At 45.4% G+C, this 144,179-nt stretch overlaps 3 protein-coding genes and 1 long non-coding RNA gene across 12 annotated transcripts; 2 read left to right on the top strand and 2 right to left on the bottom strand.

Annotated features, from left to right (window-relative positions):
- Positions 1 to 63,023: 63,023 nt before the first annotated feature.
- Positions 63,024 to 94,452, bottom strand: PPCDC (phosphopantothenoylcysteine decarboxylase). Of its 4 annotated transcripts, none has more exons than XM_057723369.1 (6): positions 94,379 to 94,452; positions 87,397 to 87,569; positions 75,550 to 75,645; positions 74,541 to 74,669; positions 70,692 to 70,860; positions 63,024 to 63,233 (listed from the first exon to the last, which is right to left on the bottom strand). In XM_057723369.1, the coding sequence occupies exons 1-6, from the start codon at positions 94,410 to 94,412 to the stop codon at positions 63,145 to 63,147; spliced, it is 690 nt and encodes a 229-aa protein (XP_057579352.1). In that variant the 5' UTR covers positions 94,413 to 94,452; the 3' UTR covers positions 63,024 to 63,144. The 4 variants fall into 4 exon arrangements, with proteins under 4 accessions (XP_057579352.1, XP_057579356.1, XP_057579355.1 ...); XM_057723373.1 differs by lacking the exon at positions 63,024 to 63,233 and adding an exon at positions 69,592 to 70,221; XM_057723372.1 differs by lacking the exon at positions 63,024 to 63,233 and adding an exon at positions 69,594 to 70,211.
- LOC130845729 (uncharacterized) lies at positions 64,152 to 66,178 on the top strand. Its single transcript, XR_009051452.1, has 3 exons — positions 64,152 to 64,258; positions 65,346 to 65,401; positions 66,014 to 66,178. It is a non-coding gene; the product is annotated as an uncharacterized LOC130845729 (long non-coding RNA).
- Positions 94,453 to 95,379: 927 nt separating the features above from the next.
- SCAMP5 (secretory carrier membrane protein 5) lies at positions 95,380 to 118,672 on the bottom strand. 6 transcript variants are annotated; one of them, XM_057725159.1, is made up of 8 exons: positions 118,564 to 118,652; positions 103,538 to 103,710; positions 103,154 to 103,208; positions 102,391 to 102,519; positions 100,045 to 100,201; positions 98,894 to 98,995; positions 98,342 to 98,459; positions 95,380 to 98,076 (listed from the first exon to the last, which is right to left on the bottom strand). In XM_057725159.1, the coding sequence occupies exons 3-8, from the start codon at positions 103,158 to 103,160 to the stop codon at positions 97,882 to 97,884; spliced, it is 708 nt and encodes a 235-aa protein (XP_057581142.1). In that variant the 5' UTR covers positions 103,161 to 103,208; positions 103,538 to 103,710; positions 118,564 to 118,652; the 3' UTR covers positions 95,380 to 97,881. The 6 variants fall into 6 exon arrangements, with proteins under 6 accessions (XP_057581142.1, XP_057581141.1, XP_057581143.1 ...); XM_057725158.1 differs by lacking the exon at positions 103,538 to 103,710 and adding an exon at positions 117,390 to 117,455 and having other exon boundaries at positions 118,564 to 118,645; XM_057725160.1 differs by lacking the exon at positions 118,564 to 118,652 and adding an exon at positions 113,862 to 113,935 and having other exon boundaries at positions 103,538 to 103,645.
- A 23,467-nt stretch (positions 118,673 to 142,139) lies between these two features.
- Positions 142,140 to 143,635, top strand: RPP25 (ribonuclease P and MRP subunit p25). Its single transcript, XM_057723647.1, has one exon. The coding sequence runs from the start codon at positions 142,322 to 142,324 to the stop codon at positions 142,961 to 142,963; it is 642 nt and encodes a 213-aa protein (XP_057579630.1). The 5' UTR covers positions 142,140 to 142,321; the 3' UTR covers positions 142,964 to 143,635.
- The last annotated feature ends 544 nt before the right edge of the window (positions 143,636 to 144,179 follow it).

The following is a 144,179-nucleotide window of genomic DNA, read 5'->3' as shown; positions in this document are numbered from 1 at the left end:
GGGAAGCCAAGAGGAGACTGCCACTACGTCATGACCCGTGCGCCTATTGCAAAGAAACCGGGCACTGGAAAAATGAATGACCCCACTGCAGAGGGGCAACTGAAGGGTCAAAGGAGTTCAATCAACCCAGCAGAGGAAGGTACCAGCTTGAGCCAGTCATCCAAGACCTTATTGGCCTGGCTGGAACAGAGTCAGAATAGGGGAGACTGGGCTCCCTGACCTTGGGCCTCCGGGAGCCAACAGTTGCAATGAAAATTGGGGGCCAATCAATGACTTTCATGGTAGACACCGGAGCTGAACACTCTGTGGTGACCACACCTGTGGCTCCCCTTACAGGTCGGACAGCAACTATCATTGGGGCCACAGGAGATAAGACTGCTCGCTCATTCTGTAAAGTCCGCTCATGTCAGCTTGTGGGCCACTTGGGGACTCACGAGAACCCCCGATCACAACTGTGAAGAGGTTTTAGATGAAATCTACTCAAGCAGGCCAGACCTAATGGACACTCCCCTTCAGAACTCAGAACTGGAACTGTTTACTGATGGAAGCAGTTTCATTCAGGAAGGACAACGCAAAGCAGGCTATACCATAATAACAACAGATGAAATAATAAAAGCGGAGCCCTTGCCCCAGGGGTGGTCAGCACAATGGGCTGAACTATGGGCGCTCATCCAGGTGATAAGGCACGCCGAAGGGAAGCAAGCCAACATTACACAGACTCAAGATATGCCTTTGCTACTTTACATGCACGTGGAGCCATCTATAAAGAAAGGGGACTACTAACAGCCGGGGGAAAACGGATCAAAAACAAAGAAGAAATCCTTCAGTTGTTAGAGGCAATTTGGAAGCCCTCCCAGGTGGCAGTCATCTATTGCAAAGGCCACCAAAAAGGAACTGACCCAGTCAGCAGAGGGAATCGGTTGGCAGACCAGGCAGCCAAGAAGGCAGTAACCCAACTGAATCCTACAGTAAGCCTTGAACCAAACTCCGAAATCCTCTTGGCACCAGACTTGCCTTCGTCTCCAAGGTATACCATAGAAGAAGACCAATGGGCTTTAAATGAGGGAGGAACTAAGGGGAAGGAAGGCTGGTGGAAGCTTCCAGACCAAAGGCTCTTTGTTCCTAGTACTATAGCCATTCAGCTAGTAAAGCAACACCATGAGCCTTGCTGGGGCTATAGGTATTTGCTCATGATAGCCTGCACCTACTCGGGATGGGCTGAGGCCTACCCCATGTGCACTGAGAGAGCACAAGAGGTGGCCAAAGCCCTACTAAGAGACTTAATCCCCAGATGTGGGCTACCTCTCTCCATAGGGTCTGACAACGGGCTAGCCTTTGTGTCTGAGATAGTCCAGACCTTGTCCAAGGCACTGAGAATCAAATGGGAGCTTCATGCTGCTTACAGGCCATGAAGCTCAGGGAAATTGAGCGTATGAATCGGACCCTTAAGGCCATGTTAGCTAAACTCTGTCAGGAGACCCAGTTACCCTGGATTGACATGCTGCCCCTAGCTTTGCTCTGAGCCTGGTGCACCACGAGGTCCTCAGGCTATTCTTCCTTTGAAATCTTATACGGGAGACCACACCACCTCCCGCCCCCGCCAGTGGTAGGGAGACTCAAGGGAGATCCCCAACAACTAGCTGACCTGGAGATGTCTCAACACCTCCAGGCCCTTGGAAAGGTCTTTTGCCATATTACCCGAGAAGCCTTAGAAAGGACTCCCCATTTCTTTGGGCAATTGGGTTCATCCCTATCAGCCAGAAGATGAGGTATGGGTAAAAGGTTACTGCGAGAGCCCATCCAAACCAGCCACTTCGGGTCTTCCTATAGAGACAACCAAGTCCAGTCTAAGAGCTTCAGCTCTGCTCCAGTCACTCCAGGGCTGACTGGTCTATGTACGGCGGAAGCTTGAGGAATTCAAGGGACATCTGAAAATTAGGGTTACAATGACATCCTGCCTTGTAGAGACTGGTTACACCTTCTGGCCCTGAGAGGTTATCAACCCATGTGTCTAAATGATCAAGAAGTTGATGCCTTATAAAGATTTTTAGGGGCATCAAGAGAGGGGAATGATGAGGGAAATTTGGAGTTCATAGTTTTGTGCCTGCTCGTCTTTGTTTGAAAACCCTTTGCATATAACCCCTAGAAACTCCCGCACTCTGTAATCACCTGTAACCTATGGAAATTGAGTAGCCAATCAAAAAAAAAAAAAAAAAAAAAAAATCCAATCAATTAATGCCAACTGTAGCCAATCTATTAATGCCAATTGTAGCTATGTGTTTTAACCTATATAAGGAGAGAACTCACCTAGAATGGGGCCCAGAATTTTGGAGCGTTATCTCGCCTGGGTCTGCCGGCTCAATAAACCTGAGTTCTCCAACCCTCCGAGTGTGGTGCTTGGTTTCTCATGGGATTGATTTCTGCAACACATACAGACCTCCATCAGCAAAACTGGCACTTTTTTGATTGAAACATAGTCTTTTTTTCTCTAAAATTACCCTCATTTTAACCAAATATAACCAAATTAAGACTGTGCAAAATAAGTCAGGTCTCAAAAGAAATTTGGCCTGATAATTTATGCAACTATAATTGATCATATAGGCTTTTTAATTTGCTGAAACCTTTATAAGGAGTCTCAGACTGGACTTTTAAGAGACTTCTCAGGGCTAGGAAAGCCACGCCAAGGGCTTATCACAGATTTTTGTCTAACAGATGTAGGTGAATTCCTCCCTTTTCAAGGTTCCCAAAATACCTTGAGTTTTCTATACCTGTTACTGAGATAGCCTTCTAATTTATCTGATAAAGCTACTGGGAACCTAAGAGTTTCCAATGTCTGGAGGGAACAGATAGAGAGAAAAGATAAATGTTTCAGTCCTGCTTACAAAGGTATAATTTGCCAAATTACTGTAAGTTTGAGGGGAAGATTTTCCTTACACCTGGAAAACACAGATTTAAACCAGTAATTTTTCAGATAGAAACCATAAAATTTATAACCATATTCACCAGTTTACTCAGCCCTATGTAACTAATCCTTTTTGTTAACAGCTTATGAAGCCATCAGTTTTCTCAATAGGATTCTTCAATTCCTTACCCAGTTCAGCATTATGGTCTGAAAGTCAGAAACTTGTATTTATCCAAAAGCCCTTTTTAGAAACCTTCTTGTGAAGGAAGCATTTTTGCAAAAGCATCAGAATAAAACCATAACTGTCTATAATGACATAAGGCTTAAGAAGGCATGTTTAAAATCTGATTGCAATGTAATCGACAAAGAAGCTGGTTACTCATGTGACATACAACACTTTAAGATAATAACTAGAATTATGACTGGTAACATTTTACCAGGACATATCAGAATTTTAGGAACTCCGTATAATTTCTAGAATATCTATATTAATAACAATTACCATATACTAAAACCTAAGAAGATTTATTACTCATTTGACAATACTTCCTATGTAACTTAACGTACCAAATGAACCTAGTTTATATCTCTCTTTGGGATGTTTCAGGGGCCCTTTGAAGCATCCCAAAGTTAGTTAGAGGTCAAAAGGACTTCATCAGAATTTGTTTTAGGAAGTTTTGTGAAAAATATCAAAAAGGGTTTAGAATACTCAGTCATATAGGATCACAGGTCACTGTGAAACAAGAGTTATTCACTTAGTCAAAGTAACAGGAACAGATCACTTAAAAGGTAAGGAAACTTAAAATCTGTTATCAAAAGGCAGTTCACATTTTAAGAAAAGTTGTCCTCTTAACAGAGAGAAAAGCCAAATTCAAGTTTTGCACCAGCTTTAAAATTAATTTACTCAACTAAATTTATTCTAAACTTAGTCAATCCTGACCATGCACAAAACTTTTCTCATGGTCCACTTTCCACAAAACTGCTTATCACTTTCTGTATCACTACTTTATTTTCCCATTCAGAAACAGCCACCTGTAAGTCAGACCTACTTTCTTTTCCCTAAATAAAATGTAATTCCATTCCTCATGCCTTCTGGAAAACACACATCCTACTTTTCGTTCTTTTTTCTTTTCTTTTTTGATTATTTATTGGCTGTGTTTGGTCTTTGTTGCTGCACACAGGCTTTCCCTAGTTGTGGTGAGTGGGGGCTACTCTTTATTGTGGTGTGCAGGCTCCTCATTGCCGTGGCTTCTCTTCTTGCAGAGCACGGGTGCTAGGGGTGCAGGCTTCAGCAGTTGCAGCACATGGGCTCAATAGTCGTGGCTCACAGGCTCTAGAGCGCAGGCTCAATAGTTGTGGTGCATGGGCTTAGTTGCTCTGAGGCATGTGGGATCTTCCTGGAGCAGAGCTTGAACCCATGTCCCCTGCATTGGCAGGTGGATTCTTAACCACTGCACCACCTAGGAAGTCCAATCCTACTTTTCTTAAGCAACTGTGAACTGTCCTTTATGACAGCATTCTGTAGATTGGTGAACATAAATACTAGCGATATTTTCTAAAAACGTTTGCTTTCTTTACAGAACTGGCACCAAACATATTCATCAACAGTCCTAAATACCCTTTTGTTTCTCTGTAAAAGGAAGCCAATATTCAGTAATTAATGTTTCAGTATCTTATTTTATTTGGGAATGACCTAGCTAGTCAATAAGCTTTCATCACTTAATTTAGTGCAACTCTAGAATTTCAAGTTACGAGAATTTGGAGATACTATTTTAGGTAGACATTCCTAAAGCACAATTATTTTTAATAGAGTTTATCTAAAAGCTCTTATCTCATTTATATTTTCTTTCCTTAGAAGTTGCTTCACATCAAGTTACTTTTCTTGCTGACAAATTTGTAACAGATATAACAAGATTTTATTTAGCTTATTACACCTAGGCACAATAAAAACAGATATATATATATAAATTAACTTCATATTGATGACTTTAAAACTTTAAAACATGTCTATATTAATCAAACAAACTGGCTTAAGCCACCTTCCGTACCAGATATCAGTATAGTACTGAATTTTCCACGTCATGAACCTGAAATTCATTCTGGCCAGATTATTTTCTATTTCTGCGTATTTATATAAGCACTTAATTTTTTTTTAAAGCCAATTAAGTAGAGGTCTTTTATAAGTTTGGTTTTGGCAATACCATACACCTGCAACACACATATAGATACATATGAACACACAAACAAACACAGAGGCTTCATATTTTCCATTCCAGAATTTCAGCACTGAGTCAGGTACAACATAAAAGCCATCAGTTATGAGGTGTTGAATTCAAATTGGGCTTCTAGCAGATGGAAAAAATTGAGGTCACCTATCTAGATGGCTAAACCCTTTTTACTACTGTTTATAGAAAAGACATTTAGGATTTCTATTTATCCTTGACAAGTCAAGTTCTAAATTACTTTACCTCTTTTTTTCAAATTTGCATTTAAAAAGATAGCAGAGATAAGGATTCCTGAGACAATCAGATAGGACATTTGCCTCTCAAAGGTACAAGCAAGTTCCTCCTAAGATGACTTTGTTTCCCCTTTGTTTAATATTTACAAGCCTCTTAAGATGAATAGGGAAGGTTTTGGGAGTGGTAAAAGAATTGGTGGGTTTAGGATTATTTTTGGAGCCACAATTAGATCAACAATCAAACATTAATACCAGGTATTAATTCAATACTGAATATTTCCCAGTTCACATAAACCTGAAATTTATTAGTTTAATTTCTCTTGTACTTAGACTCGTTCGATTTGCAAGTGCCTATTTTTCCTTAAGCCAATCAAATAGAGCTCATATACAAATTAACCTCAGCAACAATATTCAAAGAAAAAGATGAGACATACATATATCCAGACAGACACAACGAGAAATTTCAAAGCTTCATTTTCCAAACTTAGTCATGAATTAGATATTACAATATAAAAACTCACTAGTTTATAAACAGTTGGAATGAGAAAAATTTTAAAGGACTTCTTCCAGTTTTTTTCCCTTTTCAATCTCAGGAATTAGAGATTGTTGATAAGATATTTGTTCCTGAGAGCTCTGGTCTTAAGGTGGAGGGAGAGAAAATCAGGTTTTCCCTAGTAGGACTTATTCCCTTAGGGTCAGAATTATGCAGAGAATTTTTTTCTTCAAGCTAGCTTTCTCTATTGGTTGGAAATTAAATGCAGGTTGATTAAAACTTTGACTGGCATTGTGTACTTAATTCATGCAACTGAAGGTTCATAATTCTCATAGATACCCCCTTTTCCTTTTTTTTTAAAAAATGGTTTTGAAAAGTTGGTCTGAAATAGTTTTAAATAATTGTTGGTTTCCTGCCAAGAAGTTACTGTATGGTTTCGTCTTTTAGAAGCTTCTAGATACCAATCAAAATAAGCATTCTATTCAGTCTGTTTGATCTTATGGCTGGCTTTTTTTTTTTCCTATGTGTGCAAAAAAATTCTTTCAAAAGAACCCCAATTTACTCATTTTAGGTTGAGATCTTCTTTAGTATAACTTTCCCAATTAAGTAGGTGCTTGAAGGTATGTTTTTGTACGTACATAAACCTGGCTAGGATGTTAGAAAGAGGTTGGCTTTCTGAAGCCCCATGTTTCTGTGAGAGGTCTATTTCCCATTTTAAAGTTGAATTTGTCTGGGATAAAAAACACTAGTGATATTGTGTGGTGGGCCAGTGTGCTTAACTCCTCTAGGCATCACCTCAGATTCGTTTCAGCTCTCTTACGTGTCTCAGTTTTTCCCTTTGGCAGTCTAAGACCACCGAGGGTGCTCGGATCACTGAATGGTCAATTTTTATTGTGATCCCTGGATGAGCAAGTGTTTTAATTAATGAGTGGGTTTCCCTATGGGACCACTGCACAGTATGAGGACTCTGCCTCCACCACTCCCATAAATTTCCCAGTTGCCTGAGAAAGCCATAATTGGCCGGAAGGAGCCTTGTCCCAATTCTTTGGAGCAAAGCTCTCATGTAATATCTTCACTTTTATCCCAACAAATTCTATTAAGGCAGCCAAATTGAGGAAAAGCATCAGATCAGCCTCTTACCTAACCACTCAGTGCAGACCACTCAGTCTTCTACAACTGAGCAAACCCCAGTATCTTTGAACCAGGATCCCCCCACCCCCACCCCCAACCCAGTATCTTTCAACTGGCTGGGTATTCCCCTGGTATCTTTCCTTTTCTTTTTTTTAAAGATTTATTTTATTATATATTTATTTTATTTTTGGGTGCATTGGGTCTTTGTTGCTGTGCACAGGCTTTCTCTACTTGTGGTGAGTGGGGGCTACTCTTTATTGCAGTGTGCAGATTTCTCCTTGTGGTGGCTTCTCTTGTTGTGGAGCACAGGCTCTAGGCTCATGGGCTTCAGTAGTTGTGGCATGCAGGCTCAGTAGTTGTGGCTCACAGGCTCTAGAGAGCAGGCTCAGTAGTTGTGGTGCAAGGGCTTAGTTGCTCCACAGCATGTGGGATTCTCCTGGACCAGGGTTCAAACCTGTGTCCCCTGCATTGGCAGGCAGACTCTTAACCACTATGCCACCAGGGAAGCCCCACCCCCGGTATCTTTCAACTGGGTGGGTATTCCCCGGGTATTTTTCAACTAGGGCCCCCACCACACCCTGCCCCAATATCTTTCAACTGGGAGGAGGGAGTTACCTGCTACAAGGCCATATAAAACTCAAGATCATCAACTAATATGGGAGATCCGAGAACCAGGAGAGACTTACCCAAATTCATCTGGACTCCCCGAGGAGGAGGATGGGCTCTAGGGGCCTTCGCTGGTACCAAGCCTCCGTTTCCTCATAGAGTTCAGGCAAAGGAGAGAAGCACATTCTGAGTCCCTTTGTGGTCGCCAAAACTGTCGACAAAAAAAAAAAAATAAGCACAATGTGAGAGTTATGAGTTAAGTTTTATTTGGCGCAAAATGAGGATTGCAGCCCGGGAGACAGCATCCCAGAGAGCTCTGAGAAACTGTTCCGAAGAGGTAGGGGGGAAGGTCAGTATATATATAATCTTGGTGAAGGAAGAGTGCATTCAACCAAACATATAGTTTCATAAAGGGTTTCTGCTAGTCAGGAGGAGCCAACATCACCGTGAAGGGATTTAGTGCTTTCCTAGATATGAGGAGATGCAAGGACTAGCTCACAAAATCAGCTCCTGAAGACATCTAACTACCTGTAGACTGGTTCCACCCCATTCTTCCAAAGCACACAGTGCCTAATTCCTGATCTCCACCCTGAGTTCCCTTCAGGGGATGTAGAAGGTCAGCAGCTGCAGCAGCATGTGTGATTTAATGCTTGTAGAGGTGGATGGCAAGTGCCCATGGCAAGTGCCAATATGTAGCTGACACTGTCTTTTGTTTAATTCGCAGGCCCCTAAAAGGGTAGAGGAAAAGTTTTTCCTCCCCACCACACCAACCTATAATAATAGTCATTGTAGGCTTCATTGTTGTGTATTTGCAATTAAGGAAAAAAAAGTTTCATTATGAATGCCCTTGATGGAACAGTAAAAAACATTAATTTTATTAAATCTCAATCTGTGAGCAGTATGTCTCTTTTTAATATTCTGTGTGAGAAAGGGAAAAATATTCATGAAGCACTTCGACATCCATAGGATGTTGGTTGTCTCAAGGAAATGCATTTATGTGATTCTTTGAGTTGCCTGCCAAACTAGCTGTTTTCATGGAATACCATTTTTACTTGAAAAAAAAGAATGACAAACAATGATGATTCTGACTCTGATATTTGACAGTCATTTTCTTAAAAATGAATGTAGCAAACCTGTCACTTTATGGTAAACAATTGATGCTCTTTGTTGCTTATGGTAAAATTTGAACTTTCAAACAAAAGTTAGAATTTTGGAAAACTTGTATTCACCACCGTGAGCTTCACAGCTTCCTAGTTGTGATACTGAAACCAAGCAGGACCCTGTGGGGCTCCTGGGCACAGAAGCCTTTCAAACAGTTGTTAATCAGGGAAGAGAGGGGATGCAGAGACAAGGGAGGCGGAGTCGAGAAACAAGAGCGCAAAATAGAACAAAAAATCCTAAAATTTGTGTAGAGACACAAAAGACTCTGAAGAGCCAAAGCAATCTTGAGGGAAAAAAATGGAGCTAGAGGAATCAGACTCCCTGACTTCAGGCTATACTACAAAGCTACAGTAATCAAGACAATATGGCACTGGCACAAAAACAGAAATATAGATCAATGGAACAGGATAGAAAGCCCAGAGATAAACTATGGTCAACTAATCTATGACAAAGGAGGCAAGGATATACAATGGAGAAAAGGCAGCCTCTTCAATAAGCGGTGCTGGGAAAACTGGACAGCTACATGTAAAAGAATGAAATTAGAACACTCCCTAACACCATACACAAAAATAAACTCAAACTGGATTAAAGACCTAAATGTAAGGCCAGACACTATAAAACTCCTAGAGGAAAACATAGGAAGAACACCCTTCGACATAAATAACAGCAAGGTCTTTTTTGATCTACCCCCTAGAGTAATGGAAATAAAAACAAAAATAAATAAGTGGGACCAAATGAAACTTCAAAGCTTCTGCACAGCGAAGGAAACTATAAGCAAGATGAAAAGACAACACTCAGAATGGGAGGAAATATTCACAAACGAATCAGCAGACAAAGGATTGATCTTCAAAATATATAAACAGTTCATGCAGCTCAATATCAAGAAAGCAAACAACCCAATCAAAAAATGGGTGGAAGACCTAATAGGCAAAGAAGACATATGGATGGCCAAGAGGCACATGAAAAGCTGCTCAACATCACTAATTATTAGAGAAATGCAAATCAAAACTACAGTGAGGTATCACCTCACACTGGTTAAAATGGGCATCATCAAGAAAATCTACAAACAGTAAATGCTGGAGAGGGTGTGGAGAAAAAGGAACGCTCTTGCACTGTTGGTGGGAATGTAAATTGATACAGCTGCTATGGAGAACAGTATGGAGGTTCCTTGAAAAACTAAAAATAAAGTTACCATATGACCCAGCAATCCCACTACTGGGCATATACCCAGAGAAAACCATAATTCAAAAAGACACATGCACTCCAATGTTCATTGCAGCACTATTTACAATAGCCAGGACATGGAAGCAACCTAAATGTCCATCAACAGATGAATGGATAAAGAAGATGTGGTACATATATACAATGGAATATTACTCAGCTGTAAAAAGGAATGAAATTGGGACATTTGTAGAGGCGTGGATGGACCTAGAGACTGTCATACAGAGTGAAGTGAGAAAGAGAAAAACAAAATCGTATATTAACACATATATGCAGAATATAGAAAAATGGTACAAATCAACCGGTTTGCAAGGCGGAAATAGAGACACAGATGTAGAGAATGAACACGTGGATACCAAGCAGGGAAAGTGAAGGGGGTTGGGGTGAATGAACTGGGAGATTGGGATTGCCATATATACATTACTAATAAGAAAAAAATATCAAATTGTACACTTTAAATACATGCAGTTTATTGTATGTCAATTGTATCTCAATAAAAGTTCTTAAAGAAAAAAAAAGAAACAATAAAAGAAACAATAGTGCAGCCTGGGGGAAGGGTCCTGGTTCTGCCTCAAGGGATATACAGGTAACAGTAGCTTTGAGCTCTTTACAGAACTAAACCCCAACAAATGGGAGATGTTAGCATTCTTCATTCCAGAGAAGATCATAGTTTGATAACCTCAAGAACCTTATCAAGGGACCATCTGAGGTCAGAGTAAAGAACCAGAAAAGCTCAATAGGAGGAGACCACCTGAGGCCAAATTAAATGAGTTCAGGCCCTGCACACACCCTGATCCTTATCAGCAACCCCACCCTTGAACTATTGTAATAAAACTCCTTACCAAATCTCCCAGGTTGGGACACACAGGTTTTGTTTGTTTGTTTGTTTGTTTTTGTAAGGTGTACAATTTGATATTATTTTTCTTATTAGTAATGTATACATGGCGATCCCAATCTCCAAATTAATCCCACCCCAAGGGACACACAGTTTTGAGGGGCACAAGCCCACTGTTTTCCCCTTTGCCTGGAAAAGCAATAAAGCTATTCTTTTCTATGTCACCCTAAACTCTGCCTCCAAGATTTGATTTGCAGAAGCCAAGTTTTCAGCATCAAAACTGTGATATAATAATATGTATTTGGTCTTCCTCCCTTTCTTGGCACAGAGCTCCTAAAACCCTTGGAAATTCCAGAGTGAAATGGGTGAGAGGAGGCCTTTTGTTATTCATAATAAGCCCCTTTCAACCACACCTGAGTTTATGCTAATGAGGTGACTCCTGAAGGATGTTGGGTTGGTTGCCAGAGAAATAAATCATAAGATTAGAGAGGGTTGGAGCCTCTGGGGAGGAGAGCAGGGCTTGAAGCTGACTTAATCATCAATGGTGAATGATTTAATCAATCTTGCCTATGCAATGAAACCTCCATAAAAACCCTTAACCAAAGGGATTTGGAGAGCTTCTGGGTTGGTAAAAAATATCCATGTACTGGGAGACGGTGCACCCCAACTCCTTGCAGACAGAACTCCTGCACTCAGGACCCTTCCAGATCTTGCCTTATGTACCTCTTTATCTGGCTGTTCATCACTAAACTTTATTTTATCCTTCATCATAAACCAGTAAATGTAAGTAAGTGTTTCTCTGAGTTCTGTGAGCCATTATAGAAAATTATCTAAAAGGAGGTTGTGCGAACCCCAGACTTACTAGGTGATTAGTTGGAAGTACAAAGGACAACTTGGGATTTGTGGCTGGCTTCTGAAGTGGTGGCAGTCTGTGGGACTGAACCCTCAACCTGTGGAGTCTGCTGGTACTCCAAGTAGCTAGTGTCAGTTGGTGTCCAGAGAACTGGTTGATGTAGGGGAAAAAATCCATACATTTGGTATAAGAAGTGTGAGTAGAGGAAACAATAGTTTTTCTTTTACTAGTACTTAAAGACTTTTCTGATGAGATTAGTAGTGATAGTAACAGGACATCGCTGGTGGTGCAGTTGTTAAGAATCCACCTGCCAATGGTCTGGAAAGATCCCACATGCCTCGGAGCAACTAAACCTGTGCGCCACAGCTACTAAGCCTGTGCTCTAGAGCCCACGAGCCACAACTACTGAAGCTCGCGTGCCTAGAGCCCATGCGCCACAACATGAGAAGCCACCGCAACGAAGAGTAGCAAAGAGTAGTCCCTGCTCACCGAAACTAGAGAAAGCCCGTGTGCAGCAACAAAGATCCAACGCAGCCAATGAATAAATTATTTATTTATTTATAAAATAAAGTTGTGATAGTAACAAATGTGATTTTTCAATATTGTATAATGAAATGTGTTAAAATTTGGAAGATCTGCGTAAGTCAGTCAATCAAAATTTTCCAAATGACAAATGCATGATGTTACAAAGTCATGCATATATAAAAGATTCATTCAAAGTGCAAGACAGAACAATAGATTTTAAGGTAACAGAGTATGAAAAATGTCCTTGCTATAGTTTCAGATTCTACATTGCAACTAACCTTTAAGAAACTTCCACTTATCGAATTTTGATGTGCTATCAAAAAAGAATATCCACAAAAGGCTATTAGAAGGCTTATCTTTTTTCTAGTTATATATCTTTGTGACACTGAATTTTGCTCCCTTACTTCAACCAAAACAATACATTGCAATAGATTGAATGCAAAAGCAGATATAAGAATCAAGTTATCTTCTATTAAGCCAGGCCTTAAAAAGGTTCTCCAAAAAATGAAAAACAGAGCCATTCTTCTCACTAAATTTTTTTTTTGTTTTGGAAAAAATAGTTTCTTTTCATAAAAATATGTTCTTTATATTAGCTTATAATTGGTTTATTATAGTTATTTTTAAATGAATACATAAATACTTTAGAATTTTCTTACTCTTAATTTCTAATAGCCCTCATTAACAAAAATGCTTTGGGGTCCTCAATAATTTTGAATATAAAATGGTCCCAAATTAAAAAGTCTGAGAACCACTGCAAAGCAAAGTGAATGTCTTCATCCTCATCTCACTCCTGAATCTCAGCCTACCGTTTGTTTCTGTCCAAAGACCACTGCTGTGGACAATGTCTTACCTATCCTTCCCTACATTCTCTGTCTTTATATCCAAAAGGTGCTTACTATTCTGCACCTGGCTCTTCTCTAGGAAAATAATGGACCACAGGAACTAGTCCATATCAGTATATATACGGTAGCTGTGTTTTTCTTCCTTTTTAAAATTTATTTCATTTATTTATTTATTGGCTACATTGGGTCTTCGTTGCTGCTCGTGGGCTTTCTCTAGTTGTGGTGAGCGGGGGCTACTCTTTGTTGTGGTGTGTGGGCTTCTCATTCCGGTGGCTTCTCTTGTTTTGGAGCAGGAGCTCTAGGTGCATGGGCTTCAGTAGTTGCAGCACATGGGCTCAGTAGTTGTGGCTCAGGCTCTAGAGATCAGGCTCAGTGGTTGCGGCACATGGGCTTAGTTGCTCCGAGGCATGTGGGGTCTTCCCGGACAAGGGATCAAACCCGTGTCCCCTGCATTCACGGGGGGATTCTTAACCACTGTGCCGCCAGAGAAGTCCTGCTGTGTTCTTCTTAATGGCTGCATTATATGCCTATTATATGAATGTAATGTAAGCTATGAAAGCATTCCTCTATTGCTGAACATTTGTGATTGTTTCTAATTTTTTACTTTATTTTTAAATAATTTAAATAATGATGCAATGAACATCCTTAGAAAGATTTTAAACAGGGAAGTAATATGACCAGATTCACCTGTTAAAAAAGAGTATATAAACTGCGAAAATCTGAAGAGGACTGGTGGATTGAATCAATGTCAACTTCCAGGGTATAGCTATTGTACTATTACAAGATGTCATCATTGGTGAAAGCTGGGGGTTGGGAACCAAATGAAGGGAATCTCTCTATTATTTCTTATAACTGCATGTGAGTCTACAATGATTACAAAATAAAAAGTTTTAAAAAAACCTGACGCCCATTAGGATGGATGCTATCAAAAACAAACAAAACAAAACAGAAAATAACAAATGTTGGGGAGGATGCAAAGAAACTGAAACTTTCGTGTACTGCTGGTTGGAATGTAAAATGGTACAGCCACTGTGGGAAACAGTATAGAAGTTCCTCAAAAAATTAAAAATAGAATTGCCATATGATCCAGCAATTCCACTTCTGGGTATATACTAAAAAGAATTTAAAGCAGGGTCTCAAAGGGATATTTGTATACCCATTTTCATAGCAGCATTATTTATAATAGCTAAAACATGGAAGTAACTCAAGTGTCCATTAACAGATGAATGGATAAACAAAATGTGGTATATACATCCAAAGTAATACTATTCAGCCTTAAAAAAGAAGGAAATTCTGACATATGCTACAACTTGGATGAGCTATGCTAAGTGAAATAAGCCAATTACAAAAAGACAAATACTATGTGATTCCACTTACATGAGGTTTCTAGAGTAGTCAAATTAACAGAAAGAGTTGTGGTTGCCAGAGACTGGATGGGGAGTAGGAAACAGGGGGTTGTTGTTTAACGCGTATAGAGTTTTGGTTTTATAAAATGATAAAATTTTGGAGAATGGTAGCACAGCAGTGTAAATATACTTAACACTACTGAACTGTATACTCAGAAATGGTTAAGATGGTCAATTTTATGTTATGTGTTTTTACCACAATTAGGAAAAAAAAATGGAGGAGGACTAGTGAAAAAAAAAAAATCACTCTGGCTGCAGCAAGGTTTGGAATGACCAGACTAGAGGCAGGCAGGTCTCAAAGCAGAATGCTCCTATTGTTCAGTGCTGGGGCTTGAACTAAGCAAGTGGCATGGAGCTGAAGGGGCTGTGAGAGTTTGGATTATTGGTCCAAATCTTTGCTCCCCTGTGATAGAATTCTCCATTGTCACAGCGGACAGCCAATACTTCCCCACCTTAGACTTTGTGTTTGGCTATGTGACTTGCTTTGGCCAACAGGAAGTTTGTGAATCTGACAAGAGAAGCTTTGAAATGTGCTTGCTCATAGGACATGCCCTCTAGTGCTGCAGTAATCTGTCATGATAAGAACATTCCCCAGATAGCTGCTGCTCCTTCAGTCTGGGTCCTGGAATGAGTGTCCAGGAACAGACCATATGCTCTTGGCAACCACTGGCCCAAGGAGAATGAGACTTATACAGCACACCTGAACTCAACCTGGCTTGTAGCCTGAAGCTAGATGATTCAAGGTACAGCTGACTCACAGACCCATGAGCATGACAATGTGTGATTATTGTTTTAAGCTTCTGAGTAGTTCTTGTTTTGTTTTGTTTTGTTTTTGGTATAGCACAAGTAATCATTTTATAATGACATTTTAGGTACACCTTAAACTTTATACAGTGTTGTATGTCAATTATATCTCAATAAAACTAGGGAAAAATGGCATTTAGCAGGCTTTTATAAACTCAGCCATCATTTTGCTGACAGCAAAGCTTACCATACAGCAACATTCAACTCCCAAATACAGATGACATTCCAAAGGCAGTCAGGAGAGTGCTGAGATGGTTTAAGTTCATGTACAGACTGCTAGTGAAAGCACAGAGTGAAGAATCTCAGGAGATCATTTCACAGATGAAAGTATAGGCACCTAAGACCTTAGCTATAGTTCATATCAGGGTGTTGGTATAATTGCTGTAGGAAAGCATGATCAACAGCTCTTAGCATAATCTTTCTGGAGTGACTCGAGTCTAGGGATTGAAATGAATATATTTCTTACTGGTTGGGATTATTTGGTTAAGATGCTATTTGGAATAAGCATTATCCTGTGATAATGAATCACTGGTCTTTGCAGGATGGAAGGGGCCCAGAATAGTTAACTCGCCCCACTGAGAAGGCATCTGGTCTTCTGGAGAATGGTGTTCAATGGGGGCTTGGTGTTCATCTCTGTTGCTGGCAGTTTGGACATCTGTTAGCAACAGTAGCTAAGTCAACCTTGGTTAGTGGGAACATACACTGTTTGTTGGGTTCACGCATGTCCTCCATCCCTCTGACTGTGGCTACTTCCTTCATGTGTCCATTGTGATAGCATCAGAGTGGCCAATGACTGAAGTTGGCTGATGTCAGATAGCCAAGTCATCTTGGTGTCTAGTGCCTTTTCCATAGTAAATGAGCTTCTGAGGTTTGGGGGGTGATTTACTACACAGCCACGTTTTAGCTCTAGGAGACCAATATAGAGGCATTAAAAACTTATTATGGAAAATTTCAGACATACATAAAAGTAGGGGAAATAGTGTGATGAACCTCTGAGTGCCCCTGTGTCATATGGCCAATCTTGTTTCACCTACACCCTTGCCCACTCCTCCCTCAACTCCTGGATTATCTTGAAGCAAGCTCAAGAGGTCATCATATTTCATCTGTAAATATTTCAATATATAGCTCCAAAAGATAAGGAATTAAACAAAGTAAGACAATACATTATCATACAAAAATCAATAATAATTCATTAAAGAAACAGCAATCCTGTCAGTGTTTATACTTCGATTATCTTATAATTTTCTTCTCTTTCATTTTTTTTTAATTGTTGTTTGAATTGGGATCCAAATAATATCTATGTACAGTGCTTGACTGACAAATCTTTTTCTTTTTTTTAATAAATTTATTTATTTATTTATTTATTGGCTGCTTTGGATCTTTGTTTCTGCACGTGGTCTTTCTCTAATTATGATGAGTGGTGGCTACTCTTTGTTGTGGTGCACCGGCTTCTCATTGCAGTGGCTTTGCTTGCTGTGGAGCACAGGCTCTAGGCATGTGGGCTTCAGTAGTTGTGGCATATGGGCTCAGTAGTTGTGGTGCACAGGCTTAGTTGCTCCTCAGCATGTGGGATCTTCCCGGACCAGGGATCAAACCAGTGTCCCCTGCATCGGCAGGTGGATTCTTAATCCCTGAGCCACCAGGGAGGTCCCTGGTTGACAAATCTTAAATCTCTAAGTTCCCCCACAATCTCTCTTTTCTCTCTTCTAACACTGCTTTGTGAAAGAAGTTGGATCATTCATCACTGTAGCTTGCTACAGTCTGGATTTGGCTGAGTTCGTCCCTGTGGTACCATTTAATATGTTCTTTTGTCTTCTGTATTTTCTGTAAATTGAACAAATTCAGACTCAACTTTTTTTTTTTTTTAAGACTACTTCTTAGGTGGTGATGTGTGCTTCCATCAGGAGCACCTAATATCTGGTTGGCTCTCTTTTCGTGACATTTGCAGGCATTGATGTTCATTGTCTGATTCATGAGGGGCTGCAAAATAGTGATATTTTAACCACATCATTTATTCTTCTTTTATTAGCAAGCATACTTCTACAAAGTGACACTTCCCCTCATTGATTATTTAGTTACCCTGAGGGAGAGAGCGTATATAAAAGACAGGATAAATATTTGATGCTTGCTTTTTATTTACCGGTTGCCTAGCAGCCTCCTAAAAGGACAAATGAGTTACTTTTAAAAATGCATATGAATCAGTGGATTTAAACATGTTTGATGGGTGTCAATGAATCCATTACAGTTATTATTCTCACTGATGGTCAAGTAATCCTTTCTTTGGCAAGTGGAAATGTATTCAGGTTGGCTCCTGGTCTTTCTTTCTTCTCTTTTTTTCTCTTTCTTTCTTTCTCTCTCTCTTTCTTTCCCTCCCTCCCTCTCTCTCTTTCTTTTTTTCTTTCTTTCAAGTGCTGCAACTACTGAAGCTTGTGTGCCTAAAGCCCATGCTCCACAACAAGAGAAGCCACCACAATGAGAACCCCCGTGCATGGCAATGTACCATGCAGCATGCAGGATCTTAGTTCCCTAAACAGGGGTCGAACCTGCTCCCCCTGCATTGGGAGTGCAGAGCCCTAACCACTGGACTGCCAGGGAAATCCCAGCTCCTGTGTTCTTTTTTTTAAAAAATTAATTGCCATTTTAAAAATTATATTCATTTATTTATTTGGCTGCGTTTGGGTCTTTGTTGCCACGCACAGGCTTTCTCTAGTTGCGGTGAGTGGGGGCTACTCTTCATTGCCATGTGTGGGCTTCTCATTGTGGTGGCTTCTCTTGTTGCAGAGCATGGGCTCTAGGTACGTGGGCTTCAGTAGTTGCAGCACTCAGGCTCAATAGTTGTGGCTCAAGGGCTTAGTTGCTCCACGGCATGTGGGATCTTCCTGCACCAGGGATTGAACCCGTGTGTCCTGCATTGGCAGGCGGATTCTTAACCACTGCGCCACCAAAGAAGTCCCTCCGATGTTCTTTTGACACAATCCCAGTAGCATTTCACAGCTCTTATGACGTGACAAGGTGTGAGTTGTCTGCTTTTCAGAGGCCTTTTGCATCTGCAGTGCTTGATGACTGACTGAATGTCAGGGGTAGGTAGACCCGCTCTCAGTTTTTTGTTTTGTTTTGTTTCTTGTTTGTTTGTTTTGGCCGCACCACATGGCCTGTGGGATCTTAGTTCCCCAACCAGGGATTGAACCCAGGCCCACAGCAGTGAAAGCGCAGAGGCCTAACCACTGGACCTCCAGGGAATTCCCTCACTCCCAGTTTCATGACTTGCAAAGCTATGTGGACAGTGGTGTCACTTGCTGCTCGGGAAGAAGGGGCAGGTTTGGGGTCAACGTTGAGGCTGAGACACCTGGGCAGAGGCCTGCTCTGTGGCTCTGCAGCTCTGCTTGCTACCCTTCCATCCCATCTTTTCTAGTTACACATTTATCAACCCATCCTTGATAAAATGCCAGGTCTGTGGGCACCATGAGAGAAGTGATTCTTGTCCAGGTGCAGAGACAAGCTTCTTCCTCCCGAAATAACAAGGGCTGGGCTTGGGAGACCGGAGTGGTCAGAGAAGACTTAGTGGGCACTGTGGGGAGGACAGACATATCCGGCCACCTCTCAGGGCCTTGGGGACTTGAGCAGTACAGCCCTAGCACTCAGGAAGGGCAATGGCCATCACTGCAGATGGCCACGGGGTGGCTGAAGACAATGGTACTCCAAGGCCCCAGCCAGTTGTAATTTTCCACATGGCCCATGGCACAAGTCAGCACAGCCATGCAGGCCAGCCATGTGGGGTCACTTTCCTCCCCTGGTGTCTGGGCATAAGAAAGCACTGATCTTCTCCAAACATGGTGTGGGCCCCAAAGAGGGAGTGTATCTTGTTGTTGCAGTGTGTTCAGCTTGGTTATATAACCCTCCCAGCCCCTGACATATATATACATTTGTGCATTTACTCATGGAACATAAGGCACATGCTTTCAAATTAAAGAAAAAGCCTTACATGTACAGTCACACACAGCCACCACCTGCCACATACACACACAGAGGAAGCACAGAAGAGGAGAGCTGGCCCTGCTTGGAGGGTGAGAAGCCAGTGTTTGAATCTGGCTCCTTCACTAGTCCACTGGTTTGTGGACCTCAGCTCACTGATCTGTAAAACAAGATGCTGGCCTTAATGTCCCTGTTCCCAAGGTCCTTGCTCATGCTGGCAGGGTCTATGGTTTTCAACATACATATACATTCCTAGGAACTCTGGGGACACCCGCCCCCTGCAACCAAGCCAGAAGATTACCCCAGAGATGCTCTAATTCCCCTAGAATCTTTAAATGTCCTGTCCCCCCATCACAAAGCCACATTTTAGCCAGAAGGAGCCCTATACCATCTGAATCCCCAGCCCTTAGGCTGAACCTTGCTTTTTCCCTGAGTACATTAACTGGAGGAGAGTGAAATGTTTACTGGGTGGGCCCCCAGCTGGGATAGAGGGGCAGCTGGCTCTAGCTCTGTACCTGCTCCCTGAGCCTGGATTCCCCACTCACTTCCTCAGAGCTCCAGCAGTGACAGTAACCAGTCTGTAAGGTTGGCGGGTGAGGGGTTCACTATTTGCCTGTGGAATTGGGATTTGTCAGCACTGGCCTTCAAAGGCCAACTGGGGCCCTGGTAGGTTGCCTAGGTGGACAGGAAAGCTCTGTGTGTGCTTCCTGGCTCCCTTGAGTTCAGTTTGCGCACTCCTAGTGAGCTGCCAAGGGACCCTGAAGCTTAAGGGGTCCTCTAGGTTGAATGTAGGTTTTGGAAGAAGTCCTATGGGGGAGAAGGGAAGGCTTTTCCACAGAAAGGCAGACTATGTAGTGAAATTGGGGAAGCTCTGAACTAAATCAACTTATATACACTATGTGCCCTTGGGCAACCTCTAGGCCTCAGTTTACTCATCTATAAAATGGGAACCAAAGACATTATCCTAGTACAGTTTTAAGGATTCACTGAGAAACTGCCTATAAAGCACTCAGGATGGTGTCTGGTACATAGTAAGTGTTCAAAATTTAGTAGCTGTTGTTATTATTATTGACTGAATGATTTTTCAAAAAAGGACACAAAGGTAGGTTCTGGGAATTCCAGAAAAGGATGCTTGATTTCAGTATTTAACAAACTTTCAAAAGAATATTAAAGTACATTATAAGCATTTTGAAAATAATGACATTTACTTCTGTATCTGGCAATATGCAGACGAGTTGAGTAGTGAAATCCCTCTCTAAAAATGCTGACTATCAGAAATGTGTATGGGGACTTCCCTGGCAGTCCAATGGTTAAGACTCTGCACTCCCAATGCAGGGGGCATGGGTTCGATCTCTGGTCAGGGAACTAAAATCCTGCATGCCTCATGGTGCAGCCCAAAAAGAAAAAGTGTACATTACAGCATAGATGAACTGGTGTTAAGTAAGAGAAACAGCCTGAAGCCGGAATAACAAGAAAGCATGATCCTAGCAGGGTAAGGCTTCACTAGAGCCTGTGCCCCCACGAGGGACTGGGCTGTACATGGCACCTCCCGGACTCCATGTCAGTCCTTCTGACCCCCGCTCTGATTCTGGCCACTGCAAAAGTGACCAGTTTCATGTGGACCTTGACTAGCCTCATGTAGGTGTCACCTCACCTTGGGCACTTGTGATCTACCTCTCGCTTCCCATCTGAGACTATTTGACTCTGCAGGGTAGGATGCCCTCGGGAATCTCTTGGACCTTCACACATGTGCAACCCCTAAATTTAGGGGACTTAATATCTGTAGGGCCACTCTTGATCAGTGGGGAACAAGAGCAAATAATAAATGCTTCTCTCTTTAGTCTCCATTTCACAAGGCTCCTCAGAAGATCCTGTGAGAATCAAGAACATAGCGCAGGTTCCCTTGATGAGGTGATCTTATACTGGCTTTTGTTTCTTTGTTTCACTTCCCTATCCCTCACTCCTCCTCCTGCCCATCGAGGTCAAATTGACTACATGCAAGTTTTTGTCTGAAGCTCTGCTTTTAGGAGAACCAAAACAGAGCAGGAAAGAGAAGAAAATGTCTTAGGTCTGGGCCTGGGAAGGAGGTTACCAAAGACCCCTACTCTCCCCCCAGTTTGGGACTTCTCAAAAGTCAGTGTTTTAGGGGAGAAACAGGGGGGAAAATACCAACTCACCAACAGAAGACTTTCCTGTGTTCACTTAGCTCTGGGTGGAGTAGGAACACAGGGAATAAAAAAGTCCACTAGGATTCCTGATATAGACTAACATTCATGCAGAGGGAATCCCTAAATCATATTCTCTGTGTGACTGGAAAAACTCCAAGCCAAAAATTTATTTAAAAGTGGTTCTGAACTAGAAGTACTCCTATGTGATGGGCAAAAGCAAACAAAAACCCTCTCTGGAAGAGCATAGTTTAAACATAGACCTCAAAGAATTCCAAGAAATATAAGCTCATAATCAAAAATCAAAAAAACAAAAAACCTCATGAGGAAACAAACCACAAGGATCATGAAGTAGCATGAACAACATATAGCAAGGTGAGACGTACAAATACTGCATAAAATGAAACGATGAATAGAATAGGAAATAACCATTTTAATATGTTTAAAGAAGTTTTAAAAAATTATTGAAAATATGACAATAATAAATTAACAAAATTAGCCATATTTGAATATGAATCAGATAAAAGTTCTAGAAATGAAAATTGTAATAATCAAAATTTAAAAATAAAAAATAATCAAAATTATAAACCTCAAAGGACAAGGTGAAAAGCAGAATAGACAAAGTTGCAGAAAGAATTAGTATATTGAAATATAAATATAAAGCTTAAGAAATTACCAAGAATTCAGCAATGAATGATAAAACTGTGAAATAAGAAAGAAGAGTTAAGAGACATGGAAGAAATTTAACATTTATTCATGATAAAACATCTCAGCAAACTAAGAATTAAAGGGAACTTCCACAACTCAGTGAAAGACATCCACTAAAAACCTACACCTACTGTCATATTTAATGGTGAAAGACTGAAGGCTTTCTATCCAAGATCAAGAAAAAGCAAAGATGTACACTCTCATCACTTCTATTGAACATTTAACCAGACGTCCTTACCAATGCAATGCCAAGAAAAAGAAATAAAAGGCATATGGATTGTAAAGGAAGAAATAAAAGTTTCTAATATCAAAAAACAATAATTGACTATATAAAAAAATAAAGATCTACAAAAAAGCTACTATAATAAGTGATCAGCAAAGGTACACGTCACAAAGTCAACATAGAAAAACCAACTGTATTTTTTTTTCTGTGCCGTGTGGCATGTGGGATCTTTGTTCTCTGACCAGGGATCAAACCCGCATCCCCTGCAGTGGAAGTATGGAGTCTTAACCACTGGACCACCAGGAATGCAAATTGTATTTCTATAAATATACACTGAAAAATTAAAATGGAAAAATTTTAAATAGCACCATTTACAATAGCATAAAAACATGAAATACTTGGCATAGATCTAGCAAAACATATGCAAACTTGGTATACTGAAATCAACAAAACACTGATGAGAAAAACTAAAGACCTAAATAAACGTTTATGGATCAGGAATATCAATATTGGTTTTTCTAAAATAAATTTATTCATTTAGCTGCATTAGGTCTTCGTTGCTGTGCGCGGACTTCCTCTAGTTGCCCCTAGTGGGGGCTACTCTTCATTGTGGTGCTCAGGTTTCTCACTGCGGTGGCTTCTCTTGTTGCGGAGCACAGGCTCTAGGCACACGGGTTTCAGTAGTTGTGACTCGCAGCCTCTAGAGCGCAGGCTCAGTAGTTGTGGTGCATGGGCTTAGCTGCTTTGTGGCATGTGGGATCTTCCTGGACCAGAGATCGAACCCATGTCCACTGCATTGGCAGGTGGATTCCTAACCACTGCACCACCAGGGAAGTCCCAGAAATATCAATATTGTTAAGTGGCCAATCCTTCCCAACTTGATCTATAGATTTAAGGCAATCCCAATCAAAATTCCAGCAGACTCTTTCATAGAAATCAACAAGGTAATTCTAAAATAAGTATGGAAATACAAAGGACCTTGAATATCAAGAACAGCTTTGGAAAAAAAAACCAGCCTACTTTACTTCAAGATTTACTGTAAAGCTACAATATTCAAAAGAATATAGTATTGGGGCATCCCTGGTTGCACAGTGGTTAAGAATCTGCCTGCCAATGCAGGAGACAAGGGTTTGATCCCTGGTCTGGGAAGATCCCATATGCCGCAGAGCAGCTAAGCCCGTGCTCCACAACTACTGAGCCTGCGCTCTAGAGCCTGTGAGCCACAACTAATGAGCCCATGCTCCACAACTACTGAAGCCCACATGCCTAGAGCCCATGCTCTGCAACAAGAGAAGCTACCACAATGAGAAACCTGTGCACCTCAACAAAGAGTAGCTCCTGCTCTCCGTAACTACAGAAAACCCGCATGCAGCAGGGAAGACCAAATGCAGCCAATAAATAAAAATTAATTAATTAATTAAAAAAAAGAGAGAGTATAGTATTGACAAAAGGATTGAAACATATGACAGTGGAACTGTTAAAGTAACTAAACAAGGGGGCCATTAGACTGAGGTGGCTCTAATGCCTTGTAAGCAAACCAAAACCTAATCCAGAGTAAATTCCTGTAAATGCCCCAAGGTTAAGAAATTGAAACTTAAGAACAACCAATCACAAACAGCCAACTAGACTTTTCCAAATAAGGCAACTGTTGAAGGTATGCAAATCAAATAATTTCCTTGCTCTGCTTCCATGTCTGCTCTTATAAAAGCCTTTTCTATAGCTCCTGCTGGTAGAATGCTCCTATAACCACTCTTGGTTTGGTGCTGCCCAATTTGAATCCATGTTTGCTCAAACTCTTCCAAGTTTTAAGGTACTTTAGTTTATCTTGTAACAGATCAGAATTGAGAGTCCAAAGGTACGCTCACACACATATGGTCAATTGATTTCTGACAAAGGTGTCAAGTCAATTCGATGGACAAATAATATTCTTTTTTTTAAAAGAATTTTTATCATTCAGTTTACTATTTATTTATTTATTTACTTATTTATTTATTTGTTTATTTTGGCTGTGTTGGGTCTTTGTTGCTACGTGTGGGCTTTCTCTAGTTGTGGCGAGCGGGGTGCTACTCTTTGTTGAGGTGCATGGGCTTCTCATTGCAGTGGCTTCTCTTGTTGGGGAGCACAGGCTCTAGGCACATGGGCTTCATTAGTTGCAGCACTCAGGCTCAGTAGTTGTGGCTCACAGGGTTAGTTGCTCCGTGGTATGTGGGATCTTCCTGGGCCAGGGATTAAATCCATGTCCCCTGCATTGGCCACCTGGGAAGTCCCAACGAACAATACTCTTTTTCAACAAATTGTACTGGGGCAATTGGACATTCATTAAAAAAGAAGAAGAAGAAGAACCTCAATCCATAAATCACACCATATTAAAAAATTAACTCAAAATGGACTATAGACAGAAATGTATTGATAAAACCTAAAACTACAATCCTTCTAAAATGCAGTAGAAAAATCTTTGTGACTATGGGTCAGGAAAAGCTTTTTTAGATATTATACCAAAAGCACTATCCATAAAGGAAAAAAATCAATAAACTATATTTCATAAAAGTTTTTAAGGTTGTGCTCTTCAAACACTATTACATAAATGAAAAGGCAAGCCTCAGCATGAGAGAAAATATTTTCAATTACACATATCTGATATAGGACTAGTATCCAGAATGTATGAAGAATTCCCAAAAGTCAGTAATAGGAAGGCAGATGTCTGGCCGAGGTGGCACGAAGAGGTTGACAAATACTTTTCCCTCAAAGAAGCATAAAACTGGACACATAAAAAAACAAAAAACAAAAAAACAAAAACAAAACGAACCTTTGCAGTACTTTGGAAATTAGCCAAAGGCAAACAACAAGTTGAGAAGCATTTATTCATGGAAAAATGTTAGAACTTTGAGCAAGAACAGTGGAATTTTGCAATCTTTTGATTAGGGCTGCTCCCACTGCCCCCCAGCTTGGTCATTGACAATGATAGTGTTACCAGGGTGTGGATAGCCATGAAAACCAGAAGTATATCCACAAGAGGGGATACACTTGAATCAAAATAGGCAAAAACTTAAGCCAGCAGCATTGTCAGTAAAAGTAGGAAACAATTTGGAAAAACCTGCAGTTTTGCTAGCTTGGTTGGGAGAGCATCACACCAGCAAGAAACTTAATGGGGAGATCCTGGAAATCAAACAGCCATAGAAGGGCTAGATCAGCTCTCCATACATGCCTGGCTGACTGGCACGTTCACAGAGGAGATCTACAAGAGCCCTAGCGGAAAGTGAAGGCCAAGGCAGTCTTGAGAACTAGATGAACTTTGAATAAACTCCACAACCAACACACAGATCAACTAGGAGAATGGAAGTCTTACAGATTCAAAAATATTTCAGCACACTCTTATATAAGTGGAATCAGACAGTATTTGTCCTTTTGTGACTGAATCATTTCACTTAATTTCTTTTAGAAAGCATAAAATTGTATAAAACAATAACTATAGCATTGTATTGTTAATTTTGTAACATATATAAATTATATATGAAACTAATAGCACCAAAGAGGGGAGAAGAAATGGAGCTGTACTGGAGGAAAGCTGCTATATTTAACCAGAATTAAGTCAATGTAAAAGTAGATAGTGATAAATTAGGATTTTAATCCTTAAGCAATTATTAAGAATATAACCTTAAAAATATAGTTAAAACAATCAACAGAGGAATGAAGACAGTACACTAAAAATATTTGTTTAACACAAATGAAGGCAATAAAGGAGGAACAGAGGAACAAAAAGGACATGAGACTTAAGAAATTAAAGAGCAAAATGGATTGACATAAATCAAATACTTGCATTAAATATGAATGGTCTAAACATTCCAGTAAAAAGACATAGACTGTCAGAATGTCTAATAAAGCAAGATCCAACTATATGCTGTCTACAAGAGGTATATTTTAAATTCAAAAATATAAATAGGTTGAATGTAAAAAGGATGGAAAAACATATATCATGTAAACAGTAACCACAAAAGAGTGGGAGTAATTATATTAATATCAGGCAAAATTAGACTTTAAAACAAGAAACACTACAAAGAGAGACTCCATAATGATAAAAGAATCAATGCATCAAGAAGATAAAACAATTATAAACAAACAAAAAAAAAGCAGTTAATAACAGAGCCCCAACACTTATGAAGCAAAAAATGACAGAATTGAAAGGAGATATAGACAGTTCAGCCACTATAGTAGGAGATTTCCCAATGTGGACTTCTTAGTTGTAGCATGTGGACTCTTAGTTGCAGCATGCAAGCTTCTTAGTTGTGGCATGCATGCGGGATCTAGTTCCCTGACCAGGGTTTGAACCCAGGCCCCCTGCATTGGGAGCTCAGAGTCTCACTCACAGGACCACTGGAGAAGTCCCCATGGTGATCATTTTGAAATGTATAGAAATACCAAATCACTATACTGTGTTAGAGGAACTAACATAGTGTTGTAGTTGTACTCCAAACAAACAAACTCATAGAAAAAGAGATCAGATTTGTGCCTACCAGATGCAGGGGGTGGAGGGAGGGAGAAATGGATGAAGGTAGTCAAAAGGTACAAACCTTAACTTCCATTTATAAGATAAATAATCACTAGGGATGTAGTGTACAACATAATAAATATAATTAACACTGCTGTGTTATATATGAAAATTGTTAAGAGTAAATCCTGAGAGTTCTCATCACAAGAAAAAAAAATTTTTTTTTCTATTTCATTAATTTTATATCTATATGAGAGGATGGATGGTCATTGAACTTATTGTGATAATCATTTCATGATATATATAAGTCAAATCATTATGCTGTACATTTTAAACATTTATAGTGCTGTATGTCAATTATATCTCAATAAAACTGAATGAAAAAATTAATCATTGTAATACACTGTATTAATAGAAAAAAGAACAAAAACCATATGATCATTTCAATGATGCAGAAAAAGAATTTAGCAAAATTCAACACCCTCTCATGATAAAAACATTCAGAAAACTAGGAATAGAAGGGAACTTCCTCAGTGTGATAAAGGGCATCTATGAAAAGCCCATAACTAATGGTAAAAGACTGAAAGCTTTCCTCCTAAGATCAGGAACAAGACAAAGATGTTCAATTTCAACACTTCTATCCAAACATTGTACTAGAGATAACAACCAGGATAATTACAGAAGAAAAGAGAGAGAGAGAGAGAAAAGAGGATTCATATTGGAAAGGAAGAAAGTAAAACTATCTCTATTTTCAGATAACATGATCTTGTATATAGAAAATCCTATGGAAGCCACAGAAAAACCTATTAGAAATAATAAATAAATTCAGCAAATTTGCCTGGAACAAAACTCAAGTGCATACAATAGCAATGACCAATCCAAAAGGGAAACTAAGAAAATTCTGTTTACAATAGCATAAGAAAGTATAAATTACTTGGGAATAAATCTAACAGAAGAGTGCAAGACTTGCACACTGAAATCTACAAAACATCACTGAAAGATATTAAAGAAGACCTTTATATATTTATAGAAAGATATCCCATGTTCATGGGTTGAAAGGCTTAATATTGTTAAGATGGCAATACTCCCCAAGTTAGTCTACAGATTTAGTGGAATCCCAATCAAAATCCCAGTTGCCTTTTTTGTAGAAATTGAAAAGCTGATTCTAAAATTCATATGGAAATGCAAGAGACCCAGAATAGTCAAAACTATCTTAAGAGAGAAGAATGAAGTTGGAGGAATCACACTTATTGATGTCAAAAATTACAACAAAGCTACAATAAGCAGGACTGTGTAGTATGGCATAAGAATAGACATGTAGGGACTTCCCTGGTGGCACAGTTGTTAAGAATCTTCCTGCCAATGCAGGGGACACAGGTTTGAGCTGTGGTCCAGGAAGATCCCACATGCTGTGGAGCAACTAAGCCCATGCGCCACAACTACTGAGCCTGTGCTCTAGAGCCTGTGAGCCACAACTATTGAGCCTGCATGCCACAACTACTGAATCCCTCATGCCTAGAGCCCGTGCTCCACAACAAGAGAAGCCACTGCAATGAGAAGGCTGTGTACCACCCTGCTTGTTGCAACTAAAGTCTGCACACAGCAATGAAGACCCACAACAGCCAACAAATAAATAAGTAAATAAATAAATTTTTTAAAAAAGAATTATTTATGTTTTGGGGCACACAATTTATAAAAATGTATTTTTGTAACATCAACACCTGAAAGGGGTGGGGATGGAGCTATAAAGGAACAGAATTTTCATATGTTACTGAAGTTAAGCTGGTATAAATTCAAATCAGAGTATTATAACTTTAAAATGTTAAATGTAATCCCCATGGTAACCACACACACAAAAAATAGCTATAGAATATACACAAAAGGAGATGAGAAAGGAATTCAAACATTTTATTTCCCAAAAAGAACTAAAAGAAGACAAGAATGCAGAAAATAAGAACAAAAAGGCTATAAGGCATAAAGAAAACAAACAGCACAATGACAAGTAATTCCCTCTCATAAGTAATTACATTAATATAAACACTCCAATCAAAGACAGAAATTGGCAGAATGGATAAATACACATGATCAAATCATATGCTGTCTAAAAGAGACTCACTTGAGATCCAAAGACACAAACAGGTTAAAACTGAAAGGATGGAAAAATATTTTCCTTGCAAATTGTAACCAAAAGAAAGCAAAAGTGGCAATACTAATATCATACAAAATAGACTTTTTAAAAAATATTTATTTATTTATTTATTTGGCTGCATTGGGTCTTAGTTGTGGCACGTAGGCTTCTCTCTAAGTTGCTGTACGTAGGCTTAGTTGCCCCATGGCACGTGGGATCTTAGTTCCCCGACCAGGGATCAAACCTGCATCCCCTGCATTGGAAGGTGGATTCTTAACTACTGGACCACCAGGGAAGTCCCCCCAAAATAGAGTTTAAATTAAAAAAGGTTGTAAGAGACAATGAAGGACATTACGTATTAATAAATAATCCAATACAGCAAGAATATGCAACCATTTTAAACATTTATGCACCTAATGACAGACCATCAAAATATATGAAGCAAAAACTGACAGAATTGAATGGAGAAATAGCATGATTACAATAATAATTGGAGCTTCAATATCTTATTCACAATAATGGGGAGAACAACCAGACAGAACATAAGTAAGGAAATAGAGGACTTAAACAACACAATAAACCAACTAGATCTAACACACATACAGAACACTCTACCTAACAACAGAGTACACATTCTTCTCAAATACACATGGGACATTTTTCTGGGTAGACTATAGGTTAGGCCACAAATTAAGTCTCAATAGATTTGAAAAAAAAAGATATACAAAGTATCTTCTCTGATCAAAATAAGATGAAGTTAGAAATCATTAAAAAGGAAAGTTTACAAATTGTGGAAATTAAACAACACACTTTTAAACAACTAATGGTTCAAAGAGGAAATCACAAGGAAAATTAGAAAATACAGATGAATGAAAATGAAAATACAAACATACAGAAACATAGGATGCAGCAAAAGCAGAGCTAAGGGGGAATTTGCAGCTATGAATGCTTACATTAAAGAAATAAGAAAGGACTTCCCTGGTGGCACAGTGGTTAGGAGCCAACCTGCCAATGCAGGGGACATGGGTTCGAGCCCTGGGCCAGGAGGATCCCACATGCCACAAAGCAGCTGGGCCCATGTGCTGCAACTGCTGAGCTTGCACTCTGGAGCCTGCAGGCCACAACTGCTGAGCCTGCATGCCGAAACCATTGAAGCCTGAGTGCCTGGAGCCTGTGCTCTGCAGCACGAGAGGCGACCACAGTTAGAGGCCTACACACTGCAGCGAAGAGTAGCCCCTGCTTTCCACAACTAGAAAAAGCCCACACTCAGCAACAAAGACCCAATGTAGCCAGAAAGAAAGAAAGAAAGAAAGAAAGAAAGAAAGAAAGAAAGAAAGAAAGAAAGAAAGAAAGAAGGAAAGAAGGAAAGAAAGAAAAAGAATGAGTGAGAAAGAAAGAAAGAAAGAGGGAGGGAAAGAAGGAAGGAAAGAAGGAAGGAAATTAATTTATTAAAAAAACAAAACAAGTCCATTCTCTGCATCTGTATCCTTATTCTTGTCTTGTCACTGGGTTCATCAGAGAATGGACTGGAGGACACGAGGTTGCAGGGGTTGGGGGGTGAAGGGGAAGCTGGGACGAAGTGAGAGAGTAGCATAGATATATATATACTACCAACTGTAAAATAGATAACCAGTGGGAAGTTGCTGTATAACAAAGGGAGATCAACTCAATGACGGATGATGCCTTAGAAGGCCAGGATGGGGGGGGGGAGGGAGTCGAGGGAGGGAGGGAATATGGAGATATGTGTATAAATACAGCTGATTGACTTTGGTGTACCTCAAAAAAAAAATCATTTGGCAGCAAAACCTGAAAAGGAAAAAAAAAACAAAAACAAGAAAGATCTCAAAAGAACCTAAGTTTACAACCTAAGGAACTAGAAAAAGAAGAACAAACTAAACACAAAGCTAGCAGAAGGAAGGAAATAATAAAGATTAGAGCAGAGATAAGCAAAGAAGAGAACAGAAAAATAACAGAAAAAGCAACAAAACCCAAAGTTAGGTCTTTGAAAAAAATCAACAAAATTGACAAGCTTTTAGCTAGATGGACTAAGAAAAAGAGACAAGATTCAAATTACTAAAATTAGTAATGAAAGTAAAGAGATTACTAACAATCCTACAGAAAAAAAAAGGATTATAAGAGACTACTATTACAATTGTACACCACCAAATTGGATAACCTAGATGAAATGGAAAATTTCCTAGAAATACAAAACTTACCAAGATTAAAGGATGGGGAAATAGAAAATCTGAATAGACCCATAACTAGTAAGGGGATTGAATCAGGAATCCAAAGTCTAACAACTAAGAAAAGCTCTGGACCTGAAGGATTCACTGGTGAATTCTATCAAAGATTTAAAGAAGATACCAATCCTTCAAGCTCTTCCAAAAAAGTGAACAGGAGGGACACATCCTAACTCATTCTATGAGAGCAGTGTAACCCTGATACCAAAGATAGACAAAGACACTATAAGAAAAGAAAACAACAGATCAACATCCCTTATAAATATTGCTGCAAAAAATCCTCAGCAAAACACTAGCAAACAGAATTCAGCAGCATATTAAAAAGATTATACAGTATGAACAAGTGGAATTTATTCCTGGAATGCAAGGATGGTCCAACATAGCAAAATCAATCAATGTAATATCCCACACCTTAAGAATGAAAGAAAAAATAAAGCACATGATCATCTCAATTGATGCAGAAAAGAATTTGAAAAAATTCAAGACCCTTTTGTAATGAAAACACTTAACAAACTGGGAAACTACCTCAATGTAATAAAAGCCATATATGAAAAACCCACTGTGAACATCATACTCAATTATGAAAGACTGAAAGCTTTTCCTCTAAGATCAAGAATAAGGCAAAGATGTCCACTTTCATCACTTCTATTCAATATAGCATTGAAAGTTCTAGCCAGAGCAATTAGACAAGAAAAAGAAATAAAAGTATCCAAGTTGAAAAGGAAGAAGTATAATTATCTCTGTTTGCAGATAATATGATCTTATATGTTGAAAACCCTAAAGATTTCACAACAGCAAAAGAAACCTGATAGGTCTAGTAAATTAATTCAATAAATAGCAGGATACAAAGTCAACACAAAAAATCAGTTGCATTTTTATACACAAACAATGGCCAATCTGAAAAAGAAGTTATAAAAACAATTCCATCTATGATCACTTCAAAAAGAATAAAATACTTAGGAATTTACTTAACCACGGAGGTGAAAGATTTATACAATGAAAACTATAAAACAATGATGAAATAAATTAAAGCTATAAATAAATGCAAATACATCGCATACTCAAGGATTGGAAGACTTTATATTGTTAAAATGTCAATACTACCTAAAACAATCTACAGATTCAATGCAATTCCTATCAAAATCCCAATGATTTCTTTGGGAAAATAGAAAAAAAAATCCAAAAATTCATATGCAATCTCAAAAGACCCTGAATGCCCAAAATGACCTTGAAAAAGAAAAACAAAACAAGAGGACTCACACTTCCTGATTTCAAAATTTACAACAAAGCTACAGTCATCAAAACATGTGGTACTGGCATAAAGGTAGACATTTAGACCAATGGAATAAGATAAGGACCTCAGAAATAAACCCTCACATATATACGGTCAATGATTTTTGACAAAGGTGCCAACACCATTCAATGAGGGAAAGTACAGTCTTTTCAACAAATGGTGCTGAGAAAATTGGGTATCCATGTGCAAAAGAATGAAAGTGGATCCTTAACGCCATATATAAAAATTCACACAAAATGGATGAAGGACCCAAATGTAAGACCTAAAACAATAAAACTCTCAGAAGAAAGCATAAGACCAAAACTTCACAGTGTTGGATTTAGCAATGATTTCTTGGATATGACACTGAAGGTATAAGTAACAAAAGAAAAAAATAGACAAATTAGATTTCATGAAAATTCAAAATTTTGTGCATCAAAGACACTACCCACAAGTAAAAAGGCAACCCACAGAATGGGGAAAATATTTGCAAACCATACATAAGGGATTACTAACCAAAATACATAGAGAACTCCTAAAACTCAACAACAACAACAACAACAACAACAAAAACATCTGATTCAGAAACAGGCAAAGGACTTGAGTAAACAGACATTTCTCTAAAGAAGATATACAAATGGCCAACAAGCACATAAAAGATGCTCAACATCACTGGTATTAGGAAAATGCAAGTCAAAACTACAGTGAGATACCACCTCACACCCATTAGGATGGCTACTATTGAAAAACAAACAAACAAACAAACAGAAACAAGTGTTGGTGAGGATGTAGAGAAATTGGAATTCTTGTGCACTGTTTATGGCAATGTAAAATGGTACAGCTCCTGTGGAAAACAGTATGGCGGTTCCTCAAAAAATTAAAAATAGAATTACCATATGACCCAGCAATTCTACTTCTGGGTGTATACCCCAAATAATTGAAAGTAGGGTGTCAAAAACATATTTGTACACCCATGTTCATAGCAGCTTTATTCACAACAGCTGAAACACTGAAGCAAACCAAGTGTGCATTGGTAAATGAGTGGATGAGCAAAAGGTAGTATATACACAATGGATTATTATTCAGCCTTACAAAGGAAGGAAATTCTGCAATATGCTATAGCATAGATAAACCTTGAGGACATGACACTAAATGAAATAAGTCAATCACAAAAAGACAAATACTGTATGACTTCACTTAGATGAGGTACTTAGTGAAGTCGAATTCATACAGACAGAAAGCAAAATGGTGGTTCCCATGGGGTGAGGCTAGAGGAGAATGAGGAGTTATTGTTTAATGGGTCTAGAGTTTCAGTTTTACAAGATGAAAGAGCTATGAGGATGGATGATGATGATGGTTACACAACAATGTGAATGTATTTAATACCACTGAACTGTGCACTTAAACATAGTTAAAATGGTAAATATTCTGTTATGGGTATCTTATGACAACAAAAAAATGAAGAAACTGGAGTACCTTGGGGGCTACACTGTATGGCTACAAGCACAATGGAGTTCATAGAAGACTTCCATGTGGGTCTGGAAGGACAACTCAGAAATGGTGAGAAGGAGAAAAAGAGCCTGGCTCCTAGGGAGACCGGGACAAGGTCAGGCTGACAGGAGCAGAGGTAAGGCTGGAAAGCATCAAAAAATTCCATGGCATAGTCAGAGCAAGACCCTCAGACATCATTTTTTTGTTGTCGTAAGATACCACATGCTGCAACTAAGACCCGGAGCAGCCAAAATAAATAAATTTTTTAAAAAAATTTACAATACTGATGAAAAATATAAGGTCATTAAAAAAAATCTAACACAAAGATGCGTGAAATATTTATGTAGAAAACTATGGCACCTTATTGAAAGGCAATAAGAAAACCAAATGGAGCAATACCATGTTTATGAATAGAACGATTCAATACTGTAAAGTTGTTATTTCTCCCCAAATTGATCTATAGCTTTATTGTTTTTCCAATCAAGTCCTAACAGAATTTTTCTCACATAAAAAGCCAAAAAAAGATTAGTAGCCAGATCCTATAAATCAATTAGGAAGACAATCCAATAGAAAAAATTTTTGAAAATACAAACACGCATTTGTGTTTTTCACAGAAAACACAAATGGACCATTAAATTTATGAAAATATACCTAACCTTGTTAGTAGAAAGGGAAATGCAAATAAAACCACAAATTACCATTTCATGCCCACTGGTTTGGAAACAGTTTTAAAGATTGACAAAATGTTGGCAAAATGTAACTATTAAACTGCTGTGGGACTAAAAATTAGTACACTCACTTTGAAGAACAATTTTACATTATTTGGTGAAGGTGAACATTCACATACCCTTTGACCCAGCAATTGCACTCCTGGAGACATGAACAGAATATTCCCAGAGCACTGTCTGAAATAGCAATAAAAATGGAAACAACCCAGATGTCCATTGCAATAAAATGAAAAAAACTTATGGTTCAATCACACAATAGAATATTGAAGTGAAACAGAAAATACAGCTCCATGCAACATGGATTGTATTTTCCAACAATGACCATTACAATATATCCCATCCGACATGCTCTTGTCTCCTTCTTAGATGCCAATGACATGAATATTAGATCTTTTTTATAGGCCCCTGGGTCCCTGGGGCTCTGTTCACTTTTTTTTTTTTTTCAGTTTATTTTCTCTCTGTTGTCCAGATTGGTAATTGCTAGTGTTCTATTTTCCAGTTCATGGATTCTTTCTTCTGTCCACCTCCATTTTGCTGTTGAACACATCCACCAAGTTTTTTATTTTGGTTATTGAATTTTTCAGTTCCAGAATGTCCATTTATTTACATTTATTTGCTGAGACTTTCTCTTTTTTCATTTGTTTCGAGTGTGTTCGCAGTTGCTCATTGAAGCATTGTATGATGGCTGCTTTTAAATCTTCATCAGATCATTCTAACATCTCTGACATCTTGAGTTTGGCATCTGTTTCTTTCTTTTCTCCTTCAGTGTGAGATCTTCTTGGCTGTTGGTATGACAAATAATTTTCTGCTGAAACCTGGGTATTTTAGCTATTATGTCATGAGACTGGATCTTACTTAAACCCTTTGTTTTAGCTGGCTTCCTCTAACACTGGTCCAGCAGAGGAGGGGAGGTGCTACCTCATTATGGCAAGGCAGGGTTAGACATCCAGATTCCCTGCTCAGCCTCCATGTTAGTCAGCTCAGGCTTCCATAACTAAACACCATAGACTGGGTGGCTTAAATGACATAAATCTCACATTCTGGAGGCTAGAAAGTCCAAGATCAAGATGTTGGCGTTTGATTTCTGGTGAGACCTCTCTCCTTGGCTTACAGTTGGCCACTCTGTCCTCATATGGCCTTTTCTCTGTACACTTGCATCCCAGGTGTCTCTTCCTCTTCTTATAAGGACATCTATGGGATTAGATGTCCTCACCCTTATGACCTCATTGAAACTTAATTACCCCCTTAGCGGCCCTATCTCCAAATATTGTCTCATCAGGGGTTATAGCTTCAACTTATGAATGGGAAAGGGCACAATTCAGTTCATAACAGCCTCCATTGACTCTTGAGTTGGGGGTATTATTTGTTATTGCTGGGAGGGCATGGGAGTTCTGGTTCCCACTAGGTGTGAGGATTGGGTGTGTCTCCTACTGCCCCCCATATGACCTCTACTTACACTATACTATTCAGGATGGTAGTAACCTCTGGAGTGGTGAGAGGAGATATGATTTAGGAAGAGACACAGAGGCTCCAAGGAATTGGATGTGTTTTATTTTCTAGTTGGGAAATAAGTATATTGGTATTAATTATATCATTATTATTTAAACTGTACATATATGTTATATAAGGCATACTCTTTCCATATATGATATATTCCAGAATTCAAAAAATAAAAAAATAGAAAAACCCAACCACAACCAAACAGAAATGTGGTCTCTGTAGTTAGAATATTTATAACATAGCTGAAGTCCGCAGAAATAACAATCTACCGTCTGTGGTATTAAGCATTATCTATACACCAGGCATTAGACTAAGCACTTCATGAACATCATCTTACTTATTCCACACAACACTCCTAGGAGGCAGAGAGTAATCTAATCCATTTTACAGATGAGGAAGCTCTGGCTCAAAGAGGTCAGAATCACAGAGACGGAACTGAAGCCCAGGCCTGTCTGCACAGCCCATAACTCTTCAGCCCCTTAGCCCCAGAATGAGGTTAAAACTAATTAATATCATTCATCACAGTCATCATGTGCTATACACCTGCCACAGCTAATAAAATCTGACAGAGAACATTAGACTCCAACAGGACAGATAATGACTCTTGGGAGAACATCGTGACTACAAGTGGTGGCTCTACCAAAACTAGCCCAGGTCATCACGTGAAGTGGGTCAGGACCTGCCCAGGTGAGCAGGGGTAGGGACTAGCCAGGAAGGCAAAATCTGTGGCGGAGGCCTGTCAAACCACAGGGACAGGGCCTTGAAAGGTTGCAGAATTGTGAGGAAGGGGAGCCAAAGACAGAGAACCACGAAAAGTATCTCACCTCTTTTTTCAAATCGATGGATTCCAATGGTGCGGCAGGAGCAGTTAGAGCTGGAGGGATGGAATGATGTCTGAAGGAGGAAAGTACTAAAGATTAGAGATAGTAATTGTGGCAGGGACCAGGCCTATGGCCACAGACAGACCCAGACAGGGTGTGGCCTACCCTGTCCCACTACTTTGTGGCATAGAGGAGGGAGGCCACAGAAATTGAAAGATGATTGTTTAGGTATATCAGCCATGAATTGTGGCCCTGTTAGGGAGTTGCAGGTCCTGCCCTATGCAGCCTGCCCAACAAGTGGGTGGCAAAGACCTGCCTGTCCACTGGGGTGAGGGAAGAGCCTGAGCCACAGTCAGGAGCCCACATGGTCACTGTCCATAGGACAGTGGCTAAGGCCAAACATGATAGGATTTTCCAGGGACTGTCAACCCCCACTATAAGGCCACGGGCCCTGGGATGGGGATCCTGGCAGGACTGCAGCTCAAAGTCAAGCTTGGCGTGTCATATACCCCAGATTCAGGTTGAGATCCTAGTGGCTGAGCTGAGGATGAGGAAGGCATGGTCAGTCACACCTGGGTACACTTTTGGACATTAAACAGGGAGAAGTTAGGAGCAAACCAGAAGGAGTAAGGGGCCCACACCTTCCTCCTTAGAGCTGCTGAAAAGGCAACTCTCCCTAGCACCAGTACATCCTGGGGGTGGGCAAGGGCAGTCAGTTCACAGCTAGTGACTTATAACCTGGTCTGGCTATATGAGTTGGGCCAAATAGTACCTTAGGAATTAGATTATTATGAAATAGTCTTCTTTTTCTCTTATTAACTTAAAAATTCTAATGTTTATGTGTCCATATTAGCTTTTGGGGGGTTAGTATTTATATAACGTTGCTTTCTAACTTTAACTTTCACCCTTCTGTGTCCTTCTATTTAAAGTGAGCCTTTTGTAAACAACAGGGCTAGATTTTGTTTTTTACGTAGTCTGGTAATCCTTGTCTTTTAATTGACATATTTATATTATTCACATTAATTGTAATTACTGGCATAGTTGTGTTTACCTTGCTATTTGTTTTCTATTTATCCTTTGTACTTTTATTCCTCCTTTTTCACTTTCCTTTGGGTTAATCAAGTTTTTTTAAAATTTTTATTATTTTATTTTGCTCTATTAGATTTTTAATTGCATTTTATTTTATTATAATTTTAGTGGTCATCCTAGAGATTACAAGTATGCATCCTTGATTTATGTCAATTTATTTTTTTTTGTTTCCTTTTTTTTAAAGTTTATTTATTTGGTTATTTGGTTGCACTGGGTCTTAGTTGTAGCAGGCAGGCTCCTTAGTTGTGGCTTGCCAGCTCATTAGTTGCAGCTCGCCAGCTTGTTAGTTGCGGCATGCATGTGGGATCTACTTCCCTGACCAGGGAATGAACCTGGGCCCCTGCATTGGGAGCATGGAGTCTTAACATTGTGCCACCAGGGAAGTCCCAATTTACTTTAAATTAGTACTTTTACAGTTAGTACTTAATGTAAATACCTTAGAACAGTTAACTCCCATCTTTGGTGCTATTGCTGACATATATTTACTTTTATGTTTAAAATTTTATGAGATATTGCTGGGCTTTTTAAGTTGGTTTTAATTTATTTTTTTAATTAATTAATTTAGTTATTGTCTGTGTGGCTTGTGGAATCTTAGTTTCCCAAATAGGATTGAATCTGGGCCCTCAGCAGTGAGAGTATGGAGTCCTAATCACTGGACCACCAGGGAATTCCCTATTGTTGTTTTAAATAGTCAATATTTAATTATAATTATATTTTTTTTATGTTTTACTATGCCCTTCATTCCTTCCTGCAGTTCCCCCAGGGGTCATTTTCCTTCAGCCTGAAGAACTCCCTTAAGAATTTCCTGTAGCACTGGTGTATACTAGTGACAAACCAAATTCTTTGAATTTTTGTCCACTTGAACACATTTATTTTGCCTTCATTTTTGAAGGATAGTTTGCTGGGCATAGAATTCTAGATTGGTAGGGTTTATTGTCTTCTGGCTTCCATAGTCAGCCATCAATTGTACTGTTAACTGATAACTCTCTCTCTCTCTCTTTCCCTCTCCCTCTTCCTTTAAAAATAGGGTTGCTTTTAAGATTTTCTGCTTTGTCTTTGATTTTTAGCAATTTAGCTATGATGGGCCTAGGTGTAGTTTTCTTGATACTTATCCTCCTTGGAGCTCATTGGTATTCTTGAATCTGTGCCTTGATGCCTTTCATCATATTTGGAAAATTCTCAGTCATTATTTATTCAAATATTTGGGCATGTTCCACATATCTCTTATGCTCAGCTCTGTTTATTCCTCAATTCTTTTTTACTCTGTGCTTCAATCTGGATAATTTCCATCAATTGGTCACTAATCTTGTCTTTTTAAAAAATATTTATTTATTTATTTCTGCACTGGGTCTTCATTGTGTTGCACAGGTTCTTCTTTGTTGTGGTGTGCAGGCTTCTCTAGTTTTGGCACGAGGAGCTAAGTAGCCCCACAGCATGTGGGATCTTAGTCCCCGACCAGGGATCAAACTCACGCCCTCTGCATTGGAAGGCTGATTCTTAACCACTGGACCACCAGGAAAGTCCCTAATCTTGTCTTCTCCTGTATACAGTCTCCGGTTAAACCCATTCAGTGAGTTCTTAATTTTAGATATTGTATTTTGCAGTCTAGAATGCCTTTTTTTTCATTCTTATAGATTCAGGTTTTCTGTTTAAATACTCAAGATTTCACCCATTTTGTCCATCTTTCGCTCTGTTCTCTTTAACATATTATTCTTACTTATTTTAAAACCTTTGTTTGAGATGTCACCTCCTGCTTGGTCTAGCTCCCTGTATCTCAGTTTGGAAAATGGCCTCAGGAAGAAAGCTGGGTAAACATGGGGCTCACCTTGTGTGCTTTCCGTCTGTCAAAGATCATATCCCTGCTTTGCCTGATGTTTAATCCCTACAAACTGTTGTTGTATATATTTTGCTCACATTCATAGTTGTTTACCATGGAAGGTTCCGTCTAAAACCAATGACCCTACCATGGCTAGAAGTTCCTCCCTTAGGGATTTGAGCGGTTGAGGCTAAGTTGAAAGAGTGCGTGTCAGAGAGGCCAGAAAGCTATGTCTGGACTCTGAGGTCACGCCCAGCAAGCTAAGAGATTAAGAGGTGGAAACAATGAGTTTGCAGAAGATGTAAGGAAGAGAACAGCTGAACATATGGCGGGGGCGGGGGGTGCGCAGGGAGGGGGGCTGTGTAAGAGAAGGGGACAGACCCTGAAAGAGATCAGGGAGTGCCACAGAACCATCCACCATGCTCTGTTGTCCTGACTGCACAGTGCCCTGAATCCAGTGCCACACACCAGACCCAGAGTCAATGCAGCAGGGAGAGCGGAGTGGCCAGGCAGTGGCAGGGGGCCTGGAGTGCCAAGCCTTAGGGCTGCAGTGGGCCACAGGGGCCTCTGTGGATGACTGGAAGAGGGAACAAGGAAGCAAGAACAGCCTTTGGGCCTGAGTCTCCCAGCCAGAGGGGCCATGTGGGAGACCCTGGGAGGAGGATGGGGCAGCTCTCTTGGAACTACCCTCCAACCAGAGGAAGCCAGTATCCCATGTCCATTAGGAGCACTGGGGCCCTCACTACTGTCCTCATTTATTTGCATCTTTTTGCATGTCATTTGTCATTTGCATGGGGTCTCATTTTATGTCAAATTCACAGTCTCTGCTTATTCCTCCCTATTTGGGTGTAGGGAAAAGTGTACCTTCAGCTAAATCCCCCTTGGGGAATTTTATTTTAACTCTCAGTATACCATCAAGGTCCTTTAAGCCCAATTTTAATTTTTAAGTTTCTTTCTTAGCAGTTTTAACTATTCGTAAGGATTGATTTTTTTTTGTGACTTTTATCCTTTCACAGAGGTCTTCTAAAAACCAAAGAGAAATTTCAATTATTTTTTAATAGAATAAAGCTTGTTCTATCTTACAGTTACCATAATGATCGACTGGATCCTTTATAAATCCAAAATATATCCTAGACCTTAAAACATTCTGCTATCTCATCCTCCTAGGAACTATTTTTCATCAATTATTTTCAACCATGCTTTTTAAAAACAGAAACTAAAATAATAAAAAAAAAACAGAAGAATGATGGAATTGCCTGGAAGGATGATTCAACAGTAATACGAATCATTACTGTTCCACCATGTTTCAGTTTTCTTATTGCTTTGTCCAAAGCATTAGACATCTTTCAAGAAGGTGTAAAGAAATCTGAAAACATTATCTTTGTTTGTTTGATCTTTCATTGCACAAGATGACAATTCAGAATATTTCATTTTCCTACAAAGAAGAGAGAAAAACAGACATTTCACAGTTACTGAGGAATCAGTAGATGAATGCGATGTGACAGATAACAGCCACTCTAGACTACAATGATGGTGGTAAAATTATATATAAGAAAAGTTGTAGACTGTGAGTCTTCAGATATCTTAGATGAATTTTCTCAAATTCAAGAATTGTCCCCATTTTCCCAGAGAGTGGGGGGGCTAGAGACTTGGAAGGGAGAGTTCTTTTCCAGGATCATCCAACTCTTGCTCTGTCCTGTTGCACAGAGATGTGTAACCAAGCCAGCCTTTCTCATGGCATATGGTAGGTACTGTCCTGCAAACTGGAATAGAACTGGCCCTTGAAGCAAGGAGGCTGTCCAATTCCCCACTCCTGAGACCTGGCACTCGCCCAGCTCATCTGCCACACTTCCTTTGGCCTTGGGGCTCTTGAAGCTGTGGTTTTCCTCTGGGTGGTGACTCAGTACTCGAGGCCCGCCCTCCATGTGAACCTCCCCTCCCCTGGGCCTCACTGACTGCCCTGAACCAGAGGCAGCTATGGTTTCCCCTGAAATAGCAACCACTAACTGCCAAGCCCACCTCATCTACCTTCCACTCCCCACCCCACCCCTCAGCACCCTAGCCCTAACCTCAGGGCGTCAACTGAAAAAGGACTGACGGGAGGCTGCATACATCCATGGGACATGGTGTTTATGATGGACTTTGCCTTTTATAGCATGAGTGTAGAAGATATACCCATTTAATAGATGGGGAGAATAGGGGCTCCTTTCAAAGCAGTCTATTCATTCCTTCAACTAGCATTCCTCAAAAGCCCACTAAAACACAGGACAGTAGACACTGAGATGCGATGCCCATATTCCCCTTCAGGGAAGGAATTGGTGCCCAGGGGCAGGAGTACCATGGGCTGTCAGCCCCTCCAGGGATTGTTCAGCTGCAAATACCTGCTTTACCCAAGGTCATGCTTTTCTCTGGGTGATCTATATCCAAAGACTAATCTAGTTGGGGTATAAAGGCCCAGCTATTTCAACCCAATGTGGGACTGTGATGAGCAATTCTGCTCCAAGCTCCCAGTGAGGCAACCAAGGCTGGAGTGGAGCCTGTAATACGGCTCAATTTCTCCCTCTGCCCAGTTCTGCCTCTTCCCACTCCTTTCTATAGGCATCAATCTCAAGAGCTCTCCCTAAAGAACATCCAGCATACTAAGCTTTGAGTCACAGTCTGCTTCCCGGAGAACCCACCCAGCAATACTTGGCTTTCAAAGAGCTGCCAGCCTAGTGGCAGAGAGATATATAAACAACCAAAGTGGGGAAAGGATGGGCCCAGGTTGACACAGCCACCAGAGGCCCCCAAAACAGGCTTTGGTGCACAGGCAGGGAGGATATGGGAGGCACTGGGTAGCAGCACTGAGGCAAGAGACTAAGTGCCTCTTGCTACCCTAAAGCTGTAGCCCAGCCCCTTGGCTTGGAGGAGGGACAGTGTTCCCACCTGCCTACTATGATTTTCTCTGACCTAGTCTGTTCCCATAAGCAACACCCCCCGGGGTGGCCCAATCCCAACTTTCCTCCTCAAATATGTATTCTTACTATGGATCCAGATCCTTGTGGCCAGCCAGAGGCAGCTACAGAGCTGCAGGGCTGCTCAAGGGAGCTGTTCCGGACCTTGAGGGCTCAGAAAGGAGAGAAGACCCTTAGGTCAAGCAAAAGAACCCCAGGATTGTGGGGAACACAACCCAGTTCGAGCCCCACAAAGAGAAACATGGCCAAGAGAGCAAGCAAGCTCCCCTCATTGTGGGCACATCCCCACAGTATGGCCCAGCCTGTGCTTGCTATGCATCTGATTATGAGGAACTGTGACTCTCCATCCCCTCCAACCAGAGGTCCCAGGGCTGGACAGCTCAGATAATAAGGAAGATCTTCTGTCCCTGGAGCCTTTCCCTCTGTCTCCCTGGGCCTTCTCCAAGAGCCCTCTGATGGCCTTGGGGGCCATGGAGTCTGCCCCCTCTGCCTGGGGCTGATCTTCAGCACAAAGAATCCACACTTTGGGCCCCCAAACTGATCCCAAGTTACTGTGGGATTTGGGAACATTCCTCTGCCAGGGGCCTCACTTCTCCATCTGTCTGACACAGGGGCAGGAGAGGAAGTCTTTCAGCTTCCTGACTGCCCTGACATTCATGACCCAGTGGTATATCAAGACCATGATCCTATGTCTGGCCCCTACCCCACCCCTTTGTCTTCTCCCCTCCAATTTTCCCAGACCCAGCATGTGCCATTGCCCCTTCCCCGACCTTCTACCTCTCCTGGGACTGATAAGAGATGAGAGGGTTAAAAGTCACCCTTGTCTCCCAACTGACCCTAGAGGCCAGCTCGGAGGAGGTGCCAGTTGCTAAGCACAGGGTAGCAGCTGCAACAAGCCAGTGTTCTGGCAACTCCTGGAAATCATGTTGGAGAAATGCTGCCCTGGTGAGGGATGGGAGTGAAGAGTCCAGGGTAGGGAAACAGTCAGTTCAAGGATGTACCTGAACACGTGGATTGGTGAGGTTACTCCCTTGTAGCAGAGAAGTCAGAAAAAGTGCTGTCCATGCTAGACTCCTTAGTTGTGAGCAAGGGTGACTCATCACAGTCTCTGCTCAAAGTGTACCATGGGCCCCACAATCCCCCACCCGCACAAGGAAGAGCAGTGGGAGGGAACAGAAATGGACTGGGCACAGGCTGTGGCTTTGAGTCTAATCCAGGATGGAGGGAAATCACGTCAGAGTTTAGACAGGCCACAGCTGCACCAACCCTGCCCCTGAGACAGCACTGGAGAGGGATGGAACACAGCCACCCATGTCTTCTAGGCCAGGCCCAACTTATGTTTGGCTGTAAACATTATTAAGGGAGTTAGTGGCAAGGGATGGGGGGGATCAGTCTGCAACCAATATCAGGGATCAGTCTTACGACCAGGATCAGAGCTCAGAATGTGACCAGAATGAGAACTCAGTCTTGATGACATCAAGGGCCCTCATAGTAATCACCCTCCAGGTAGGGCTCAGAGCCAGGGAAGTTGTGGAAAGTGTCTGAAGGCAAGGGTGGTGGGATCAGCTAGGAGAGAGGGGAGATGGGGAAGCATGAGCACTAAGAGGTGCCTGGGCCTGATGCCAGCTGAATGAAAGCTGGACAGGGGGTCAGAACTCCAGCTCTGCCAGCTGTGCCATTTGGGGGATTACTTCCCTTTTGGGGTGGGGGTCTCTTCCTGTGTATTCACTTCTGTCCTGCCTGATAACAACCATATAAACCACATGCAACTCCATGCTTTACGAGGCACCATGTCTTTTGAACCTCACAAGAACCCTATCATACCTGCCTCTCAGGATGAGAATGCACTTTATGAGACAGCTGAAAAGATGGGTGGGGCTGTTTGCTCAGTTTTAAAAGAGGAATTCATAGGACAGGAGCATCTCAAAAGGGAAGACCCTTACTGTTGTCAGGGTTTCTCCTCATCTGTCTTTCAATTAATTTTTTTTTTCAATTAATTTTTATCTTCTCAAACTCATGTGCAAAAAGTGTTTACAGAGTCAAACTGTGCTAAAGGGTTAGAACAAAGATAGCACTTTCCTACCTCACTCCACCCTGCTCTCCAGAAGCAACCACTTCAATCATTCAGTTATTTCTTCTGGTTTTTATCTCCTAAATAAAGCATTTATTGCTATTATTGCTATCTTCAGAGAGGTCCTATTTAGGTAATGTCTCTGGCCTTCCTCTCACAACAGATTAGGTTCACCTAACCCTTTTTCCCTTCCTTTCAATATCATAACACCACATTTCTTGGTTACATTCGCATTCAGTAAATAGTGTTCACTGCTGAGCCAAGTAATATGCTGTAACTACCTTTCCTTTCTTTGTAAACTTCTTTCCTTCTTCAGAATTAATGTTGACTCATTTTTTTCACTTGCTTTTTTTTTTCCTTGACCCTTCCCACACCTTGCAAAAGCCCTGTAAAATGATTCTTGAAACACATTTTCACTATCAGTTCCAATTGCTTATTTTGTTTTTCCCTCTGAGACACCTCTCCTGGAGTCCCTGGTTCTCCTGCCTCCACCTGAACTAGAAAGCTCTAGATCAGTCACACAGCTGTCATCCTGGGACTTCTCTTGGCCAACATACTGAAACTTCTTTCCTTTTCTTTCCTTAATTATCTCTGGTTTCCTGGGTTCCATTTCTTCTTTCTCGGTTTATGCCCATCTATGGAGTGGAGCACATGCACCAGTAGCTTCCTGAGGAAGTCTGTGTGGGAGATAAAGTTTTTCAAACCTTGCATATCTGAAAATATAAACATTCTACTCTCACACTGTGTTGGTACTTTAGCTGGGTATATAATTCTCGGTTGAAAATACATTTCCTTCAGCATCTTTAAGGCACTGCTTTGTGGACTTCCAGCTTTGAATGTTGCTATTAAGAGGTCTCATGCTGATTTGATTCTTGATCCTTTGTATAAGATCTGGTGTTACTTTCTGGAATCTTCTAGGATCTTCTCTCCATTTTTAAAAACAGCTTTATCAAGGTACAATTCACATACCATACAATTCACTTATTTAAACTGTACAATTCAGAATTTCCCTGGTGGCGCAGTGGTTAAGAATCCACCTGCCAATGCAAGGGACATGGGTTCGATCCCTGTTCTGGGAAGATCCCACATGCCTCGAAGCAACTAAGCCCATGCACCACAACAATTGAGCCTGCGCTCTAGAGCCCATGGGCCACAACTACTGAGCCTGCATGCCACAACTACTGAAGCCTGAATGCCTAGAGCCTGTGCTCCACAACAAGAGAAGCCACCACAATGAGAAGCCCATGCACCACAATGAAGAGTAGCCCCTGCTCACCTCAACTAGAGAAAACCCACGTGAAACAACTAAGATCCAACGCAGCCAATAAAAATAAATTTACTTTAAAAAATAAACTGTACAATTCACTGGTTTTTTAATGCATTCATAGAGTTGAACCACTATCACTACAACTGATTTTAGAATATTTTCATTGCCCACAAAAGAAACTCTGTATAGTACCACTCACTCTCCACCTCCCCTCAAATCACTCAGCCCTAGGCAACCACTAACCTACTTCTCTCTATATAGACTTGCCTGTTCTGGATGTTCAAATAAACGAAATCATATAATATGCGGTCTTTTGTGACTGGTTACTTTCACTCAGCACAATGTTTTCAAGGTTCATTCATATTGTGTTATATATCAGTACTTCATTCCATTTTATGGCTGGATAATATTGCATTGTATGGATATACCACATTTTGTTTATCCATCAATCAGTTGATTGACATCTGAGTTTTTCAACTTTTTGGCTATTACAAATAACAGTGCTATGAGCATCTCTGTACAAGTTTTTTATGAGCATATGTTTTCATTTCTCTTGGGTATATACCCAGGAGTGGAATTGCTGCCTTATATGGTAACTCTATGTTTAACCATTGGAGGAACAACCAGACCATTTTCCAAAGCAAGTGTACCATTTTACATTACCACCAGCACATATGAGGGTTCCAATTTCTCTACATCCTTGACAACACTTGTTACTATCTTTTTTATTATAAGTTGATGTAAAGTGGTATCTCGTTGTGGTTTTGATTTGCATCTTCCTAATGGTGAATGATGTTGAACATGTTTTCATGTTGGCCATTTGTATATCTTCCTTAGAGAAATGTCTGTTCATCTCCTTTGCCCATTTAATTTTATTTATTATTATTATTTCTTTTTTTTGGCCATGAAAAGTGGCCTGTGGGATCACTGAACAGGGATTGAACCCAAGCCTTAGGCAGCAAAAGTGCAGAGTCCCAACCACTGGACAACCAGGGAATTCCCTCCTTTGTCCATTTAAAAAGAGGGTTAAATTAGGGACTTCCCTGGCGATCCAGTGGTTAAGACTCTGTGGGTTCAACCTGTGGTCAGGGAACTAACATCCTGCATGCCAGGTGGTGCAGCCAAAAAAAAAAATTGGGGGTTAAATTCTCTTTATTATTGGATTGTAAGAGTTCTTTATTTATATATTCTAAATAGAAGTCCCTTATCAGATACATAATTTATAAGTCCTCTCTTGTATCCTATGGGTTGTCTTTTCACTTCTGATAGTATTTGTTATGAGTTAAATTGTGTTTCCCAAAAAGATCTGTTGAAGTCCTAACCCCCCATTTCTCAGATTGTGACCTTATTTGCAAATAGAGTCATTGCAGATGTAATAATTAAGCTAGGGTCAAAGTGGATTACAGCAGGCCTTAATTCAATATGACTGGTATCCTTATAAGAAAATGTTGGGGATGGGGTGGGATTAATTGGGAGATTGGGATTGCCATATATACATTACTAATAGGAAAAAAAATCAAATTATATACTTTAAATATATGCAGTTTATTGTATGTCAATTATATCTCAATAAAAGTTCTTAAAAAAATAAAATAAACACCAAATAATTAAAAAAAAAGATGTGAAGATACACATGGAAACTCTGTATCTATTACCAGTCACTGTGATGCCAGAGAACACCATGTTATGACAGAGGCAGAGCTTGGAACTATGCAGCTGCGAGCCAAGGAATGCCAAGGATTGACAACTATCACCAGAAACTAGGAAGTGACAAGGAAGGATTCTCTCCTACAGATTTCAGAGGGAATGGTCTTGTCAACACCCTGATTTTGGACTTCCAGACTCCAAAACTGTGACAAGACAAATTTCTGTTGTTTTAAGCCACTCAGTTTGTGGTACTTTGCTCTGGCAGCCCTAGAAAAAAATTTTTAATTAATTAATTGGCTACATTTGGTCTTCATTGCTGTGTGTGGGCTTTCTCTAGTTGTGGTGAGTGGGGGCTACTCTTTGTTGCAGTGCGTGGGCTTCTCATTGCAGTGGCTTCTTTTGTTGCAGAGCACAGGCTCTACTCTTTATTTCATTAATTTTCACTCTAACCTCTATTATTTTCTTCCCTTTGCTTGCTTTAGATTTGGTTTGCACTCCTTTTCAGTATCTTAAGGTGGAAAGTGGGGTTATAGATTTGTAACATCCTCATATTATAATAGAGACATTTGAAGCTATAAATTTCCCTCAAGGTACTGCCTTACTGCATGCCATAAATTTTGATATGGTGTGTCTTCATTTTTTATTTACTTCCAAAGTATTTTCTAATTTCCCTTGTGATTTCTTCTTTGGCCTATTGGGTTTCTTAGGAGTATGCTCCTATTTTCCACGTTTGTAAAATTCTCAAATTTCTTTCTGTTATTGATTTGTAATTGCATTTCATTGTAGTCAGAGAACATGCTTTTTATACTATCAATCCTTTTACATTTTTTTAATAAATTTATTTATTTTATTTATTGGCTGTGTTGGGTCTTCGTTGCTGCACACAGGCTTTCTCTAGTTGCTGAGAGTGGGGGGGGCTACTTTTCATTGTGGTGCACAGGCTTCTCAGTGCGGTGGCTTCTCTTGTCGCGGAGCACAGGCTCTAGGCGCATAGGCTTCAACAGTTGCGGCACACGGGCTCAACAGTTGTGGCTCACGGGCTCTAGAGCACAGGCTCAATAGTTGGGCACACTGGCTTAGTTGCTCCGTGGCATGTGTAATCTTCCCAGAGCAGGGCTCGAACCCGTGTCCCCTGCATTGGCAGACGGATTCTTAACCACTGCACCACCTAGGAATTCCAATCCTTTTACAGTTATTGAGGCTTGTTTTATGGCTTAACATATAGTTTATATCAGAGGATGTTCCATGTGCTTTTGAGACTATATATTCTTCTGTTTGAGTGGAGAGTTCCCTAGATATCTGTCAGGTCTGTTTGGCTCATAGTGTTATTCAGCTCTTTCAATTACTTGCTGATCTTCTTTCTAGTTGTACTACCCATTATTTAGAGTGGGATATAGAGTCTCTAAATATTACTGCTGAATTGTCTATTTATACCTTCAAGTCTGTCAGTTTTTGCTCAGTGCTTGTTGGTGCTCTCTTTTCAGATGCATATATGTTTGTAATTATGTCTTCTGATGGATTGGCCCTTTTATCACTATGAAATGTCCTTCTTTATCTCTCGTTGCAAGTTTTGTTTTAAAGTCTATTTTGTCTGATATTGGTATAGCCACTCCAGCTTCCTTTTGTTTTGTTTTTTTACATAAAGATCTTTATCCATAGTTTTATTTTCAATCTATTAGTATCTTTGAATCTGAAGCATGTATCTTGTAGACATCATAGAGCTGGATCTTGCTTTTTAGTCCAGTATGACCATCTCTGCCTTCTGACCAGACTGTGTAATATACTCACATATAGTGTTATATTGATATAGTTGGACTTATGTCTGCTATTTTACTTTTTGTTTTCTATGTTTTATATCTTTTTTGTTCTTCTCTCCCTCCTTTACTGCTTTGTTTTACACTAAGTGAATACTTTCTGGTATAACATTTTAATTTCTTTAATAATTTTTTCACTATATTTTCACTATTTTTTGAGTTATTTTCTCAGTAGTTTCTCTAGGATCTACTGTGTACTTCTTAACTTATTAGAATCTAGTTCAAATTTATTTTAATTTAATTCCAGTGAGATGTAAAATATTACTCCTATACATTTATTTATATACTCCTATATATTTATTCCCTTTTCCTTGTGCTATTATTATTATTACAGTTCTTTGTTATTAATTATTATTAATTTATAAAATAATAGTATACAGTATGTTTGTATATGTCTACATGTCATAAATCCAATAATAAATTGTTATAATTCTTACTTCGTAAATATTTGTATGTCTTTTAAAGAAGCTGAGAGAAGAAAGGAGAGGATATATATTTATAGAGTTTGTTATTTACCAGTTCTGGCTCTCTTCATTTGTTCCCATGGATCCAAATTACAATCTGTTGTCATTTCCTTATTCTAATACAAATTTGTTTCCACTCACCTCCTTTGTGCCATTATTGTCAAATATACTGCATTTCTATACGTTATAGACCCAACAACACAGTTATAGACATATTGTTTTACATAATTGCTTTTTAAATAAGTTAAGAAAGAAGAAATACACACTTATCCTATCTTATAAATTACATAATTGTCTTTAATAGCACTCTTTGCTTTTTCATATAGTTTCAAATTACTGCCTGAGATCACTTGCTTTCAGTCTCAAGAACTTCCTTTAGTATATCTTGTAAGGTAGGTCTGCTAGCAACAAATTCTCTCAATTTTTTTTTTTTACAGTAAGTCCCCTACACACCAGCCTTCAAGTTGCGAACTTTCGAAGATGTGAATATGCATTCCATCAATGTCAGGTATGAGTGAAATTGCAGCTTGCCCTCCATCTCCTATTGCTGAGGATCTTTCAGCTCTACCATCTCCCACCTCCTCTCCCTCTTCCAGTCAGTAATGCTTCTTGCCTGTTCACCCAATGCCACCCCCTGTATGCCAGCTGTTGTATTGTACTACTGTAATTTTCAAGGTACCATGCTGTAAGATTAGAAATGTTTTCTTTATTTTTTGTGTGTTTATGTATTATTTGTATGAAAAGTATTATAAACCTATTATAATACAGTACTATATAGCCAATTGTGTTGGGTACCTAGGCTAACTTTGTTGGACTTATGAACAAATTAAACTTAACAAACACGCTCTCAGAACAGAACTCATTTGTATGTAAGGGACTTAATGTATTTGGAAATGTCCTTATTTCACTTTCACTTCTAAAGCTAGTTTTGCTGAAAGAAGATTCTTGATTGACAGTTTTTTTCTTTCAGCATTTCGGTTATGTCATGTCTCTGCCTTCTGGCTTCCATGGTTTCTGATGACAAGGCAGCTGTCATTTTTATTAGGGTTTTCTTGGACATGACAAATCATTTTTCTCATGCTGTTTTCAATATTTTCTCTTTGTCCTTGACTTTCAAAAGTTTACTACAATGTGTACAGGTGTGGATCTCTTCATATTTATCTTACTTGGAGTTCATTGAGCTTCTTAGATGTGTAGATGAATGTTTTTCATCAAATTTGGGAAGTTTTCAGCCATTACTTCTTCAAATATTTTTACATTTTCTCTTCCTCCCCTCTTTCTAGTACTCCTATTATGCTTATGTTGGTAAAATTAACAGTATCTCACTTTTCTCTAAAGCTCTGTTCATTTCTCTTCATTCTTTTCTCTCTGTTCTTCATATTACATATTTGCTATCACCTATCTTCAAGTTTGCTTCTTTCTTCTGCCAGCTCAAGTCTGCTGCTGAGTCCCTCTACTGGACTTTTCATTTCAATCCTTATACTTTTCAACTTCAGAATTTTCATTTGTTTCTTTCCTATAATGTCTTTCTCTTTATTGATATTACCTATTTGCTGAGAAACTATCATCATACTTTACTTCTTTATGCATGGTTCCCTTTGGTTCTTTGAACATATAATGGCTGCTGTGAAATCTTTGCCTGCTAAGTCTGATATCTGGACCCTCTCAAAGGCAGCTCTATTGACTGCTTTTTTTATTTTCCCTTGTGTATTGGTCACATTTTCCTGTTTCTTTGCATGTTTCATAATTTTTTTGTTGAAAACTGTGTGTGTATAATTTTATAATATATACTTGTAATATAATTATAGATAATATATTGCAGCAACTCTGAATACTAGCCACCCTCCTCTCCCCCCAGCTTCTTCTTCTTGCTGTTTGTTTATTTATTTAGTGACCTGGCTGGACTATTTTGAAATTTACTTCTCCTGCACTGTGTAGAGTCTGATTTCACTCCTAAAATTCATAGCCTTGGATGTATGCAGTCACGCTGGGATGACAGTGGTTTTGACACATTATTGAAAAAAAAAAAAAAAAAACATTATTGACCAGAGGATTTTTGCAGAAACTAACACTTGTGGCTGGCAATTTGTTATGTATGTGAGTATTGAAACACTCACGTTTGAGTAAATATCAACAATTTTTTTACACTTAATGTATTTATTTGAAACTTTGTACATGTCTTACTAAAGCATTCTAATATTTTGTTAGAGTGTGATAGGCAGTACAGCAGTCACCTCTGTACAGGGGAACAGAATATCTATTACATATATACCTTATTTCACTGTGTTTTCCCCAGGAAGAGCAGACTCTACACTTTTTGGTGGCTTTTTTTTTTAAGTCCCAGAGTATTATTTCCTCTAGAATATGTTTTTTTTATTTTACTTGATAGTCAATAAGGTGGATCTTTGCAGGGGGATCTTTTAGAAATGCCACAAGAAGGACCAGGTGCAGGACTACCACTACATTCACCAGAATGGTCAGTTACTCATTCTCTAGCTACTGCTAAAAAAATTGCTTGTAAGTCATTTTATTCTGTGCATAAAGGCTAAAATAAACTTTAAATGCATTGAATAAACCACAATTACTCAAATAGAAACCCACCTTCTTACACCATTTTTTGAGTTTTCCATAGAATATTGAAGTTTGCCAGATATTGATCAAATCAATCAACTCCTTTCATATATTTATTATACTCTAATATAAAAATGGGCTTAGTTATCTGATGGCCAGTCCTCTTGTCTTTCTTTCCTGTAGGTGCTATGGAGATGTCATGAATAGTTGTCACCATGCAGACTAGCCTCTTGTCTTTCCATATAAGAAGAATCACTTCTCCCTTCTATAAGAATGTCATTTCTCCTCTCTGTAGATTTTTAGATTTCTCCTTTAATTGGTTTGGTAGAACACAATTCTCTCTCTCTCTTTTTTTTAAATATTTATTTATTTATATATTTATTTTTGGCTGTGTCAGGTCTTAGTTGCAGCATGCAGGATCTTTCGTTGAGGCGCACAGGCTCTTTGCTGCAGTGCACAGGCTTCTTGATACTCTCTTATAGTCTCACAAACTCTGGTTTTATTTTTCAACAATACTTCAGATGTGGACAACTGTTGTAGTAATTTTCTTGGTAACTATGGTGCCCTGAACCAAGATAAGGTTGTAGAGCCAATATTGTTTCTTGCAGTTTCTTTTCTTCATCCTTGTAAATCTCAAGGTTGCATATATATCCAGTTTCACTTTCATTAACCATCCTGACCAAAATTCCATATTTTGTAAGTTTCCTGGGATTGGAGGTTTTGAATCTGAGTCATCCTCTCCACTTTATCATTGCCTCCTCAGGTGATAGCTCTTGTTTGGGTATATAGATCGATTAAAATTTTGGTAGAAAATAATCCAAAAGTGGTTTAATTTTTGAATTTCTGTCTGCAGGAAGTGGAGTTTCTGAGTGATCATTAAAGTGAAGAAATGTCATTATTTGTTCAAATCTTCTTGTCATAATCTTTGGAAAGACAGGTGTTTCAAGTAAGGGATCAGATGACCAATATTCTTTCCAGCGTGACTTTCTTATTTGTCCCATCAAAATTATTACTCCAAGAAACTTCTTCATGTCACTATTGGTTACATCAGTCCACTTTAAAGCCTTATCATACTTTTTATATGATTTTACATTCTGTTGGTGAGTTTGAGAAGTGACCAACTTGAAAAAGTTGTTACCAAAAATTAATTCTGTTATTTCACTAACACACTGTGGGTTATTACATTCAATAGTTACACCTGAAACACCTGTAAAGTCTTCTAATTTTCATGAAATGTTGTCTTCAATCCACTCTTCTGTAGAAGCAAAGGAGCATTCTCCAGCAACGTGAGTTCCATTTTCACTTTCCATATCAGAATCAATCACTAGTTTTTTTGTCTTTTTGTTGGTCTAATATTCACATCATCTGAATCAGAACTATACTCTGAAGATCTTCTTCTGAGACACTAATATATATGTCACTCAGACAATCAGAGAAAGTGCATAAAATTCATGAAAAAAATTCTTCACTCAAAATTTTGTGATGTGTCATTTTTGAAAATTTTATGGTAATAAACTTGCACTTATAATATACACGAGGTTGGAACAAAAATTAACAGGGCAAAATGTGAATGATGATGACAATCATAGGTTGTATAATGAACCCTTGATCAATTTTATGCTCTCACAACTTCACAGGGTGATGTTAATTGTATCACTCTCTAAAAAATGTATTGGGGATTCCCTGGTGGCACAGTGATTAAAAATCCGCCTGCCAATGCAGGGACACAGGTTTGAGCCCTGGTCCAGGAAGATCCCACATGCTGCAGAGCAACTAAGCCCAGGCGCCACAACTACTGAAGCCCATGCATCTAGAGCCCATGCTCCGCAACAAGAGAAGCCACCAAAATAAGAAGCCTGCACACTGCAATGAAGAGTAGCCTCTGCTCTCTGCAACTACAGAAAGCCTGAGTGCAGCAATGAAGACCCAACGCAGCCAATAAAAATAAATAAATAAAGTTAAAAATGTATTGACACATCTCGGATCAATAAATTGTTAAAAGGCTCTGTTCATCTCTTTCTGTGACCTTTCTGTTAAGCTGTCTGGATTGGTATCACACCCAGCTGTTAGCCTCCACTAATTGCCAATTGCTCTATTGTTTTCAACAATGCCCTGGGGCATAAATTGCCCCGCAGTGTGATCCAATGAAATTAAGCCCCTTTGCAGGAGTAGTCTTTGAAGCCAGTCTCTGAAGTTTGTTCTGACCTCGGGAGGGCTCCTCTCAGTTATCTCTTTGCCTGCTTCTTTCTGGCAAACTTCTAGTTGGTCTAATCTTTAGCTTGTTTTTCTCAAAGCACTACCACACTTCTCTTAGTTGCTTACCACCAATATCTGCACTGTTTTTGAGAGCACCCATGTGCTTGAATTTCCCTTCACTCTGTTGCAGATAGTCAGTCAGTTCTTTTGGGGAGAGTATCAGAGTTCTTACGTTCTTATGGACTTCCTCTCTCCCTTCACAAAACTTCTGTGCCGCAGCTCGAAAGCTGGTGTCTTGGAGTGACACCCCTGCTTAACAAGAGTGCTGGGTTGGGGCAGTAGCTTTTGGTCTTCTAAACTGGCCTCCCCAGAATGGAAAGACCACTCTATAGGTGGACCAGGGTAAGGGAGATCAAGGCCTCAGTATTCTCAGGCTTCCATGCCTAGGGTAGAGGTTCCACCCTATGAGTTGGGAATGGGTTGAGGAAGAGAGCTCCAGGCCTCTCCACTACTCTTACCTGGAATAGAGCTTCTGGAACACAGAGGTGAGGGAGATGAGAAATGCTAGTTGTCTGCCACTCCCAGGGAGATACTGTAGCTCTTAACTAGGCACTGGGGATAGAGAGAACCCTGTGTTCTTGGCTGTAACTGCCTAGAGTGGAGCTTCTTTCACAATGACCTGGAAGGGGAGAGAGAGAAGGCAGGTCATAGCTCAGATGCCATGGGCTCTAACTCTTCTTACTGTTACCGAAAGCCAGGCCTCTCTGTACACTGCTGTCAAGTGGGGAACCTGTGTGCAGGGTATATGGGAACTTTCTGCAGGGTCTTCAAAACTTTTTGGTAGATCTAAATTTATTCTTAAGTAAAAGGTTTATTTTAAAAAGTGATTTCATATACAAAGAAGGTGTTGAAAAGCAAAGGGAGGTGAGACAATAAAAGGTTATACTTATGACTCAAGTTATAAAACAAAATAGAAATAATAATATTCCATGCAGATTTGCAGAAATGATGTCAGTAAATCACATTTATCTAGAAATAGCAATAATGGAATAGAGCATTACAAGTGGGGACAGCAATGTTATAGAGCCCTGCATGACCAAGTTCTTACTCAAATCTTGGAGACAGTTTTGGGTGAAGTAGAAAAGAATAGCTCTATTACTTTGCCAGGTACAAGGGGTACACACTGGGCTTCTGCCTCGAAAAGTTATGTGTCCCAACCTGGAGAATTTGAGAGGTTTTATAACAATGATTCAAAGGTGGGGTCTCTGACAAGATTAGGGTGTGTGTAGGGCCTGCACGTCTTTAATCTGTCTCAGGTGGTCTCCTAATCTTGATGAGCTTCTCTGGTCCCTTTAATCTTGCCACAGGTGGTTTCTTGGCTGCTCCTCCCTTGATTAGCAATTGTTCAAGAATCCACCCTTTGGAACTCAGGGAAGGTCATGAAGGCTGGAGTCTTACCTACAAGAAATGGTGGACGAAAGCGCCTCCATGCCTGGGAGCCCCACGGGGCCTCACTTGATTTCATTACTAAGATCTCATAGGTTTTCTTGAATAAATGTTCTTCCCTTGCTGTATGCCTTTAGGGTAATTTACAGGGAATTTTTTAAAAATTTTATTTATTTTTATCTTTGGCTGTGTTGGGTCTTCGTTGCTATGCATGAGCTTTCTCTAATTGTGGTGAGCAGGGGCTACTTTTTTACTCTACTTCGTTGTGGTGTGCAGGCTTCTCATTGCAGTTGGCTTCTCCTGTTGCAGAGCATGGGCTCTAGGTGTGTGGGCTTTAGTAGCTGTGGAACACGGGCTCAGTTGCTCTGCGGCATGTGGGATCTTCCCAGACCAGGGATCAAACCTGTGTCCCCTTCATTGGCAGGTGGATTCTTAACCACTGTGCCACCAGGGAAGTCCCCAGGGAATTTTTTAAACTTTTTATTATTAATTAATTAATTTATTTATTTATTTACTTTTGAGAGTGTCAACATTGCTTATAGGTCTCGAGTACACTGGAATTAGATTTAATACCAGTATGTAAGAAGAGTGAAATAAGCAAGACCTCCCTCCTCTTTGTAAAAATACATTTCAATAATAAATGGTAATATGCCTTTGTCTTCGTCTTTCTTTAGTTAAAACATTTTTTACATTAAATTTAATCAGTTATGTTTTTTTTACTGGGTAGAGGATCTGCAGAGCTCTGCATGTCACTATTCCAGAAATCATGTCCCTAAGATCTCTTTGATCCTGGTGTTCTAAGATTTCACAATAATGAGCATTGATAAGAGGTTTTGCTTTGTTTTGTATTCATTCATTGTGCTGGGTACTTGGTGGACTCTTAATTAGACATCTATTTCTTTTCTGAAAATGTTTATTGTCTTATTTTGCTCTTTCAATATCTTTTCCCCAACTGTTGTTTCTGTCTTCTTTTTCAGGAAATTTAATCAGACGGATGTTAAATCTCAGATTGATCTAATCATCTTATCTCTTTTATCCTATTATCCATCTTTGTTTCTTTCTGTTTAACTTTCTAAAAGGTTTCCTTGACTTTATCTTTCTACCATTTTTTAAATGTTTTCCTTGTTCTTTGTTCCCTTTTTGTGGCATCTTGTTCTTGTTTCAGGGTGCAATATCTCTTTCAGTCTGAGATTATCAATGAGAGTTTCTTTGAAGTTTTCATCTCCTCTTTGCAGCATTTTTGTTTCTCAGTTCCCTTTTTCTGTTTTGGCCTCTCTTACATGTTAAAGCTTCCCTCAAATGGCTGGAAACTGGCTTTTTATTTGGGGGCTGACATCCCATCCTGAAGGCATACTCATAGCAGCTGGAGGTCATTTTCCATGGAGGAGAAAGAGGGCCAATCTTGGAGTTGGACACACCTGGCTCAAAACCCATCTCCACATTTTTTTTATTCTGATTGGGTAAATCCCCTGAGCATCAGCTTCCCTCTTAGTAAAACAAGCATAATAATATACCCTTGTACATCATACATAAGCAAGTGCTTGGCACACCATAGGTACTCAGGAAATGTTAACATCCTAGCCATCCCCATTTAGAAGTTGATCTAAGATACTTCAGTCGGTCCTTATCAATGTGCATTGACCACGGATGTGCACTTCTCTTCCTTTTCTCTCTCCTTTCCTATTAACGTCATATGCTTACAATCATGCCGCTACCAATCATGGAGGGACAGCCCATCCCTGATAATAAGACTGACACCATGCTGCCTTAAAAATTTTGAAGGCAGCATGGTGGCAGTCCTGGGATCCAAGCTCTGTACTGAGCCTTGAAATAACAGATATGATGTAAAATCAGAGATTTAGCCACTGTCCCCAGGCCTTGGGTCTGACCTCTACTTACTACAGTCAAAGAGATGAGAGGAGACAGGGACAATATGGTCTGAGGTAGGCAGAACTCAAGAGGAAGACCTTCAGTGACAACTGGCCTCTGGGCCTTAGAAAAGAGGTTCCTCTCTGCTTAGAGCAAAGAGGGTGTCTTCAAGTCTTCCAACAGTCTGGAGACACGATTTTTCAGGACAGCTGTTGGACTTTATGCACCACATCCCCACACTACCCTGCCTCCTCACCTCCCTCCAACTCCTTCTGAAACAGGAGGGAAGGGGGCAGGGCACAACCTTTAAAAGAATGACATAGCCTAAGGACATGACATAAACTGATAAGAACCAAACAGGTCCACTAGACCTTAAGCCTCAGGATAGCTCATCATAACACATCAGCAAGCTAAATCACACACTGACAGGCAGGCGTGTGACAGTTCCAAGGCCAACCATAAAGGTCAAAAAGTGGGCAGTGGCCTAATTTCTGGAAATCCCCACCCCTTCCCCAAAATAGCTGGAATACTCCTCCCACTCATTAGCCTATGAAATTACTGACAAAAACTGACAACCCCCATACCCTGGTGCCGCTCTCACCTTCTGAGATGGCCCACACTCTGTCTGTGGAGTGTGTTTCTCTCTAAATAAATCCATTTCTTACCCATCACTTTGTCTGTCACTGAATTCCTTCTGTGATGAGACATCAAGAATCTGAGCTTCATTAAGTCTTGAGACCAGGTGTGTGATCTCAGTTAAAAGACCATGGGTTCAAGTCCCAGTCTGGGTTTTGGCCAGGTCTGAGTGCCAATCTCAGTTACATGGTTTCATGTCCTGCTGGGCCCACTTTGCTGCTCAAGCCCAGGCCATGGCTCTGTGTCCTTGGGGATACCATCTGCCAAGCAAGGCCATGAAGCAAGAGGAGGAAAGCGATAGGTCTCCCAGGCCAGCAGGGGAGGTCTTCGCCTCCAACTGAGAATCTCTGTGCTCTGGCCTCCCTCAGAGCATTCTTCACCAAGCATCTGACTTCAAAGGCTCCCCTGAGCTGGGCCTGGCCCTATTCCTTCAGCTCTCTGATCCTGTCATGGTGGGTGCTCCAGCCTAAAGTCCCTGGGCCCAGGATGAGAGCTTGGCCAGCTCCATGCTGTAGCCAGTGCCCTGTAGGAAGGGCATTCCATACAAGTTCCACACCTGAGCCCTCTGCTGGGAATGTGTGCCTCCAGGCCCGCACACATCATCCTGGGGGTGGCCAGTCACCTGAGCAGAACCAGCACACTCGGTGCTCAGGGCTTTTCCTGCACTCTGGTGATCCCATCCTTCATCTGTCACCTCTCCCGCATTTCTGAGGGGCAACTGAGCACATACACTAAGACACACTTGAGAAACTCTACACCCCTGCATCTAATGGGCCTCCAGGGGCAGCTCCTATGGGCTTTATACTGTGCTGGGTCAGGTGGGGAAAGGCAAAAATGGCACACAGGATGTTTCCCTCTCCTTCAGCTAGCTGAAATGGAAGGCAACACCTGCCAAGTGTCCAATAATAAAGCTGTAGGAGCCTAAAGGATGGAGCCATTTTAAAAGGATGGACCTGAAAGTTTTCTCTAGCTTGATATGGGTGGTATATGTTATACTCCAATTAAAAAAAAAAACTGTGGCTGGCCCTAGCCCCCAGAACTCAGGAGAGACTAGACAGGCCAAGCAGAGAGTAGAAGACAGATGAGAGAACCACTGCAGGGGCCAGGTCTGGAGGCTGGTGGGTGGCAATGGGAAGTTGCAGAGGACATGCGTCAGAGCCCTCGTCAAGAAAAAAGGCAAAGTCTGGGGACTAACAATGTAAGAGACAGAGGGGATCAAGAGTGAGAGTTCTGAGGTATGAGAGCCAGGGCAGCCCTCTCTTTAGGAAAACCAGGGAGTTCTGGGAAGTCACGTATGCAAAGGGCCTAGCACACAATGCTCAGAACATGTGAGTCTCCTCCCCCAGAAGCTGGTGAGGGGGGCGTGTTCACATCCCAAGACCTCTGACAGGCAGGTTCTCATCACCTGGGTGGGACTCCTCTGCTGCAGGCAGAGCAGCGGGGGCAGGGAAGAGGTTTGTCTCTCACTGCAGGATTGCTCTGGGAGTTCTCTAATCTAGTCCGGGACCATCTTTGTCTCTGACGGCCTTAGACCCCCTTCATCCTCATCCCCCTTTCAGAGCCACAGGGAAAGGGCACACTTTACTGTCTCCATTTTCTAACTAAGCAAGCAGAGGCTCTGAGCCTGGCTCCATGGGGCACCCTCACCTACTCCAGTCCTGGTGGCTGCCCCTCCCAGGGGGCTCAGGCTCTGCCTCTGGCATGCTGGGGTGAGGGGCCAAGTCCTTGCCCTCCCTGTGCCTTGGTCATCTTGCTCTATTAGAAAAGGGCCCCTTTCCTCATATCCCTCTTCCCTTGGAACCACCATCAGGGATGATAAATGGAGAAAACCTGACATGATTCGAGAAGCTCTTCTAGGCACAGACTTTCATCAGGTGGGCCTTGTCTGCTTCTTTGTGAGAGAGGTGAGACGGTTGGTCAAGGTTATACCTGGCCATAAGCAAAGCAGACGTTAGCCCCAGACCATCAGAAAAAAAAAACAAAAAACAAAAAACAAAAAAAAACGATCCTGTCCTCAACGGGCTGGCACTTGAGGCATCAGTGAAAACCCTTGAAGCATCTTCAGGACACATTTAAAGCCACAAATTACACAATCCAGTACCTAAGCTTTCCAACTCTTTCAAGGGCCAATGCTGGCCTCGCCTACACTGGCAAGCCCCTCCTGCCTGCTCTGGCCCACCCAGACCCTTCCTCCTCAGACTGAACCCCTGAGCTTTGGGCTCTGCAGGATGAGGCTCCTCCCGCCTCCACCGACCATGTTCGACCTCGGAGCCAGATCCGGAACCTGGGTCAAGTGTGCCTTCTGGCCCCAGGTCTTTGCACACATTGCACCCCATTCCTGCCGTCCCTACTTTTTGCTAATGCCCACACCTCCTTTAGAATTCAGCCCAGGTGGAACCTCCTCTGAGATCCTTCCTCGTTCGCAGACCTCCACTGCAGGCTGGGTGGGCTGTCCTGCTGGGCTCCCCTGGCACTCTAGGCCTACTTACCTCCATCCCTTCCTCCTTCCCTGGGCTGGTCTATCTGCTATTCTGTCTAGTCACTGAACCAGAAGTGCCTTGATGAACAGGGCCGGGCCTCTGGTCTAGGACAGTGTCTGGAACACAGTTTGAAAAATGAATGACTATGGGGAGGTTGTGCATGTGTGGGGAGGGTGGTATATGGGAACCCTCTGTACTTTCCACTCACTTTTGCTGTGAACTTAAAACTGTTCTGAAAAATAAATTCTATTATTAAAAAAATTTCTTTAACGAATGAAGAAACATGATCAGCCCTTGATTATGCAACACTGGCTTGCAGAGGCCACAGGCTACTATAATTGAGAGAGATACCCCAGGCAGAGTGGTCATCCCTGAGGGCAGGGACTTCTCTTCCCTCAGCCCTGACAGCCCTGTCAGCCCAGGTCTGAGTGCACACAGGTGGTGTGATATGACTGGCTGGATGACCAGCGGCCAAGTCCCTTCCCATCCACCTGTGATGCAACAAGGAGCCTGCAAAGGCCATCTGAGGTTTGGGCTGGGCCCTTCATTGTCTATGCTATGGCCGCTGACCCATTCCTGGAAGGTCAAGCTGGCTGGTGAAGGTAGCAGGAATTAACCCCAAGGCTCACAAACCCTCCACGTGTGCATGACCTTGCCGACTTTCTGCCCCTGACCTAGAGAATTCCTGCATCCCAGACCTCCACAGTGTCTCCAGGAGCCTCAGAGGGACTGAGCTGGAGCCAAAACAGACCAGCTGCTCTACAAACCAGAGGGAACAGTCCTGACTCCAGGATACCTGCCATGTGATTCCTCCGTGTCCCTGTTCACCAGTTATAGAGATGGGGCAACACGATAATGATTTTTTTTTCCTAGAAATTCCCGGCCTTGGCCACCAGCCCCCTGGAGGTCCAGGAAGATAGGGAAAGCTGCAGAAGCCTCTGGAGCCTCACCCTGCCCCAGCCCCCTGCCACATACTCACCCACCTTCCCCAGCCGCTGCTCACATGCCAGTCCTGGGAGAGGCCACCAGAGACTGTCACATGAGACTGTCACACTCCAAGAAAGCTCTGTTTCTCCAGTTGGTCTCTTCCTCTGGTTTTACTCCAAAGGCCCTGAGCCTGGGAGGCAGCATGACCCACAGAAAGAACTAGGGCTTGGAGCCAGCTAGAGCTTCCCCACTTAAAAGCTGTGAGACCTTGAGAACATTAAGTAATGTCTTTGAGCCTCAGTCTGTTCATCTGTCAAATGAGGATAATAAGCTCCCCCTGAGGGACTGCTATGAGGATTACACTATAAATGGTAGCTGTTACTTCACAGGATAGGGCTTCTGAGCAGTGCTTCTCTCTGGTGCTCTGTGGTAGGGTGGCCACACATCCTGGTATTCCCAGGACGGTCCCACTTGATGCCTATTGTCCTGGTATATTTACTACCCCCTTTTCACTCTCAGAAGAGCCCACTTTTGACAACAAAATATATGGTCAGCCTACCTGCACCTCCCTCCATTCCCAACTCAGGGCCAGCCTGTGTAAGCAGCCCCACCCCCCATTTCTACTCTCCCCTCTAAGAGGCTGTATCTTAGCTTGTAGTTAGGAGGATTTTTATATCCTTCTCTCTGAGCATCAGGTTATTTTTTTTAATGGGGATAGCAATGCTTATCTTTTTTTAAAAAAAATATTTATTTTTATTTATTGGTGGTGTTGGGTCTTCGTTACTGCGTGCAGGCTTTCTCTAGTTGCAGAGAGGAGGGGCTACTCTTCGTTGTGGTGCACGGGCTTCTCATTGTGGTGGCTTCTCTTGTTGTGGAGCATGGGCTCTAGGTGCGTGGGCTTCAGCAGTTGCAGCACACGGGCTCATTAGTTGTGACTCAGTAGTTGTGGCGCATAGGCTTGGTTACTCCGTGGCATGTGGGATCTTCGCGGACCAGGGATCAAACCCATGTCCCCTGTATTGGCAGGCAGATTCTTAACCACTGTGCTACCAGGGAAGCCCCAGCAATGCTTATCTTGAAGGCTGCTTAGAGGATTAAATGAGATAAGGTATGCAAAGCACGTGTCTGGCACAGGGCAGGTGCCAGATAAACATGAGTTCCCCTCCATGGGCTTCTCTCCCTGGTTCCCAACATGCCAGCTTCCCACCCCCCAAGAGTGGGGCTCTAGAGCTCAACTTCTCCCCTACCAAAAGTGATTTTCAGACGTTTCAGGTGACATATGAGCCCCCAATCCATGGTCTCTCCCGAGAGTAAGAAATGATCTTCACCTCTACCCCCAAGCTCCACTGCAGGCCCTGAGGAGCATTCCAGCCTCTCCTTCCTGTGTGCATCCACGTGTTTCTGCTGGCGGCATCCAAGCCCATCGCTACCACTGGAAACCCTTCAGCCCTCACCTACCTTGCGCACATGAACAGAAGTCACCTTTGAACTCTCCCTGCTCTACCAGGAATCCAGACGCCCCAAAAGGATTCTGCTGGGCCTCCAGCCCCCAGGGACCTGCTATGCAGGCCAGCAGGCAAACAGTAATCACGTAATCTCAGCAGATAAAGCCACCATGAGACCAGCCTGCTGCAGCAAGGGGATAACATGCTCCCAGATCACACCTGGATTAGCAGCATGTCCTCCAAAGGCCCTGGAGCTCAAATCTCCCATCTGCCTTTTGCCCTCACACCCACCTACTCCTGGCATTCCTTTGCTATTAGACAACTAGCAGTTCTCCTGGCCTGCTCCTTCCCCTTGCCTTGCCCCAGGTGGCACGGAGCCTGCCTCGAATATTATAGAATATCTGGTTCCACCAGGAAGCTCTCGGTGTAAACAACCTGTCAGTCACTGGGATCTGACTCTAGGGCTCTTTGTTCAGAGGCAGTTGCGTGACGTTTCAGATTTTCATGCTGCCTTAGAAACCACAATATATGTATGAAGGAAGCTACAGGAAGAAAAACGTAATGAGGCAGCTGCTAAATTGGAACTAAAAAAAGGTATCTGGTGGTGGTGGTGGTGGTGGTGGTGGTGGTGGTGGTGTGTGGTGGAGGGGGTGTTTCAACAGATCCCGGGGAGGTAAATGCTAATGGGGGGGGAGGTAAATGCTAATGAGGGTGGGAGCTCTGCTTCTGCAGCAGCAGCAGCCTATCTGAAGGTGGTTTTAGGGCAGAAAGAGAAACTGGCTGGGTGACCCTCACTTTCCCATCTATAAAATGGAATTAAATATACTAGTTGATTCTATCATGAGGCTTTGTGTTAGGAGGGTGGAGTGAAATCAAGGAAACTCTCAGCAGTATAAGGAACACACAACACACGTATATAACCCAGATATAATCTAGGGCTCCATATGGCTCAATCCTGCACAGAGTCACACTCAGAGAAGCACACACTGGCAAGGGAATTTAAAAGACATGATACTCTAGTGACTGCCAGTGGTGGGGGGCGGTGAGGGGAAAGATAGGGATAAGGGATTAGGAGGTATGAACTACTATGTATAAAATAAATAAGCCACAAGAATATACTGTACAGCACAGGGAATACAGCCAATATTTTATAATAACTTTAAATGGAGTATAATCTATAAAAATATTGACTTACTATGTTGTATACCTGAAACTAAAGTAGCATTGTAAGTCAAATATACTTCAATATAATTAATTAATTAATTAAAAAAGAAGACCCAATCTTTACTCGGGTTTCTTGAAGAACATTAAAGCATGTCAAACTCACAATCCTCAGCGACATTCCTCAAAAATCCTTTTACTCCCCACCCCCATCTTCTAGTACCTCTTAGCAGATTAGGGACTCCATTAAGCCAACTCCCAGACTGCACCCCAACTTCTGGCCAGCCCGCATGGCTCAGCTGCCATCCCTCCACTTGGGCCCCTCTCAGCTCTTTAGGAAAGAGTTAACCAAGAGCTGCTTTACGTTTTTTTTTCGGCTCCATGCTTTACTTTTTTTCTCCCTTTACCCATTACCAGAAGTTGTCACAATAAAGGAGACTCTGGGACCAACCCCAAAAGTAAGATTCCTTCCTCTTTCCTCCCATCTTGTCAGTTCTATAACTCAATATGTTTTTTTCAGATTCCACACCACAAAATGTCCAGGATCCATGAACAATCCTGAGAGAAAAAACTGTGGTAAGGAAAGCAAAATTCTTTTCAGTGGGTGGGACTGGGAACTGTTAATAAGTCTTGCACCACCATGCACAGAATTGTCACTAAGTTCTCCTTCCCCTCATTCGCCACAAGGACTGTGGTTTTCACACTTTCTACTCAGGCTGATTTTCCTTCACGTTGTCACTCACTTTTGCATCCCCTCCCTTTCCAGAACCACGGGTGTGGCCAAGGCCTTCAGCACAGCCTGGCTTCCCTGACTTAGCATCTGGCTTCCTCCCTGACTCAATCTGTCCTGCGTGTACCACGCAGCGGATCTTTACCGCACTCCACACTCACTGTGTGCTGCCCCTGCTGCACAGCTCCGGACTTCCCAGCACGCGGAGTCTAAGATCCCACCCAGGTATCCCATGCCGAGCATGTGGCAGTTCGTCTCCACCTGCGCCTGTGCTCTAACTCCACTGGCCCTCCAGCGAGCACCAGCCTGAGTGCCACTCCCTCCAAAAGGCCCACCCTGGCTGCTTCTCAATTCTGAATCATGGCACTCAGAGTCTGTGCCACACAGTCTCACTTTTGATTTTCTCTGCCCCTTGATTGTTTTAATTGTTTTAAAGCCTTGAATCTTCTTCCCATAAGACCATAAGCTCCTGAGTCAGGGACCTCAAAGGCTTATAAGGAGCACCCAGGGATACTCAGAAGTCATCTTCCTCTATTAGCTCATGACAAGAAAAGCGGACCGTTTCTATTCAAAAGGCCTTGATGGAAATCTCCAGATGCCCCTGCCAAGTCTTTTGCATTAACTCCCAGCCAAGTCATTTTCAAGAACTTCTGGATAAAGGGCAGAGAGAACCCTTTAAAGAAATGTATGTATTCATGGCTTTTGTGACGGATAATATATTCACCTGGCTCAAAACTTAAAATGAATTCAGCCTCCCATCTTTGTTTCTCAACCACCCAGTTCCCCTGCTGAGAGGCAAACAATGGACTGGATTCTTGTTTATTTTTCAATTGGTATTTGAGCAAATACAAGCCAATACAAATAGACCCTCCTTTTCTCCCCTCATTTTTTAATATACAAGCTAACATGTAATACCCATTGTTCTCAGCTTGCATTTTGTTTGACAATGTATCTCAGACATCCTCCTGTATCAGGCCTAGAGGGTTTCCTCACTCTTTATCTTGTGGCTGTGTGGTGTTCCAGTGCAGGGATGACCCTGAGTTATTTAACCAACCTTCAGTTGTTAGATGGGGAGAGTGTTTCCAGTCTTTTACGACCATATGCAATGCTGCAAAGAATAGCCTTGCTCAGACATAATGTCATATATGTGAGTGTATCTGTGGGACAAATCCCTAAAAGTAGAATTGCTGGGTCAAAAGGTAAAGTGAATATGTAATTTAAAAATATATTTATTTATTTATTTTGGCCGAGTAATGAGTTATGTGGGATCTTACTTCCCTGACCAGGGATTGAACCCGTGCCCCCTGCAGTGGTAGCACAGAGCCGTAACTACTGGACTGGCAGGGAAGTCCTGGTGATTATGTAATTTTGATCGTTCTCCAAAGAGGTTGTATCAATTTATACTCCTACCAGCAAAGTATGAGGATGCTATTTCCTCACACCCTCACCAACCTAGTGAGTTAAAACTTTCATTTCATTGTAGTTTGATTTGCACCACTCTCCTCATGAATGTGATCGAATAGCTTTCATAGTCGTGCGCGTATGCGTGTGCGTGTGTCTGTGTGTGTTTATGGGGACTCTGTTTTTACCCTATGCTCACTTTTCTTTTGTGTTCTTAGTCTTTTTCTAATCAATGTAGAGGAGCTCTTTGTATATTAGGGGATTTAGCCCTTGTTATATGACCTGTAGATAATTTCCCCTTTTTGTTGTTTTTTTTTTTTCTTTTTGTTGTCTTTTGACCTTGCCTTTGGGCTATTGCTAGGTGGAGTTGTTCATTTTTCTATAGTCAAATTTATCAATCTTTGCTTTTAGGGCTCCTAGGTTGGGTGCCTTGCTCAGAAAGGGTCAAGACACCCACACCCCACCCCCTAAATACACACACACACACACACACACACACATACACAGAGCTTTTAAAAATTCTGTCAGTACAAAAAGCTTGGAATGACTTGCCAGGTTTTGTGAGGAACAGGACAACTCCTGCCCTCCAGGAGATCCCAGTTTTAGGGAGATGTAACCTGACTATTGCAATTCCATGGTATAAGTAAGGGGGGGTAGGTACAATGGGAACCTGGGCTAGGACCCCCTAATCCAGCCTGAGTTGGGCAGGCAAGGCTTTCCAAAGGCGGTGGCCCTCAGGTACATCCGGAGGCATGCGTAGGAGGCAGCCCGGGGAAGAATGGTCTTCCAGTAAAAGCGGCAGCATTTGCAAAGGCAAGAAGCAACAGGGCTCAGTCAAGGTTGTCCAGTCTGGCAAGAGGACAGCGTTGGTGTGTGGTAAGGGGTGGAGCTAGGAAGACAGACAGAGGCCAGATCATGGAAGGCCAAGAGGATACTAGCCTGAAGTCAGGGCCTCACCCCGAGGGAGTGGGGAGGTGGCAGGCGGACACATCAGCCGTGTGGAGGAAGAGCTGGAGATAGTCCAGCGTGGAGGCTGGGCCTGGCTCGAAGGCTTCCGCCTCTTGCCCAACAGCAGCCACGGCAGCCTAGAGAGGCTCCAGGCTGCCAAACAAGAGTGAGAATTTCAGACCCAAATGTTCTATTCTGTCAAACTTCCAGAATTCTATAAAAATCATCAGGGAAGCTAGCACCTTCTCTGAGAAATGTTTCTACCCAAGATGAGGACAACTTCAAAAGCTTTGATTTTTACTGGGTTAGGCGGTGGTTACTGCTCTCACCTCAGCACCCCACTGGCAGATGGGGCCAGGTAAATGCAGCTCAGACACTAACTGCCCTCTCCTCAGCTCCAGCCCGGCTCAGGAAACAGCTGGGTTCTTCAGCCCTTGCTCATTCATTCAGACCCTCATTTAAAATGGGCAACAGGATGCAGGACTGCCACAGCGGAGTGGTGGACCCCTGGGTGGCCCACGTCCATGGGGACATCTCTTCCCTTCTAGCCAACAAGGCTCAGTCCTGCTCTGAGCTGCCACACAACTATGAACCTCTGTGCTCCTGTGGCCTTTTAAAACAGGCATTTTGTGGCAGGTCTCCTGAGCAACTGTCCTCTCTAAAGTGCCCAGCACAGAGCCTTGCACACAGCAGGCACTCAGCAGCAGTTTCTGTCAAAATTGGAAGCCTCTCCATTCGTTAGAAGGTTGCTGAGGGAAAGGAGGGGCAACGTGGACAGGAGGAGGGGAGTCGGAGACCACTTAAACGGAACTTAGGGATTGCCTCTGGATTTCAGTTACCCAGGCCTTCACCATGCCCGACACAGAAGCCAGCCAAAGAAGTCAGTTCTTGATGCTACCATTTCAGTCATATTTTCTTGGTGGCCTAAGGCAATTTTATCCCAAAAGATCACTTGATTAAATCAAGTGTTAGAGATAAAGGCTCTTAGAGGTCCTGGAAGCCTTGGTTCCAGCCAACAGGCTTCTTGGGGCCCTTCCAAAGGACCTCTATTCCCCAGTGGTCCGAGGGTATGCAAAGGGTACCCACTCACCCTGGCCGGGAAGGCAAGAGGGCAGGAAACCAGCTCCAACCTCAGCTCCAAATAGTCAAATAAGCCCCTCCCGAAAGCAGCCACCAAACAGCAGTCAGGTCAAAGGCAGGGCAGCGCAGGGTTTCTAGGGCAGAGCACATGTCTCCTCCCCCATCCCATGTGTGCTGTTGTGGGGCAGGGGGAGGCACAGACACCAAGGCCCTGTCTCAGGCACAGCAAAGCAGACGAGGACGACACCAAGAAGCAAGGGGCCTGGGTTCCAGGGCGGGTTCCAACCCTGCTGGCTGTGTGCCTGTCACTTGTATAAAGTACATGCCAGCTTAGGGTTGGGGATTTTATTTTTCTGAAAATGAGACAGTCTATTTCAGTGAACATTAGAAAAGCTCACTGAGATGAAAACATATCTAGCTTTAACTTCCATTTTATTTGACACTGACTATGTGAGAGGCAGTAAGGGTAGGCATTTTCACACATTATCTCATTTAATCCTCTCAACAACTCCATGAGGGTAGGACAATACAGATGTGGAAAGTGAGGGTCAGAAAGGCTGAGCCCTGAGCCAAGATCCCCCTGCTAGTACACAGCAGAGCTGGCACTTGAACTAGGGGCTGTGTGGCTTCGGAGCCCTTTGCTCTCAAGCACCATATGATGTGGGGACTAAGGAGTGTTGGTCAGTTGCCAGCCTAGACCCTTCCCCAGCCCCTGATCTCTAAGACCACAGACAGGCTAAAAAGGAGAGACAGAATCTCCCAAAAGGTCACTTTTCTTTATTGTCAGTACCCCCAATCTCACAGCATGTCTGTGGGAAATTGCAGGGTCTGGCCAACTCGCAGGCTTCCCTGTGCCCCACCAAGAAGCTGAAGCTCCAAAGGCCTGGGGATCTCCAGCTGTGGCTCTTTCTAAAAGCAGTTCCTGGGCACGACGTAGGATCAAGTTTCTTGGTCATTCCTAAGTCCCCTTCCCAGAGCACAGGAACAATGCAGCAGCTCGCTCCCCTGGCTTGCAGTGCCCATCCCAGGGAAAGGTGGGGAAGAACTCCAGAAAGCAGGTGTCTCCTGGCTGAAAGAAGTTGGGATCTGGGCCTTTGGTCTAGTTTAACCAGGGGCAGGTCAGGCCCCTGGGGAGGCTCCAGAGAAGGCCCAGGCCAGACCGCTACTCAGCAAATGCAGAAGTCTTCACCATATTTTGCCAAAGTCCACCTTCTTCACCGACTTGGCCTGAAAACATCTGAGTTCAGAGGGACATGCGTGACAGAAATCCCAGGTTCAACTCTGCTGGAAGCCACCGTGCTGGGAGAGGACTTCTTTCACTTTGTCCACAATGGTGCCCACCTCAGCCATGGCCCCCAGCCCTATGGAGCAGAGTTCTGCTGTGGCCCTGAAGACTGAGGCAGGGGACCATCCCCCACCCACCCTCACCCAGTGCTCTCCGAGGGTCCCACCCAGGGCCCAGTGCCTGAGAAGGCCAGGACCAGGCCTGAGGCAGACCCATCAAGTGCCTTCTGACAGGTCCCAGGAATGGTTACAGTGGTCATCTTGAATTATCTGGGCTGCATGCCAGGGAGGATACCAGGCAGTTTACCTAACAGCTCTGAGAGGGAGGAATTACCATTTCCATTTCCCAGATAAGAAAGCTGAGCTGGGGGTCACAACAGGCTGGGCTGTGGGAATGAGCTGTGAGCACAGCCAGACACCCACCTTGGTCTCCACAGACCAGCTTCTTGGCCACACAGGGGATCTCGACATAGCCGAAGGCCTTGAGCTGGCCCACCTGCTGCTTGGTGATGGGGTGCTCCCACATGGCGGTGTTCATCGCCGGGCAGAAGAGCAGGGGCTTGCTGCGGTCCCAGGCCCGGATGACACAGGTCTGTGAAGAAGGTGGGGGGTGCCTGCTGCTCTGCCTGGCCCTCCTCCCTGGCCTCCCCAAATCCTACCCACCGCTAATGGGCCACAGCCACTGAGGACCTGGGATGACTGGGAGCCACTGCCTGCAGGGAGCTGTCTCACATACATCGAGGGTGAGGCTGTGTTTCCCGGTCCCTCTCACCTCCCCACAGGCTCTGACACAGGGCCCTACACACAGGAGGTGCTCTACCAATGCTGGCAATGGCCCAGCCACCTCTAAGCAGACCTCCCCTTCTGTGCAGAAAGGGCTCCCTGTGCACGAGCATGTGTCTTGCCCACCGTCAGCCACACCTCCCAGACTGAAGCAACCCTGGGGAGCAGGGGGCAGGCTTTGCAGTTCCCACAAAGATAAGGATCAGACTGCCCAGCATGTGGGCTCATCTATCCTGACACCAGCTCTACTTGAGGCCACGTAAAGCTTGGCCATGGAGACATCTTCCACATGACAAAACCCTCTCCCATGTGCTATCTCACGAACCCTCGCTGCAACCCTGTAAAGAAGTTGCTGTCTCATTTAATGGAGGGGAAGCTGCGCTTCCCAGAGGTGAGACATTAGCCAAGGTCACACCCAGACGATGATCCAGGGCGAGGCTTTGCATGCCATCCTCCACTGCATCGTGCAGCCTCACTACTTCCGCTGTCCAGGCCATCCCACCAAGTCACATACTAGAGCAGTTATGAAAGGGACAGACCAGCTCACAGAGTCTTTAGCACTGTGAGCTTTGCAATCACATGAACCTGGGGTGACATCTTGCTGTGCTATCTGCTGTCACTAGCCATGAGAACTTAAGTTCTTTCATGCTGGGAGTATCAGCTTCCTCTCTACAAAAGCCCTCTCACCGGGTGGTCGTGAGGACAGAGGGTGAGAATACTTACAAAGCTCCTTGCACAAGTCCTGGCACAAAGTACAGGCTCCAGAAATAGTAGCTCCTGTTATTATTACAGGCATAGGCTCCCAGGGCCAGAGGCTGCCTCGGGGAGAAATAAGCTCTGGGGCCCACAGGAGTGAGTTCCCCTGGGCTCTGACTGCCCTAGGCTCCTCTGCCTGGGCTGTGGGCCCTTCAGGGAGACAGTGGCTGGCACGCCCCTTCCCTGAAGTGGAGCCCGTCTGGAAAAAGAGGGGGAGTCCACAGAACAATGCCACGAATGTGCCAGGGAAAATGCCTGCCCTCCTCAGTGCCCCTGCTCTCTCCTGGGTACAGGAAGGAAGTGGGTCAGCACACAGCCTCAGGATCTGGCTGCTTGCGTCGTCCCAGACACAGTATTTGTTTCCCACCAAGTCCTAGCAATGAGGCAACCCAGCTGTGAGTGGACAGTTTCAGCCCACACTTCCTCTTGGCCCTCTGCCACCTGCTGCTTCTGCAGAAGTCATGAGCATACCTAGAAGAGTCCCTTGACTGCGTGTGGGGTGGGTGGTGATAGGGCTGGGGTTTCTAAATGCCCTCAGAGGAAAGCACACCAACCAGAGCAGAAACTCAACACCTCCATGCCCCACACCGCTCTAGCTTTTCCCACCTCATCTCAAAGCTCAGTGCTTCCTGGACAAACCGCAGCTCCTCCAAACCTTCCGGCAGCAGGAGGGCTGAAAGGAGGCATCAGTTCCCATGGTCACTTCTCTTTGGCCAATGTTGTGTGCAGCACCTCAGGCTCTGCTCCTGGAAATCTGCTTGGATGGAGAGAAGGCCTAGATCTGGGTCAGGAGACCAGCTGCCAGCTATACTGGTGACCCAGGGAAGCCACGTCCTCTTTCTGGATCTGCTTGGCTATTTAGCACAAAAAAGGGCCAGAGACTGAGTGGGCCAGAGGGCAGACAGAGATGCACATCACCCAGGCCCAGGGCCCTGAGACTGGCAACACAGGTTCATAGCACGCTGCTCTAATGGCATCCCAAGTTCTGGACACTGGAAAGGGAGAAGATCTGAAGGAAGGAGGAAGCAGGGCAAGCTTCTTTTTGGGAATATAAGGAGAAAACATCTTTTGAGAGAGGATAGAGCCACAGACCATGATGACAGCAGTTTAAATTTTGTAAGCTTTGCAGTTCTCTGAAATTTGCAGTCCTTGCATCTTCAAGTGCACCTCTGAGGCAAAGGGCCTCAGGGCTGGTCTTGGGAACATATTCCACTGCTCAGCCAACTCAGCAGGAAGGAGCCAATTTCAGGGAGTGGTGGCAGCTATGAAGAAAAGAGGGAAGTAGAGCTTTCAGGAGTAAGGAAGGAGCCTTCAGAGAACTGGCCCAGGCCAGGGCTTAGCTCCTAGAGGTTGGCATGCTTTGTCACATCAGCCGGCTGTTGACCAGCCAGTGGGGGGCCTGGAGGTTTGGTGAGATGGTGCTGGTTACACACAACACTGACACACTGAGATGAAAGTGGCTGGGAGCCTGACCTGCTCTGCCGTCCTGTCAGCCAGGCACCAGCCCCACCGGGAAGCCTTCCTGACCACACTGCTCCTAGGTCCACCCTCCCCTGCACTCCCCCCACCCCCGCTCCTGCCACACAGTCTGTGTGTTGCTCTTCTTCTGATCACCTGTGCTCTAATTCAAATAATGTTTAAATCACTAGCAGCTTCTTTGAGAAGTATCTTAAGCACCAATCAACAAACATACAAGGAGACTAAGCTCCTATCTAACCCCCAAAACCTTGACCCAGCTTCATTAGTCACTCATCATATTCAACTCTGAAAACCTCCTGGCTGTCAGCCAAAGCAAAATTACCAATTACCTCATACACACAATAAGTATCTATTGAATGCCTACTATATGCCCAGTACTGTGCAAGGTGGTGACTCCCGCTATCAAAGGACTGACTGTACCACACACCAGAGCATACCCTAAAAACCCTCTCCTTCCTGACTGTCAGCTCCCTGTGTCCTGTGTGTTCCTCTGCACAGGACCTGGTAAATGGCAGGTAAAAGCTCAATGGAGGAAGGAAGAGGGGTGATGAGGGAGAGGGAGGAAGGAGAGGGATCACACCCAGTCTTCCCAGGATGATCACGTAAACAAAGGCTCTTTAAGGACAACAGCTCCCTGGAGGTCCCTCAGGACTAAGACAACCCCCACTCTGTAGAGCTCGACTTCTCTTCCTCTCCTCCACCTTGAGCCTCTCGCCCTTTCTCCTTTCTTCCCCTTTAAGCCTCTCCTTCCCCTTTAAGCTTTCCATAATATACAGAAAACTGCATCTCAGCCTTGTGGCTAAAGCTACAGGAGAGATAAGTGTGCCTGAGAGATCCATGAGGAAGTAAACGCTCTTATCAGATTGCCCACGTGGATATCCAGGTCCTGGTGGGAAAGCAGAGCTAAGGAGGACAAGCAACGGGGCTGGGCGGGGAGACCAGCAGAAGAGCACGTTGAGGGCAGCCTATGAACTGTGGACAAAGAAAGATGGGCTCAGCGTTGAGGGGCAGGTGAGAGGTGGACACCCTCAGAGGGTACCTGCAAGTTGAGTCAACCCATCAGGACCAGGCCTTCTGCCCACTTGCTGGAGCACAGGTGAGGCCAGGTAGAGGGTTGTCCAGGGGACTGTGTTCTGAACAAACTGCCCCACCATAAAGGGATTCCAAGGTGAGAACCCTGCACAAAAGCGGCCTGCAGCTCCGCAAATTGAGAGTGAGGCCCAGGGAGGGAGGAGGGCCCAGGGAGTCACTCACAAGCAAGTTGTCACAGATGCCACTGGCCACCTTCCCCAGAGTGTTGGCATCGAGAGGAGCCACCAGCATGAGGTCTGCCCACCTCCGCAGGTCAATGTGGAGAACCGGGTCGGATCGGCACTTCCACATCTGGCAGAGGGAAGGAAGTGGGGTCACTGGGCCGGCCATTCTCTCAGTGTGGAGGGAGGAGCAGCAGGTGGGGTGAGGGCCAACACAGACCAGGTACAGGTAAATCAGGACCAAGGGAGACCACCTGAGCAACCCCCACCCAAGTTCACTGCCACCCCTCTTGCAGCTAAGCTGGTGAACATTGACTGTGGAGCCAACAGCCTGAGAGAAACCAGGCCTGAGGAAACAAACGCCCCTTGTCTCTCTGAGCTATTCCCTTTATGGTTTGGTTTTCAAGAGAACTGACATCTGGCAGGGAACTCCTGGCCTGTCTGCTTGAGGCGGATGCTTGGGTTGTCCAAGCCAGTGGAAAGGCTCTGGGCGGTGAGAAATGGAGGGGGCGGGGTGGGGAAGACGAGCCAGTCAGAAATGTTCTAGGCTGAGAATGTTTAAAAATGCCTGGCAGGGCACCCCCGTGAGGCCCACACTCGATGTCTGGTGAATCGGCCAGTGCCCGCCCCTCTGCGGGAGAGCAGAAGCAGAGCCCAGCAGCCGTGGGAAGTGAGGCGCTCTGGACAGCCCCGACGCGGGGAGCCACGTGGACAAGGGTGGTGGGAACAGAGCTCCTCTGCGGTTTCATCAGCCCAGATAAGTACAAGGACACAACCTCAGGCACAGGGCCAAAGCTGAGCTCTGCCTGGGGTGGGAGGAGACTGCGGGCCTCCTGCAGGCCAGAGCTAGACAGATGTTTTCCTCGTTGCCTCTGCCCAGAGAGCCCTGACCGGTGACTTGAGCCTGGCCTGTCTGCTCCGGACACCAGGACCACAGGCTGCAGGGAGGACGGTCCTGTCCTGCTGGTGCGAACAGGATAGAGCCTAGCCCTGGGGTCCCCAGCACTGACCTCCCATTCATCAGCATCGCTGTAGAGGGTGACAGGGACATCCTGGGGACTGTAGAAATGTTTAGCTCTCTCAGTCGTGACCACTGCTACTTCCAGCTGTCACCAAGAAAAAGTGGGGGGGGAGGAAAGAGAAATTGTCACCAGAGCCACCAACCTGGAGGCCACACGGGGCCAGGCCAGGCAAGAGCTTTCTTCACAGGCCGGCTGCGGAGAGGACTTCTCTCTCAGAGGCAGCAAGCCCCATGTTTGCATAGCTACTTCCGCTGTCACCCAAAGGTCAGGCCTCACCAGGTGCGGCCGTTTCACTTCCCTGTGTGAGGGGCTACCGAGGAATGAGTCACCAACTGCTCGGCGTATATAAGCTGCAGGCTCCTGCTGCTCAGGCAGAGACACTCAGGAAGGGAACTCAGGGCAAGAGGGCCACGCAGGCCATGGCAGGCAGGAGGGGCCAGCCCAGGGAGGCTCACAGGTCCTGAGCTCTGGGCCACACTGCAGCTCTGCCCTCTGCAGGCCAGGCACTGGGGAGCTGGGGCCCTGCGCTTGGTGTCTGCAGCCATGGCCCAGGGAGAAAGCAGGCAGAGTCCCTTCCTGTGCTTCTAGGAACTAGGCTTCGTGGGCTCCGGCTGCAGACAGGCTCCAAGAAAACCAAAACTGTGTGCCCTGCACTCACGGGGCAGGAGTGATGTTTACCTTCACGCTACTCATTTAGTAAATAAATTAATAACACAAACAAGGGGGACAGTTAAGGCACTTAACAGAACAGAAATAGCACATGATACTGTGAACAGCACTAGACCAGTTCCCATCCTTTGTAAAACAAGATGTTAGACTAACAAGCAGGCAGAGTAAAGGGGCCCAGAAGAGGTGGCTGGGAAGGGAGGGGTGTAGGAAATCACATCTTTGGGGGACATTTATCCAGGGAAAAAAGTCCAGGGTGACAAGGACAGAATCATCGACTAACCAGAGCAAGGGTCATGGGTGGCAGTGTCTGGGCCAGATGTGCTGCTTGGCCTGCATGGGGTTATAAACTTTTTTTTTTTTTTCGCCTCACCACGCAGCATGCAAGACCTTAGTTCCCCAACCAGAGATTGGACCTGCACCCCCTGCAGTGAAAGCTCGGAGTCCTAACCACTGGACCGCCAAGGAAGCCCCAGGTTATAAACATTTTTAAGCCAAAATATACAAATCAGGAGATTTCACATAGAAAATCCAGTTTCCTGGCTCTCTTAAAAAACGAAATGCTCTGGCCCTGCTGGGCCCACGTTCCTGCGTGACAATGATTTGGCGGTCTTGAGTAACGGCTGCCTCTTTGGATGGGGCATGCTGGTGCCATTTCAATGATTCCCTGCCTCTCCCCATCATCTTACCAAGACTGCCTCTCCCCATTTGTTTCCTGCCTTTTGTGGGTTGTAGGACACTGTTCTGCACAGCACCTAAGAGTAAAGCTGGAACCAGGGAGTCTCAGAGGGGCAGACTGCAGAAGAACTTCAGAAGGTCTGGTGCTCCCAGCTCTGCTGGAGAACCCTTGGACTTGTCCATTCTCCTGCTCACTCCCCCTTGGAACCTACCATCCCCCAAAACTTGCATAAAACCTCAGGGACCTTTTTAAAGGTCGTTTAAACCAAACTCCCGCTGAGCAGGGGAGTCCCTTCTAGGACAGCCCTGAACGAGCCTGGTCCAGTTCTGAACAAGACGGCAAATGAACGGGGCTGCTGACCCTCCACGGAACCCAGCCCTGAAGATGTCACAGGACCAGCACAGGTGGGGAGAGCACAGAAAGGCAGGATGGTGCCGAGACTCTTAAGACACAAGGCAGTAATGAGGTAAGGTATGGGGCCTAGTAAGTTAGAAGTAACCACAAGAAGAATGTATAACTTTCGAATCAGCTGAAGAAAATTCAATCTACACAATAAAGGACAGGGAAAGGGAAAAAAAAAAAGCAGCAGAGAGAACACATGATAAGTAGAAAGCATTAAGTAAGATGGAAGAAGTAAGTCCTAATAGAATAGCAATTATGGTAATTATATAATTGGCTAAACTCCCTCAGCAAAATTCAGACTCTTATACTGGATGTTTTAAAATCCATCAATCACATCAAAATATGTCTGAAAAGACACATTTAAGACAAAAAGATACATAAAGCTTAAATAAAAGAATAAACTTTCAGCTAAATAAAGTGGATTAAACTCTACTCCCTCGCAAAAGCCCACTGAAATAAAAGTAAAGGGATTTTTTTATAGGTATGAACCACCAGAACAAAGAGAAGAGGATAAAAACAAAAACAAAAACAAAAACCCAGCAATTAAGATATTTCAACACATAAGATATGGAAGTAGAAGGAGGCATTAACAGATCAGATTAGATCAGACAGGATCAGATGCTTTTTTTTCCTTTGAACTCTTAGAAATTAAAATTTCAAATAGTCAAATAAAAAATTCAATATAAGTTTAGAAGAAATTTTCCAAAACATAGAAGAGAAAGATAAAGAGATGGACAATATTATTAAAAAAAAAAGATGAAGGACTTCCCTGGTGGTCCAGTCGTTAAGATTCCATGCTTCCACTGAAGTGGGTGCAGGTTCAATCCCTGGTCGAGGAACTAAGATCCTACATGCTGCATGGCGCAGCTCCCCATTGCCCCCCCTACCACAGATGAGAAAATCAGAAGACCAACTCAAGAGGTCCAAAATCTGACTAATCATGAGTTCCTGAAAGGGAGAACAGAAAAACAGAGGGGTGAAAATTACAAAAGAAATAAAATTAAATTTCCCCAAACTGAAGAGCTCAGAGGCAGGAGCCATCTCTTCCGCCTACAGGGCTCTGAGAAGGTGGCAACCTGTGAGGCTCAGGGAACCTGGAGCCTGGCACCCACTGAGTGTCAGTCAATGGAGCCTGAGCTCACATCAGCTCTTCCGGAAGCCACATCCTCCCACTGATGCATATGGGGTTTGCAATCAGCAAAACCTCACGAGTTCTTTTCACTCACGTTGCTACTAAACCACAAGCCCAAAACTGTACCTGCATGTTACTTTCCCAAATGCAGTCCCTCACATTTCCCTGGTGAATTCCACCTTTCCAGAGTTGGCCCAGTGTTTGCTCAGTCTATGAAGAGCTCCTAAAATCTCAATCCTGTTCCTCCTGGCCTGTTCTTAGCCAGTACCACCATCAGTAGCCCCAAGACATGAACCCAAATCAAGTCTAGAGCAAAGCCCTTCCCCAAGGTCCACAGGTTGAGGGGTTGGAGTGGGAAAGAATCAAGAATGAACCCTTTCCAAGCAGGATCTTTCCCTGATTATAAACATGCTGACAACATTACCAGGTGGTCCAGGAGGATGTCCTAAGATTCCATCAAAGGCCTCACCAAATCCAAAAATACTTTGTCTAATATCTAAATAAAATAAAATTGATATGGCTTGTTCCCAGTGAGGCCAATCAAACCCCAGTAACAATCATTTTCTAAGTGCTTTTATAAGGGCTCACGAGCTTTGCCTAATTTGTGGAGCCTACCACCTTCACCTTTCTGATAAATGGACATTAGTCATCTCCAGCCTCCAGCCCCGCTGCTGTTTCCCACACATCCTGTAGGTCACCAAACCACAACCTCAGCACCCCAGGACAGAACTTGCCCACTTCAGGAGATGAGTCACCCAACTTGGGTTCAAGTCTCTTCTACCACCATTTGTGCTTTTTTAAGCCCAAAAGAAAAAAATGGAAACAAAGTAGGACTCAAGAGTCACTCCCATTTCTTTCTGTCCCCCCACTAACGTTATACCATTGACCTCCAGGACCAGGCATAGTTCCATTGCTGTTTTTCCAAATACATGTAACAACCCTCTTGGTCGTCCTAAGTTTCACTGCAAGCTTCAGCCCACTCTGGTGACCTCTGGACCATATTCTACCTTCATCTTTGGTTATATGCCCTGCTTTCCATTTAACTGTTTTCCAATCTCCTTCAACAGACGGCTTCCCAGGTAGCCATATCAGCTTCTGGTCACTGCCTTCTTTTCCTTAAGACTACTTCCTTTCACTTCTAAGGGCTTCCTGACCATCCTGAACAATTCACCACTTAAGATCACCCCAGTTCATCCTCTCTCCATTCTGAAATTTGGAAAGCTGCTTCCTGAAGATCTAGCTCCCCTGCTCTTTCCAACTTCCAAAGGGCCTGCCAGTTCTCAAAGTGAGGACTGTGCCTAGGGCCAGCCTTCAGAAACACTCCCAGTTTGGTGATGGCCCTGTTCAGGGGCTCCCTCCTCTCTCTCAACTCTACCCTTTCCTTCCTTATACATCCCCCTCACAATCTCCCCCTGGCTCCTGGGGAGTTCCAACCAGGGGTCCAGGTAGACCTCCCACCCTGGCCCATAGCTGCAGCTTGAGATCTTCCCTTTAAGCTCCTCCCCAGTCTCTCTGTCTATCCCTCTCTGGCTACCCTCCCAGGTTACACAGTCATTGTTAGGGAGCTTCTTGAGGTCAATGTCTACTCTAAAGAGTAATATGAAGAGTATGTGATGAGCCCATCCTTCCCAATGCCTCTCCCTTGACCTCTATGAAGCAGTCACCTCTCCTTGGCAGTGACCCTGACCCCAGTGTTGTCTGGCAGGTCCAGTCTAGTTTTTCTGGTTTTAGAGGTATGTCACTTGATCTGATTCTTCAGTCCTATGGGCTTTGTTCTTTCATTTTCGTTCACTCTGTAAAAAGGTCCTGGGAGCCAAGCGCTAGGCCCTGGGCTTGTACTCATTTTTTTTTAAAAAGGCATGTTGTGTTACCTTCTGAGATACTAAATAACTTGGACTAGTCACTCATTCACCCTGACCTTTCCCTCAGCAAATGCTAAGGAGCCTTGGCAGAGCAGAAAACTCTTGAGGACAGGAACCCTCCTTGGCTTTCTCTTACATCCTCCAGGGTCCTGGTAGAAACAGGACTGGACATTAAAACAATCCCTCACACACTTCAGAGCTCCTGAAAGGCAGCTCTGTGCTTGGCCCCCTTGTGAGACCCCTGACAACAGTTTTTATGCCTTAAATTTTTTAACCTGAACCTGTGTGTGATGACCAAGGCTTTGGCAAGACCCTATTATATAAGCTGCCTGCATTTTGCTTAGCATTTATAGAGATTCCTTCCTGAAACCAGTTGGCAAGTCTGGTGTTCCTTTTTCTGTTGAAAATACATCAGCGATCCCATCTGGGGCTCATGGGGAGTCAGGGAGGGGAAATGGAAAACAGAATTTGGGGTGATACCTCCATTTCTACTTTTAGGCCCCTGGTCTGGCCCAGGTTGCTTCTGGGGCAGATATCAAAGGGACTTGTGGGGACTTCCCTGGTGGCGCAGTGGTTAAGAATCTGCCTGCCAATGCAGGGGACACGGCTTCAATCCCTGGGGATGGGACGATCCCACATGCCGCAGAGCAACCAAGCCCGTGCACCACAACTTCTAAGCCTGTGCTCTAGAGCCTGCAAGCCACAACTACTGAGCCCATGTGCCACAACTACTGAAGCCCACACACCTAGAGCCTGTGCTCCGCAACAAGAGAAGCCACCACAATGAGCAGCCTGCACAACACAACGAAGAGTAGCCCCTGCTTGCTGCAACTAGAGAGAGCCCACATGCAGCAACGAAGACCCAATGCAGCCAATAAATAAATAAATACACAAGCAAATAAATAAAAAATTTTAAAAAACCCAAAAAACAAAGGGACTTGTGGAGAAGCACTTTCACAGCCACAGGATGAGATGAATCCCATGGCTTGAATGTCCACTTCCAACCTCATCTCTGGACTCTACTCACTACAACCACGAGCCAGTAGCACCCCCTCCTCAAGTATGACAACCAAAAATGACATTGTCCAGTGTTCCCTCAGAGGCAAAACTGCCCCAAGTTGAGAACCGCTACTCTACAGACTCATCCAATAGAACTCTCCGCAGTGAAGGAAACATGTGCCGTCCAGTATGGCAGCCTCTAGTCACATGGGGCTACTGAGCACTTGAAGTGTGGTTCGTGTGACAAAGGAACTGAACTTTTGGTTTTAATTTTAATAATTTAAATTTAAATTTGAATGTGACTAGTGGCTAGCATATCAGATAGCACAGCTCTAGCATATACAAGTAAAAAGGAGCCGCAGCTGGAACCCCCAGCTGAGTGACTAGAAAAGAGCAGGTGTTTCTAGTAGGGCATGTGATAATGGCTCCACAGGACACTGATGAGGACTCTAAAGAGGAAACACCAGCCATGAATTAACCTGGCACAAGGCAAGGAACCCAGAGTTTTAGAGGCTTAGTCCTCTCGGCTGACACACAGCAGAAGACCCTGACACTGGGCTCCAGGTGTTGACACTGGGAGTGTCAGTGCCCGGGGCCTGGGGGCCAGCCAAGAAGCTGGCATGACCCTGAGCATGGGGGTGGTGGGTATACTCTAGAAAAAAGGACTCTGGGTGCAGTCAGCACATGGGGTTGGTGGGGAGGAGGAAAGCTCTGTAGGAGGTGGCCGCATTAACAAATCCCTGGGGGAGTTCTGGTTGGCTGAGTGGGTGTCCCGATGGCTCACAATGACGTCTGCACTTGACAAGCATTTACTGAGCCTACTCCACACATGGGAGCCAGAGCTGGTAAGGGCTCAGTGTGTCTGTCTAACAAGTGGGTGGGGTATATATGACCCCTGACTATACAGCAAGGCAGACAGGCAGGAGTCCACGACTGCCTGGGGATTCACATCCTCATGGTTGCGGTTAGGTGGAGCTGAGAATGCCCATAATCTGAGCTCCAGATCTGAGCTCAAGTCCACTTGCTGTTGGTAATCCGGAAACCTTGGCCTCAGGCCCCAGTGCTGCCAGCCCACTGGCTGGGGGATCTCCGGTAAATTCTTCCTCTCTGGCCTGGTTTCCCCTCCTAAGCCATGAGTCATCTGGACCACAGGGCCTCCAGGGGCCCCTCCAGCTCACTGTGCCATCCCAGCCCTCTTGTGATCCTTGTCCTTTCCCACCAGGCTCTGCCATTCTCTCCCCTGCCTGCAAACCGGCCTCCTGGGGGAGCTCGTATTCTAGTCGCATGGCCATTCCTGCCATTCAAGCAGGACCAAGCTGCCAATCCCTCTGTGCCCTTCCCCATCCAGAGAAATTTCTCAAGAATGAAACTAGAGGGACTTCCCTGGTGGTGTAGTGGTTAAGAATCTACCTGCCAATGCAGGGGACACGGGTTCGATCCCTGGTCCAGGAAGATACCTCATGCCGCAGAGCAACCAAGCCCACGCGCCACAACTACTGAAGCCCGCGCACCTAGAGCCCATGCTCCACAACAAGAGAAGCCGCCACAATGAGAAGCCTGCACACTGCAATGAAGAGTAACCCCCACTCACTGCAATTAGAGAAAGCCCACGTGCAGCAATGAAGACCAAACTAAGCCAATAAATAAACAAATAAATAAATATTAAAAAAAAAAAAGAATGAAACTAGAGAAGCAGACTGCAGAAGCTCTCCATAGGGACGCTGTTCTGGAGTATCAGGGAAGGACCCTGGGTGCAAGAGCCCTTGGCCCAGGGCTGGCTGCTTCTGACCAGCAGCCTGCAGACCTCACTCCCTGGGCGAGCAGGCCAGGGAAGGATGGGGCCAGCCAAGCCAGCGGAGGCCCAGATAAATGCCTCAGAGTGCTATGGCTGAATAGACCAGTTTCCACAGCAGGACCACGAGCAGGCAGGTGGCCCCTGCCTAGAAAGAAAGAAAAACCTCAAATCAGGCCATGTTTCTCCTGTTCTTCTTTCCTCAGTGAGCACTATTTAAAAAAAAAAAAAAAAGCATAAAATTACAAGGAACATTCCATGATATCCCCACCAAAAGCCCCACTGATTTTAAAAAATAAGTATACACAGAGGTTAGAAAACTAAAACTGAACAGAATGACACAAAATGCAAGTCTCCCTTTCTGCTCCAATCTCTCCACAAGGGTAACCACCCCCAGGGGGAAAATCGCAGGCAGTAACTTGGATATGTGAACACACAAAAGGAATCATACTATACGCCACTAGTTGGCAAACTTTTTCTATAAAGGGCCAGATACTATTTTAGGCTTTGTCACAACTACTCTACTCTGTAGTAGCAAGACTGTAGCCATAAGCAATACTTAAATGAATGGGTGTGGATGTGTTCCAATAAAATGTTTCAGACACTGAAACCTGAATTGTATACAATTTTCTGTATCACAAATATTCTTCTTTTGATTTTTTTCAACCATTTAAAAATGTAAATAGTTTATGTTTGTATGGTCTGCAGGCCATCAGGCCATACAAAAACAGACAAGAATTTGTCCTGCGGGCCACACTCTGCTAACTTCAGCACCATGCTCATTTCACTTACATCTTGAGGACCATCCCACATCAGCACACGAGATCCACCCATTCTCCTGACCCACTGCCTGGGAACCCATCCAGAGGCTGAACCACAACTGCACCACAGCTCTATTGTTGGATATTTTGTTTCAGTTTTCTTTGAAAATTATAAACAACGCTAAAATGAACATGCTTGTACATTTGGTGAATTTTCGTACCCAACAGGGTTCAATCCTATGGGTGAATCAAGGACTGACCATTTTTGGTTTCTCTAGATATTGCCAAAACAGTCCTCCAGAAAAACAGAATATATTCCATTCTGCATGCAAGCGAGGCCCTCTTCCCTCACCCTTAACAGCCCTTGAATGTCCTGATAGGCATTCTGGAAATGTAGCCTTCTCTAAGCCCAAGGCCTGCCCACTCCCTGGGCTGAAGACCTTCTCTGCTTTTAGAAACCCTCCTCTGGCTCTCAGCCCTGCTGACAACCTGCCGGCAAAAGTTAAGAGAGGCATCTGCCTTCTCCTCCACAGTGAGGAGCACAGTCTCCCTGGTCTGGCTCCAGGTCAGTGGTCCTCCTGGGAATCCTGGACACACTGATGAATCAGAAGCAGTTCTGAGCCAGGTCTGTAGAATCACCCGGCTCCCTGCTGCCCACACCCCAGCTGCTCATTTGCTAGTCAAGATCTAGGGATCCCTAAAGGAGCTCAGGAAAGCCTTAAGCATCTGAACCCGTGACTTAGGCAAAGAGCTGAGAAGGACTACTCCAAGGGACACAGACTACTCCTGGGGGTGCCCCAGAAGTGGGGCACTGGGGAGATCAGTAACATCAGGGAGTGTGGGGAAGAGCAGGAAGGAAGGCCACCGTCCTGCGGTCAACACAAGGCAAGCAAGGATCCCCCTTTGGTTACCAACACCTCACAAGGACTCCACGGAGCAAATCCAGGCTCTCTGGAGAGTTGTCTACCCACAGGATGAGAAGGATGCAGGCCCCTCCACATAAGTAGGTGGACGGTGGCTCCAGGCTCTTCCCACAGGGGCCACCTCACCCACCCAACACCACACACCACATGTGGCTGCCCCAAAGGACACAACGACAAGGGAAAAGGAGAGGGTGAAAGACAGGAAACAAACACTGTTAAGCGCTCCTGTGTGCCAGGAGCTGCACCTAGTTGTTGGTACAAGATGACAAACTGTTTCATCTGTGTCCCCCTCCTCCAGCCTTGAAAACAGCCTGAGGAGATGGGTGGCAGTCATCATGTTTATTTTAAAATGAGAAAGGCAGGCTCCTAGAGGCTAAGTCTGGGAGTCCTCCCTCCTAGGTCACTGCCCTTCTGGCTGCCTGACTTTCAGCTTCAACTCCAGCCAGAAAGGGGCAGCCAAGTCCTGTTCCAGACATGGCCTGTCCCCCACAGAGGCTGGACTAAAAGGCCTAGGGTAGGCTGAGAGCCTCCCTGCTTCAGGCCACCCTTTCCTCACACCCGTACAAACGCTGGCTGTGTGGGATGGCAGGAAGCGGTGAAGCTGCCATTTCCCTCTGCTCTGAGGCTGCCCATCTGTTTCCTGGGATAGGACTCCCTGCCCCCACCCACCACCAGTCCGGAAATTCACTTGCTCTGGGGCTATGGGAAAAGGGAACTGCATGGCTCCCTCCTTCCCCGAGGGCGCTGGCAGAGGCTGCAGCAACCCTTCCAGGCCTCCCGCCCTGAAAGCCAGCTCCTACCAACGGTTCTGGGCACACAAGGAGGGGGCAGGCCAAAGGGGTTACTGCCTCACCAGCACCAGTGCCCAGTCTCAGAGCAGCCACAACACTCTCCTCCTCTCCCCCTTCTGGCCTGACTGGCATCCCTGGCTGCCTGGAGGGTGGGGTGAAGAGGTGCCTTTCTGGGTGTAAGTTTGTGGAAAGTTAAAAAAAAAAAAAAAAAAAAAAAGCTTTCCCGCCCTTGCCTGGGATTCCCGACATGGTCATCTGCAAGTGAGCACTGCCCCCTGCTGGACACCTTGGGTACAACCACCTGTGCCACCCTAAGTTAGGTGCTGTGCAGATGCAAGCAAGAAAAAAGCACAGCCTGGGCCCCACCAGCTTAACATCCCCTTAAAACTAGTGTCTGACAACGCAAGCAGTGTCAAATATAACCTATGGTTCCAAAGCTTGGTCAAGATTCTCTTCTTAACCAAACTTTAGTCAGGCTCCTTTGAGCCACTTTTTCAACTAGGCCCGTCCTTGGGCTTCATCCTCCAGAGTAAGATTCCTGCTAAGGTGGTTTAGCCAGGACCCCCCACCCTCGATATCTGATCAGCCTGGATATCTCATCAGGCTCCTCATCCCTCAACACCCCCCAGATGATGTCTGATCGCCCTGGGCTGCCTTCAGCAAGAATCCCGTGAGGACAGTTTTGCTAAAATCTCCCTTTTCCTTGATGCTTCCTCTTAGTAATTTTCCATCCACTGGTGCGTGTGCATACATGCGCGCGTGCACACCCCCCCCCCCACCCCCGCTCCTTGGCTACAAATCTCCACTTTTCCTTGTTGTATTCAGAATAAAACCCAGTTCTATACTGAGGTCTATTTTCCCTTATTGTAATAGTTTTTCTTAATAAAATCCGTTTCTACCACTTTACTTCTAGTTTTTCTTTAATACATCAAATGAGTTTTAAAAGGAAGGGAGCAAAACCACATGGGCTGAGGCAGGCCAGGAAGGCTTTTACATGAAGTGTCTGCGAAAATTTGAAAAGGCAGGGAAGTATGGAGGGTGGCACAGCCTGGGAGGGGCTGGGCCAAAGCTAAGGCCATCAGGATGGAGTGTAGGGCAGCTGGAGAGTGACAGACCAATGAAGGGACTAGGATACCAGACGAAGAAGTGGGGTTGTCACCTGCTGGCTTTCATATTTTTTAAAGCCTTGAACTCTTCCCTTAAAAGAACATGCCCCAGAACCCCGATATATAAAACTGATCAAAGTTGAGGTGATGTGACCAGAGACAGGCAGCTAAGCCCCCACCTCCAACACAATGTGGTGGCCCCTGGGCGTCTCTGAACACCTGATGGAGCAGAGGCTGAAACCACAGCTGTGGGCAACAGGGAGCGCCTAGGGTTCCAGTGTATATGGACTGATAGGAAAGCCATGGTGTCCTACAAGCAGGGAGGACAGAGCCACAACGTCCAGGATGGAGTGAAAGCAGAGGCAGGGAGCCCAAGACAGCCAGGGAGGGGGCACTGAGAACTTGCCACACTTCTCCAGCCAGCCATTCTCCCATGCTAGGACCTCAGGGAATTCAAGGTCAATGTCTGGAAACCCAAATCCTCCATTGACTGCAGCATTCCTTCCCCAGTCTCCCCTCACTCTCTCTACTACCTAATCTAGCTCCTGGTTATACTGTCATGCTGGTCTCTGTCTCCTGCATCCCCCACATACCAATGCACACAGAGGACTTCCACAAACACCATGATTAAGAAAAAGAAAACCCTGTGCACTGCACAAAAACAGGCTGGCCCCAGAGCATCAGCTCTCTAATGTCAGAGGCTGTGTAGTAAGGATACTCACACCAGGAATGTCCAAAAGCCTTGACACCAAAAGAGGCAACTTCAGGGCTGCAACACTCCCAGTGACACCCACAAGAACATGGAACTGTCTCTCCACGAAGGGTGCAGCAGCGGAACACGTGGCCCTTGGTTCCATGGGGGGGTCTGGTGGCTTCGAGTCCTGGGATTTAGGATCTAAAAGCAGAACAAGGGGCGCCTGCTTCATTCATACATTCAACCAAAATGTATTGAGCACCGTGTTAGACCCTGGGCCAGATGCTGGGGTTGCTGAGGGGTCAACAGTCCCAGCTTCTGGGAGAGCACAGTTTGATAAGAAGGTCAGACACCCTCACCCCACGTGTCAGTCACAATGTAATGCGGCCAGTGCCATGAGGCTGTGCTGCCTATGAGGAAGTCAGAGACCAAAAAAATAACATTCAGGGTGAGTCCTGCAGGACACGGATGTTTTTCAGAGAAACAAGGAAATAACTTTGCAAGAAGAAGCAATCTTGCAGAGGTGAAGAGGCCTGAAAAGAGGGTGGCAGGTTTGGGGAATAGAGTAGCTTAGCAGTGAGGTTAAAGTGTGATGGGGGGCAGTGGGGTGGGCGGGAGGTAAGGCTGTAAAAGCAGGTCAAGGACTAAGTGTCAAGGGCAGTGAGGGGTGGGGTGCATTTTCATTTTAGAAAGACAGTGTCGGTGCTGGTAAGAAGCGTGCAGGGGGCAGACGAAGGAGCCACTGCAGTGCGCTGGGCTGCCTGAAGAGAGTGGGAGGGCAGGGTAGGTTCCAGGGATGTCTGTGGGGTAGACCCCTAGGCAGCAAAGGGGTTTGGGTGCTCCAGGGAGCTGAGATTTGCCTCTCTGTCCCTCCCTGTGGATGAGGCACCACCCTACAAATCCAAGGGCAAGAAGAGACAAGCACAAAAAGGATAAAGGCCACCACATGAGACCAGCTTTTTGGTTTCTTCCTCTGGCCCTCAATATTGCTAGAAGTGAGCGTTCATGATAATATGGCTGACGGACACATGAAAACCTACACTCTGGCAGACTGGGTCAGCAACACATACTCCATCAGCAGCAATCATCGAGGACCAACTATATTTAGCACCAGGCAAAGGAACTGTGGAAGACACAGCCGCTGCCTTCAGGGAATCTGCATGAATTGAGAAGACAGGAGTCACACCTGAAGTCATTTGAGATGGGTCCTTCTCTGGGATGCAACTTTTTGTTGATCATTGATTCAATCTGTACATTAGTTTCCTTGCCTTTCCCTCTCCACTTTCCCATGACCACCACCACCACCAGCAAGTTCACTGAACGTATGACCTTGTCTAAACACCAACTGCTGGACAGGTATCGGGCCCGTGTTAGATCCTGAACATCTTCTGAATGAATAATAAACTGTACCCTCTGAAGCAGAGTGGGGCAGAGAACAGAAGCCTGGCCTGGAATCAGGAGCCCTGGGCCCTGTCCATGGTTGTGCTCCTGACCTGGTGTGTGACCTTGGCTGAAGGTCATTTCCACCCTGGACATGACTCTTAATCTGAAAAATGCAACAACAGGACCAGGTAATCTCTGAAGCTCCTTCCATCACAAGCCTTCTGAGTCAATGCATGAAAGAGAGAGGTAAGGGATTCTCTGTACAAGGGGGTCCTGGGAGATGTACTCAAAAAGGGTAGAATCAACAAGGTGAAGGGAGACTAAGGCAGACTCCGAGGAGGAAGTCCAGTGAGTCACCCAATGGCTATCTATGTGGCTGCACATCCATAAGGGTCCCTCTTCATTCCACAGGCCCCTTGGCTCCTTAGGGCCTCTTTGCCCATTTTTTGCCTTCAAGACTCAGGTACATATCCACATGAGCTGAGGATCATGTCTGGGTCTGTTATTCCACTCCTACCTGGAAGGGTCTCCCAGGGGCCCAGATTCTTCTCAGCAGAGGTTAAGCACAGGCCAGTTCCCTAAAACAAGACTTCCCCCCAAAGTTTCACTTGCCAGAGATCTCAATCTCTCCTCTACTTCAGGGCCTCAGCCAGGACCATGCTTGCCTAGAGCAGAACTGAGTCTACTCTAGGGCCTCGAGAGCCCTGTTAGCAACTGAAAAGGTCTAAAAGGCCAATCAGCCAGCTTCTTCCCAGAACTAATCAGTGTGCTAATTAGCATCCACTGTAAGTGATGGAGGCACGTTCTCCACTCTCTAGGGAAACCTGCCTGACAAATCCCAAATCCTGACCCTGTCCCACCCCAGCCAACTGGTGCTAGGACATGGAGATTCCTGAAGCTGAATTTAAAACCTCCTCCAGGGCTCTAGTTCCTTCTACCGGAGAATGGTATTAGAAAACAAATGCAATGACTTTCTTTTCATTTCACTTCTTGAATAGGAGTCTACACTTATAGATTTTCAATCATTTTTTTCCAGCTAAATGTATTTGAACCATATTCTAACCTCTGAGAGACTGCTTTACCAAACTTAAAATTTTGATATATAGTATTTCTTATTATCACTAGGTTCTAAATATTCCCCGATATCAATCAGAATATATTATGATAAATAATTAAAAAGTAGATTTAAAAATTTTCTAACATGTAAATGCTTCAATTTTTTTTTATTTCTAATTTTATTGCATTATGGTTAGAGGATGACCTTTTCACAGTAATAAAAATTAACTATTGGTTGAGATTTGCTTTGTGGCCTTTTTAAAAAATTTTGGTTTTGTTTTACATATGCCAATTTTTCTTTATGTATTTGGAAACAATGTGCATACAAATACTGAATCATTATCTCACCCTGGTGAACACACTTTTTTTCTTATTGTCCATTACAGTCCTAATGTTGATCTTACTCTAAGATATACTTTCATTAATTTATCTACCTGATTTCTTTTCTAAACATATGCTTGAAATTTTATTATTTATATTGAAATTCTGTAAATTTAAAACAACAGATTTAATGCCTTTATATTAATTGTAATTCCTTAATTATGAATTTATTTACAATTAAATAAAATTTTTTGTTTTCTAAAACAAAAAAAAAAACAAAAAACCTCCTCCAGGGAATTCCCTGGAGGTCCAGTGGTTAGGACTCTGCACTTTCACCACTGAGGGCCTGGGTTCAATCCCTGGTCGGGGAACTAAGATCCCACAAACTGTGCGGCACAGCCAAAAACAAAAACAAAAACCAAAACCCTTTAAAAATAAAAATAAAACCTCCTTCACATCAAATTGGTATCATCCCTAAGGAATAGGTTACTGAAAGCAATCAGTTACATTTGGGGCAGGAATCCATGCTGTTGACTTTTAAGGTGGGGGTGGGGGGAATATGTACTTGAGGAATAGAAAGTAGATAATTTAACCAACATCTGAAAGCAAGGTCCAATCGGTTCAACCTGACAGTCCCATGGAGGGCAACAGTTGGCAGGAGTTCTTTATGTTTACTCTCAGAAAAAGATCAAACCCCAAACCAGTAAGTCTGTTACTCTACCCAGTTCCTGTTAGAACCACCTATTTGCACAGCCAACATAGCTATAAGATAGCACCTCATTTTCCTGAGCTCTACTGGACTCACAGGAACTCTTGAGCAGCAGAAAGAGTTGGCAGGCAGAGAGGTTGTAGGGCTGAAGGCTGTGATTATTGAGCCTCAAGTTCCCAGGGCACCAGCCATGCAGGTAGCCACATGCATGCAGACACAGCCAGAAACAAGACAGCTTCTCTGTCCTTTAGAAAGACAAAACCAGACAGAGTGAAGAGCCTCAGCTTGTGGCTGGCTTGTGATGTGTAAGTCTCCTTCTTTGATGAGTTTGATTAGGGCTGAGTTAAGTAAAAGTTTCAGCAATACTTGCCAGTCACAATACCGGCAAGTGTGGAGCCAGGGCAGAACCAGGGCTATATAAAAAAAAAAAAAAAAAAAAGCCAGATGGGGTATGAGCTCAGCCCAGCACAGGAACAATGAGGAGCTGGGGCCTAGGAAAAAGCAGAACCAAACTGGGGTGGGTGAGCAGGGATCCAGGATCCATTAAGAGCTTGAATCCTTGAGCCTGTCAAAGCTCCTCACTACTAGCCCCCAAATTCTGCTCTGGCCTCATCTCCCACGGGGCAATACAACTCTGCCCCAGTAATAACGAAACATCTGTAGCTCCCCATAGTGGCACTCGGCCCCCAAACCGTCTTTAAAAGGAGTCGCGGAGCCACAGGGGCACGTTCAACCCTTTCCTCCAAGGAAAGGCAAGGAACTCTTCCGGGAGAGCTCAAGGTCTGGACGTTCTGCTAAAACTGCCCTTCTCTCAAACCACAGGCAGGCATGCTCGACTCTGCTGCTCCTGGAATCCGGTTAGGCACTCCTCCTTGAGGCCACATGTTGGGCATATATAGGTATTTATTACATTCACACGCAGCACGTGGGGGGTGGGGGGGCACCAATGAGGAAGTGACTGAGAACTGCCACCTCTCAGCCACTGGGAGAGATGTGGAAAACTCCTGCTCCAAGACAACCACCACTTCCTCAACTTGGGAATCTCTCCTGCCTATTATCTGGCAGGCCTCCAATACTTCAAAGTACAGCACGAATTTTTTCTCTGACAAAATCTGGCCTCATTCTCCTTTTTTAATGCCATTCAGCACTTTTTGGCGGAGCCAGGGGATAACTGCAACATCCCAGGGCTTTCCTTCTGTTTCACCAACTTGCAAAATATACAGTTTGTACTTTGGGCCACCCCCATTCCTTTTTGGAAGCAAGCTCACGGGTTTTGTTTTTTTTTTAAGGCAAGCGGTTAAGTGTGGGTAACTGATAGCGCCACCTTTTAAACCAGATTAAATGGCACTGAGCAACTGCAAAGCAGCACAAAGCCCGGACGGGAGCGCGCGCACAGAAACGCCCCGCTTCAGGAAGGAGAGCGGACGCCGTCCGCAGCGCTCCGGCCCCACAGGCTCCACAGCCCCTACACACACACACACACACACACACACACACACACACACACACACACACACACACAGCCCCTACACACACACACACACACACACTCCACAGCCCCTACACACACACACACACACACTCCACAGCCCCTACACACACACACACACACTCCACAGCCCCTACACACACACACACTCCACAGCCCCTACACACACACACACTCCACAGCCCCTACACACACACACACACACTCCACAGCCCCTACACACACACACACACTCCACAGCCCCTACACACACACACACACACACACACTCCACAGCCCCTACACACACACACACACCCCCCACAGCCCCTACACACACACACACACTCCACAGCCCCTACACACACACACACACACACACTCCACAGCCCCTACACACACACACACTCCACAGCCCCTACACACACACACACATTCCACAGCCCCTACACACACACACACTCCACAGCCCCTACACACACACACACACACCCCACAGCCCCTACACACACACACACACACTCCACAGCCCCTACACACACACACACACTCCACAGCCCCTACACACACACACACACACACACATCACAGCCCCTACACATACACACACTCCACAGCCCCTACACACACACACACACCCCCCACAGCCCCTACACACACACACACACACTCCACAGCCCCTACACACACACACACACTCCACAGCCCCTACACACACACACACACACTCCACAGCCCCTACACACACACACACACTCCACAGCCCCTACACACACACACACACTCCACAGCCCCTACACACACACACACACACACACCACAGCCCCTACACACACACACACACTCCACAGCCCCTACACACACACACACACTCCACAGCCCCTACACACACACACACTCCACAGCCCCTACACACACACACACACTCCACAGCCCCTACACACACACACACACTCCACAGCCCCTACACACACACACACACACACACACACTCCACAGCCCCTACACACACACACACACACACATTCCACAGCCCCTACACATACACACACACACACTCCACAGCCCCTACACACGCACACACTCCACAGCCCCTACACACACACACACACTCCACAGCCCCTACACACACACACACACACTCCACAGCCCCTACACACACACACACACACACACCACAGCCCCTACACACACACACACACTCCACAGCCCCTACACACACACACACACTCCACAGCCCCTACACACACACACACTCCACAGCCCCTACACACACACACACACTCCACAGCCCCTACACACACACACACACTCCACAGCCCCTACACACACACACACACACACACACTCCACAGCCCCTACACACACACACACACACACATTCCACAGCCCCTACACATACACACACACACACTCCACAGCCCCTACACACGCACACACTCCACAGCCCCTACACACACACACACACTCCACAGCCCCTACACACACACACACACACCACAGCCCCTACACATACACACACTCCACAGCCCCTACACACACACACACTCCACAGCCCCTACACATACACACACTCCACAGCCCCTACACACACACACACACACACTCCACAGCCCCTACACACACACACACTCCACAGCCCCTACACACACACACACACACACACCACAGCCCCTACACATACACACACCCCACAGCCCCTACACACACACCCCACAGCCCCTACACACACACACACACACACTCCACAGCCCCTACACACACACACACACTCCACAGCCCCTACACACACACACACACACACTCCACAGCCCCTACACACACACACACACACTCCACAGCCCCTACACACACACACACACTCCACAGCCCCTACACACACACGGCCGCAGACCCGCAGCCGTAAGCAGAGCGTCTCGGGCACCGATAGGAGAGGGAGGTCACACATACACACACGGAAAGTGAGATCACACACAGAGCCACAGACCCAAAATCGCAAATGAAGCTCCTCCAGCCTCCCTCCTGCCCCACCGCGACAAACCAGGCTCCAGACGTAATCCCCACACTCCTCACCCGCGCCAGGCGCGTCTCGGGGCAGCCCCCACATATCGCGGTATCTCGGTCTCCCCTCCCCCTGATTCTGATGGGCACGCAACGTCACCACAGTCCCGGGCAGCCTCCGTGACCGCGCAGCCTTCTGGGAGTTGTAGTCAACTTCTCAGATTTCTGGGAACTGTAGTCTGCCCCGGGGCGGGGGAGGGGCGGGGGGCGGGGGAGTCCTGCCGGGAACACCAGCTCGGCAAGTTCTTGGTATTTCTTGCACTCACCTGGGCATGGCCTAGTTGTCTGACCTCACCCCCCCAGCCCCATCCCACACTGCTTATCACTGCAGCACTTAACATTTACTGAGCCTCTTCTACGGTTTCAAGGGTACAGGATACAGAGCCAAATCAGACTCTTCCCTGCTCTTGAGACAAAGAGGGATACAAAAAATTACAGAATAAGGTCCATGAGGAGGCAGAGGGGCCTAAGGAACAACTAGAGGCAGGGAAGCCCTCTCAGAGAAGGAGTCACTCTAGAAGGATGACCAGGAGCTTAAACAAAGTGCCAGAACAGACACAGCATTGGCAAAGGGAAAGCACATTTGATACACTTCCCTGCCTTCTTCATTCTCCAGCATCTACAGGCCCCCAGGTCCCCTTGTGTTCCTTGAGCCTGCTCAATCAGCTGCCAGTCTCCTTCAGTGAGAGCTGAGGTGCGGCCCTCTGTGCTCGACCCCTGCGCCTGCCTACAGCAACCATCTGAACCAAACCACCCCTCACCCACTGATCCAGGCTTCTACTTCTTCCTCAGGGAACTCAGAACTCCTCCCCCCAGCAGGCAGAAGGCCTCTGCGGGAATTTCAAGGCTGCCTCTGATAAAGAACCGCACAGAAGTTGTGTGGCTTTTGGCCTCTGGGAATGACAGGCCACAGACCCACTTGACCCACCCTACCTCCATGCCCACAGCCCACGGTGAGGCTCCACACAGGCCCCCATGAAGACACATGACACAGCAGGACACAGAGGGCCAAATGTTCCCCTTTATTATGGTTCACTCAGTTACCTCAGACAGACACATTGGCTCAGGCAGGTCAACTGCCAGTTGGAGAATGGTCTGTGTCTCCCAGAAACAAGGAGCGGCAGTGGGCACCAGCAGAATGCAAAAGCAGGTCACTGGCTGGCCAAAGACCTGAGGATTCCCAGAACTGACCTGGGCCTTCCTTCACCCAACCCTCAAGCCAGACCATCCAGCGGAGATGAATCTGTGCCCAGCCCCCACTTCTCATACTGGTTCCCTCCCCAGGAAAGTGCATAGTTGCCTGGAGATGCAGCATCCCAGGGCCTGGACAAGCTGGGCCACACACAGGCATCAGGTCTTCCTAAGGGCAGAGCCAGGGCATGGCCATATAGGTCTGAGCTGGGAAAGAGTAAAGGCAGGTAGGACAGGAAATTGACTGAAGGTGGCATCCTCCAGGTCAAGGTCAAGGATGCAGGGCTGGCCGCTGGACCACAGGCCTACTGGAGTTACCAAAGAGACTAAGAGAAAGGGAGCCAGAGGTCTGGGCAGGGAAAGAGGAAAGGGGAGGAAGAACCTAGACCTAGGGTCTCTTTTCAGGTACTAGGGGCAGTGACAACTGCTCTCTGGAGAGAAAGTGGTAGAGGAGAGAGCCAATCACACCTTGGCCCAAGCCTAGGGGACTGTTAGGAAGATAACTCCCCAGAGGACCAGCTCCCCTTATAGGAAAATGAAGTACCTGGAGCTCAAAGCTCAGGATGGCACCTGGAAATCCAGGTGTTGGGTTCCAAGCTGGAGCCACCCAGAGTGGCCAGGTGGGGTTTGGTTTTTCAAGCCAAATAGCCCAAGTGGGAGGTGGGTGAGAAATGGGCAGCTGCCCCTTGGGCGAGAATCCACTCTCTCCTAGGCCCCCGAGAGAGCCAGGGCATCTACCAACAACATTCTCACAATGCCTGCGACAGAACAGCCCCACAGGCCTGCAATCACTGTCCTGGAAGGGAAAGGGGGTTCTCACAGGGTGAGGACGGGCCAAGAATCAAGTCTAGTAGGCATAGGGAAGCAAGTAATCTTGATTTGATACAAAAACAAGAGCCAGAGAGTCTCCCCTCTCACCCCACCTAACCTGAAATCACTTTCCAGCCATTGTGCTTGCACAGAGAAGAAGCCTGTGCTTCTTCCTGGGCCTTGAGTTCAAGTGCCCAGAACTGCCCTATGACCAAGAGCAAGCTGGGTGGGTGGGATGCATGATCCCCTCTCACTGGGCCCTGCCTGCTTTCTCCTCTGATCTTCCCTCCAGGACCAGCCCTCTGAGCCTGCCCCTTCTATCAGACCCAAACAGAATAGCTATTGCTCCCAGGAATCCAATGGTCATTCAGAAACACCTAGCACCTGCTCAGAGGGCTTGGGCCAACCAAACGTCACCCAGGGACCAATAATTATTTACATACCCTCTGCTCCAGATGCACCTTTCCACCTGAAAATTGCCTGGACACCACCCAGCTCTTCAGGGAAGGCAGTGGAATCTGCCCTTGTGGATGGCAGATGCCACCTAGCGCACAGCAGGGGTAGGGTAGGAGAATCAGGTCACAGCAGCTGGGAGTATGGGGAGGGACACAAGCAGAGGGGCTCAAGGGGTCTCTGGGAAAAGAAGGAGGGGAAGGCAAGGCAGGGAAGAGAGGAGCCTGCCTTGCGTTTCCATCTCCTGAGATTCAGGTACCCAAGGTGGGCTCTGCATCTCCGGCTGTATGCCCTCCCACATCAGGGCTAAGGCTCAACTCCCCGTCTGCTTTCTTGATCTGGGAATGGGCTCAGTCTCAGAAGCAGATACAACTGGGACACTCAGCCTTGGAGAAGACAAAGAAAAGACATATACAGAAGAGAGAGACCCTGGGCAGGAGAAGAGACCACAGGAATTTGACAGCAGGAGGGGAGGAGGAAGTTGGGGCAGAGCGGGGGAGAGAACCAGATCAGAAGGAGCAAGGGAAGATCCCCTGCAGGGCTCCACCCTCCCCGCTACCATCCCCATGGGTGCTAAATACTGCTGCTTTCCAGTAAGACCAAAAGTAGAAACAGTTTCAGCTCATAACCCTTGGGAGGGGGCCAGGCTCTCTGCTATGCCTCCCCCTGCCCCATGAAGGGTTCCTGGGCCAAGGTCAGAGGGGGCAGCCTGGTGGAGGGTGGGGGCTGGTTTAGTTCTAAACATACATCTAGCACCACAACAACAGAGACTTCCACTGCACACTGTTCACAAGGGGACACAGACACAGCTACCACCGCACGGGACAGCTCCACGTGCAGCCCACAGCTTTCAGAGTGCTGAGAGCAGAATCCAAAGGGTGTGGGGGAGGGGATGTACACATACATATACATATACATATATATATATATATAACTCTGATTCTTTGTACAAAGTCGGGGAGGAGAAAAAGGGAAGGGGGAACCCTGCTTGGTCACCACCACATGTGGCTTGAGCCCCCGTCCCACTGGCCCCCAGCCAGCTCCCGGTAGGCTCGGCTGGTTCACATCTCATTGGAGTATGTGTAGTTGGGGGTGGCAGAATACTGAGTCTGCGGCGGATTCATGGCACCCTGCGCTGCCCCCATGGCTGCATTCTGGGCCGCCTGCTGCACGTGCGGGTTCTTCCACGCCCCCGTGGTCCACTCCTCCTGAGCTTTGCTGAAACTCCCCCCACTGCCCCGGTAGAATTTATGAACCTGTAGGAGGAGAAGCACAAGGAAGGGTTAATCCAAGGGAAGAGGGAGCCCACCCGGAAGAGACACGGGAGCCAGAGACAAGTCACCGTAAAAGCCAGCGCTTCCTCCCACCCATGCCCTCGGCACTGGGAGCAAAGCCCACCACGCCACTCCAGAGTGAGTCCCTTGGAAGACCTCTGGGTCCTCCTATACCTTGGAAGAAGCGTTGTTACAGGTCACAGTCCCCTCCCAACACCACCCTCTACCCCGTGAGGTGACCACGTACCATGCTGAGGGCAATGAAGGAAAAGACAGCCATGACCGTGAACATGATGGTGGGAATGAGCATCACCACCGCGGAGCCAACATTCGTTCCGAAGAAGGAGATGGTGGCAATCCAGCCGCTGCAGAAACAGGCCAGGTGTGGGGCTGCCTGGCATGGTGAGGGGAGGGGTACCCAGGAGCCACCCCACTAGAGGAAGGGACCATCTCACTGCCACAGGGAGAGACCATATCATTGGATGCAAAGGGCCTGTGTCAGTGGTTCAGGAAGAACCCTTGGCTCAGGAAACAAGCTCCTCAGACATAAGGCTTCCTTCCCTCTGGTTATCTCATGATGCTTAATACCCCTCAGTACCCCTAAAAACCACTGCAAGGTTCTCATTTCCCTCTGATGCTATGGCTGTGTCTACTAAACTATCCTGGATCGTTTCACATTTCCAATAACTCATGGTGTTCCCACAGGCTAGGCAGCTTAGCCCACAGAAGTGAGCAAAGGCCGTACCCCAGGTGCCACCGTGCTAGCCCTGGGTCAGTCCCAGACACCCCAGTCTCTTACCAGACACCCCAGCCGGGGATGCCCACAGCCTGGATGATGCTGATGACCAGCTGGGCCATGAAGGTGAAGAAGAATGCCATGAAGCTGAAGGAGCTGTCAGTCCTGCAACAGAGGAGATGGCTCCCATCAGCTGGGTAGAGGGCCAGGACTTCCCTGCCTTCCCAAGTCCTTCCAAGTTTAAGTGAGTACACAATGGACAGAAGACATTTAAAGGCCTTAGTGAAAAGGCCAAAATGGGACAGCATTTACCCATGGATCTTCGCAAGTTTCCATGTGTTAGGCTTGCATGTACAACATTACGTAGAGAGAGATCTCCTCATCAGTGGTCCACTCACGGGTACATGGATGGTTGGCCCCATTGGCACAGAAAGAGATGGGTCCATTGTGGCAGGAATAACAACAACCCCACTGTCAAAGGGTTGGACAAGCCTACTGGCATCAAGACATCTAGCTCCAGTGGTACATGGATGGATGGTCCCATAAGATAGAAAGTGCCACTGGTACAGGAACGGGCATGCTACCAGCACCAAGATTATACCTAATTGGCACATGGATGGGTCCAATTGGCAAAGGTATTTGAGGTCCCACGGGCACTGAGAGGGATACTCCATTGGCACAAAGATTGAAAATCCAGCTTGATGCAAGGCACACACCCACTGGCACTAAGACAGATAGCCCTGTTGATACATAGGTGGGTCGTCTCTTTGGCACAGAGTTGGATGCCCTCATTAGCACATAAATAGTGTCAGTGGCACATGGATGGCTTGTTCCATTGGCACACGGAGAGATGGTCCACTTGGCTCCAAAGCAGCTAGCCTCACGGGTACAAGGATGGGCTGCTCCATCAAGACAGGTGGCCCCACTGGCAAAACTTATCATGCAGCTAGCTGCCTGGGGAAGGGAAAACGAGACCAGGCCTGGCCTCTATGTCGCCCCCACCCAAGGGTAGAGTGAGGAAGGAAGGTTCTAACTTACAGCCCTCTCACCTCAGCCCAGAGCTCCCAGGAAGCCTAAGTCCTACCTGGCAGCCTGAGCTGAGGGTATCAAAGGAACAGTGAGTTTGGGGGATGGCAAAAAAAAAAGTGAGTGAGAAAATATGTAAAGAAGAGACAGACAGGGTTAGGAGCTGGGGTTGAGCACCCATCACTTACTTGAAGGCCTTGTAAATGGGCCGAAACCAGCAGACGTAGGAGCAGGGTGTGAAGAGGATGAGCCAGAGAAAGGCGAGGCCAAAGTTGGTGGCTCCCCCGCCTCCGACCAGCCACGCGAGACAGCCCACCAGGTTCACGGCCAGCGTGACGCTATTCACTGCAGACCCAGGAACACATGCACACACAGAGACAGACACCAGACATGCACACAGACACCGAGGCCCATGCAGAAACACATGAGCACCCAGACACAGACACACATCCCCACAGGTCAACACAGACCCACAATCAAACAGGCAAACAGCACAAGCACAGAAAGATGTAGACATACAGAAACACATGCAACCCGCATTTGTACAGATTCACACCCACAAGTCACATCAGTGAATACACACACACAGATACACAAGACACACATACACACACACACACACACACACACACACACACAGAGGGAGTACAGACTGTAAGAAAGAAAACTGGGAGCTCAGACCAACCCCCTCCCACACCTGTTCCTGGGGATCTGAGAAATCCAGAGAACAAAGAGTCTCCAGATCAGGAATTCAGAGCCTCAGCCCAGCAAGCCGTATTGAAGGGTCCCAAAGCCTCAGCCTGGGAGAAATGCTCTTCTCCTTATAAGAACAGCCACAGGCCCTGGCCATCCCAGACCCACAGCAATCACCAAGCCCAAGGCACAGGAAACCCATCTTCCATCTTCTCTTGCAAGGTAGGGCATGAAAAGGGGAAAGTAAAAGGAAACATCTCTTTAAGCCATTGCACCATCCGCCCCACATTTAAACGGGTAGGCAGCAGTGGCTGGGATCTGAGTCTTTCTTTAATTCATTTCCCAGACAACTGTTATGCCACCTCCTCCAAGAAATCTTCTTTCGCTACTGTGGCCTTATACATCTCCAATCCCTCTGACTTCCTGAAGACTTGGGCGCTCTCATGCTTCCCCAAGTACAAATCCCAGCCCATCAAACCAAACTAAAAGCTCATCAAGAGTGAGACCCAGGCTCCCCCTCCCCTGCGCCCACATAATCTAGCTGAACCTCAGAATCACTGTATCTTTGAGTCACAGCCAGCAGGGACCTCAAGTCTCCTCATCTGATACTATACTAACACCCAGGTCAGTTGACATAAGGGTGCTCCCTTCCTCGAACATTATTAGACTGATTCTCTTTAAGCCTCCACAAAGACTTGCTGAATAAACAAAAGAAGGCAGGCTTAATCCTGGCCTCAAATAGCCAGGCATCTATGGTCTTGGCTTCTGAATAGAACCCTTAAGCATCTCAAGGGTTATATACATTTCCTTGGGAACAAAGCATCTGGCGGGCACCTAGTGAGGATTTAGGAAGATATTTATAGCCCTTAAATCCAGCTCCTGGATGAGATCTTCTCGGAGGCAGAGTCCAGGGCCAGTGCTCCCCAAGTCTGGCCTGACAACACTGTCACCTCTGTAGGTACACCCTTGTCAGGGCCCCTCACAATGAGGGTAAGCATTTCTTTCTGTGAGTTTCAGCTGTATTTCCTCCATCCCTGTCTACTGCCTCCAGATTTCCTGGAACCTTGGTGTTCTCACTGATTTTATTTGCTCTTTTCATAGAACAGACATTCACCTGTTTTTATATTGGTTTACATCTCTCTTCCCAGTTCCACCTCTCTCCAGCTCACTTAATCTACTCGTAGTACCCCTGCTGTAATTATTCTACTACCGCAGACCATCAGAAACTGGGGCCTTTAAACTCTCAACCTCAAAACCTTAGAACATTTGAACTCTAGACTCTTAACACAGAGCTACATGAAACCACAGCAATCACTGATCCAATACCCTCTTTCCTACAAATGAGGAGCCTGCCGCTTGGGAAGTGGAGTGACCAGCCCAGCCTCCTCCCATATCTCCTAAATCCCAACTGAATGTTCTTATTGAGCAATTTTCCAGAGAAAGCAAGACACATGAGGCTTTGAGGCGAGGATTCCTCTCCAAATCCAAAATCCTGAGGCAGTCACCGGCGCTTCCCTGAAAAACTGCTCCAGTGAGAAGGAGAAGGAGGGGAAGAAATGAGGAATTACACCACAGAGACCCCCACCCGGCTGCTCTGTAACCGGGAGGTGGGGAGAGGCCTAGATGGGAGGTTGAGGGAAACTGAGGCCCAGCTGAGGAGTCGGTCCAGGAGAGGAGCCTGCAGCAGCCAGGCAGGGAAAGGCTTACTGGCCACACAGAGGCTGCGAGTGAGGCTGAAGGACACCGGGCCTGTGGGCACCCCGTCCCAATGCCCAGCACCTGCCAGCCTTCCCCCTCCCCCACTCTCCAGCTCTGGCCCACCCCCATCCCACAGCACTCACACATCCAGAGGTAGTAGAGGCGCTTGGTCATGCTGAGATGCTGAGGAGGGATATCTGCGTCGAAGTCTTGGTAGAAACATGGCTTGAGTGGGATGAATTTGGGCAACGGTGGGAAGTTGTTCACTTTTTCTGTGTGAGGCACATCACATGGTGTCACCTTCAATGTGCACCTCCCTGATGATCCAATATAACCACTCTTTCCCTGGCCTGGGCTGCCTTCCTGGCCCCTGTGGCCACAGGCCACTTTGCTATCCCCACCCAGGATGGTGAGTCTGGAGACATGGGTTCCAACCTCCACTCCAACACTCATGCTCTTGGGTGATTCACAACCCTTCTCCAGACCTCAGTTTATCCAGTGGGGTGGGGGTCAAACTAGATAGTCCCTACAGGTCCCTCCAGCTCTAAGCCTTTGGAAACCAGACAACTCAGAAACCAGAAGGAAAAGGACTCAGAGTACCAGAGAGTACTGGTGACAGAGAGGATGGAGAATGAGCCACCCATGCTGCTTATCAGTCAGATGGACAGTAGGACCGGGGCATCAGGATACGTTATCCCTGGTCCCCAGGTCAGAGGTCTGACAGAAGGCTAGACAGTGAGGGTCTTGGATAGATAGGTCTCAGTGGGGGACCAGGGAAGACCCAGGGGCAAGAGGACAGAAAGAACCCGACCTTCAAAAACTAGGGGGCATAAAGGGACCAAGAAGAGGGCCACCCACCCTAAGTTCCCTGCCACATCCTACCCACGTGGCCCACCCTCTCCTTACCTGACATGATGGCACCAGCCAGCCCAGTGGCCTGTCCACACCTCTTTGTCCTGAACTGGAAGGAAAGAAGAGCCAGAGAAGGTTGAGGATCACGGCTCACCCAACCTAGTCCTTCCTTAGCCCCAGCCAGGCTGGAAACCCCCTGGGGCAGGACCCCTCTCACATTCCCGTGGTGGAATGAGGCAGCTCCCACCTCACAGAGTCACCGTTCCACCAGCTACACCCTTCCAGGAACTCCCACCCTGTGCCTCCAGGCATAAAATCTATCTTCAGAAAATCCTATCAGGAGGTGGGAAAGGAACTGGGAAGATACCTCAGGCAGGGCAAGTCAAGTGAAAGAGAAAGCCTGAGGGGACCTTTGAAAGAAGAAATTCTATTCTTGACCTTGAACGTGGCAGAGCCCTGGCCTCAGTCATGGGCTGGCCTCCCCTCTTCCTGCCTTTGCCTTCAGTCATTCAGTTCACTTCTTGAGCATTTTTAATCTGCCAGGCACTGGGGAGACAGCATGAATAAGACTGATGTGGTCCCTGTCCTTGGCATGAAACAGTCAATAATCTCTGCAATGAATAATATCAAAGAGAAGGAGGGCTATGAAAACATGCACAGCATATACGAGGGTGAGTCAAAAAATTATCTTCACTCCAGTTATGTTAAAACTTCTGTTGGCCGCACTGTCTTATCAGTGTTTTCTGTTCAAGGCTACTGTCTCCCCAGTCACTGCTGTGCAGGTGTGAACGCGTTACATCAGCTCATTTGTGACTGTGGTGTGAGCAAAAATGGATGCCCCACTTGTGATGTGCACGAAAGAAGAGCAGCGTGCGGTGATTCATTTTTTTGTGGTCTGAGGATGTACCTGATGCCGTTATTTATCGAAGACTTTATGCACAGTATGGAGAAAGTGTTTTGTCTCGGAGAAGTGTGTATGAATGGATAGAGATGCTTACTGAAGAGCTGTCGACACTGCAAAAACTTCGTTTTGAGGTGTTAGAGCATCCTCCCTAGAGTCCTGATCTTGCTTCATCAGACTTTCACCTGTTTGGTCCCCTCAAAGCAGCCCTACAAGGACGAAGATTCACTTCTGATGAAGTGAAGACAGTGGTGCATTCGTGGCTCACAGCTCAGCCTAAGACATTTTTTAATGAGGGGATACAAAAGCTTGTTGACAGATGGACAAAGTGTATTGAAAAGCAAGGAGATTATGTCAAAAAATGATGTATTTGTCCTTTCTAAAAGTTAATTAAAATAAATTCTACAGCCAGAGTGAGGATAATTTTTGACTCACCCTTGTATTAGGTGATCTGGTCTGAGGAGTCATGGAAATTAAATGTAAGCCATAAGGGAAGACCTGAAGAATATAGAGGAGTTACCCAAGGCCCAGCAGCTTCATGGGCAGAGGGGAAAGCATGCACATATCCTGATGCAGGAAGGAGCTTCATGCTTCTAAGTAAGGGAAAGAAAGCCACTGTGGCCAAAGCAGAGAATGCATGGAGAGGCAGCAGGAAAGGAGTCTGGAGAGGTGAGGTGGGCAAGGTGTGATTCTTGAGGGACTTGGGAGGCAAGTTAGAAGGGAAACAGGTGGATTTGGGGTGTTGGGGGAGGGAGGCCATCATGAAGACACGGCCAGCTTGAACCACTGAGTGAATGGTGGGGCTGTTTACCGAGAGCCCCATCATGAGAAGCATCCATGAGAAGAGGCACAGGGTCCCAAGGAAGAAAAGAAGCTTCATTACGAACATACGGAGTCAGAGGTGCTGTGAGACCCACAGACAGGGCTGCCTTGTAGGCTTTGGGAATGTTTGGGTCGCAAGCTTAGCAGGAGGCCTGTGCTGGCTGAGACATACATCAGGTAATGGTTGATGAGTTAATGCTAAGGCAAATGAGATCATTTTACCAGAACAATAACTTTGGTAGATAAATATATATATATAAATATATCTATATTTGGTAGATAAATATAGATATAACAAAAAACAGAAAATGGTCTACGACCAAGCACTAAGGCAATGCAACATCTAAAAGTTGGACAGAGATTTCTATAAAGTTTAAGTCGGGCAGGACTTCCCCAGTGGCGCAGTGGTTAAGAACCCACCTGCCAATGCAGGGGACACAGGTTCAATCCCTGGTCCAGGAAGAGCCCACATGCTGTGGAACAACTAAGCCCGTATGCCACAAGCACTGAGCCTGCACTCTAGAGCCCACAAGCCACAACTACTGAGCCCATGCGCCACAACTACTAAGCCCATGTGCCACAACTACTGAAGCCTGCGTGCCTAGAGCCCATGCTCCACAACAAGAAAAGCCACTGCACTGAGAAGCCCGTGCACTACAATGAAGAGGAGCCCCCGCTCACCACAACTAGAGAAAGCCCGCATGCAATGAAGAAGCAACAAAGACCCAATGCAGCCAAAAAAAAAAAAAAAATTTTAAATCAAACAAAATGAATCTACGGTGTTAGAAGTCAGGAGACTATTATCCTAAAGGGAACACAAGCATCTGGGGTGCTGGTAATGGTCTGTTCCTGGATCTGGGTGCTGGTGACACAGAGGTGTTGACTTTGTGAAAATTCATCAAGCATACAGTTATGATTTGTGTACTTTTCTATGTGTTATACTTCAATTAAAAGTTTGCTTTAGGGGCTTCCCACTGGTGGCACAGTGGTTGAGAGTCTGGCTGCTAATGCAGGGGACACGGGTTCGGGCCCTGGTCTGGGAGGATACCACGTGCCTCGTAGCAGCTGGGCCCATGTGCCACAACTACTGAGCCCATGCGTTGCAACTACTGAAGCCAGTGCTCCTGGGCTCCTGGAGCCTGTGCTCTGCAGAGGGAGGGGCCACCGCAGTGAGAAGCCCGAGCATCACAACAAAGAGTAGCCCTGCTCGCCGCAGCTGGAGGGAGCCTGTGTGCAGTGGCGAAGACCCAATGCAGCCAATAAAAATAAAATAATTTTTAAAAAAGTTTGCTGTAAAAGAAAAGCAAATCCTCCTAGAGTTCCAATCAAATTCCTCTGGATCCAACTAAGTTTAGGCAATTATAATCTTTTGTGGTCCCTTTGTGATATGAAATCAAATACAGATATAAAAACCTAACAACATCTACTACAAATGGAAAAGACAGGTGTGATAGAGACAAGTATGAAATGATTCTCTTACACAGCTACATTAATTGTAACACTGTTTGTAATACCAAAAGATTGGAAACAATTGGCATGTCTATCAAGAGCAGACTGGTTAAATAAATGGTAGAGCTATTTTTAAAAATATGATATAGAAAGAGTTCTATAATTACAAGTAATTGAAAAAATGCAAGACGTAGAATAGTTTATGCTACCTTTCATATTGGGAAAAAAAAAAAAAAGGAGGGGAGAGCAGAATAAAAATATTTTTTGTTTAGGTCCCCAGAATCCACTTCTAGTTATTTAACCACAAATAAGAAACAACAAATACATGTTATTCAACGTGACACTATTTTGCAATAGCAAAATGTTGGAAGCAACCTAAATGCAACTGTTTGAATAAACTATGGTACATCATTCAATGGAGCAATATATAGATGTAAAAAAGAATGAAGATAATCTCTGTGAACTGCTGTGGAATGATTTCCAGGATATACTGTTAAGTAGAAACAGCAGGGAATTCCGTGGCAGTCCAGTGGTTGGGATTTGGTCCTTTCACTCACGGGGCCAGGTTTGATCCTTGGTTGAGGAAATAAGATCCCACAAGTCACAAGACAAGGCCAAAAAAAAAAATTAATTAAAAAAAAAATTGGAGAGAACCATTAAAATTGAAATAAACAAAAACGGGGGCTTCCGTGGTGGTGCAGTTGTTAAGAATCCACCTACCAATGCACGGGACACAGGTTCGAGCCCTGGTCCAAGAAGAGCCCTCACATGGAGCAACTAAGCCCATGCGCCACAACTACTGAAGCCCGTGTGCCTAGAGCCTGTGCTCTGCAACAAGAGAAGCCACCACTATGAGAAGCCACTGTAATAAGAAGCCTGAGCACTGCAACGAAGAGTAGCCCCCACTCGCACAACTAGAGAGAGCCCATGTGCAGCAATGAAGACCCGACACAGCCAAAAATATAAAATAAATTTATTTAAAAAAATAAAAAAATAAACAAAAACAAATGAAGCAGCACTTCCTAAGTGGCGCAGTGGTTGAGAATCTGCCTGCCAATGCAGGGGACACGGGTTCGATCCCTGCTCCAGGAAGATCCCACATGCCGCGGAGCAACTAAGCCCATGCGCCACAACTATCAAGCCTGTGCTTTAGAGCCCATGAGCCACAGCTATTGAGCCCATGTGCTGCAACTACTGAAGCCCACGTGCCTAGAGCCCGTGCTCCGCAACAAGAGAAGCCACGGCAATGAGGAGCCCGTGCACCAAAACGAAGAGTAGCCCCTACTTACCACAACTAAAAAGAAAGCCCACGCACAGCAAAAGACCCAACATAGCCAATAAAATAAATAAATAAATAAATAAATTTATTTAAAAAAAAACAAAAAAAAAACAAATGAAGCTATCTAAACTGCAAACACAGTATAACACAATCACACAGGAAAAAGAACTGGCCAAGTGACTTGATCTCAGTACTTTGTGTTCTCTTAGAGGGATGTATCTCAAGAGCAAAAACAACTAGAAAGAAATGTGAAATCATCTTAGCAGGTTTACTGTCACTGTTGGTACTAGTGCGGTGATTCTGAAACTTTGCCATGTGCAGCATCACCTACACAGTATTCCTGCCCCAAAGGATTTCACTTGAATCTAATCATAAGAAACAATCAGACAAATCCAAGTTGTGGAGCATTCTATTAACTAAACCAGCCTGGACTGTTAAAAAAAAAAATAGCCAACATCCTAAAAGACAACAAATAAATAAGCAAGCAAACAAACAAACAAAGATAAGGGATTCTCTAATCTAATGGAGACTAAAGCTACATGGCAACAAAAACTGATGTATAAACCTTGATTGCATCCTGGTTCAAGAGGGAAACAGGAAACCTGAATACAGACTATAGATAATATTATTGTGTCTATGTTACACTTCTTGGGTGTGATAATGTCATTGAGGTTATGTAGGAAAATGTCCTTTTTCTTAGGAAATATGTGCTCAAGTGCTTGGGGTAAAGTGTCATGATATCTGAAACTTGCTTCAAATAGCTCAGAAAATAAGAAATAATGAATGGATAGATATAGACAGAATCAAAGCAAATGTGGCAAATGTTAACAATTGGTGAATCCAGATGAAGTTATTTGCGTGTCCCTTATATTATTCTTTCAACTTTAGCTTAAATTTTTCAAAATAAAAAGCTGGAGAAAAAATATGAATAACATCAGTAATGGATCATAACACACTGAATGAAAAGAATGCGTAAGTACACTATAATACAAAAAAGAAAGGGAGGAGGAAAGAAAAGTTCTAATATAGAAAGAATGACATAATTTTTTACATCATTATTTTGCAACCCTTATGTCAGAACTGATGCAGGCAAGGATTATCAATGGGCTGCTTAAACCACTGGGTGGAAGGTGGCTAAGGAAGAAGGGAGTCACACAGTCTGTCACCCCCCAGATTCTTTATTAAGCAAAGGTGCTTCTATAATGAGAGGAACTGGCAGACCAAGTGACCAAACTTAGCATTTCTAATAGTGGAAAAAAGGACATTATGTGCCTCATGATGTGATACACACAGAAGGACATAAGATCATCTGTGCAATATTATTGCCAAAATGCTTAATCTGAAAATAATTATTTAAAAAAAGAAACTGACAAATCCAGATTGTGGGAAATTCTCCAAGATAAATGTTTTGTTTTTTGCTTGTTGTTTTTTTGTATATAAACTTATTTATTTATTTTTTATTAGCTGTGTTAGGTCTTCATTGTTGCACACGGGCTTTCTCTAGTTGTAGAGAGTGTGGGCTATTCTTCATTGCGGTGTGCGGGATCCTCATTGCCATGGCTTCTGTTGTTGCAGAGCACAGGCTCTAGGTGCGTAGGCTTCAGTAGTTGTGGCACATGGGCTCAAGGGTTGAGGAGCATGGACTTAGTTGCTCCACGGCATGTGGTATCTTCCTGGGGCAGGGATCGAACCCACGTCCCCTGCATTGGCAGGCAGATTCTTAACCACTGCACAACCTAGGAAGTCCTCCAAGATAAATGTTAATGTCATGAAAGATAAAAATTTGTAGAGGGACTCATCTAAATTAAAGGAGACTAAGGAGACATGCAATCAACTGCAACGAATGGTCCTGGATTTTTAAATCATAGCTATAGGGACTTCCCTGGTGGCACAGTGGTTAAGGATCCGCCTGCCAATGCAGGGGACATGGATTCAAGCCCTAGTCCAGGAAGATTCCACATGCTGCAGAGCAACTAAGCCACAACTACTGAGCCTGCGCTCTAGACCCCCTGTGCCACAACTACTGAGCCCGCGTGCCACAACTACTGAAGCCTGCGTGCTTAGAACTGGTGCTCTGCATCAAGAGAAGCCACCGCATGAGAAGCCCACGCACTGCAACAAAGAGTAGTGCCCAATTGTTCACCGCAACTAGAGAAAGCCCGCGCACAGCAACGAACCCCCAACACAACCAATAAATAAGTAAATAAATAAATTTAAAAATAAATAAATAAATCACAGCTATGAAGGACATTTTTAGGACAAGTAGAGATATTTGAATATAGACTGAATAGTAGACACCATTGTTCAATGTTAAATTTCTCAGGTGTTGTGGTTACATAGGAGAATATCTTTGTTCTTAGGAGATACATGCTGAAGTACAGTATTTAGAAATAGAGAGTCTTGTCTGCTGCTTACTTTCAAATGGTTCTGCAAAAAAAATCAGAGATAGGGAATTGCCTGGTGGTCCAGTGGTTAGGACTCAGTGCTTTCACTGCTGTGGGCCTGAGTTCAGTCCCTGGTCAGGGAACTAAGATCTCGCAAGCCATGAAGCACGGCAAAAAAATTAAAAAAAAAAAAAAAATCAGAGATAGCTACAGATAGACAAAGCAAATGTCAAAACATGTTAACAGCTGGTTAATCTAGGTAAAGAACCCTAGTACAGATGTTCATTGTACTGTTTTTTTGTTTGTTTCTGTTTTTTTTTAAATTTATTTACTTTATTTATTGGCTGCGTTGGGTCTTCGTTGTTGCACACAGGCTTTCTCTAGTTGCAGTGAGGGGGGTTACTCTTCTTTGTGGTGTGTGGGCTTCTCATTGCAGTGGCTTCTCTTGCTGCAGAGCACAGGCTCTAGGTGCCTGGGCTTCAGTAGTTGTGGCACATGGGCTCAACAGTGTGGCTCTTGGGCTCTAGAGTGCAGGCTCAGTAGTTGTGGCTCACGGGCTTAGTTGCTCCTCGGTATGTGGGATCTTCCCGGAGCAGGGCTCAAACCTGTGTCCCCTGCTTGAGCAGGCGGATTCTTAACCACTGCGCCATGAGGGAAGCCATCACTGTACTATTCTTTAAACTTTCTGTAGCTTTGAAAATTTTCAAAATAAAAAGTTGGGGAAATAGACGTACAGATGGCCAAAAGGTATTGATACATGAAAAGATGCTCAGTGTTACAAATCATCAGGGAAATGCAAATCAAAACCACAATGAGATATCACCACACGTGTTAGAGTGGCTATTATCAAAAAGATGATGCTGTATAACAATGGGAGATCAACTCAATGATGGGTGATGCCTTAGAGGGCCAGGACAGGGAGGGTGGGAGGGAGTCGCGGGAGGGAGGGGATATGGGGATATATGTATAAATACAGCTGATTCACTTTGGTGTACCACAAAAGCTGGTATAAGAATGTAAAGCAATTATATCCCAATAAAGAGCTTAATAAAAAAAAAAAAAGAAGAGATAACCAAATGTTGGTGTGGATGGAATCTTGCCATTTGTGACAACATGAATGGACCTTGAGGGTATTATGCTAAGTGAAATAAGTCAGACAGGGAAAGACAAATACTGTATGATCTCACTTATATGTGGAATCTAAAACAAAATAAAATTAAAAACAAATAAATAGATAGCCAGTGGGAAGTTGTTGTATAACAAAGGGAGTTCAACTCGAGGATGGAAAATGCCTTAGAGGACTGGGACGGGGAGGGTGGGGGGGGGAAGTCGTGGGAGGGAGGGAATACCGGGATATGTGTATAAAAATAGATGATTGAACATGGTGTACCCCCCCAAAATAATAAATAAATAAATAAAATTAAAAAACAAAACAAAACAAATAAACAAACAAAACAACCAAGCTCATCCGTAGAGAACAGATGGGTGATTCCAAGAGGCGGGGGCTGAGGGGTGGGTGAAATGGGTGAAGGGGGTCCAAAGGTACAAATTTCCAGTTCCAGTACAAATAAGTCACAGGGATGTAAGGTACAGCATGCTGACTACAGTGAATAACACTGTACTACATATTTGAAAGTTGCTGAGAGTAGATCTTAAAATTTCTCATCACAAGGAAAAGAAACTGTAACTGTGTGGAGGTAGATGTTAACTGGCCTTATTGTGGTGATCATTTCACAATATATACAAATATCATTAGGTTGTACAAATACCATTATGTTTATGTCAATTATACTTTTAAGTTGGCGGGGGGGCGGGGATAGATAAATTGTAGTTGCACTTGGTAATGTATACGCAAAGAATCTCTCGTAGGACATCAAGAAAAAAATAACTGTGGTTCCTGGGGGCCAGAGGAACTGAATAGATGTGGGGTTGGTAAAAGGAAGAATTTTTAGTATGTATCTTTATACCATCAAATCCAAGAGACCATCAGTTTTAAGATAGATTGTTATCTTATTTACCAAAAGAAAGGAAAAAATACCACCAACTTATAATGATAAGATGCCAAAATTTTAAAGACACAGACATTACCATGTTTTCGAAAATATCAAAATATTCATTTTAGGATTGATGAAATTTGGGACATCTTTTTGAATTATGAATCATGTAAATGTATTCCCTGTTTTAAAAAAAAAAAGAAAGAAAAGTCAGGCAGAAGAGGATGAGCTGGCAAAGAATTAGCAAGAGCAGCTGATGAGGCAGGAGGAAAACCAGGAGAGTGTGAAGTCTCCAATGCCAGGAGCAGAGAGTGGACAAATGTGCCAGATGCCACTGAGAGGTCCAGCATGAAAAGGGTTGGACTGAAAAACATTCAGTATGCTCAGCAACAGCAAATCATCTGTGACCCCAACAAGAACTACTTTGGTGGCGGTGGCAGCTGGGAGTTGGGGGTGGGGGGTGGGGAGGTAGTAGCAGCCAAATTATATAGTTGAACAGATAAGCTGAGAGCAGGCGTAGACAGCACTTTGAAGAAGCCTGCCTTGGAAGACAACAAAGATAGGGTACTACCTGGGTGGGATAGGGGGTCCAGGGAGGACTATGGCTAAGGGTTGTTTGTTCAAGATGTTGATAAGCTAGAGATGTGAAAGATCCAGAGAAGAGCTGCAATTACAGTAGAGACAGAAGTTAATTCATGGAGCAAGCCCCTGAAAGGGGGAGAAGTATGGCGTCCAGTGCAAAGAGGTGGGACCAGCCTCAATCCTAATAGATGGGAAGGAGAACACGATGCGAGCAAATGGGGGAAGTTTGAGGCCTTGGAAAGGACAGTTGAGAGCCCCATGTATCTGCTTCAGTTTTCTCTGTAATATGGGAGACAAGCTTGAGTTGAAAGGGAGGAAGTAAGTAGTAGAGGAGGCAGTGAAGTCACTGGGCAATTACAACACAGCCTGAGAAGTGCTCCAGGAGAGCAAGTACACAAAGCTGTGGGAACACAGAGGGGCCTGGGAGGGCTTCACAGAGGAAGCGATATCAGAGCTGAATCCTGAAGGATGAATAAGAGTTGGCCAGGAAAAGAGAGAACCAGGAAAGCAGGTGCAAAGGGAAGGTCAGGAGAGCAACAGCATAGCAAATTCAAGGAACAGGACGAACTAGAGCACAGATAAAGCCCAAAGTGGAAGGAAGGAAGAAAAGGCACAAATAGGGTTGAAAGGTGGGAGGGGCCCGTCATCTGGCTTTGAAGGCCATCAGCAGGATTTGAGCTTTATCCCCTGAGTCTTGTGAGCCACTGAAGGATTCTATTCTTTTAAAAAAATATAACCTCGAGGCGTTTCCCTGGTGGTCCAATGGTTAAGACTCTGTGCTCCCCAAAAAAATTAAAAAGGACTTCCATGGTGGCAGAGTGGTTAAGAATCCACCTGCCAATGCGGGGTTGCATCCCTGGTCCAGGAAGACCCCATGTGCCTCGGAGCAACTGAGCCCCTGCGCTACAACTACTGAGCCTCACTCTAGAGCTCCCGAGCCACAGCTACTGAGCCCACCCACTACAACTACTGAAGCCCACGCTCCCTAGAGCCCGCATACCACAACTACTGAGCCTGCATTCTGCAACTACTGAAGCCGGCGCGCCTAGAGCCCTGCTCCGCAACAAGAGAAGCCACCACAATGAGAAGCCCGTGCACTGCAAGGAAGAGTAACCCCTGCTCACCACAACTAGAGAAAGCCCACGCGTGCAGCAATGAAGACACAACGCAGCGCCGACCACCACTCCTCCACCACCACCCCCCCCAGAGAAAAAGAGTATAAAAAAAAAAAGACTCCACGCTCCCAATACAGGAGGCCCAGGTTCAATCCCTGGTCAGGGAACTAGATGCCACCTGCTGCAACTAAGACCAGGTGCAGCCAAATAAATAAACATTTTATATATATATAAACCTTGGGACTTCCCTGGTGGTGCAGTGGTTAAGAATCTGTGCTTCCACTGCAGTAGGTACCGGTTCAATCCCTGGCCTGGGAATTAAGATCCCGCATGCCAATAAAATGAAATTATGTTGCTTTTTAGCAACATGTATAAAAATATCTGCAAGTTAAAAAAAAAATCAAAGTGCATAAAGTAGAAAATACAAGTTCTTCCAAAATCTACCTTCTCAGAGGTCACCCCTTTAACAATCTGGCCTTTAGGTTTTTGGTTTTTTTAATGTATATATAAGCATATATGACAAAAATGAGATCATTCTATACATGCTGTTTTATAACCTGTTTTTTTCCACTCAACAATATCTCATGAAAATGTTTCATGTCAATGAATACAGGTTATCTCAACCTTTTTAATGACTGGTCAACCAGGTCAACAACGTCCATGGCCTGGGAGCGGTCAGGTGTGACATGGGCTGATTTGGCAATTAGGAGGTCACAGCTTCAGGGAGTGGTGGGGTAGAGGCCAGCTGCCAAGAAGTGAGGGAACATGAGGAGATGAAGAGGGACAAGTCTAGCAGACTAATCTTTCAAAAAACTCAACTGAGACTTTAATATAACACAGAGAATATTAGTGTCAACAATGAAACACCATATGTTAAAGGATTAATAGTAGCCATCTTTTGATAGTGAGATTGTAAGTTATTTGTTCTTTCTTTTATCTTTATTTTCTAAAATTTCTACAACAGTCATATATCACTTTTCTAATGAGACTAAGCCATAGGTTTAAAATGGCAGCAGCTAGAGGAAGACATACAGTTGGAAAGGTTTTTCCAGATAGGAGACTTGAGCATATTTATAAGCTGGGAGGAAGGTATTATTAAGGAAAAGACTGGAGAGGCTGAAGATACAGTAGAAGGGGAAAGAGCTGACAGACACTGGCACCTTAGGAGACAGGTTGTGCCAGCATCCACAGCATGGAGTGGGTATATTAGATTAGGAGCCCTCCTTCTACTGGGGTTCAAGAAGTGGAGAAATAGAGGTGTGGGTCCAACTCCCACATACCTCCCCCCTTCCCCTCGCCCTGCAACAAACCCTCTCCATGAGTAAAGGGCTTTGGGATAATAGTCCAAGTTTCAAATACTCCTCCCAGGGAACAGAATGGAGAGCTGATGGGAAGAGGAAAGGAGTTTCTAGACGTGATGGAGGGACAGCTGAGGCTAGAGACCCTCCATGGAAGCAGAACCAGACTGCCCTGGTATATGATGGCCACCAGAAGCTTTCCACATTTTGAGTGTAGAATCCAGAATTAGGGGGTCTGTTGCTGGGGTGGGACACACAGGCAAAGTGGCATGGCCATTGAGGGCATGAGCCAGAGAATGGTTAACATCCTGAACCACGGAGCCCAGGAAGGACACAGAAGGTGTCATGCTCATGAGACAGAGATAATGGAGGTGTCGGAGAACCTGAGGTCTCCTTGAGGTCCCAAAGTAGGTAAAGCAGAAACTGGACTGTGATCAGAGAAGGATACTGGAGTTTAAGATTTTGGAGGTGGGCCACATGCTACTGATGACCAGACTCAGGTGTAGCTGGTAGAAAGGGTGGCCAAAGAAGGCATCGCCTCCCATGAGACAACAGGATGTAGAATGGGAAACCGTGGTCTAGCACAAATGTCCTCCAGGAAAACAAAGAAGAGAGGCAGGGGGAGGGTGGGCAATAACTAGATCGCAGGAGCCTCAAGGAAGGAGGCTCTAACCCTGGCTCCAACCTGACCCCCATCTGGTTCCAGGCCGTCTCCCAAAGGTGCGCCCATGGTTACAGAGAAGTCAGTATAGCAACGTATGGATGGTGGGAAAACCAGCATTCAAAGCCAGAGCACAGGGCAAGGCTGCCTTGTTTGTACATGGTTAGCCCAGAGAGAATTGAGGCTTGGGAGGGCCACAGGAGGCTGAGGTCACAGGAATGGAAGGTTCCAGGCTCCTCTACTCTTGTATCAGGGCTTAGTCTTTATACTTGTGTTGGGGGAGGGGGCAGCAGCAATGACTGGCCTCTGCCAACCAAAGTTCTTAAACTGCAAAATGGGAGAAGTAGCAATTTATTCCTCAGTTGAGAGTTTCTCATACTGTTGGGAGGCGTCAGGGGTGCTACCTATCCCCCCGAAGATGTAGGCCTACGGAAGCACCTCCTTAGTTATCAATACGACAGCAAATACTAACTGAATTCTGTTCAGAAAAACAGACTGTAATTTATTCCATTTCTAACTGTGAAGTTGGGAGGACAGACGGTCCCATAGTAAAGACAGTAAGGTCCATGGTAAAGAGAAGGGAGTCAAGTCTGGCTTCAGATCAGGACAGACACCTGGGGTTAGTTCTAGAGCTCCCTACTCACCAGCCCTCCCTCCTCCCCAGCATGAGCCCCCATCCTTGGCATAGAAAGGATCATTTTCTTCCTGTCTGCCTACAGCCTATCTGCTAAGATGGACAGTTCCCCTCTTGCTCTACCTCTGGTCCCCTTATCCCACACCCAATCCCGTATCCCCAGCCCTGATGTCCCAGAAATATGACTCTTCCTCAGAAAACAGTACTCTCCTGACATTGCTATCACTGTCCTATGATGACTCTTCAGTAGTCCCTACTGATCCTGTGCCTGGCAATCAAGGCATTGTGCCAATCAGCTACAAACCTCCCACTCACCACCTTTCGCTTCTCTACCACATGCTGACCTGCTTCCCACACAATCCAGCTTCATGCAGATCGTATCAAGCCATCCTGTCTGCTTCCAATGACCCTAAATCAGAGCCCTGTCAGCTCCTCTAAGACCTACTATTTTCCTCACATCCCACCTCTTCTGGGAAGCCCTTCCAGACACCCCTACTGTGTCTCCCACTGCTAAAATTCTGAACCAGTTACTGGGCACCAAGTGCTCACTCACTCTCATCCAGTCTCTTCCTCATTCCATCATGGATGGGGCTTCCAGGAGGGACCCAGCACAGGGCAGGGCACAGAGAACAGTCAATCATGTTCATGCTTTAGCCTTGGACACCCTCCGAGGGTGGAGCAACTGATGCCCTCCCCCAATCAGGCTAAGCCCACAGCTTCTGTGAACCCTGCTGTACCACACTTCCTCCAGGAAACCCTCAGAGACTCCAGGCTATCAGCAAGGAAGGAAGTGCAGCCTGTAGAGGAACTGCTGTGGGGAGGAGGCAGGGAGAGGAAGAGGGGGAGAAAAGGAAGAGGGAGAAGAGCTGAGAGGGACGTTCTAAACTAGCACAAGCAGCTTCCTCAAGGGAGGTCAGTATTTAGTCCTATTATTTCATCCCTAGAGAAAGGTGCTGGCAAAGAGATGCCCAGAGAGGGGAATCAATTTGTTCAGAGGTAGCCAGCCTGCCAGAGAAAGGGTTAAAGAAACAGGAACAGAGCCCAAGGCCGCTAACCAGAGCTCCCCTTCCAGGACCTTGCTAACTCTCCATGGGTTTGCTAGACCTAAGAAAACCCTTTTTCTGTAGCCCATGACCAGTCAGTCCTCTCTCAGTAACGCAGGCTCACCAACCCAGAGCAAGTCTCAAGTAGCAAGATCTGTGCAGCCGCAAACAAAATCTCTCTGCCAGTCATGCCCCTGCAAGAAACATTTCACTCTTTCAGAGGTCTGCCCCTTGGAGGCAGAACAGGTAGGGCACAGGCTGCAAAATTCTCCAGATTTCCCCATCCCATGGGCACAGTCACATGTCTTGGATTCACAGGCCAGGCTCCCCAACAGCTATGCTTAATTCCCACCTCTATGTCTTTGCCCAGACGATTCCCCCAAAATGCCCTCTGTTACCTCTCCTCTGATTCAAATCTCACCTCCTCCAGGAAGCCTCCTATTCGCTGGCCCTTGCCTCCTTTCTTCTTGTGCTCCTGGTGTCCACGGGAAATTCTGCCTGGCCCTCCCTAAACTCTTTATCCTGGAGCTGGGGCATTACCGCTTTGAACCTCCTGAGAGAGCGATTTCTCAGTCCAAGACTCTACTTGGTTTCCCCAACCTCTAGATCAGGAGTTCCCAGAGCCAAGGACAGAGACGGGTTCCCAAATATCTCACCCCATCCTCGTGACTGACTCCTGTCAGCGCTGGAATGAGCTTCACCTGGCGCCCCCAACACACTACGCCTAAGCCCCGGCGGACCCCAGACTCAAGCCAATGCACCCATCCCCTGAAACCCTGAGACGGCTCAGACCAACGGTCCAAAGGTCCGCAGCCTCGGTTAGGCGGGGGCTGGGGGCTGGGGAGTACAACCTGCGTCCACCTGCAGGCGCCTCTTGTGAGGAAGGACCCAAAGGAAGCCACAGTCACCCCGCCTCCAGGCGCCCCCATCCCAGGCCGCGTGCGCCATCCCTAAGAGGAGGCCTGTTTCCAGGGAACGCCAGGTGGGGCTGGAGGGGGTATTGAGGGCCCAAGGCCCAGGCTCCAGAATCCAGGGGTTTGACGTCATCCAAGACCCGGGTTCCCTCTGCGGGAGCCAGGAATGGGGATGGTGGGGGTTGGGGGGCCTGGGGCACCCGAGGCGCTCTTCTCCCGCCCCAACAGGGAAGGTCACCTCGACTCTCCACCTCTCCAGCTCGACCTGCCCCCTGCATCCAAAGGTGAAGCGTAGGGGGTACAAAGCTGGAGAGGCAGTGACTCCCTCTCGTCCTGCGCCCAACTTCCCTGCAAAGCCCTCCTCTGGGCCTTTAGGCCCGGAACTCACCCGCCGCTGTCGCTTGGCTGCGGAAAGGCCACCGCGCTACGCTGTACCCAGCGATGCGGCGCGGAGCCGGCCGCGAGCGGCTCCGGGACTGGGGGCGGGGTGCGCGCGCGCGCGCGAGCGCGCGTCTCAGGCCAGTTTCTCGCGCGCCCGCGCAGCCCCTGCCTGCAGCAGCCGCTCTCGCGAGATTCCCGAGCTTCCTCTAGGGCCGCTCCTCCTGCACTCGCGAGAAGGAAGGCCTGGCCACCCCCGCACCTTACAGGAGCTGTCCGAGGTGCTAAGTTCCAGGGACAGGGCCCGATCAGGTGGTTTGCAGGCACGGCGGGGACAAGAGCAAGGCGAGAACGTCGAGGAAGAAATGGGAATCTGGTACCAGCAATCACAGCCTCAGCTTCCAAATCTGTAAACTGGGGAGAATTAACCTCCCAGTCCTGTCCCAGGAGTCGCTGGGACGTACCAGAAAGGAAGAGTGAGAGGGAGCCTGGGAAGCAGAAGAGTGTGGTTACTGATGAAGGCCCTTCAGATCAAGAGGCCCAAAGTGACAGAGAGGGCATGGAGGATGGAAGATCAGAGATGAGACATAAAGAGACAGAAACAAGACAGAGTCAAGGACACACAAATCCAAAAATGATAGACATAGAAGACAGGAGAGGAGAGCCATGAACGTAGAGGCATAGAATCAGGAAGAGACAGAGACATGGAGAAATCAAGATTTGGAGAGGAAAAAAAGACAAGGAAAGAGAGAAGTGAGAGCACGATGAAGTGAGGAAGAGGTGAGAAATAGGGACTGACAAGATACACAGAGGAATAGAAAGGGAGAGGCTTAGAAAGAAAAATAGAAAAAGAAAGGGAGGGGGAGAGAAAGAAAGAAAGAAACTGTGATAAGCAGAGATAAACGCTGAAAGTGAGTAGAGACCAGGGTAAATGTTTAAAAAGCCCAGAACCAATGAGCGCTTCAAGAGACCAACTCGGAGAGATGGGGCTGGCAGTGAAAGACAGACAGGTTTTTATTGCAAGTGATGTTTATGTCGTAAACCTCCTGTGGGATATCTACAACCAGGGCCACCCTCTGTCCTGCCAGCCCATGGTTCCTGCCCTCCACAGTGCCCTCCGCCCACACCATCCTGGGCCTGGAAGGGGGCCTCAGTGGGTGGGAGACACTGTGGGGATTCTTTGCCCAGAATAAGGGCCCATTGTCTGGTCTCAGCCTGCTGGGAGTGGGGCCTCACTCCCACAGCTGGGATAGAAAGGGGGTGAGAGTGAAGAAAGGCAGACAGGAACTAGTACAGGAGAGGCAAGGAAAGGGAGGGAGCCTCAGGGGCTATGGAGTGTTGAGCAGGAAGCATGATCTATGCCAGTCAGGACAGAAGAGTCATGGGCTACAGGGCGGGACAGAGAGGTTCTGCTTTTGATCCTGTCCCTGGTTCACTCACAAAGTCACTGCCCTCTATCCTACTATAAGACAAGCTTTGAGATTTCCCTGGTGTTCCAGTGGTTAAGAATCTGCCTTTCAATACAGGAATATGTGTATAAATACAGATGATTGAACTTGGTGTACCTCAAAATAAATAAATAAATAAAAGGGAAAAAAAAAAAAAAAGAATCCGCCTTTCAGTGCAGGGGATGCCAGTTAGATCCCTGGCTGGGGAACTAAGATCCCACATGCTACTGGGCAACTAAGCCTGAGCGCACCACAACTACTGAGCACGCAAGCCACAATTAGAGAGTCTGCATGCCACAAACTACAGAGCCCAGGCACTCTGGAGCCTGCATGCCACAACTAGAGAGAAGTCCACACGCTGCAATGAAAGATCCCACATGTTGCAACTAAGACCAGACACAGCCAGAAATAAAATTAAAAAAAAATGTTTAAAAAGACAAGCTTTAGCTGGTTTACAGTTGTGAGAGGACCCAATGAAATGATGAGTGTGACCCTGAGGAGGTTATCAAGCATGGCTCCTACGGGAGAGATGTTGGGGGTCTATGTGGGCCTCAGGAAACATATAAGGGTTCACATGAGCCTCCAGGACAGGGGTCTGAGGTCCACGTTGAAATCTACAGTGGCGATGTCTGGGATCCACATGGAATGTACAGGAGATATCTTGCAGTCCATGTGGGTCCTACAGGAGAAATATCTGGGTTCCTATCTGATGACCGCAGATGACTTTTCCCCAATCAAGAGAATTAGAAGGGCCTCCTATTTGACTAACAACTGAGGCAGGAAAAGTGCCCAAGTTCAAAGTCAGAAGCCCATCTTTGTCCCAGTGGATTGTACTTCCAGGAGTTACAGGCATTTAAACAAACTTTCATTCAACAAGCATTTGCTGATCAACTATGAGAATCAGCATAGTGCAGTGGTTAAGAAAACGGACCTAGAAGGCAGACTGCCTGCTCCTTCCCCATATTGTACGTTTGAGCAAGGCACTCACCCTTACTGACTCTTAGTTTTCCACATATGTTAAATAAGGATGGTGATAATAGTGCCTATGTCTTAGAGTTTCTGTGAGGATGAAATGAATTAACACGTGTAGACATGTGTAACAATTGAGACAGTGCTTGGTACATAATAAGTGTCTAATAAGTGCTAGCTCATGCTGTGTCAGGCTCTGGGGACACATCTTTCTCATGGTGAGGGCAGGAGTAAAAGAGCCAGAGCCAAACCATGCAATAACAGTTAAAGCTTCTTCTCAAATGTGGTGAATGTCACATCTGGTCACATGCCACTCACCAAAGCATGTCCTATGGCTAATGCATGGGCAACAGGGAGACTCGCTCCCTCTAGAGGATGCAAGACATGACAAACAGTGGGGATGTTTAATTCTATAGCAGGTAGGAAGCAAGTGACTGGGAACAGTAATCCGGTCACCTACAGGGCCAGCTCCAGGCTGCTTATGTTTTCCTGCTCAGCTATGGCTTAATGAGACATGTCCCCCCAACAGTCTCTGAGAGAATATCTATTTACAGTACAGTAAACAACTGGAAAGGAAAGAGGACTAGCATTACTGAACCCTAAATATGTCTGAGTGAGATGCTAAACCTTATGACTAGCCTATGAACTAAGGGCTTTTATCCCCATTTTGTAGATAAGGAAAGTGAGGTTCAGAGAGGTAAGGTGATCTGCCTAAGAAAATAGAACAGATGTATCTAAGAAGCGGAAGAACCAGTATCTTTAGGTTGGGTTTCCCCAGAAGCAGACACTGATCTATTTGAGAGACAATCCTAGGAAGCACTAGTAGAGGAGTGGAAGAAGTTGAAACAAAGAATTGAAGGGAATTCAATTCAGGGTGCAATAATGAGCAGGTTACCACTGTGGGCAATGAGGCCTCAGTTCTACTGGGGAATCTCCGAGAAACAGTGGAGAATACAACAAGTTGTCCCACCAAAAGCATGAGGCAACTAAGTGTTGAGGGCTCCTCCTGGAACTTTCAGACTTCCCTGTGTGCCTTCTGAGCAGAGAAAGCCCTTAGGCAGAAAATCCCAGGGGCTCACACACTGTAAGAATTTAAGAATAAGAATATAAGAATATGTATGGTAAGAATATAAGAATAAGAGCCTGTCTGGCTCTTAAGCCACTCATGCTGCCTTCAATGTCACCAATTAGTCCTGTTGAAGTTTACAACATGGAGTCTCCTTTTTTTTTTTTTTTGGCTGCATTGGGTCTTCGTTGTGTTGCTGAGCACGGGCTTTCCCACATTGCATTGGGGCGAGTGGGGGCTACTCTTCATTGTGGTGCACGGACTTCTCATTGTGGTGGCTTCTCTTGTTGCAGAGCATAGGCTCTAGGCACTTGGGCTTCAGTAGTTGTGGCACATGGGCTCAGTAGCTGCAGCACGAGGGCTCAGTAGTTGTGGCTCGTGGGCTTAGATGCTCCGCGGCACATGGGACCTTCCCAGACCAGGGATTGAACCCGTGTCCCCTGCTGGCAGGCAGATTCTAACCACTGCACCACCAGGAAAGTCCCGGAGTCTCCTTTCTTAAGAAAGAGCCTCTCGATCCCTCTACCGTACTCCATGCTCCTGGTCTTATGAGATGACAAGTCCCTAACACTTATGTAAGTATATACGCCTGATAGCACAGCACTGAGTATACAGTGACACACATTCTTGCCTGCAAGCCATGGCAATGTCAAAGCAGCTCATTCAGTCCACTCACTGCCTAGGTGGGCAACCTGAAGCTCAGGGAGTTCATCCAAGACCTCCCCTACAGTGCCTCTACCCTCCACACCTCCTTCCCACCACCTCACTCCCCATATTTGTCTTCTTTCTCCAACCAGACTGGAACCTCCTCAAGGCAATGTACAGCATGGGAGAAAGTATTTTCACATCATATATCTGATAAGAGACTTACATCTAGAATATATGAAGAATTCTTACAACTCTAATAAAAAAGACACACAATCCACTATAAAAATATAAAAAGGGTCTGAATAGAAATTTCTGCAAAGAAGATACACAGATGGCTGACAAGCACTTGAAAACATGCTCAACATCATTAGTCATCAGGGAAATGAAGTCAACACCATAATGAGATACGACTTCACATCATAGAATGGCTATAATCAAAAAGACAAATAATAAGTATCAACAGGGATGGGGGAAAATTAGAACCATTATACATTGCTGGAAGGAATGTAAATGGTACAGCCACTTTGGAAAACAGTCTGGCAGTTCCTCGAGGAGTTAAACATAGAGTTACCATTTAAGCTATCTGTTCTACTCCTAGATACATACCCAAGAGAAGTAAAAACATATATTCACAAAAGCCTTGCAAATTCATCGCAATTTTATTTGTATAGCTAAAACCCAGAAACAGCCATCAACAAGAGAATGGATAAACAGATTATTGTATATTCAAACAATGGAATAGGAATCAACAATAAAAATGAATGAGCAATTGATAACTGCAACATGAGGGAATCTCAAAAACATTATGTTGAACAAAATAAGGCAGATCAAAAAATACAAACTGGGACTTCCCTAGTGGCACAGTGGTTAAGACTCAACGCTCCAAATGCAGGGGACCCAGGTTCTATCCCTGGTCCAGGTACTATATCCCACAGGCATGCCGCAACTAAGAGTTCACATGCCACAACTATGGAGCCTGCCTGCCGCAACTAAGACCCAGCACAACCAAATAAATGTCTACAAAGACAAACTATAGGATTCCACTTATATGAAGTTCAAAAATAGGAAATTTAGTGTGCTAAAAGCAGACTAGTAGTTCCTGGTTGGGGTTGGGGGTAGACTGGAAAGGGACAGAAAAGAAATTTCTGGGTGTTGTAAATATTCTAGATCTTGTTCAGAGTGATAGTTATAAGGTACATAAAACTGTCAAAACTCACAAAACTGAAAATTTATTGATTATAACTCAGTTAAGGACTGTCAACTTAAAAAAATGATCCCTGTGGCAGCTTGAATCTATAGAACAAAGGTGATTCCGGACCATCAACCTCTTGCCTATATATGAAGCCCAGGTCAATGACCACCTTTCACTGCTTCTCTTCTACCAGCAGTGCCTCCAATAGACCACGTGGGGGTGCCCACGCCTGTACTTGCACTTGGCATCCACTAACACTTGCAGAGCTAATTCTCCACCAGCTAGGTTGCTCTATTGACAGCTAGAAGTGCTGGGTGTTGAGTAGCCTGCTGGCCTACACACAGCTCGTTTTCATCACCACCGTTTCTTGCAGCCTTGCCAGCAGCTCTGAACATGCAACACCCATTGCTCACTCGTCGAGTTAGAACAGGAGTGCCCCTCCCAACATGCTCCAACTAACTGTCCTTCACTGTCCTAACTACCCTTCACAAGTCCCAGCCTGGACCTGGCCTGGTAAACACTGGTCTTTGTCACTGGCTGAGCCCCTGAATACCAAATCCACAGGACATGTTCCAGTCCTCACCTGCCTGCAAAGTTAGATACATTGCAAAGCTAGTCTTGCTTTTACTTCCACTGTCTCTCTTCCCCCTCCTCAGCCTGATACCTTCTCCCCTGGCAACCTTGCCCACTGCAAAGTCTTCTGCTACCTTTAAGGTGCCCTGGGCTCCCAGAGCTCTGTCTCTGGCCTGAGTTCTCTTCTGCATTCCAGCCCTATCCCACACTGGAGCCCAGATATCTTCCCTGTATTTGTGCCCACTCCTGTGATCCTGCCTCCAAAAATGGCCCTATCATCAGTGATAAGACATGTTGACATCATATACTTCCTGATACGCTTCACTGACTTCTGTGATATTCTTGCCTCAAAAAATGCATAACCTCGATTTAATCATGAGGAAAACATTAGACAAACCCCAGTTGAGGAACATTCTACAAAATAACTGACTGGTACTCTTTTTTTTTTTTGCTACATCAGGTCTTAGTTGAGACATGTGAGCTCTTCGCTGCGGCATGTGGGCTTCTCTCTAGCTGTGTCATGAGGATTTTCTCTTCTCTAGTTGTGGCACGTGGGCTCTGTAGTTGTGATACACAGGTCTCAAAGTGCATGGGCTCTGTAGTTTGCGGCAAGTGGGCTCTCCAGTTGAGGCGCCCAGGCTCAGTAGTTATGGTGTGCGGGCTTATTTGCCTCACAGCATGTGGGTTCTTAATTCCCCAAGTGGGGCTCGAACCTTCGTGCCCTGCATGCAGAATGGATTCTTTACCACTGGACCATCAGGGAAGCCCCCTGACTAGTACTCTTAAAAAAAAAAAAAAGATTGCGTCAACCCTCAGTTACCCAAGCCAGACCGCTGGAAATTAAGTCCTATCACTTTTGCTTCCCCATACCTGCTACCCAATTCCATCACCTCTGCAATAGTCTCCTCAAAGACATTACGTCCTTTAGTGTTTCCCCACCCGACACCCTCTCAAGCCATTCTCCTTCAAGCAGTCACAGGGATCTTAGTCATGCCACTCTCCTACTTAGGACCCTCTGAGGCTCCCCAGTGCTGCTGTCAACCAGCACTGCTTGCAGTTCTGAGACTTCAGATTCTCTTTTACCTCCTTGCTTTAGCACATGCTGTTTCATCCTCTCTTCCCCTCACCTGACTCCCATCCCTGTCTCTTTGCCCAGAAATCCCTACTCTTCTACTCTACTAGAGAGAAGCTGTTCTTTCTCCACCCTCCAAGTACCACGAGGCCAGGTGGAGCACCCCATAGCTCTGCCGTTTCCTCCCTGGCAGACACACCATGCCCTGTGTCCCTCGACGTCCCACCCTCTGTTCTTCATTGTTTCTGTCAACAGCTGGGCTTAGTTCATGTTGTCCCTCTGGCTGGCTGATTCCTACTTGTCCTTTGAGTGCCCACATGAGTCTCACACCTCTGGGTGGCTCCCTGGACTAGGTATCTCTGCTTTGTGCTTCTCTCCCCGCCACCCAGTGCTGTGCTGTTGCCTAGGTGCCTGACTCCTCATGAGCCTGTGAACTCTGAGGTGGGCAGAGTGTGTTTGCTAAATACATCTGAATTGCTCTCCGTGCAGCCCAATGCTAGTCTCAGGGGAAAGAGACCTTAGGTGACAGGTGTGTTTGCTAAATATTTAACCACTGGCTCTTTAGGGGAAATATATATGTACACACACACACACACATATATCTATTATGTTTTACTGATATGTACATGTAACACACAACTTAACACATAATAAAATATACAAGACTCTTTATTGTAAATTTCATGTAGCCAATTGATTCTCACAGAATGCTTTCATTGGTTTTGCCTTAACTCTTGTATCTATAGCCAACCTACAGCTGTAATTGATGAATGAGTGTAGATAATCAACAAAACAATAAATTAAGCTCTGTGATTGTCGTATTTCTAATTTCTGTGATGTAAATATTTCCAGCATGGCTGATTTGGAGCTATCAACATGAAGTCGCTGAATGCAGAGTTGAACAAAGATGCACCATAGCACACCATTGTGTAGTATTGATATTTCCACCACACACAGACAAGAAATAATTTTAAGAGCGTGAATGGTAAAATGTTGTAAAGTTTTAGAAAGTGATGAGTTTTGAATATTTATTACCTTTGTTTAAATATAGTTGACTTCATTGTAAGGTAATATAATTAAAATTTTAATAATGGCTGTGTTTAACAACCGTATCACGAAATTGAAAATTTAAGAGCTGGCTCTCATGAGCCAGTAAGAGCTGCTTCCAGCACATCACTGGCCCCCAATTTCTCCTCCAGGCCCAATGCTGCTGCTAGTCTGGAAGACTTTCGAGTTCGCTGGGTGACCCACCCAACACCCTCGGCTTAGGACTCCTCCTCACTCCAGTGATCTTTGTCTCTCCTTCAGCCACCACCCTGTTCTCATGGCCTCACTATGGGACTTACCATCTATCACCAGGAACAGTGTTGCGCAAGAAGCTCATCCTCCCCTCTTGCCTCTTGGACTACAGCCTGCTCTTCTTCCAGTCCTCTCAGCACTGACAAACAGGTCCTTCAGTTTTGAAGGACATTATTCCCTGAGCCCTGTTTATCAGCCTCCTCCTGATGCCTGAAACATCCCTCCTCTCTGCTCACCCTTCGCTGTAGCTATACTCAAGCCTTTCACCCTGGGCATGTAATAATTGTGCAATAAAGCAATTCATGTTTACTACTGTTACTTCAGTAGAAACCCTCTTACCTGATGCAGTTGAAACCAGCAGGTGAAACCAGAAGTTGATCAATTCAACAGAAAAAGTGAGTTTAAAAGGAGTATCATAAAAAAGGACATGTATTTGGACATATCTTAACTTAAAACATATAAATGTGCGTTAACTTGCCAGTCTTTTGATGTGATGCTAAGGCTTTTTCTTTGAATATGGGTTTGCTGGTTGGAATTCCACATTTCTTGTAGAACATACTCATGACAAAGTGTGTAGACTTGCAGATTCTAGAACATGGATAAGAGCTTTAAGACACTTGCAAAGCAATTTGAGTGCAGACTCGGGTTTTTTTAGTCTTACAAATCTTTTACAGTGGTTTCCCCAAGCCAAACTTAAATTTATTTTCCTTTGTGGTAAAAAAAAAAAACCACATAAGATAAAATTTATCATCTTAAAACACGTGTGTGAAATTTTGAAAATTGTAAAACACTGTAGATTTTTTTATTATTATTATTTGGCTGTGTCAGGTCTTAGTTGCAGCACTCGGGATCTTCATTGAGGCATACGGGATCTTTTGTTGTGGCGCGAGGGCTTCTCTAGTTGCGGTGCGCAGGCTTCTCTCTAGTTGTAGCACCTGGGCTCCAGGGCACGTGGGCTCAGTAGTTGCAGCATGCAGGCTTCTTTGCCCCCTGGCATGTGGGATCTTAGTTCCCCGACCAGGGATTGAATCCGTGTACCCTGAATTGGACGGCGGATTCTTAACCATTGGACCACCAGGGAAGTCCCTGTATAATTTAAAGAATCTTTCAATTAAAAAAATTTATTAACACATTGTAAATCAATTATACTTCAATTAAAAAATAAAAACGTAAATTTACCATCTTAACCATTTTTAAGTATTCAGTTCAGTAGTGTTAAGTATATTCACATTGTTGTACAAAGAACAATTCATCTTGCAAAACTGAAACTTTTTACCCATTAAACAACAACTACCCATTTCTCTAGTTGCTGTGAGCAGGGGCTACTCTTCATTGCAGTGCAGGGGCTCATTGTAGTGGTTTCCCTTGTGGAGCACAGGCTCTAGGCGCATGGGCTTCAATAGCTGTGGCTCACGGGCTTAGTTGCTCCACAGCATGTGGAATCTTCCCAGAGCAGGGCTTGAACCCGTGTCCCCTGCATTGGCAGGCGGATTCTTAACCACTGTGCCACCTAGGAAGTCCCCACATCTTAGCTTTTTAACTGGGTACCTTGTCTCTACCAATAAAACCAGGGTTGTATTAGTAAAGAAGATGGGAGAATGGGTACTGAGGACGGTACCAGAAGTGTCTGCCACACTTGGTGAGCACGAACACACTAGAAAGTGGTTTGTTACCCAGTGGGCATTTTGGGGGGCCATGGGCTTTGTTCTGTGTGCTGAGGAAATGTGGAGTTCAGCTTGTCCCATGACTCAGTGCCATGGAGGTGGTGATGAGCGTATCTACTGGGCTGTTTTTATTTCACTAGAACGTGAGCTCCACCGAGTAAGTATTGTTCTTGCGTTGTTCACTGCCGTATCCCCAGCACCGACATTAGTGCCTGTCACATACTAGAGACCCCATACATATTTAGGTTGAACCAATGATAGTGTTGTTTTCTTCCCTGGGTATCCTCCTATCAGGTGATGTCCTTCAATGTGGAAACTGCAAAAGGCCATTGGGGAAAATTCCTCCCAATAGTGCCCACTCCATTTAGTCTCAGCAGGTAACCTCAACTCTTTCAGGGGCAAAAGTTAACTAACATGCCCCTTAATCCTTTTCTCCTTTCTACTTGTCTCAAAGGAAGAGATGTTGCTATAGGCTGAGTATTCGGACACCCTCCAACTTCATATATTGAATCCTGACCCGTAATGTGATGTAATTAGGAGGTGAGGTCTTTGGGAAGAGTAGGGATTAGTGTTCTTACAAAAGAGACACCTAGACCCTTCCACCATGTGAGGATAGAACAAGAAGTCTACATCGCAGAAGACCCTCACTTGACTGTGTGTGCACCTTGACCTTGGACTTCCAACCTCCAAAAATGTGAGAAATAAATTTCTGTTGTTTATAAGCCACCAAGTCTGTGGTAGTTTGTTATAGCAGTGCAAACAGAATGAGACAGATGTCTCCCCATCCTCTCCCAGGCTGAGGCCAGCCCCCCAACTTTGCTGATTTCCACCCCTTCTTATCTCATCAGGGATTTTTTTTTTTTTTTTTTTTTTTTTTTGCCATGCTGCATGGCATGTGGTATCTTAGTTCCCTGACCAGGGATCGAACCTCTGCCCCCTGCAGTGGACGTGCAGAGTCTTAACCACTGGACCACCAGGGAAGTCCCTCTTCAGGGATTTTAATCCATCAATTATTCTCTTTCTTCAGTGACCTCAACTTCTTCTTTCTTCTATTTATCCTTCAAACATCTGCTAAAAGAAAAAGCAAAACTGTTATTCTTCTGTCGGTAGCCCACTCAAGCTATTGTTTACCTCATATTCCTCAGTGATTTCAGCCTCCCAAGGCAGTAAGTTTCCCCTGTGTGTTGAAGATTCCTTGATCAACCAAGGGTTCTTGGCTGTATATGTAAGGAAGCCAACCCTGGCTACTGTGAGCAGAAAAGGTATTTATTGGAAGGGTATCAGGTAAATCATATAACAAACTCCCTTGCTCTGACTCAAGATCCATTAGTCATAACTCTGGTCATTACCTGGACTCCCATGGACCTTTCTTAGGCATGTGGTCAGTCGAACGCTGTGACTGACAGACCTTTTGACGGTTTGTGTCTGGTTTATTTATCAGTCTCTTGTGAGCTAGTTTGCTGTTAAGTCAGCCTTACTTTCATGAAATCATAATTTTATGGCCACCCATTACTTAATAAGAAATATATATATATATTACTTTCCCTGCTTGGCTTTTAATTTTAGAAACTGAAGCTAATTTGCACCAGTGTTATGCTTTTCACTTTTAAAAAAAATATTTGTTTATTTGTTTGCATGTTTTGGCTGCGCCAGGTCTTAGTTGTGGCATGTGGGATCTTCACTGCTGCATGCAGGATCTTCAGTTGCAGCGTGCGAAATCTTAGTTGCAGCATGTATGTGGGATCTAATTCCCTGACCAGGGATCAAACCTGGACTCCCTGCATTGGGAGTGCGGAGTATTAGCCACTGGACCATCATGGAAGTTCCACGCTTTTCACTTTTGATTTCAAGGATGTGGCTCCTTTATTCTTTTGTTATTATATGTCAAATAAAAATATTTTACTGTTTTTATTTTACTAAAATTATTTTACTAAAATAATAACTAAATAATGAGTAATAATGCTTACTAATTATTACTATGAAAATTAAAATGTTATGCATATTCCCCCAAACAAATTAAATCTTTTTGGACCAATTAAAACCATAAACAGTCAATATCATACATGACTGTCCCTAGAATATTTTTGGTTATTCCTGAACTCAGATCCTGATGCCCTGGCCTTGCTCCTGCATGGGGACATGGGCCACCGTGATGGTGGGCTTCTCTGCATATTTCAACTCTTCCCTGTGTCCAGACTCCTCAATCTCCTCCCAACCCTCATCTCTCTGTGGAACCGCTGATGATCAGCTCCACAATCCCCAATTCTGTAGTACGGAAAACAGTTTATCTTCTCTGCTTCCTACCTTCTCAAACATTTTAGTCTCAGAACCACTCTACATTCTTAAAAATTATTAACCCCATAGAAATTTTAAAATGAGGGTTATTTATATTTACTGTATTAAAGCAAAACATTTTAAAAACATTTGTGTATTCATCCATTCAAAAAATAATAAATTACACGTTAATATAAAAAACATAGTTTTATTTAAAATATGTTTTCCAAAACAAACACACATAAAAAAGTAGTGAGAAGAGTCGCATTGTTTTTGTTTGTTTTGTTTTGTTTTGTTTGGGCTTTAAACAACAGATTTATTTCTCACAATTTTGGAGACTGGAAAGTCTGAGATCAGGGTGCCAGCATGGTCAAGTGCTGGTGAGGGCCCACTTCCTGGCTTGTAGGTAGCTGCTTTCTCACTGTATCCTCACTTGGAGAAGAGCAGAGAGCATTATTTTGCAATTCTGCAGACCTCTTTAGTGTCTGGCTTAATAGAAGACAGTTGGAGTCCTATATCTGTTTCTGCATTTAATTTGTTGCAACATCACATGTCATGCAACCTTTGGAAAATTCCACTGTACATTCATGAGAGAATAAGGATGAAAAAGGCAAATCATGTCTTAGTGGTGTTACAAAAATGTTTGACCCCACAGATCCTCTCTCCCCCCAGTCCCCCACCAAGATTAGGGATCTCCAAAGATCCCTGGATCACACTTTAAGAACCACTGTTTTAGGGCCTCCTAGGTGGTGCAGTGGTTGAGAATCCACCTGCCAATGCAGGGGACACAGGTTCAATCCCTGTTCCAGGAAGATCCCTCATGCTGCGGAGCAACAAAGCCCGTGCGCCACGACTATTGAGCTTGTGCTTTAGAGCCTGTGAGCCACAACTATTGAGCCCATGTGCTGCAACACTGAAGCCCACGCACCTAGAGCCTGTGCTCTGCAACAAGAGAAGCCACGGCAATGAGGAGCCCGAGCACCACAATGAAAACCAGCCCCCACTCACTGCAACTAAAGAAAGCCTGCACAGCAAAAAGAGACCCAACACAGCCAATAAAACAAACAAACAAATAAACTTTTTTTTTAATTGCCTTCATAAAACAAATTGTGACATTTAAAAAAAAAAAAAAGAAAGAACCACTGTTTTAGACCATGTCCTGGGGATGAGTTGCTGATTTTTCACACCCAAAGAAGCCCGTCATTCGCTCACTCAGCAAATACCGAGGACTTCCCTGGTGGTGCGGTGGTTAAGAATCTGCCTGCTAATGAATGCACAGGTTACAGTTCCCATCCCTGATCCAGGAAGATCCCACATGCTGAAGAGCAACTAAGCTTATGTGCCACAACTACCGAGCCTGCGCTCTAGAGCCCGCAAGCCACAGCTACTGAGCACAAGCACCGCAACTACTGAAGCCTGCGCGCTCTAGAGCCTGTGCTCTGCAAGAAGAGAAGCCACTGCAATGAGAAGCCCACGCACCACAACAAAGAGTAGCCCCTCACTTGCCACAACTAGAGAAAGCCCATGCGCAGCAATGAAAACATAATGCAGCCCAATAAATAAATACATAAATAAATAATAAAAATACTAAAAACAAACAAATACTGATCACCTTCTGAGTATTAGACACTGTTTTGAGTGCTGGAGAGGCAGGTGAGAACAAAACAAAGTCCCTGCCCTCACGGAGCCTATGTTCTAGTGAGAGGTGATAGGTAATAAACAATTTTAAAAATATAATTATGTTAGGCAATAAATGCCACCAAGAAAAATAAAGCCAAAGACGGGAATAGAGATTGAAGGAAGGGGACTGGTGTTTGTTTGTTATATTGGGGTGGTCAGGGAAGACTCTCAGAGGTGACATTTGAGCAGGGACTGAAGGATATGAGGGAGAGAGCCAAGGGGACGTCAGAGGGACAGCATTCCAGGCAGAAGGAGCACTAAGTACAAAGGCCCTGACATGGAAGTGTGTTCATTGTGTTTGAGAAAAAGCAAGGAAGCTGGTGAGGCTTGAATGGAAGGAGTAAGGGGGAGAACGGTGGGAGAGGAGGTCAGAGGAGGGAGGAGAGCAGATTTCTCATGTAATGGTGATTTCATGGAATTAATGCGTCTTTAAGGCCGCAGCAGTTTATATTCTCCAAAAATGGCCACAGCAATATTTCTAGTCCTATATGCTCTTCCAGAACTTTGCCATTCCCCATCTGGAAATGGAGTCTACTTCCTTTGCTCACAAGCCTGGGCGAAGGCTTAGTGACTTCCTTGATAAACAGAATGTGGCAGAAGTGACACTGTGTGACACCCAAGGCTAGATCATAAAAAGCAGTATGGTTTATGCCTGGTTCTCTCTGTCATTGGATGCTCACCCTGGAATCCAGCCACCATGCTGTGAGGAAGATCAAACTACTCCAAGCAGAAAGACCGAATGGAGAGGCCCACATGCAGGTCTGAGGCTTTCATCTGACAGCCAGCAAGAACCAACAAACATGCAAGTAAACGAACTTTCAGATTATTCTAGCCTCCAGCCTTCTTATGAGTCTTCCAGCTGAAACCACAGACGTGGGCTAGAAAGAGACAAACCATCCTTGCTGTGCCCTGCCTAAATTCCTGTCCCACTGAATCTGTGAACACAGCAAAGTATTGCTTTACCCAACTCAATTTTGGATAATTTGTCAGGTAGCAGTTGGTAACTGGAACAGAGGCCTCTTAGCATACTAAGTGAGCATTTCCAAGTACTAACCTAATCAAACAGGTCTGATTAAAATCCTGCAATGATTTCTTAGGCTAAAGATGATGTACCCATCAGGGTATTAAATCTCAGCAGTCAGTTGGCCTGCTTCCCTCTGGGTTATAACTGGGCAGCTTTGGGATTCAGGCTTACGGAGGGAAGTAGTCCCAAGATAGGTTAGTAAGAAGGAAGTAACGATAGTCAGGTATGGGCAGTGCCTAGCTTCTGATTTCTTCCCCGCCAATGAACAGAGGCCTCATGAACACCAGAGAAAGCCCAGAGCCTCCTTCTCTTGCTACTCCCCATCCTACCTCCTGCCATAATAAACCCCTGGTTTTGAAGGATTTCTGGATGAATTTCTTAAAAGTTTCAAGTAGAATAACATCTGTGGACCACAATGACCTGCAGATATGTGTGTTTTAACGACATGAGTTAGTTGATAAGGCTCTGCCCAGAGAGATGGCTCCCTTGCCTATATACACACGTCACATCTTCCTCTAAAAGGTGTACTTTATTTTCCCGCACCTTGAATCTGAGCTAGATGTGTATCTTAGTTTGACCAATAGAATGCAAAGGAAGTAATAAAGTGTGACTTCTGGGTCTACGCCTTAAGAGTCTTTGAAGCCCCCATTTTCATCTTTTTGGGATCAAGCCACTCAAGATATAAGCTTGGGCTAGAGACCATGTGGAGAGAGGCCCAGCCAGCACCCCCAGACATTCCAGCCACCCCATCTGTGGCACCAGACATGCGAGTGAAACCATATTGAGAGTTCCAGCACCAATCAAGCTCCTTCCTGAATGCCTATGAGTGACCCCAGCTGACGCCATAGGAAGCAGAATTGCCCAGCTGAGCCAAGCATTAGAAACCACAGAAACACTAGAAACAATAAATCATTGTTATGTTTAACCACTAAGTTTTAAGGTGATTCTTAGCCAGCAACAGTTAACTGAAACATTTGGCAACAATTAAAAACCTAAACTGTCTGAGACCTCCCTGATGGTCCAGTGGCTGAGACTCCACACTCCCAATGCAGGGGGCCCGGATTCCATTCCTGGTCATGGAACTAGATCCTGCATGCCACAACTAAAGATCTCGCATGCCGCAATTAAGACCCTGTGCTGCCAAATTAATTAACTTAAAAAATTAGAACCTAAACTGTCACACAAAAATATGAAATTTGGGGTTTCCTTTTTGAAAACACTGGACCTGTGTTGCTCACTTGAATTTCAGGGCAGACTCTGAAAGGTGTGCCCATACCCAGAGTGAAGAATTGTGGGAGCAATAAGACAATTGCTTCAGAGAAGGGAGGCGTTCTGCCCGTTCCCATGGCTTCTCTGGAGGCAGAAATGATGGGAGCTGGTGACACCCAATCATAACTATTATCTTTGCCAAAGCAGGTTCACTGGGCAAGGCATTAAGCAGCAAGTATGCATGATTTCTGGGCAGAGAGAGGGTTCTCCCAGGAATTCTGCAAACAAAATATGCTGTTTTGCCTTGTTGAAATGTATAAAATTTATCTTCTGGGACAGTACGCACAGGGCGTCTTGTGATTTACTTCAGAACAATAGAGGACAGGCACACTTGGCTAACTTCATCTTTTGCTCAAGAGAAGGGAAGACAATTAATTGCCTTGTGGTGACAGGGGACCCTCATGGCCATAAAGGGGATTTGACCAAGTAGCTCCGTGAACTGGGATGAACCCTGGGATGACAGTGACAGGGGTATTATATGAAAAGAGCTGCCTCCATTCTCACCACCATGGAGACATGGGGAAGGGACAACTGCCAGGAAGAGAGGTGATCCAGGAAAGAGGAAACTATTTCCTGGCTTCTTCCTCATGCTCCAAATGGTAGGGGCCTCTACAGTAACAAAATTACACTGTTTGTTACAAGCCTGACTCTGACAGGATGTGATGGGAGAAGGGATCTATGCATGCAACATTCAGAAAAGCTGATACAGCCACTCCCCACTGAAATGAAGCAGAAAATGTTAAATCACACACAAGCAAAACAAAACCACTGGGTCTGCATTCTTGCCTGTCAACAAACAGCTGGGGCTCAGCAGCTCTGGTTGCCCCATGAGAGCTGACATCCTGCTCTGCCTCCCTCGCTCTCTTTTTTATTTTTTATACCCCACCCTCCAGGTTTGCCTACAAGCATTACTGTCCCTCTTGGACAAGGGATTTAGCCTATATCTGCAAAGTGGGAGTGATGATCCCATGGAGGTATCAGGGGGATAACCTGAGATAATTCCAGGAAGTGAGTTCTATTATCACCCTCATAGATTCCATTTTACAATACAGGAACAGAGAGGCACAGAGAGGTGCCATAGCTTGACCAAGGGTACAGCTAGCAAGGTGCAGAGCTGGGATTCAAAACCAGGCAATTGGGCTCCAGAGACCATGCTCTTAACCACCCCACTAGCTGTTCCTGGGTGTTAGATAGGCAAACATTTTATAAGTTGTAGAAAAACTCAGTGCATCCCTGAAGGGTAGTTGTAATTCTGGGAAGGCATAAACCAAGCACCCTAGCTCTGCCCCAGGTCAGTGTGGGAGGAGGAAGAGCTGCCCTGGTGCCTTCCTATCCCAGGCAGGCACCAGAAGAGCAGAATTCTACCCTGGAGTTCCAGGATCTTCATTGTGGTGAGCCCTAAAGCTGATGGCTTTCTGCCCTGTTTCTCCTTCACCCTGCAGATGGTCTAGTGCCATGATTAAGAACAGACCATGGGGACTACCCTGGTGGCACAGTGGTTAAGACTCCACGCTCACAATGCAGGGGGCCAGGGTTCGATCCCTGATCAGGGAACTGGATCCCACATGAATGCCACAACGAAAGAGTTTGAATGCCACAACTAAGGAGCCCACCTGCCGCAACTAAGACCTGGCGCAACCAAATAAATCAATAAATAAAAGAACAGACTCTGGAGCCAGACTGACTCTGGATCTGGCTCTACCTCACTTTTGAAATGGGTAGTGGCTTCACTGTTGCATGAAATGAATTAATACATGTGACTGTCTGGCACATAATAAGTGCTGTAATTGGTAACTGTTCCCACACCTTATCAGCTCTATACCTTCCTCCCACCCCAGGGTTCTCAAACAACCTGATTCTTTTGTTTTTGATCAATTCCCACCTTGGAATTAGGGTACAACCTTATCTTCAGAGGGCAAAACTGATCTACAGGTGGAAGCAACCATGGGGAGTTGCAGGCATCCCAGCTGGCTCTTGGGAAGTCTCTTGGGAGCAAGCACTCTCTTGGGGACTCTAACTTTGCCCAGGTGAGTGGCTTTTTACTATACTTGCTTCTGGAATCTGGAGGGAAGATGGAGGACTCGTGGCAGCACCCACCCCTGGAGAGATGGAGAAGGAGCTCTGATAGCTTCCCTTGCCTCTCCTTCCCCCTCCTACAGACCCCTCTCCTCACTCATTCTAGGCCCCACATATCCCCTCCTGCCTCTCCCTCCCAGGGCTCAGGTGACTCGGCCTGTTGGCTAGAAAAGCAATTGAATTTCATGCAAGGTTAATGGCTCTTGTCCCCAAAGGGAACCACTCACTGGGTCTGCAATGCAAACCCCTATTTCCCATCTGTGGGGTCAGAGCCAGCACAACAGGAGGAGTGGCCTGAAGGCAGAGGCTTTGCTGGTGTTGGGACTCCTGGGTCCTATCCTGACTGACCCAAGGGGAAAAGCAATGATGGAGGTGAAACATGGTGAGGAGGCTGGACTAGAGTGGAGACAGAGATGGGGAGCTAGAATCAGAGCCCTGACCCAGGGCCTGGGACTCAGTCTAAGGGAAGAGGTACCTGGCTTGGGCAGGGACTCTGATATAGAACTCTCTCCCAAGTCACGTTCACCTCCAGGCATCATTGCCTAGCAGTGTGAAATTCACAAAGAGCTCTGATAGCCATAAACCTACTTAACCACCAGGAGAGCCCTGTAGAGCAGTGACTGCTCTTATGCCCACAATCAGACTTGAAAACAGTCTTAGAAAAGTTGTCACTCTTACATCCATTTAACAATAAGCAAATAAATCCAGCTCTCCTGAGTCTTTCCACATATTTTCTTTGGCATGTTGAGTCTTGATTTGCTCTCCTCCTGAATTTGCCTCCCAAACCCTCCCCTTCTGTTGTGGTTTTGAAACACCTACAAATTCTTTGATACTGCTCCCTTCAAGAAATGGAACCAAATTCCCCTTCAGAGGTAGTGGGGCCATAAAGGCACTGTGCCTTCCTGCCTTCCTACTTGTTCTCTCTCTCTCTCTCTCTCTCTCTCCTCCCTCCTTCCCCCTCTCAGCTCTAGGGGAAGCCTGCTGCTTGTCATGAGGAGATCTATGGAGAGATCCATGCAATAAGGAACTGAAGTCTCTGACCAACACGTGAATAAGCTTGAGAGCAGATGCTCCAGACCTAGCCAACATCTCGGCTGCAACCTCATGAGAGGCCCTGAGCTAGAGCCACCCCTACACAAGTTGCTCTCGGATTTCTAGCCCTCAGAAACTGGGTAAGATAACGAATGTTTTTGTTTTAAAGCTACTGAGTTCGGGGGTAATTTTTATGCAGCAATAGATAACCAATACATCTTCCCCACTGTAGGAACCTCCTCTCTCCCCCAAACCAAGTCACAACTTTACGGGAGCTCAAACCATTAAGAAGTTTTTCTCTTATACTCAGGTTAGGTAGAACACCTGCATCCAAATATGTGTGGTTGCTGCTTTCTAGCTGTGGTATATTGGGCCAGTTACCTAATCTCTCTGTGCCTCAGTTTCCACATCTGTCAAACAATGATAGAAAGGAAGATTTCAAAACTTAAATCAGGGAATAGATATGACAGTACCTGGCCCAATGCTGGGCAGTTGGTGGGTGCCTGATAAATCTGACCTCCTTCTGGCCCTCTCTAACTTTCTAGTTCCCGACTCCTTTGCATGCCCCCAAGCCTCTGCCTGGACAGATTGGGACTAGGACCAGGGGTTTTGGGGGTCCCCCATCCTCTTCCTGCCACGGGATACAGAGGAGGAAGAGACCTACCCTGCATCAAGGATTTTCTCCCAGTATTAGGGTGAAAGGTGACTTGTCCACGAGAGGTGGGATGTACTGCTGGAATGGTCCTCTTGCAGATCAGGGGCTGGAGCTGCATTGGCAAGGCTTGGGCTCCAACCTAGTCACCCCTCCACCCCCTTGGAGGGTGAAAGGAGTCTACTTTGCCACTCATTCGTCCCCAATATATTAGGAAAACTGTTATTTCCAAGGCTTTGCCCATTTCTTTCCCTTTTTACCGGCTTTCTTCCTCCCCTCTCCATTTTTAAATTTTTAAATTTTATTTTAACAACAAATAATATATGAAAAATTACATTAGCCAACATCCCCTGAGAACTTATCAGCCAAGATTCTAAGACTGTTATGTGTCTCACAACCACTTTATGAGGCAGGTTCCTGTATTAGCCCCATTTTACAACTGAGAAAACCAAGGCATAAGGATTAAGCAAATTACTCAAAGTCACACAGAGGCAAAAAGAAACTGATGGGACTTCCTAGGTGGCGCAGTGGTTGAGAATCTGCTTGCCAATGCAGGGGACATGGCTTCAATCCCTGCTCCAAGAAGATCCCACATGCCACTGACCAACTAAGCCAGAGCGCCACAACTATGGAGCCTGCAGTCTAGAGCCCGTGAGCCACAACTATTGAGCCTGTGTGCCTTAACTAGAGAAAGCCCGTGTGCAGCCATGAAGACCCAACACAGCCAATTAATTAATTTAAAAAGAAACTAATGAAGTCCGGACTTCAAGGTCAGGACCTCACTTATACAGACTGTTCTAAAACTCTGGGCTTAATTTTGTACTCATATTTAGTAGTTCTTTCCTTAGAGAGGCCCACAAAAGGCAGCTTCAGAGGTAACAGGTGCAGTGTGCTTTCTTGCAGATATTTTTTAATTATTTTAAAAATACATTTATATCTATAAACTTGTACATACAGAAATAGATTCCCTAACTTTTAAAAAATACTTGTGGTCCTACCGTGTGGATAGCTGCCACCCGGTTTTTTTTAACAGAAAGTCTTGACTGTCTTTCCACGTTTCTGTCAGGGAGTGTGCGCCACAGATGCTCAAATTTATTTACGCACCTTCCCAGATTTGAGCCCTCTACTCCCCTCTCAACCGCGTCGGCCCGGCCCCCCCGGTTCCTCCCTGCCTCCCCCAGCGTACCCTCCGTTCGCCCCGCTCCTCACCCCGGTTTCCTCTCTCACAGGGCCCCCTTCCCCAGCTATCCTCGCCACCTCTCCTTCGCCTCCATTCTTAACTGCCTAGTGCATTTCTCTGCTCTCCCTGCCCCGCCCCCGCACTTCACCATCCAGCGCACTGACCCCTCTCCCGCCCTCGCTCCCTCTCTGCCAACCTCGCTACCCTCATTCACCGTTCCCCGCCTTGAATCTTTCCGCTCCCCTCCCCAGGTCCGCCCCCCTCCCCCCCATCCCTCACTGGTTCCCCAGCAGGCCCCGCCACTCCGCGGCCTGGCAGGAGCGCACAGCCGGCGGGCTACGACGCGCGCTGACAGTGTAATGAATGGCTTCAGCGGTAATTAGCGACCCGGCGGCTAATCACGATGTACATTTACATTTTAAGTGCTGCAGAGGGAGCTGGGAAGGGGAGGGGAGCGACGCGAGGGGATGCGGGCCTTTTCCGCGGTCTCCCTTCACTGACTGGAGAGCGAAGTGAATCGACTCCTCTACAGCTGGCGGCAGTGGAGGGGGAGGGCGGTGCGGCGCTTTCCAGGGCCAACCCAGGAGGACGCAGAACAGCCTCATCCTCACCCGACATAAACTTGGAGCTCCCAGGCCCCTTCCTCCAAATTGCAGACCCCCGCGTAACCCCCTCCAAGTGAACGTTGAGCCTAGGCTTGCATACCCCCGTGGATGGAGAGCTCGCTTCTTCCCTAACCAATCTGTTCGAACACAGATTCCAGCCGTTCGGGGACTTTTTCTCAGGCCTAGCGAAACTGATGCCCTTTAGGTCCCACAACTGCCCCAGTCTTACGGAGCCAGAGGTTCCCTGCGCCCCACCAAGCGCTGCAGTCCCTTGGGCCTTCTCCAGACTGCTGTGCCTCCGACCCCTGTGGCTCTTCTTTGTGGGGCTCGCGGGAGCTGGGGCGAGACAGAAGTACAGGTTCGGAGCGGAACGCGACATCGAGGGCCCCTGATCACAGAGTTCGAGCAGAAAATCCGAGAGGGGGTTGGTCATCCGTACTTTGGGGCTCAAAGTTCCACCTGCTCCAGTTACTCCCAAGGGGCGGTAATGGGGTCAACCCCGGGTTCCAAACAGCAGCGCTGAGAGCTAGGAGATACAAGATGCTGAGGAGGTCGCGAGGAGAGGGAAGGGAACCCTGGCAGCCCCGTCTCAAGACTGGGGCCCAGCTGCCCCGAGCACTGTCATGCCCCCCGCCCCCAGCACTTTAAGGACTTCCCGTCCGCCGCAACTCTCTGAGCTCCTCCCCTCCACGCCCCGTGGTAGCCACCCCCGCCCAGATCAGGTCTGGCCCACTCTCAGTTCTGTGCGCGCCCGAGGGGTTGGAAGGAAGAGCGAGAAGTTAGTTCTAGGGAGGGTCCAGCTCCTTCTCAAACCCCATCCCTCTCATCAGCAGTCAACTTCACCTCTCCCTTCACTGTTCATCTTTCCTGGCAGGAGATCCGGGGCCAATCCCTCAGTCCTGCAGAGTTCCCCGGGGAGGGGCACCCAGTAGCTTCATAATGCCTCCGAGGCTTCAACTTCACACCTACCTCCCTTCTCTCTCAAGACCTGCCTTCACCCAGTCTCCTTTCTGAAAAAGGACCCTACTGGGTCCCAGGGAGCCAGGCTAACAAGAAATTCCACCTGAGAAGAAGGGGTACACACGTTAGTAAGGAACAATGCCTGGCTCACCCTAAAGCATGCAGCTCTAATACTCGACTTTCAGGCATGGATGGAGGGAGCTTTCCCCTTGAGAAGGGGTCTCCTTGTTCTCTTCTCATTCATCTCAGGGAACAGCCTGGCTCTGAGCCTCAGTCCCCACACCCTAGGGGTGTGCGGGCGTCCAGGAGCTTCCAGCCCCAGTCAGGAGCGGCGAGGCTGAGACCTCAGTCTCCGGCTGCCCTGCGAGGACCACACCGCGACGTGGTCGTCGAGGGCAGGCGCGCAGCGGAGCCGGAGCCAGCGCCTCCTTCACTCTGATGATGGTGCAACAGGACTGTCCTTGAGGCGAGAACAGCGTCTCAGCAGCGGAAGGGACGGGGGTGGGGGTGGGGGGTTGCTCTAAGGAGTGGAAGAAAGAGGCCCCAGCCCCCAGCAGGACGCTTGGAAATCTCTCCTTGGGAGGGGACAAGGGGTGGCCTTCAGTTGAAACGCGGAAGGGCTCGGGGACGCGGCAAACGCAGTTTTTATTTAGGTTGCGCGTTTATCAGGTCTGACTCAGGGAGGGCTGATGGCGATTATAGGGAAACTTCACCTGACAGGTCACCCCGGAGCACTGCCATGGCGCCCCACGGTGTGCGCAGCTGGCACGCCGGGGTAGCTGAGGACCGGACTGGATCCGAGCGGCGGGTGAGCCTGGGGCGCAGGCTGGCCGGGCTGAGTTAGGGGCGGGGCCTGGTGGCAGGGGCGGGGCTCCCAGGCTCTCAGGCGGGGCCTCAGCTAAAGGCGCGGAGCGCAGGGCGCCGAGAGCGCGGCGCAGAGCAGCGCCCAGTGGAGAGAAGTGGAAGACGAGGATCGCGCCGTCCCAGCCCGCCCGCCCGCGTCCACGCCGCTCCTGCACCCTTACCCCTGCCGGCCCTGCCGGACGCGACCGGCCGCCATGCAGCCCCGGGGCTGAGGCCACCGGATGGCGAAGCCCGCGTCCCCGCGGTCCCAGCAACGACGGCGCATGGAGAACTTCCGTAAGGTGCGCTCAGAGGAGGCGCCGGTGGGGAGCGGGGACGAGGGGGGCGGCCCGGGCGCTGGCCCCTTCGCCGACCTGGCGCCGGGCGCCGTGCACATGCGGGTCAAGGAGGGCAGCAAGATCCGGAACCTGCTGGCCTTCGCCACAGCCAGCATGGCGCAGCCAGCCACGCGCGCCATCGTCTTCAGCGGCTGCGGTCGGGCCACCACCAAGACCGTCACGTGCGCCGAGATCCTCAAGCGCCGCCTGGCGGGTCTGCATCAGGTCACGCGGCTTCGCTACCGGAGCGTGCGCGAGGTGTGGCAGAGCCTCCCTCCGGAGCCCACGCCCGGTCGGAAGCCTGGCGAGCCAGCCGCCAGTCTCAGTGTGCTTAAGAACGTGCCCAGCCTCGCCATCCTACTTTCCAAGGATGCGCTGGATCCGCGCCAACCCGGCTACCAGCCTCCGAACCCCCATCCTGGCCCCTCGTCCCAGCCAACTGCACCGACGTCCAAGAGGAGTCTAGGGGAACCTGCCGCTGGAGAAGGCTCCGCGAAGCGGTCACAGCCTGAGCCAGGTGCTACTGAAGAGGACCAGACCGCCTGAGAACTCCGGCCTCTGGGCCACCTAGACGGGCTGAATCTTACCCCCAGAGCTTCGACCTTGAGACGTACCTCCACCCTTTCATGCCTTGATACTCTGCAACCCACAACCTGGCAGCATGGACCCCAAGGCGACAAGAGGGGGACCCCAGGGAAGCTTCGTGGTGGGGTTGTTCCTCCACCTGTGTTGCCTGACGACAGAGAACTCCACCTTCAGCTTTTCTGAACCATACGGGGACCTTCTTCAGGGAGGGAATGGTGGGCAGTGGGACTCTTGAGCCTTGCTCAGGACCCTCAAGGGTTAAAGGCACCTAGGATTCTTGAAGTGGGCCTGAAGGGTGGAAGCTGAGGAAAGCTCTTGGAATCACCCCGCCATTGTCAGCAGAGGGCAAGGTGTTGGAAACCACTGTGTGAGGGCAGGGGATTATGAGTTGTGGGGGTCACCTATTCTGCCCCTCACCCAGGACACAGTTTCCTTTCTAGTTTTCCTTCCCCTGCTTTTAAGAAGCATCCTGAGATCATGGTAGCAGGGGTGTCTCCATAGGCTCTAGCTCTTTTAACATCCCCCTTTCCTCATGCTGGCCCAGAGGGAGAGACCCAGGACAGAACTTCCTATGCCTCCTCCCCTGAGTCCCACAGCTGGAGTCTTGCTTCCAATAAAACAAACACAAAAATGGCTCTGTCCCTGGGTTTTTTCCTAACCACTCGCCTGTGCAGAGACTGCTCTGGTGCGCCCCCTTGTGTCTCAGTCCTTTCCAGCCTGGAATCCTTAGCCTTTGGAGTCTCAGGGGTCAGGCACAGAAACTGGACAGCTTCAAAATGGTGCAGGAGGAACATTACCCAGTCCGTGGTTTCTCCCTCTTTCTCAGCCCTCCCTGGTTGGCTCTAGCTTCAGGGCTTGTGGCCAGAAGGATACCTTTGTCACCTTACACATCACAACTAAGGAAAAGGGAGCAGCACGTTGCTTTTCTGGAAGGGGAAGGAAACTGAGCATCGATGAACTCTCCTGAGGGTCACTGCCAAGGGTGGCAGACCAACTAGGGTCCCTAAACCTGCAGCCTCCTGCCAATAGGCTGGCACAGACCCCGCCTCCCCCCCCCCCCATGGATTGGATCTACCCTTCACTGCTCTCTCTCTGAGAAAGGACAGCACACCCTTGGGAGAGGGGGAGGAGAGGCTGAGCACAAATCCACTGCTGGAAATTACTATTCAGCAGAGAA

Source organism: Hippopotamus amphibius, chromosome 2, assembly GCF_030028045.1.
Source record: "Hippopotamus amphibius kiboko isolate mHipAmp2 chromosome 2, mHipAmp2.hap2, whole genome shotgun sequence".
Classification (NCBI taxonomy): domain Eukaryota; kingdom Metazoa; phylum Chordata; class Mammalia; order Artiodactyla; family Hippopotamidae; genus Hippopotamus; species Hippopotamus amphibius.
Note: the sequence above shows the minus strand (reverse complement) of the source record. Positions and strands in the feature narration are given on the sequence as shown.

Coding starts and splice junctions, on each gene's coding strand:
- RPP25 (XM_057723647.1), top strand. CDS start 142,322: ATGGCGAAGCCCGCGTCCCCGCGGTCCCAGCAACGACGGCGCATGGAG.
- PPCDC (XM_057723369.1), bottom strand. CDS start 94,412: ATGTGGGGGCTGCCCCGAGACGCGCCTGGCGCGG. Junction 87,570..94,378: donor CCGAGACGCGCCTGGCGCGG/GTGAGGAGTGTG, acceptor TTCTGCTTTTAG/ATCCTAAATCCCAGGACTCG. Junction 70,861..74,540: donor GCATCTGTGACAACTTGCTT/GTGAGTGACTCC, acceptor CCTTCTTCACAG/ACCTGTGTCATCCGGGCCTG.
- SCAMP5 (XM_057725156.1), bottom strand. Junction 98,460..98,893: donor ATCCCCGGCTGGGGTGTCTG/GTAAGAGACTGG, acceptor CTGTTTCTGCAG/CGGCTGGATTGCCACCATCT. Junction 98,077..98,341: donor CCTTCATTGCCCTCAGCATG/GTACGTGGTCAC, acceptor CTCCTCCTACAG/GTTCATAAATTCTACCGGGG.